The 123,557-nt window shown below is 37.5% G+C and overlaps 1 protein-coding gene across 1 annotated transcript; it reads right to left on the bottom strand.

The window, feature by feature from the left end:
- Window positions 1-21,960: 21,960 nt before the first annotated feature.
- LOC148874127 (tRNA synthetase class I (I, L, M and V) family protein) lies at window positions 21,961-84,231 on the bottom strand. Its single transcript, XM_088961588.1, has 27 exons — window positions 83,271-84,231; window positions 83,050-83,115; window positions 82,776-82,919; window positions 82,063-82,289; window positions 80,562-80,727; window positions 79,773-79,886; window positions 77,461-77,558; window positions 71,692-71,770; window positions 63,066-63,224; window positions 57,102-57,191; window positions 50,862-50,995; window positions 45,479-45,638; window positions 45,051-45,134; window positions 44,671-44,883; window positions 43,868-43,993; window positions 42,476-42,613; window positions 42,278-42,381; window positions 42,099-42,162; window positions 38,810-38,898; window positions 38,247-38,388; window positions 37,748-37,811; window positions 37,602-37,669; window positions 35,364-35,486; window positions 25,221-25,286; window positions 22,469-22,580; window positions 22,248-22,339; window positions 21,961-22,143 (listed from the first exon to the last, which is right to left on the bottom strand). The coding sequence occupies exons 1-27, from the start codon at window positions 83,802-83,804 to the stop codon at window positions 22,042-22,044; spliced, it is 3,558 nt and encodes a 1,185-aa protein (XP_088817714.1). The 5' UTR covers window positions 83,805-84,231; the 3' UTR covers window positions 21,961-22,041.
- Window positions 84,232-123,557: the final 39,326 nt, after the last annotated feature.

Raw genomic sequence — 123,557 nt, 5'->3', positions numbered from 1 at the left:
CTAAATTGTAGTTTTTTTTTCTATTTTTTTCAGATGGATTTTTTAACGACTCACCAAATGATTTTTTATGGACTTCTGGTTTGGAGAAGTCCTTACAAACGCGGACCGAAAGAACTTGGTCTGGAGGTAGAGTTTCAGTCTCAAGGAGCTTTTATTTAGAAGTTGTATTTTATTGCCCTTGCGCTACACATACTATATTGTAGTTAGACTTAGAGTTGGTCACAGCTAGGAGTTTTTAATCAAAAATTAGGTATCTGATCTCTAAGGGGAGCTATTGCTTGGAAGGTAGGAGTCATTTTAAGAGATTGGTTTTGAGATATTTAGAGGAATTAAGAAGTAATTGGCTTTGGAGTAGTCAATTACTACCTTTTGGTGACTACTACTTGTAACTCAATCTTGGCTGTCACGCATGGTTGACTATTGGCTACTCAACAATTGGTTGAAACTGGTGACAATAGGCTCAGCTATCACATGTAGTCAATTACTAGTCTTATTGCTTTATGGGGAGTTGATTATTGGATATGTCTTAACCTTAGAATATTTGGTAAGCATGTTTGGAAAGCAATTCCTGGGGTCTAGAAGTCAACTCTTTAGCCATTTAAACTTAGTATTTTCACAATTTAGTGTATTATTGAGTTTAGGAAGAGCCTAAGAACCTTTTCTAATCTAACCATTGGTCTTTAAGGTTGTGGTTAATTGAGATAGGTCTAATTATATCCCATTTAATGCATTCTTTACATCATATTACATCAAGTCCGAAAAGATAAGAAAACTGTATGACTCTACAGATTGATGTCTTTTTTCTTTTTCTTCTTGTCATGAAAGAACACACTATTTGGAGAGAGTTCAGCCCATAATACAACAATCCACTTTTATCTCTAATCATCGGTACTCTTTGAATGAGTTTGTTATCTACATTTTAATTCATTTAATGAAATAATTTGATATAGTTGCACATTTGTTTCTCAATCCATTACTATTCTCAATGAGTTTGTTATCATCAAAACACATAGGGCTAATACCAATTAAGATAGATTTACATGTCCAGTATTTGTCTTATTGGTTTTAAGTCATTCGGGGACTTGCTCAGCTCCTTTTTTCAACTTGTTGATCTTTTCAATCTTCTATCTAAAAATCAACATATCATCAACAAAGAGTAGAAGAATGATAAAATCACCACTAGCAAACCTTTTTGATGTAAACATAATCTTTAGATGTTTTCATTTATCCATTTTCCACCATAAAGGATTCAATCTTCCTATACCACTATTAGGTGCATGCTTTAGGCCATATAAACTCTTCTTCAACTTATAGACCAAGTGCTCATTTCCTTTTACTTGAAAACTTTTTGCCTACTCCATATAGATTTCTTCTTCCAAATCACCACAGAGAATCTTTACATCGAGTTGCTCAATTTCCATATTCATACTTGCAACAAGATGAACACAACTCAGATAGACATCTTCAACACTAAAAAAAAAGCCAACTTCAAGTCACCTTTTTAAAAAGTACTTATTACCTTCTTTTTTACCAAACACCAATAAGTACTTAAAAACCACTTAATGTGTGGTCGCATGTCTTAAAAGAAATACTTATTAAAAGAAGTACTTCTTTTAAGTGTTCTCAAACTGGGCCTAAGTAGAGGGGGAGGTTGGTCAAGGGATAGTAGACGTTCAAATGATTAACACATTAATCTATTTAAGTAAAATAAATTTAAGTTAAACTGAAGTAATTGACTTAGTTTGGGAATGACAATGCATTAAGTTTGGGCCGGGGGTCATACTCCCCATCCTCAACCATGATTTCTAAGGAACTTACTGTCCCTAACCCTAATTCCCATTGGAGAGAAAATTGAACACCATCCCCGATCCCAATGAGTACGGTTTTCAATCAGGGACCCAAATCCCCAAATTCTTGTCATCAGGAAGAAAACAATTCATTACTTCAAATTTGTTTATCACGTAACTAAAATCTATTTGAGCTAAAATGAGTATTGATGGATGGTGATTTGGCCTGACCTCATCATGAGGGGACACGTGGACATGACTCAACATAAGCGACAACTCAGCATGACCAGTTCGCCAAGATCCAGCATGGCAGCTCGCTACGAGATGACACTCCGATTACCCCAAGCTAAGGTTCTTCCTAGGTCGGGAATATCTCGAGCTGAAGGCACTTTGGCTTGAGATCGGGAGCCTCCTAAGTTAGAATAAATTTACTCCTACCCAAACCTAAGTAGGCCACCTCGGGTAGAAGCACATCGATACGGCACTTGTAGCTTGACACAGGGTAGCTCGGTACAAGGCAGCTCGCAGAAGAGTAGTCCGGCGTATCACGGGAAGATATCCTGTCTGACAATCGTACCTGCCAAACCTGGAGACCTACACCCACGTCTCTCACCAGGCGGCATCGTGCCTACCAGCCCTGAGAGGTGTCCCTTGTCTGGTAGGGCCGTACTCTGCAGCGGTTACCTGTGCCCACCATCTTATCCCTGGAAAGTAACAATTGCGACAGAGAATCAGAGGCAGTTATGCCAGATCTGTCAGGACATTGCTATATAAGAGTTCCGACCCCCAAATAACAAAGGTATTGTAACTTGCATGATCTGCACTCTATCTCTCTCATTTTTGCTCTCTCTCTTCCTGCTACTAACTTAAGCATCAGAGTGTTCCCGCCGAGCAAGTCCTCCCGGGACCCTTCACCTTCTTCTCCTTCTCAGGTATCTCGTCCATCGCCAGCTAGGAGCGTAGCCCCTTCCAGCTAGGAGTGACCAGGTCGCACATCATCAATTGGCGCCATTTGTGGGAAACGCTTCAAAAATCCTTCTTCCACCAAACTTTGCAACTTCAGTTTCCATGGCTTCCTCTAGCAATGCTGGACGTAGTGTAGAAATGAATACCACTGGGGAACAACTTCAGGTCCCAACAGTATGTATTGGACAGTTCACGGTCCGCCTCTTTGCGGACGGAGTTCCTACTTTGAACGTACCTTAGGTAATGGCACTTGTGAACGCTCCACTCCCTTCAACAGTAGGAGCAACTTTCGTCGAACCCTCCATTGTACCTCCGATGACCGGCCAAAACCAGCTTGAAGACCTAGTGCACTGCATGCGAGCTATGCAGGCCCAAATGCAAAAATTTCAACAGCTTTAGTTGCATCAGCAACAAGTGTTACATGAAGTCTATTAGCACCAGTACCAGCAGTAGTTTCCACCACTGCCCCAGAACCAGCAACAAGTTCCTCCTTGATACCCTACTACGCAGCAAGCCAAGCCCCGTCGTCGTAGCGAGCAACCTCCTTGCCGGGGAGAGACCTCCCTGACTCAGAACCCTCTTGGGAGTCAGGTCTCATCCCGCGGGAAGGAAAGACAAGTCACTCCCCCCACCTCGTAGCATGTAGTCAGGTCGGGGGACTCTTAGCCAACCAGGCTTGCATCACCTCGGCCTTCGCAGTTCAAGATCCCGCTCGTTGAGAACTAGTTTGAGGTCCTGGCTGCAGATTACAAACAGGGCCCTTTGGTCCATAGCCATCGGCAACACTCCGAGCCCCTCCCCGGCCTTACTGTGCCCGACAACACAGAGGCCAACAATACTAATGTAGAGTCAACAAAGAAGCAACGAAGACATCGCCAAGCGTACCGAGCTATAGCCCAGCGCCTGCCTGAACTCCCCAAAGAAGAGGCGAGCTTGGGAACAGTGAAGACCACACCGCTCCTCTCTGTGCCATCTCCTCTATCTCCCGAGCTCCTGGCCGTCCCAATGCCCAAAGACTTCAAGGTACCTCCCCTAGACGAATACGATGGATCATTCGACCCGAATGATCATGTAGATGCTTTTCAATCATAGATGCACTTAGCCGGGGCAAGTGAGACCTACATGTGTGTAGCCTTCTCCACCACATTCAAGGGAGTAGCTTGCACGTGGTACAGGAACCTCGCGCCCAGGTCAATCAAAAGTTGGGTGCAGTTCGTGTAGGTTTTCACCTCCCACTTTGTCTCTAGCAAAAGATGCCCGAGGACCCAAGAAAGCCTCATCGGCATAGTCCAGAGGGAAGGGAAGTCCATCCACAGCTACATCAAGAGATTCAACGATGCATGTTTGTAGATACCTGACTTGGACCCTGCGGTGAGGCTCACAGCAGCCAAGAGAGGCATAACGCACAAGGGGTTCAAGTGGCACGTGGTTGTCAACAGACCTAAGGATGTGACTGAATTCCTCAAGCTCGTAGACCAGTCCATCAGAACGGATGAGGAGATGAACCAGAAGGGCGAGAACCCGCCCAAGAAGAGGAAAAGAGAAGGTGAGTCCTCGACCCACGGGGACAGCAAGAAGAAAAAAAAAACTAGCTTGGGGAGGAAGGCCAGATCAGTCTTTCCGAGCTCCTCCAGCCGAAAGGTCGAACTACATGCCACTGAACGCGAAGCAAGCTGAGATCCTCATGGCGATCAAGGACGCACCGTACGTAAAGTGGCCACCCCGGTTGAGAGGAGACCTAAATGTTAGAAATAAAAATTTGTATTGTCACTTTCATAAAGATCATGGTCATAGTACCGAAAGTTGTAGAAACTTCTGCGATGAGATAGAAGAACTCATCTGTCACGGGTATTTAAGAAATTTTGTACAAAATGATAATAAAACAAGTCGGCAGGGCGAACAAGGCAGAGACGCTCCTGAGTCCAGCAGCAAACAAGGTGAGCAGCCGCAGAGGCCGCCCCCCGAAGAGAGGCCAGTTCGGGGACAATCCACATGATCACTGACGGGTCGATCGTCGCGGGCTGCACCTCAGCTGGTGCTAGGACCTCGGCCCGTGAGGTCGAAAGAGAAGGGAAGAATCCCCCAAAGCGACCGAGGACGGAGGAGCCAATTTTCTTCACTGAAAACGACACACACGGAGTCCACTACCCTCATGATGATGCGCTCGTCGTGAAGATAAGAATCATTGATTTCAAGGCAAAGCGTGTCCTCGTTGACTCCGGCAGCTCAGCAGACATCCTCTTCAAAGCAACAGTTGACAAGCTTCAACTTCAAGAAAGCGACCTCAAGCCCGCGAGCACTCCCTTGGTGGGCTTCAGCGGAGAGGAAGTCAGGCCCTTGGGGAGGATTTTCGTACCTGTGGAGGTCAGCACCTGGCCCAGCATAGTGAGGTCGGCCCATCACCCATGCTCTATGTGCGGTGGTCTCCACCTATTATTTGGCCATTAAGTTCCCCACGGACTTCAGAGTTGGGGTAGCACGAGGCGATCAACTCGAGTCTCACAAGTGCTATGTTGCCGCCCTCAAAGGAAAAGCCAAGGTAGCAGATGACCTCAAGCTGGAGCGGCCTGTGGAGCACTATGAAGAGCGAGTTGTACCCATAGAAGAGACGGTTTCCGTGCCTACTTCAACAGAGGACCCAACTCGGACCCTCCAGATCGGCGCTTCGGATGAGGAGCCTTTGCGATCTCAGCTGGTAAGTTTCTTATTTCAAAATTTAGATATTTTTTCATGGTCCACAGCTTAAATGCCCGACATAGACCCTAAAATCATCACTCACAAATTAAACATTGATCCTGTAGTTAGGCCCGTTAGACAGAAGAAATGCAACCTAGCCCCGGAGCATTGGAGAGCAATTGACGAGGAGGTTGGGAAGCTCCTCACAGCCAATTTTATCAGGGAAGTCCATTACCCGAGCTAGGTAGCCAACCCCGTTCTGGTAAAAAAGGCTAATAGTAAATGGCGCATGTGTGTCGATTATACCAACCTGAACTGAGCTTGCCCGAAGGACTGCTTCCCACTCCCCAAGATCAACCATTTGGTGGACGCGACCTCAGGGCATGAGTTGCTGAGCTTCTTGGATGCCTATTCGGGCTACAACCAGATCAGAATGGACCCTGCTGATGAAGAAAAAATGGCCTTCATAACTGAGCTCGGCCTGCACTGCTACAAGGTGATGCCCTTCGAACTGAAAAATGCTGGGGCAACATTTCAGAGACTTGTAAACCGACTGTTTGAGCTGTTGATCGGCAAAAGAGTAGAGTGTTATGTAGATGACATGGTCGTCAAAACCCAATTTTCAAATGATTTAATAAAAGATTTGCATTATGTTTTTGAAATTTTGCGCAAATTTAATATGAAATTAAACCCGAACAAGTGCATTTTCGGTATCACCTCAGGTAAATTCTTAGGTTACATCATTAATAGGCGTGGCATTGAGGCCAACCCTAACAAAATTAAGGCCATCTTAGATATGTGACCACCCCGAAAATTGAAGGAGGTTCAGAGGTTGAACGGCCGCATAGCCGCTCTGAGCCGCTTCATGTCCAAATCGGTAGATCGTTGCCTGCCTTTCTTTAAGGCAATTAAGAGAAGCAAAGACTTCGAATGGACCGAAGAGTGGTAGCTTGCTTTCGACGAGCTCAAAAGGTACCTTGCTAGCATCCCGGTGTTAACCCGACTCGAGGAGGGAGATATTTTGGAACTGTACCTCTTCGCGAGTGACGAGGTAATCAGCTCGGTACTAACAAAAGTAGTAGATCAGGTCCAACAACCCATCTACTATGTTAGAAAAGTGTTGCAGGGAGCAGAGACGAGGTATCCTGAGATCGAAAAGTTGGCATACACGCTAGTTGTTGCAGCTCAGAAACTGTGTTCGTACTTCCAAGCTCATACGATCATCATCCTCACCAATAAGCCTTTGAGGCAAGTCTTGCTCAAGCCCGAGATCTCTGGTAGGTTGACAAAGTGGGCCATCGAACTCAACGAGTATGACATCCAGTATAAGCCGCGAACTACTATCAAGGCCCAAGCCTTAGCCGACTTCGTCGTAGAATACACCTTCAGCACCGAGGTCCCTGAGTTTGTCGAGCCTGAGCATAGTGAGGCTCCAACTACCGCGGCCTCTCTCGTGATTAGACAGAACCCGACATGGGATGAGGAGCCTTGGATTCTCCATGTGGATGGTTCATCAAATCAGTAGGGCAACGGAGCCGGAATTCTTTTGTATGGGCCAAGCGGTGTGAAATTGGAGTATGCGCTACGCTTCGAGTTCGCTACATCCAACAATGAAGCGGAGTACGAAGTATTGATAGTTAGGTTGGCCCTAGCAAATGAAGTAAAAGCCAAACACATCGTTATTTGCAGCGACTCCCAGCTCGAGCCGAGCTGGATTGATTCGCTCGTGAGCTATCTGCTACACTGGACCCTCCTTGCAGATTGTAATGCTGCTAGAAGGGTAGAACGCTAGGCAGCCAAATATGTCATAATAGACAAACGGCTGTACCGAAGGTCATACACGCTCCCTTATCTGTGCTGCTTGCGACCTTCCAAAGCCGAGCTCGTACTCTGCGACACTCATGAGGGTTTGTGCGACAGACACTTGGGGGGCAGGGCCCTCGCTCAGAAAGCACTACGACATGGATATTATTGGCCAACGTTGAAGGCAGATACGATCAAGTTCGTTAGAAAGTGTGACAAATGTCAGAAGCACGCCAACATCCACCACTAGCCCGCTACCGACCTAAAGTACCTCACCAGCCCATGACCCTTTGCACAATGGGGGATCGATATACTCGGACCATTTCCACCAGCACAGGACAGAGGAGGTTCTTAGTGGTAGCAGTTGATTATTTCACCAAGTGGGTGGAGGTTGAATCTCTCGCAATGATCACAGCGCAGAATGTGCAAAACTTCTTCGGCAGATAAGGTAAAGTGCACGAACACTTAGCGAAAAGTGGACTTTCATTACAAAGATATTTCATTACAAGGAGTTTGCTACAAAGGAAAGGAAGAAAAAACTGAGCTCGCTGGCTCAGAGTACAAGGACCATTCAAACTACTTGGCGGACTTCTCGCTCGGAGCCTCCGCAGAAGTGTCAGCCTAATCGGTGGCAGTGGCCTCTTCAACGTCATCACCCTCCTCCTCAAAGTCTAGGTCTTCGGCGGCTTCGCGGGCAATCTCTCCTGTGGTTTGTGAGGTGGTGATGGCGCTTACGTCGAGCTGTGGGAACTCGCGCTTTATCAGCCACCGACTGAGATTGAAGCCTTTGCGGTAGGCCTCCACCATCACCCCGTCGAACTCCTCCGACTTGACGTAGTCTTGGACAACCTTGACCTTGGTTTCCTCCATAGCACCAAGAAGGATATCGGTTCGTTCCTTGACATCGGCTTCGAGGTTCTCTACTTGGCACTTCAGAGTCCCCTTATCCGACTCAAGGTTCTTCACCTTGTGCAGCAACTCCTTCTCGCGCTGCCACTCCTCCTTCTCTGACATCAATGACGTAACTAGCTCTTTCTGAGCTAGTACATCGCCCTTCAACCGATGGATTTGGCCGTGAGCTAGTTTCAGATCGGAGTGAGCTGCGCAGGCTGAATCTTCGGCAACCAGAGCTTGCTTCAAGTGCCTCTCAGATTAGAGAGTCAGGGCGTGCACGGAAGAGTTCACCTGCCAAGAGAATGCCAGTTAGCACCAGTAAGGAAACAATTGCAGAAGTTTGAAGTATAACAGGACTTACCACCATAGAGTGGGTAACTACCCGAGCTCCAAGCTAAGAAGGCGATAGCTCGGCCCATTCGGAGACCTCCTCGGCATACACAACCCCTTTGCTCTTCCAAAGGTTGTGCTACAGGTTCAAGCTGCTCCGAGTTGTTCCTTTGCTTCTTGAGGTAGTGACGGGCACGGGAGCGGGCTCTGCAGTGGTCTCGGGAGTGGGCTCCGTAGTTGTCTCGGGAACGGGCTCCACAATTGTCTTAGGCTCCCGAGGTGGGAGGTTCTTTGACCCATCCAATTCAATCACCGGAGGAGCTACAACAGGCAGCTCGGGCTTGGGAGTGGGAGCCCATGGAGATTCAATGCGAGCTCTCTTTGCAGCTCGCTTCTTTCTCCCCTTCATTTTTCCAAAGAGTTTCTCTACACTAAGTCGCTCCATAGGACCTGCAATAGAGTTCGACGTCAGTAATGCTACCAAGAAGTAGAAACTGGCTACCGAAGAAAAATACTAACTCTAAACAAGGCGACCTACTGGGACTCAGACTGGCCGCAATGAGCTTGTTCTCGGTGATGAAGTCCTTGTAGTCGAAGCCGAATTCCGCCCAAGACTGGAGCGTCTCCCTTGTATCCCAGTCTAGCGTAATGCCGAAGTCCTGAATGGCCACCCTCCAGTGAGTAGGGAAGGGCCATCCCATAGGGTTCTGAACTACAAAATAATCTCATTTTCTGGCCGGGATTTTATTGGGGAGGTTGTGTAGCAGCTTGTAGCCCGGGCGAGGGGATAGGTAGTAAGTCCGCATGTGCTTGGGGAGAACGCCAGAAGCATTATTCTTTATGGAAAGTATGGAGGCAAAAATGTCAAGGTCGAGAGGTAGGGCATAGTCGAAGCAAAGGGAGATGGTACTGACCACGTTCCGAATGGAGTTCGGGTGGAGCTGGTCTATAGTAACGTCAAAGTGATTTAACACTTCAATAATTAGAGGGTGCAGTGGAAGGCGGAGTCCGACCACGAGCTGTTCCCCAAAAATCATGATCTCGCCGTGATCGTGTTCCCAAGGGAAGTCACTCGCAGGAAGGTGGTAGGTATACTCCCTAAGAAGGTTATATCGAGCTATTAGGCTCCTAAGCCTGTCTACCGTCATGGTAGAAGGACCAAACTTGTCTGGTATCCAACCTCGATTAGAGGTGGATGCTGGGTTACCCGAGGTCTCCTGCACCTCATAGACTGACTGTGCCTAGGAGGCACCTACTTGAGCAGGGGCGCCCACCTCGGGCTCATCTAAGAGACTATCTGCTTGAGTCGGGGCACCCACCTTGGGCTCATTTAAGAGACTATCTGCTTGACCGAACTAGGAAGAATGGCAAACTGGAAAACCTGAGCTGAAGAGCTTAGCCGCGACCTCAAGACGAGCGCTAGTGAACTTATGGCGGAGAAAATGACTAGGGTCCCCCCTATTTATAGCCGCTATGTCCGAGATTCAATGGTTGAGATCAAGATGATCTAACGGCTCTCAAGAAAACCGGCTACGCAACCCCCGAGGTGAAATTGGTTTAGCGCATTTTTTTACGTCCACGGAGTCTATAGATCGTATGAAGTCCACGCGTGAACTGCATGTGACCCGAGTTATCTTTGATTGAGCCGAGCAACGAACTGGTCCGACCGACAAAATATCTGACTAGACGGCCTAGACTTCAAGCCAAATCCATTCGTCACGTCGTGAACTCCCCACACTAGATCAGGACCCTTGGCTCAGGGAGAGGGGGCAATTGATAGAGGGTGATTTGGCCTGACCTCATCATGAGGGGACACGTGGACGTGACTCAACATAAGCGACAACTTAGCACGACCAATCCGCCAAGATCTAGCGTGGCAGCTCGCTACGAGATGACACTCCAATTACCCCGAGCTAAGGTTCTTCCTAGGTCGGGAAGTGCCTTCAGCTCGGGAGCCTCCTAAGTTAGAATAAATTTACTCCTGCCCAAACCTAAGTAGGCCACCTCAGGTAGAAGCACCTCGATACGGCACTTGCAGCTCAGAACAGGGTAGCTCGATACAAGGCAGCTCGCGGAAGAGCAGTTCGGCATATCATGGGAAGATCTCTTGTCTGACAATCGTACCTGCCAAACCTGGAGACCTGCATCCACGTCTTTTGCCAAGCAGCGTTGTGCCTGCTAGCCCTGAGTGGTGTCCCTTGCCTGGCAGGGCCGTACTCTGCAACGATTACCTGCGCCCACCAGCTCAGCCTTGGCAAATAACGGCTGCGGTAGAGAATCAGAGGCAGTTATGCCAGATCTCAGGACACCACAATATAAGAGCTTCGACCCCCAAATAGCAAAGGTATTGCAACTTGTGTTATTTGCACTCTAGCTGTCTCATTTTTGCTCTCTCTTCCTGCTACTAATTTAAGCATCAAAGTGTTCCCGCCGGGCAAGTGTCCCCCCGGGATCCTTCACCTTCTTCTCCTTCTCAGGCAGCTCATTCGTCGCCAGCTAGGAGTGCAGCCTCTTCCAGCTAGGAGTGACTAGGTCGCACATCATCAAGTATAAATCTATTTAAAAACATATAAACAAATAATGTTTTAAAATATTAAATATATTATATATTTTTAAATTTTATAATATAAAAATGATATTTTAAAAAATATTTAAAATATTATAGTTAAAGTCGGGGGCTTCACTCCCCATCCCCATCCTCACCCCTGATTGAGTATTTGAATTTATCCTTCTCCTCGTCCATGTCAAAGTAACCAACCCATATGGGTTGGGGAGGGAGGATAGGTACCAAGTGGGGACGGGGGAATTGCCATCCTTCATCCTTGCCTATTAGCATAAATGTTAATATTTATTTTCTCTATTCTCTTCCATTGTTTTTTTTTTATTATTATGTTATTTTATAATTAACAAAATTATTTTTAGTGACATTTTCCCTTATTGGCTCTTTTTGCATGTTTTCAGAATTGCATAATTGCATAACTGGGTCGAATTCATCAAACTAGATCAGTATAATTCATATGAATTGGTAATTCAAGCTAGGCCTGTTATCGGATCAGACTCGGATCAGATTCATCTAAATCCGTGTTCGATTCAACATGTTGTTGGCTGCACCGATTCCGATATGAAATCTTATCGGATTATGTGTAGGGAATTCAAGTTTGAATCCGATTGATTATCTCGCATTTTGGATTTTAATCCAATTTCAATGTAAGTTATCTATTTCAGCAGTTTAATGGTCACAATTGCTGAATGTAATATTATTAAAACAAAATTTATAATTGATGATGTGCAATCCGGTCGATCCTATCTACCAGTTACCTCGTCTCTGACAGAATTGAAGGTGCCTGAAACAAGGAAGAAACTGAAGACTTTCGGGGAGGAATCCGGTTGGAACACTCCGAAGCTCAAGTTAGTGCTCTTGAGAAGGCAAGGGGAAATAAAGGACTTCAAGACCAGAAAGCACAAAAATCACACATATCCCCTTCTTTGGGGGAAGGGGGCCTTTTATAATCACTCTGGTACACTTACTCCCATACCTCTGCCAAATCGAGTATCATCACCTCCGCCAGATCGGGTGTCATAACCTCCACTGTCTTCCTTGTCAGGGCCGTCTCTGCCACGTCTGAGATGGTAGTGGCAGGTGGCCGTTGGAGGGCGACTGTTATGTGTCGGACCCCTAATCAGTCAGGTGCGCCGCCTCTATGTACGGGCTTCCTTGGCTTCAGGTACGGTTGTTTAGTCAAGCGACCCGGAGCCGAAGTACCGGAGTGGTGTGCGAGGTGAAGTCTTGAGTTTGGATAGAAGTGTGGCCCGTACTGCCCCGAGGTGGGTCAGCTAAGGTTTTTGCCCTTTGCGCTCCTTGTAAGGCTCAGGGCTTCTAAGTGGGAGATCGGGCTCCTCCTTGGGGAGCTCGGGTCGTGGGTTCCTTTTTTGGGGGAGCTCGGGGCTCCTTTTCTCGGAGCTCGGGTCGTGGGTACGCTGCCGTGCCGAACTGGCACTCCTGCCAGGTCACTCTCAGTTGCTTCCACGTGTCACGTGGCCAAGGGGTCGGGCCAAATCTCCCTTTATCAATAATCATTAATTTTTACTCAAGATTTTGAACAATTTCATAATCTATAAAATTTTTATTTTTATTTCAAAATTTTTGAAATAATATATAATTTATTCAAAACAAATGAAAACCTATGATCAAGAAGAAATCAGTAGATGGAAGCTCTATGATCAAGAAAAAAACCTAAGCGAGAAAGGAATGATGACAATAAATTGGTTGTTGAGAGAGTGAGAATTAAAAGAGGAGAAAACGGTTGCAACTTATATCGACCGTTGAAGTGTCCAGTGTGGGTTTAGAATTTAGGACCGGCTGACTGGGGGTTTGAGGAAAAGATCTCTCAATAAATTTTATCTATTCTATTAATGTATAAAAGTATATAATATAAAATCTATAAAACTTATTTATAAATATGATAAATCTCTTAAATTATCTATTCTATTAATGACACGCGGTACCTCTACTTAAGGAACCGCCGCTCTCTTTCACATCGCCACTTTTCTCTGGAACGGCAGAGGTCGGCACCTCTCTCGTTCTCTTTGAAACTGCTACAACCACTACTTTCCCTTATGCTCTTCTTAGGAATCGCCGCTCTCCTTTTCTTTTCAAGGCATGCATACTAAGATCATCACCGTGATGGTGGCGAGGTGAATTAATATAGTAAAGTTATACGTTCGATCTGTTGTCCGCCTGGGTTAATTTATATAGCATAGAATTAGGTTCTGGATTATGCATCTTGGGATCCATACTCGTGCAGTTTGCTTCGTTGATGAGGTGCCGAGGTCATCTTCAGCTCGGCATTTTGGCCTTTATAGTGCCAAGGTCTTATTAGTTCGGCATCCTGGCTCTTAGATTCTGGTAGTGGCTCATGGCCTGTTTAATTTGATAATTTATAGGTAATATCGTCTTAAGTTGATGATGTTTTATGCTCGGGGTATCTGTTTATCTTAGGGTCTCGAGCTCGTATGCTCTCCCGAGTGCTCTCTTTATTCGGTAGGGTCCTTCCCAGTTCAGTCCGAATTTGCCAATGTCAGACTTAAATACCATGACCTTGTGAATAAGCAGGTGAAAATTTCATCTCTTAACTCTCGCGTTGTAGTTCCAAACTATCCTTTGTTAGTACGCTACGGTCCTGATGTATGTGAGTAGGTCCCTCATCTCGTCAAATAGTCAATATTGATAAGTTGTATGCTTCGATCTCGGCTAAGGGAATTTCTCCCATGGCCCTTCTCGAAACCGCTGCAACCACCGCTCTTCTGTGGCGCTCTGTGGCGCTCTTGTCAGGATGGCCTCGTAACTGATGGCAGGGCAGATGTGGACTGGCGAAGCCTCCGCTGCTGCAACTTGTAGACAGAGCGAATCGATCCGGCAGCTCTCAACAGTGGCAATGGCGGAGGAAAAACGAAAAAGAGGAGGAACCGGGAAGAAGAGAAGGAGGTCGCTGAGTTCGAATCCACCGCTGCAACCAGGAAGGCTTCAGCCTCAAACGCCGCTGAGTTCGAATCACCGGAGAGTTGGAAAATTTGAATCGATTAAGCCTCAAGTTCTGTAACTCAAGTGGGATCTCACCCGATAAATAACGGAAAAGAAGAGAAAGAGAAGGAAGAGAGAGAGAGAGGAGGGAGGGAGGGAGGGAGGGAGCTTCAGATTCTGACCATATCTACATACTCCGATACATTCCAAATCAATTTCAACTACCCTCTTTCCCAGGATTCCGTCATCTTCAGTGATTGTAATCGTAACATTTTTTATTTTGTACTCTGCAATCCGCGTTGTCGCTGAGATTCTTATTACAACAAATCTGTTTAAACCATTAGGTGTTTCTCCGATCATGAAAGTAATCTCCCTTTTCCTTTTTTTTCTTGGTGGGAAATTACCAAAATCGATCTCTTTCTCAACCTTCTGAATCTAACATCTCGTTTTCCGACTTTCTGTCACTCTATTTGTGGATGTTGGCTTTGTATTAGGAGTCTGAAAGCTTTCCGTGGAAAGCGCTTCTGAGTCTATTATTCGGTTTGAATTTATAGGAATTTAGATATTGAAGAATGTTCAACACTCGAAAGCTCAGTCGTCGGTGGTGCTCCTGTGCTTTGGCAGCATGGGCGGCTTTGATAAAGCCCATGTAAAAGAGAAAGCCAATGACTTCGAGCGAACCGAGAGAAAACGCAGACAAAAAGGCTGAGAAAGGTTTCACAGCAACGGCAGATCTGAGTGAGAGTTGACGAAGGATAAAAACTTAAAATCAAAATTTTCGTCTCAATTTAAGCAGATGACAATTGTAGGAAAACTTAAAGACAATAGCTAAAGCGCGTGTCATTACATAAACAGTAGGAATTGTTTAAGAGATTTACCCTTATAAATATATCAGACTCGGATTTTTATGAGATGGGGGTGAATCCAAGTTTGATCCGATTTTTAATCAGATTCTATTTGACATTCAAATCCGATCCCATATGACAATTAACTCATTCAAATCCGAGATTATAGGATCAGATCGCCGGTTTACAGGTACCGTTGACAGGCCTAATTGAAGCTAGATGATAGTTTTTGAATATTAAAATAACTTCACCCTATCCTTTTTGTTTTTAAAATTGCATAATTGGGTTGGACCGATCAAACCAAATTGGTCCAATTTGGTAATTGAAGCTAACAAATTAAATTGGACGTTTTTGGGTGTTCAAATAACTCGACCCATTTTTAGGCCCCGGGTTCATTTCTTAAACTTTCTTCTTCTTTTCAGAAACTGACAAAACTGGGGAAACAACCAACCTAATCCATTTGATCTAGTCTGTAATGCTTCAAAAATTTGAGTTCGTAACAATCGAGTTATAAGACAAAGGAGACAATTCATGTTATAGAAAATATTTTTGTAAAATTAGTTGTAAAATTTTTATATCATTTAGAAAAAGAATGTATATAACAAAAACTTTTAATAGAAATTTTCTGAAAATACAACAGAAAAAAATATTTAATTAATAATAAAATTAATATTTAAACAAAAGATGTTAATTTATAGTGAAATTAATAGTGTTTCTAATATTTATTTTTAAGATATTTTTCTAAAGATTTATATATCAGAATTGGTAGTTTTACATGGAGAGAGATAGATTTTACAAATATAATATTAAAATATTATTTATAATTATACTGAATTTTTAATTAATTATTAATTTTTATTACTCTTATTTTAGATAATTTTAACTCATCTTATTTCAATATTTTAACTTAAATATTAATAATTTAATAGATAGATAAAGAGAGAAATAAGGGAAAGGGAAAGATATGTTACAATCAGTTGGTTTATTGGACACTTGAGGAGGTGTTTGAGGAGGAAGTTTTATGTGGGGCAGATATTTTAGGAGAAATTTTAGGGGGGAGATGATTTACAGGGTGTTTGGTTCCGTTTACGTTTATTGAGTAAATGTTTTGTACTTGTGTGACTGTAAAACCGAGAAAAGCAATTAATGAGAGCGTTTATGACACATAGGCGCCATTAGGCACCATATCAGCAAAATGCCAATAAACACCTACTCGTTTCAAGAACATCTTCCTGAAATGGGAGAGGCACATAGATTTTGCAAATTTCGATACACACAAATATAATTAATGAGGCATTTGCTGATGGGGCGCCTATGTGGCACCATCAATAAACGTAAACGGAACCAAACATATATTTAGGTGATTGAGAACATGAATTAGGATTTTTCTCCTCACACTATGTATTGGAAACATCTTCCATGAATAAAAACACCCCAATTTGGGAGATGTTTCAATTGTGCAACTGATGGAGCAGATCCAGACTCTAGGAATGTATGTATGTGTATGAGAGAGAGAGAGAGAGAGAGAGAGAGAATTTAGAAGGAGGAAAGAGGTTGCTGGCAAGGCAACATGAGGTAGGAGGGGTACAAGGAGAGGGACAATAAAGAAGTTTTGGTTGGGGAAGGGGAGAAATGAGAGACCTGCTATGTAGCCTGTTTTGTTTTATTATATATAGATATCATATATGTATGTATATACACACCATATACCATATACATATAAATTGTGTATACCCCTGTATAATACTAATGGTCTAATTTGTGTGCTTGGACCATAAACGATCATCCCTATATAATTCTAATTAATTCAGTGTAATAAGAGGAATAAATCAATTTTAATAAATCAAAATTGATTTATTAAATAATTAAAATAACAACCCATGAGTAAATGGTTACAAAATTAATGTAGTTAACTTACCTTACCTAATTAACTTAATTTTTCTTAAATAAACTTAAATTACCCTAAATTGACAGCTTGACTAGATTAAATTTAAAAACTTAGGTCATATTTGTTTTTTGACAAATGCCCCTTTTGGACTTCATTTTGCGCCTTCTATAAGTTAGTTTCATAAAAGATTGCCATGTGATTGTCACATCACATGTCTATTTAAATATTTGTAAAACCCTAAACTACCCCTATTTGCCCTTATAAGCAATTTAACTAGTCAGAACTCCAATTAAGCAAATAAATTGGTCACAACTAATAGTACTATATAATTATTGTCTCCTACGTGGTTGGAGGAATTGTGTCCTACCAAATGTATTTTGCAATTGAAATTTAAGGTTTAAGATTAGGGTTTAAAAATTTAGGGATATAGGGTTTTAGATTAAGGTTTACAAATTCAAGATTTAGGGTTTAAAATATAGGAATTTTATATAAAAATTAAGAGATAGTAGGAGTGAATATGTGCTCCTAACACTATATAGCCTTCCACTTGGTATTTAGGGGTGTTGATTATATGGTCTAGACCACTAAACTACATCGAAGGAAACCGAAATTGGCAATTTGATTTCGTCTAGTCTTAAAATGGTTTGGTTTGGTCTGAGATTTCCTCAGATTGAAATTTTCAGGTTTAGTCTAGTTTTCTAAATTTATAAATCAGACCAAACTGTAAACTAAATTATATACAGAGGAAAGAAGGGAGGTGAGGTCCTCCCACCACAAAGCTTACATGTACCTCCTCTTCTTTTTTCTCACACATGTGCATATTAATTTTTATATTAAAGCGTTAAAAATCTCATGGATCTTTATTGTATCTCATAAAATCCATATTTAATCTCTAACAAATCTCTCTCTCTCCATTAAATCCTTAATAGTCAATACTTGTAAAATCTCCCCTCCCCATTAAATCCTTATTTTCCTCTTAAATATCTCTTAATCCCTTTTTTGCTCTCTCTAATAAAGTATATTGTAAATTACATGGGTTAGGTTAGGTTAGGTTAAGGGTTAACCCAAATATGAACTTTAGCTTGGACCCAAATTAATGTCTAAAAACCCAAATTTTCCCACAAGTACATGGAGTGAATCAATCTAAACAAATCATTGCTCCTTTCATTGGGCTATCGGGTTTTTCCCTATATTTTGCTCCTTTCCTTGGGTTCAGGTTTTTCCCTTTGATTTTATCAATTTAATTTAATGTAGATTTGTTCAATAATAAAATGTAGTAAGAAAGAAGTTAATGTGCATTTTTGGTTATCTTCATTAGTTCAATTTTGAAATTATTTTTTTAATTTGGTTATTAATATCATGCTAAGCACATTTTTTTACTTTATATGGCTACGTAATGGGAGGTAGCCCATTGCCCCAACCCATAAGGTATCAACTGAGCCACCAACAATTGGCTTATGTGCTTCTCATAATATATAAAAAAGTAGAAATACAACATCCCATGCATCGCATAGGTCACCGCTAGGTTTTTCCCTAATTTTATTAATTTAATTTAATATAGATTTATTTAATGGATTGTTTTGGTTTAATAACAAAATGTAGTAAGAAAGTCGAGTTTTTTGTTATCTTCATCAGTTTAATTTTGAAATTAGTTTATTAAATTGGTTATTAATCTCATGCTAGCACATTTTTTGGCTTAGGGCTACACAATGGGAGGTAACCTATTGCCCTAACCCACGTCTATGCTACAACTAGATAAGGTATCAATTGAGCCACCATCAATCGGTTTATGTGATTCTCATAATATATAAGGTATATAAAAAAGGAAAGTTTGAAGCTCAATAACTAGAAAGATAAAAGAAAATTTTTCTTCTGTTCTACGCATAAAAAAGTAGAAATATAGCATCTTGTGCATACACGGGTCATCGCTAGTATATATATAGATAGTAAATGGATATACAACCTTCCAAAGCCCATAACTTTGTACTCAATTGTCCAATTACAATAAGATTTTTGAGTTGCTGTTGACCTAGATGGTTAGACCATCAGCTTGGAAACCGTCCAGGTTACTGGTTCTGCTTTACCCCAAACCTAGTCCCTAGACAAAAACCATTGAATTGGTCAATGACTTATTCACCCATGCAATTGAACCATTGACCCGATCAATGGTTTTTGCCCATTTTTATTTTAATTATATTTTAAAATTTTTCTAGTCAGAACAGGCCACTCGTTCAAATCGGATGGTTGAATCATATCAACCCGGAAACGGATGGCCAAAACAATTCATGTTGAGGGTCGTTTTTTAAAAAATTGAATTGCGGTGACTTTTATATTTGTTTTGGTTAACTTTTTGAGATCCATGCATTTGCCCCTTTATTTTTTTGTCAAAGCCCCTTTTCAGTCTAAAATCCTAATTTTTAACATTATTTTTATATATAATATAAAATAATTAAAAACTGAAATAAATTAAATACTCATGATTTGACCCATCATCAAACTGGTGACTTGAAACCCAAAGGTGTAAAACATTCAGCCTCCAAGTCGGTTTTCGAGACATTTTTTTGATAATGATTATGCCTCCAATTGTTTGGTCATTGCCTTGGATTCAAAATCCTTTAGTGCGATGATCTCAGACTGATCATAATGCATATTAGCTGAACTTGATAGCCGCATTTTAACCTGTAAGACCGATCACAGCAATGTTTTTAACCATCGTTGATCCGGACGGTCGGACTGTTCGGTTTGAAAATCGTACAAGCAACTGGTTCTGTTTCACCCTTAACCCATTATTGGGTCAAAACCATGATTTTGTCAGAAAATCACTGATCCGGGTGGTCGAACCATCAACTCATTTGACCCAAACAGCGGTTTGCAGTATAAAGTTGTAGAGAGGAGAACTAAAATTTGAGATCTAGTCTGAGACATGAACTCAAATCTAAGATCTAGCACAAAAAGAGGAAAAGAAGAAGACGATAGGTGTTGCAGAGACATCGATCTGAGATCCAAGATCCGAGAACTCAGATCTCAAATCTGCATCTATTGCCGCTGTTATCGTCACCATTATCATCACCGGTGAGCATCGAATCATCCTCCTCTTCCTTCTTCCCTCCTCTCCATCCTTTCATTTCTCTTCTTTTCTTCCTTTCTTTTCTTAATTTCTTCTTTCTTTTTTTCTTTCTCAGTCGACATCTCTTCTCCAGTTCTCCTTTTCTCAACTGACAACTTCTCTTTTTTTCTCTCCTTTCTCAAATCCCATATAAACATTTGCCTTAATATGCAAACCATCTGAACCATTCGACCCAAATGGTCGAATCACTGACCCAAAAACTAGTAGCTAGTGCCTGGCACCAACCATAAAATGCATCAAGGTTTAAAATATTGCAACGTATCAGCTCATATCGGCCGATATGTACCATTTCTATAAGAAACCAATACATGGAACATGTAAAAATCATGTGCACCATTTCTATAGTGCCCGACTCTCTCATTAATGTCATTTATAACTTCTCTATTTAAGTCTAACTTCTTTATTAATTAGTTATTTACTCCTATATTTAAGACAAATCTATATATATTAAAACAAAATGATCAAGAAGTTTTCTCCTTTTTTGAATTATTTATTTTTTATTCCAGTAATTATTGGAGATTAAACTACTATTATATATACTAAAATTATATATTATTTATACTAAAATTAATATTTATTGTATTTTAGTAGTTATTTATTGTTTTTTGGGATAAATGTATTTTCAATGATTAAGTATAAATTTATTTTGTTTTGTTATTTAATAAAAAACTTTCAATAATTAATATAGATTAAACTACTATTATTAGATTTTTTTAATTTATTTTTTGATTGTATTTATTGTATTTTTGTTGTAACTTATTGAGTAATTAATACTTATTAGAGATTATACTATTTATTGGCTAAGTTAATATATTTTTATTTTGTAACAATTGTAATTATTGTATTTTTTTATTATCAATATATTTTCAATAATTGTATATTTTCGCTATAAATTTTTAATAATCATTGAAAATTAAACTATTGTTATTTATCGGAGATAAGACTATTAATTTAGCTAAAATTAAGAGTGTTCATGAGCTAGTTTGGTCTGGTTGTAGGCTATTTGGCCAACTAAGATGACCTATTCAGGTTGGGAAGTTGGTCAACTTAAACCAACTAACCTTTTGTGAAAACCAACATACTCAAGTTGTATCAGTTTGGGATGGTTTTCACAAAAGGTCAACCGGTTTAAAAGATTTAAAATTAAAAATTTAATTTAATTTTAAAAATTACAATGCAATTATTAAAAAATAAATTTAAAAATTAGATTTATGAAATAAAACATTTTAGACTAAGAAATATAGGAAATTTCTCACTTTTTATATTAAAATTTATATTTAAATATAAAATATTAATATATATCTATGATTAGGTTTTTCAAATTTGGTCGGTTTACAAATAGCCAAAGTGAAACTAATCCAACTTAGTTGAAATGAGAAAACTTTGAACCAAAGCCAACATAAAATACTAAAAAATCGACAAACTTAGGTCAAATTGATCGGGGTTGGTCGGTTTCATCAATTTGATGAATAAACCTTACTTAACTTAATTATTGTTATTTTTGTATTATATAAATTTATTAAAAGTAATATATAAAATATGAATAATTATTAATTATTTAAAAAGTTGAAAACATAAAACAATTGTATACTCTTACGTGTTTTTATTAGGGTCATTTACTAGAAAACACATACTTTTAAACCTACTGTATAATTTTCATTTTACTAAAACAAGCCATATATTTTACAACTTATTTACTTGATCAACCTTTCATTAAGAAGAGTTTGTTTTGCCATTAGACATAATTTTTTATTCCAAAAGTACCCTTCACACTTTTTTATAAAGAAAACAAAATTAGCCAATAGAGTGGTTGCCCATGTCTTATTAAGGGTAAGAATGGTATATTTATTTCTATTTCTTTTGATTAAATTTATTTAAATGAACATTAGGGTCAACACTGTTATTTTCCACTATCATCTAACGGAAGTGTTGCAAATTATAAGTGGTGTTTTAATAAAATGCTAACTATAGAATAGTTTTTTTAAATCCATGAAACTATAAGGGGTATTTTAATAAATGACCCATTCTATCAATATCTGACTTCAACAAATTCATCGGGTCACTCAACTAGTACATACAAAACGACTACAAATGTTTCCTTGGAAAATAAACATACAAAAAAATTGTGCTAAGTGAAACTATTATTTGACACTCATTTATCATTTGCGTTTCTTTCTGAGTAATAATAAAAAAAATTACTTTCTTCATTCAGTTCTTCTGAGATAGTAATCGCCAATGCTTAAGAACACATGCTTACCTAACACCACATCCACTGCTGGCTGATTCTCAATACAGTTGACGTGTATCTGGAATAGATTCTTATTGTTAATAAGTATAAACCATCAAGTATCGTTTACAAACAATATTCAAGGGAGATCATTCAGATTTCATGCCCAGCCATAAAGTATACCTTTCCATTTCCAAGTTGAAATTCTGACTTCAGGTTATAATGATCCCTTGACAATAAGTAGGTCTTTAAACTTTCCGAATATTTTGCATCTCCTACAATAATTGAAAACAAAAATGACAAAAGAATATGTCATGGAAATCCATCAGCAAAGAGGCAGAAGAAACTTGAATTTAGGTTGCTTTTCATTGGGATCGCCTTGATGAACAGTTTTGAGATTTTACCCGAGTATAAAGAATAAATGGCATCTGAGTTGAACTTTAGAGCAAGCCTTGCCAGAACAATAACAAATGACAATCCAGATATACCCTCGAACCTCTCCTCACAAACTATAACCTGCATCAGTTAGATAACACACAAATTATGAGTAAGATCCCTAATGAAGCCTATATTTACCTGAAAATTTGTTGATGACCTTTATTAAAATACTAGCAGGGGTCTGTTGGATGCACGGGATGTGTCAAGGGAAAGTGAAACAACTGAAACTAATAACTAAGGAATGCGATGTTGTTTAAAATAATTAATCTTTATTTTAATAATTTGTTACAAAAATAATAAATTACTGCTATTTACTTAATAAAGATAATTATTTTTTCCATATTAACCGTTAGTGTTCTATTTTATTTAAATGTTACAACTTTTGTAAATATTATTTGAACATTTAAAATAAATAGATATTAGTAAATATATAAATTTAGGTTGTAGTCATCTATAAATAAACCTTTTTAATCATAATTAAATTAATATAAGCTCTAGCTTGACGTTTAAGACTTCAGGTTGGGCTTGGGTTGATCCTCATCCTAACCCAACCCACCCAAATTGCACCCCTAAGAGCAATTTAACATTCATAATGGGACTGATTCGACTGAACCAATCTGAGTACAACTCATGCATGCAAAACTTTTGGGCTTTTTACTATTTTTAGATAAAACTGTAGCCCAAAAGCCCAAAAAACAAATAAAAAATCTCAGGCCAGATTTTGATATAGTATTAACAGTTTTTAAGTTGCCTAGCCTAGCCTGACCCACAAGCGTAATTATTCTTCTAGCCCTCGGACATGGACAAACTTGCCCATGTTAATTATAAAACTATGATTGTTTACAAATTAAATTTTTTATTTAATTTGTCTATTATTTTATTTATATATCAATATAACTTTTTTTATCTATATATTATATAACAATATTTGCCATATATGCATATAACTTCCAAGTCGAGCTTAGGGGTTGGTTGCTTAGCTATAGGGGATGGGCTACCACCACTGTGTAGCCCAAAAAACAAAAAATAAAAGATCCCGGGACAGATTTTGATAAAGTATTAACAGTTTTTAAGTTGCCAAGCCTAGCCCGACCCATACCTCTGGCATAATAGCACATTTTTGGGCCTAAGACATGGACAGACTTGCCTGTGTTAACTATAAAACTATGATTTTTTACAAATTAAATTTTTATTTAATTTGTCTATTATAAAATATATTTAAATTTTTATCTATATATTAATATACAATTTTTTAATCTAAATATTATATAACAATATCTACCATAATAGCAAATTCCTTTCAGGTCAAGCTTAGGGGTTGCTTAACTTGAGCCATATCCCCGCTAGGACTGCCATTGGACTGTGAAAGTCCAATTTGGATGTTAGAACTTGCATCCGATTAATAATCGGATCGGATGCAGATTTAACCCCATCTAATCCAATTAAAATCTGAGTCTAATAAAAAAATATTATTTTCTGTATATATGTAGTATTACTATGTATACATATAGCTATTATGTATAATTATATCAAGTTATAATTATGTGCAGTTATTATACATATACATAAACATATACATACATACATACATACATACATACATACATACATACATACATATATATATATATATATATATATATATATATATATATATACACACACACACACACACACACATATATATATATATATTCATTTGTGTGCGCCGAAGCCTGGGTTGACTAAGATTAATGAGACAGGAGAGAAAATAAAATAATGAAAAAGAGCAATCTAATGGAGTAAATGAGATGAGAGAATTAGTGGATTGAGGTATTGGAGGAGAGAGAGTTAATTAAATGATTAATGAAGAGAGATAATCAAAGGAGTTAATGAGAAAGAGAAGAGAGATGAAAGTCTTAAAGACTTAAAGTTGATTGGCTGCTTGAGTTATTTTAATAAATTTTAAAAATAAAATTCAAAACAAACCACTAAATAGGTAAACAATAAGGGAGAAAGGAGAGCCATGCCGATGTTTTGAGGAATTCCTATCATTGACAAGTTGAGATTTTCTGCCAACAAAATACATTCCAACCCTCTACCAACTTGACCTAACACTGCATATCTCACCATGATACTGGACCCACCATAAAAGCGGGACCTGCCATGTATGGGATGTGCAGTGTGTAAGATCACGTTGGTAGAGGGTTGGAACGTGTTTTGTTGGCAAGTGTAATCATACATTCTGACCGATTATATTTCATAACAAATTGCCTCAACAAAGTATAAGTCAAGAGGACCTATGTTATTCAGAATTACAAATTAAGGTACACAACAATTTCTTTTATTTTAGCACAAGAATATTTTGGATACCTTCTATTCAAGATCAAAATAGATAAATTTATGCCACTGTTATCAATATAGGCATTCATTTGATGCACCATTTTGTTTTTCCAGCATCCAATTGAGTCAATTCTCACCAGGGTGGCCCCATAGAATGACAGGAAAGCCTCACGAATGTGTATGCTTGGCAAAGTCATGGTTCATGTTTGTTGAAGCAATATTTCTTTTCGTCCTCCCCCCCCCCGAAAGAAAAGGGACAATTGTACTTTTCTCATATTTCATTTTTGTTGAAATTCAGGTCATTAGTAGTAGCTTAGCATCCTAAACATTTGTGTATTAACAATAATGAAAGAGAAAGGTTCATATAAACAAATCGACGCCATTCATGCCACTTACAGAGTGTGGTGGTGCCATAGATGAACTAAGCAAGGGAGAACCAAGTGCATCCCTGATATAGAGCTCCTGCAAAAATAAAAGGAATATTAAATTATTAACATAAGGCACAAACGTGTATTGCTAATTATACCATTACAAGAAGAATTCCATCAAGAATTTCACTAAAAATATTATTAGATTTCATTCTAAGTTTTGTAGAGAATCATTTATTTTCTGGTAAGAAGACAATGAAATTGATGTTTGAATTTTTCATAGGTATGTTTTCAACATTAAACAGGCTAAAAATTCTGCAGTAGGCCTAATAGCCCTCCTTTATCGACAAAAGAAAGGACATTTTCTAACACAAGTGGGGTGGTCTGTAAATTGCACATGATATTTTCATAGTGGACGAAAAAAACGAGGTCCAACCTAAATATAATTTAATGTTCCTTAAATGATAAAGAGGGAAAAATCTGTAGTACTACGAATGAGGCATTGTGCTATAGTTGGGTAATTTACTAAAGACTAAAGAGGATGTGAAAATAAATGCAAAAATAAACTATGATTCCTTTGTACTGCACAAACAAGGAAATCATTGTCACTAAGCATGACTTAATAATTATTTTCAATAAAAGATGTCTTACACAAAGCATTTAGATGCATTGAAGCATCAAGCATTCATTGTCCAGTTAATCATCATGAGGTAATTGGTATTCACCAATTCTGCCCTTCTGAGTTAAAATAAAAAAAAAACATAGAAACAAATAAAAAAAAAAAACGTCTAGGTCTCACTATGTTAAACATATGGGGACAGAGAGTGGTGTGGGTCGAGGATGTGTGGAGTCAACCATCATCTGTCGGCGTTGATATTGTTGTGAGGTTGTCCGTAGTGGCTCAGGTAATGAAACTAGAGGTGCAGGTGCTGGCTGAACCGATGGTGGATGAACTGAAGGTGCAGGTGGTGGCTGAACTGATGGAGGTACCACAGAAACAGGAAGAGGAACAGATTGTGAGTTCTCCTCCCCAAAACTCTCCCCATGAGGAGAACCACTCGAGAAGAAGAATGTGGATTCAAAAAAGGTAACATCCATAGTGACAAATCTACTCCTCGACACTGGGTCATAACAGCAATACCCCTTTTCGTTCTAAGCATACACAAAGAAAACACATTTCTTGGCCTTAGGATCAAATTTCTCGCGATGAGGGCCAAGAATGTGAACAAAAGAAACACAGCCAAAAGCCCTCAGAGGTATATGAAATATCTCTCCATTTGGAAAAAGGAGGCAAAATGGCACCTTAAACCCCAAAGTCCGTAAAGGAACACGATTAATCTCATGTACGACTATAAGAACTGCATCTCCCCAGAACTGCATAGGGACTGAAGCACGCACCATAAGACTCCTTGCCACCTCCACAATGTGTCTGTTTTTCCTCTCAGCAACTCCATTTTGTTGTGGTGTATATGCACAACTGCTATGATGAACTACACCATGTTCTAAGAGATACGTGGTAAGATCCTTCTCAAAGTACTCTCTCGCATTATCTGGTCTAAAAACCTTGGTTCTCACTCCAAATTGTGTGAGAACCATCTGGTAGAATTGTCGTACCAAGTTAGGAACCTCATCACGTGATTTCATCAAATATAGCCAAGAATATCGTGTATAAACAAGAGAAAGTAACAAAATCCTCCCATGGAAGGGATTTGATATGGCCCCCATACATCAATGTGAACAATATTGAAAGCAAAAGTACATCTTTTACACTTTGATGAAAGAATATGCTGCCTAGCAATGTCAAATTCAGGGTTCAGCCCTGCCAAGAACTCAAAAACCCTATTCCTCTCTACCAGTTTGTGATAAGTTACTGCATCATTTACACTTTCCCATACCATAGGCTTTTCAGCATTGAGAAATACACAGCAAGAGGTTTTTCTCCTTGTTTCAAACTTATAACCCGATAACTTAACTGATAGGCTCTGGCTTCATTTTGCTTCTGAGAGTAGGTTTTAGTCACTCCGTCTCAAATCTCCTTGGCAGTATTAGCCCATAGGAAATTTTTTGCAATATGAGGTAACATAGAATTACACAGCCAAGACATTACCATGTAATTCTCTTGCACCCATTGGGAAGAGTCTGTATTAGGTTTCTTCTCCTCCCCAGTGAGATACCCTAATTTTCCACGAGCACCAACAACCATCTTAGTTGATTGTGCCCACTCCAAATAATTTGTGCCATCAAGTTTTATTGTAGTAATGATCCTAGACCCAAAAGTATCACTACTACCTCCAACACCCAGTCCCGCAGTACCGGTAGATTTCATCTCGGTATTCCAACTCTCCATTTTACTTCAAACAGTTCAACAGTAAGAGAAAAATAGATTTGAGACCTTCAAAAAATAATTTAATACCACACACACAGAAACCAACCCTTCCGGAAGAAGAAAAACCTAGCTGGAGGGAAATCTCTCTCCTCCCCACGCCTCTCAATAGAGAGAAAAGGGAATCGATCACTCTGAGAGGCCTAGAAAATTTCAGAAACCAAATCGCCCTCTTCAGAAAATCAAAATTAAACTAACAATACCTAGGCGCACAAGATCATATCAAAAACAAAGAGTCCAACTTTTATGGGACTCTTCCCCGTACTCTAGTTCTTCCTAATTTTGATGTCGAACAGTAGATCACCTTCCTGATGTCTAGATCCCACCAAAAACTCCAAGAACTGGGCAATCTATAGCAGATCGATCAGCCCTTTACTTCTTCATGCAATCGGCTAATCTAGGGCTTCATGAGAATGCTTCAAGAAACCCTAGTCGATGCTCTGATACCAAGTAGAAATCTGTTGAATTAAAAAATATGAAAGAAAGTGGTTTCTTGAAGAGAGAAGGAAGAGATAAGGAGAAGAGAAGAAGAGAAGAAGAGAAGTTGAAAGAAAAGAGAGCAATCAATCTGGTTGTCCCCTTCACTTATTATTTATACTAAAATAATATAACAGTACAAAGACAATTATGCCCTTATAGGGCTGTAAAACATAAAACAGCATATACAACATTCAAAAAACATAATAAAATTTGGACTCACATAACTATTGTGGTCCCCATCTCCTATCTAACAACTAACATAAACATCTACTCAAAAAAACATCATAAAACTAATTAATCTTCAACAATTAGTACAATAAAGCTAAGCCCGATGGGGATAAGGGTGGTGGTGAAAGTAGGAAGGAAGACAAGAAGGATTTGATTTGTGACTACTGTAAGAAGCCTAAAGATACTTGTCGAAAGTTCATCCACATCTTATACCACTTTGGTTTAAAAATAAGAAGAGAAATGCTAATATGGCAGTGACTAGTGACTTATTTACACCTCCTACAACTTCTTTAGAATCGGTTGCAACAACTGTAGTTAGGGCAGTGTTGGAGAGATATGGGCATTTTTTGAGTCAGAGAGATACAACTAGTTCCAATTCTTTACCAAATGAATAGCAAGGTGCAAGTAGCTCTAGAGCTAGTAATACTACTTCATCTGCTCATATAGGTAGAGATCATTTTCCACTGCAAATTATGCCTCCACCACAAATAAGAAGAGACCTCCTTGGATTATAGACTTAGGAGTCTCAAAAGATATAACCAACATTTCTATCATTTCTTCTTCATACCACCTTTGCTCTAGTAGAGATAGTCTCTACGGTTGATGGCTCCCATTAACTGATATCATAGTTGTCAAGGCGACCGCCTAGGCGACAAGACACCCTTTGAGGCTCACCTTGCCTAATCACTAGGTAGTTTTGTACTTTCTATTATAAAATACTTTTTTATTCTTTATTTTTTGACACTATAATTATAAAATAGACATTATTAACCTAAATTATTCATTTTGTGTGTTTATATACTAATTTCTTTTATTATTTTCTTATTTGTTAGGGATTAATCAACACAAACACTGTAAATTCTGTTTTGAAACCTCAGTCTTCAAAACCTAAACAAATAAGTAAGAAATTAAAATTTTGTCCAATAAACACTACTACTACTACTCAGCCCCTATATTTTTTAAAAATCCTTTTCCTTCTTTTTCTTCTCATGAATATGTTGATTTTTTATACTTTAACGAGAACTCCATACTTTTCTTATGAAAATAATGAATAATTATTAAGGAAATATGGTTATGGTACCTAGGGAACTACCTAGGATCTATGTTTTCTACATAAAAAAAAAAAAAAAAAACCATCACCTAGCCTCGCCTTGGTGCCTTGAAAATAATTACTGATACCATTACCCTGCTTTCTGTAATACATGTTCCTCAACTAAGTATTGATCTTTTATTTAAGCACTTTAACCAAAAATTTAAATTGTTTAATAATGTTTTCTCCAAGTCATTATGTTTTGCAGGATCTAGAGTCAAAGAGAATGATTGGGAGTCGTCATGAGGTGAATGAAGTCTACCTTCTCGATGTGCTTCCTAGTCATAAAGATTATCATGTCAATAATAGGAGTAATGAGTCAATGGGTCAGATTATGCTTTGGTATAATTAGCTAAGGCATCTTTCTTTTGATTCTTTGTGTTTTTTGTTTCCAAAGCTATTTGAGTCTATTAAGTTGCCTAGTTTAGTGTAAAGGTTGTCAACTTGGAAAACATTATAGGCATTATTTTAAGTCCGTAAAGTAATAAAAGAAATTCCTCAATTTTTGATATTGTTCATACCAATGTTTGGGGAGCATACCACGTGCCTTCTATGGGTGGAAATTGTTATTTTCTCCTATTTCTAGATGATTATTCTCGATATTCATGGGCATATTTGATGAGAGCTTGCGGTACGGTACCCACTTTGGTGCGTCGGTTTCATTAGATAGTTTTGATGGAATTTGAAGTAAGGGTCAAGGTGTTCAGATCAAATAATGTTAGGGAATATTTTGAAAAAAACTCGGCATCCTATTTATTAGAGTATGAAGTAATTCATATTGTGGAAGTGACAAGAAGTATTATGGTAAGCTCCATAGTTCTAGTTTGTTTTTGGGATGATGCAATTCTCACAGCAATCTACCTGATTAACCAAGTACCCTCTCGTGTTCTTGGATACATTGTCCCTTTTATCCTTCTTTTTCTTGTGGGGGAGATGTTTCATGTTCCTTTGAGGTTGTTTGGATGTGTATGTTTTTTTTCATGATTGGTTTTGGATACTTTCAAACCCAGTTAGATCATACCTTGTTTGGCAAGAGAAAGGGATCTTTGGTGTCAGTACTGATAGTATATGTGGATGACATTGTAGTCATATGGAATGACCTAGGTGAGATTAATGACTTAAAGAGGAATCTACACCAGGAGTTTGAGATTAAGGACCTTGGGGAGCTAAGGTATTTATTGTATGCTCCAACTTTGAGACTATGCTAAAGAGGACTAGGTTGGTTGCCCAAACACTCATCCCTCCACAATTGGTTGGTGCACTTATCTTGGAGATTCTCTATTTTTGTCTAATTACAAGAAACAACATATAGTTTCTAAGCCATTAGAACACCAAGAGAATACAACACTATGTTTTCAGCCTATGGTGAAAGTCTCTGGTTACATGAACATCTTGCTACATAGGATATAACTTTCTCAATTCCTAAACCACTTTATGCAGATTACATGATTGTAACCAACACCGCATTTATTCCTTCATTCCATCAAAGTACAAAACACATAAAATGGAATTGTATAGAAGAATCAAATAGTTTTATGCTGTATTAGCATACATCTGTTGAAGCTTATTAATCATATCTTATTTTATTTTTTCTGCAGTTGCCATTCAGTCCCTCAAAGGAATGCATTTGTAATATTATATTAAATACTCCACATCAATAATAAATTAGATAACTTTTACCCCTGTATGCTGTTCTGGTGTTTTCTCTCACCTCTCATGCTTTAAAACTTAAAAGCCAAACAGGTTACAGGTTAAATTGGTAAGAAATGATTTAGGGGCCTGCAATTCAATAAATCATATGGCACCAAACTGAATGGAATGACAGAACAAGAAAGTTGATCCCACATGGCTGGAACAAGGCTTAGATGACAATGATGACCATACTCCATTCTTCAGTAACTCTATTTTTGTCTAATTACAAGAAACAACATAGTTTCTAAGCCATTAGAACACCAAGAGAATACAACACTATGTTTTCAGACTATGGTGAAAGTCTCCGGTTCCATGAACATCTTGCTACATAGGGTATAACTTTCTCAATTCCTAAACCTCTTTATGCAGATTACATGAGTGTAACCAACACCGCATCTACTCCTTTATTCCACCAAAGTACTAAACACATAAAATGGAATTGTAGAGAAGAATCTAATAGTTTTATGCTGTATTAGCATACATCTGTTGAAGCTTATTAATGATATCTTATTTTAATTTTTCTGCAGTTGCCATTCAGTCCCTCAAAGGAATGCATTTGTAATATTATATTAAATAGTCCACATCAATAATAAATTAGAGATCTTTTACCCCTGTATGCTGCTCTGGTGTTTTCTCTCACCTCTCATGCTTTAAAACTTGAAAGCCAAACAGGTTACAGGTTAAATTGGTGAGAAATGATTTAGGGGCCTGCAATTCAATAAATCATATGGCACCGAACTGAATGGAATGACAGAACAAGAAAGCTGATCCTACATGGTTGGAACAAGGCTTAGATGACAATGATGACCATACTCCATTCTTCAGTAACTCAAGATTATAAACAAGGTATTATATTATTTTTGTGTATTTTTATGAAACATTAAGTTAATTGTATTAATCACAAAAAAGAGGGGGAGGGTGAGAAACCCACTCCCGAATACAAAAAACGTGTGCCTCTAAAAATATGCACAGAACATGTACAATAAGCTCCTATACAATTCTGCCAACAAAAAGCACCATCTAGCACCCCAACAAAAAGATTAGAGCAACCCGCCCACTGTTGCAAGACCCATTCAATTCTGCCAATAACTGATTCACAGCCTCTGATTTGGACTCAATGATCCACTCACTCCTTTCCTTCCTCACTGCCCAACAAACAGAAAAAGGCAACAACCTCCACAAGCAATTTCCCTGGGAAGAAAACACACAACACTTCCAGGAGGATAACAGATCAGCTACAGAGATGGGAGAACCTACTGAACATGAATGAGTCTAAAGAAGTGGCACCACACCTGAAAAGTGCACGGACAATGAACCAACAGGTGATCTACAGATTTGGGAGCCTGTCCATATAGACTGCATGTGCCTTCAAAAACCATGCCTCCGGGCTAAAACATCCACTGTTTGGGTTTTTTCTCTTGCTGCAAGCCATAAGAAAACAGTCTTTTGATTTTTCACCACCACCAGAAAAGGCTGCATCGCAAGATTTATTAGAGAACAGCCCACTCTTATCACAACTCCACACTCTGGTGTCACCAGAGTTGAGGTTGACTTGAACCTACTGCAACATTCCAAGCAGACTTTGAAAAGCATCCACTTCTAAATCATTAAGATTCCATCAAAAAATAGGGGACCAAACTAGCGGACCACTAACAACCTCCAAGAAATCTCCTACCACACCATCACTGTTAGAAGCAATAGAGAACAAGGTCAGAAAGGCCTCAACTAAGGGCTACCACACCAGATGTCCTTCCAGAGGGCACCCTACTACCCTCCTGTTTGAAACTGAGGAAGGCAGGCCAAAATACAAAAAGAAACTATATGTGAGTGAAGCAAATCTAGAAGACAAACGCTTCCTACAGTCTTCTAGAAATAAAAGGCTCCCTACAGATGTCCTTCAAGTGACTCAACTGATTGCAGTCTTCTAGAAATAAAAAAGATGAGAAAAGAAACCAAGAAGGTATAAGCCGTCTACTGCCTTGTCAAATGACTTGGCTGATTGCAATCTTCTTAAAAGTATGAAAAGTAAAAGAAAGAGAGAGAGAGAGAGAGAGAGAGAGAATCTAGAAGGAAGAAACTGCAAAAAAAAGAGAAGAAAATCTAGAAGGAAGAAACCGCCAAGGGCCCTGCCAAGTGATCAACTTGTCGGTTTACAACCCTCAAAAAGAGAAAATAAAATGCTATTTATTAGGATTGACAGCAGCCCCTTATTCCTATAGAGAAAGAGAGAGATGTCAGCCAGGTTATGTCAAACAGGGTTAGTTTCAGTGTTTTAAAAGGTGTGGGAGGTGTATGCTTGGAGGCACCCCAAAAAGCCCTGAGGCGTATGCCAGAGGAGTTGATACCCCTCTGGACGTACCCCTCAAACGCCTTTTCTTGAGGCGTGATAGAGGCGTACGCCTCATGCACCTCACACATACCTCACACAAAGAGACAGAAAAAAGAAGGAAGGAAAAAGAAAAGAAAGGAAAGCAAAGGAAAAAAGGGAAGGGAAAGAAAAATAAAGAAATAAAAGCGAAAAAGAGAAAAAAGAAAAGAAAAGAAAGGAAAAAAGGGAAGGGAAAGAAAAATAAAGAAATAAAAGCGAAAAAAGAAAAGAAAGGAAAAGGGAACAGAAGAGATGGGGAGAGAATGTTTGGACCGGGGGGTGGAGCCCCCAGACCCCGCGGCTGGGGTTCGACAAGGCCCCTCCATTCAGGTAGTATTATGCATATTCATCTTCTTAATAGAACCCCTTGGCTGGGGTTTGACAAAAGACACCCTTTCAGCTAGTATTATGCAATGTTTTAAAAGGTGTGGGAGGCATACGCCCGGAGGCGCTCCCAAAATGCCCTAAGGCATATGCCAGAGGCATTGACACCTCTGAGGCATACACCTCAGGTGCAAGAGGTGTAACCTCTTGCGCTTTTTTCATAAGGCGTGCTAGAGGCATACGCCTCATGCGCCTCATGCACATCTGATATAAAAAGATAGAAAGGAAAGGAACGGAAAAGAAAGGGAAGGGAAATAAAAAGAAAGAGAAGAAAAAAAGAAAAAAGGAAAGGGAAGGGAGGGAAGAAAAGATGAGGGGAAAGAAAGGGGTTTGCCCCCTACTCCTTTGGCTAGGGGGCTTCGCCCCCCAGACCCAACCTCTTGCGCTTTTTTCATGAGGCGTGCTAGAGGCATACGCCTCATGCACATCTGATATAAAAAGATAGAAAGGAAAGGAACGGAAAAGAAAGGGAAGGGAAATAAAAAGAAAGAGAAGAAAAAAAGAGAAAAGGAAAGGGAAGGGAGGGAAGAAAAGATGAGGGGAAAGAAAGGGGTTTGTCCCCTACTCCTTCGGCTAGGGGGCTTCGCCCCCCAAACCCCCCTACCCCCTTTTCGACAAGACCCCCCCTTTCAACTAATGTTATGCATCTTTATTCTTCTTAATATAAAAGATATTTATTAAAAATAAAGAAAAAATGAGATCCCCCCCTTCCTCTTCATCCTCCTCTTAACCCCCCTCCTCTTAAGGAGGCTTACGCCTCCTTGTGTCCGGGAGGCTTACGCCTCTTGCGTTCTAAACTACGCATCACGCCTTCAGGTAGTGGAACGCCTCGCATCACGCCTCCGCGTTTTAAAACATTGGTATAATGCACATTCACTCTTCTTAATATAAAAGATTTCAATGAAAAATAAAGAAAAAAGAGTCCTCGTTTCTCTTCTTCCTCTTTCTCTCTTCACCCCCCTCCTCTTGAGGAGGCTTACACCTCTTACATTCTGAACTATGCCTCACGCCTCCAAGTAGTGGAATGCCTCCCATCACACCTCTATGCTTTAAAACATTGCTTTCAAAGGCTTGGTCTTGTTTTTGCAATAGTAAAAAAAATGCTCATGAGAGTGTGAGCATTTGGGCTTAGAGAGAGAAATCAAAGGCACAATATATTGCTTTCATGAGAAGAATTTTGCTATTGCACTTGCCATTATCATTGTTAATAATACCTTTTAAGAGGGAGTGTTGAATGGTGATCTCCTCTCAAAAACTTTGGGTGGTCATAATTAGAACATGCAACAAAATGGGGTGAAGAAATGAAAGATAAAAGAATACAACCACATAGGTCAAAAGCTGAAGTAGGAAAAGTTATTATCTTATATTGTGCACTATGTTATGCATGTGAAACATGCATATAGGCAAACCCATACAGACCCCTAACTCGAGTCTGAATTTCTGATATCTGCGGTTTTAACTATAATGGCAATTAGATAATTATATCAGGCATAGACAATTTAATACTTACAAGATTATTATTGAGAGCTAATGGCCATCAATTTACCTGTGAATTCAGAACATGCTGCAATATGGATTTATCATCATCTAGTGATTCAATGTACACCTCCACCATGTCAGTAGGTGCCAATGCAGCCTTTTTTCGTAATTTCTGGATTCGGTTTACAACCTATGGAATATAGCCCATATATCAGAAGCCTTCCTCACCGTAATCAACAAGTACAAACTTACTAAAAAACAAAAAGATATAGAAAGAGAACCAAATAATATAATCAACTATCAACTGTACCCAAATACAATTGTGTATAATGTCTTGGAAGACTGAAGCAGACCCAATATATTGACATATAAAAAGAAAAGAAAATTTACCAATTACATATACATTCTTGCAATTATACACAGAAGTCAGATATTTAAATGTGGGCGTGGCATTTTGTATGTTAAATTTGACAGGGTAAAACAATTGAACAATGATATTTAAGTGTGGATATGGCATTTTGTATGAAACCACGATCTCAATATATATCAAGTAATTGCATTTTACAGTTGCCAACTGAGTGGTGGCTCAGTTGGTATGTAAATTGGGCAGTCCCAGAATAGATGTGGAAAAGTGCTGTACTATGCTCAAGAAAAATGAATCAGCCCCTATGGGGGCACAAGGCATGTGTCCCTTAAAAACTTCCATAATGGTGCAAATGCAGGTACACAGTGTGGTTCATCGTTTTCCCCTTTACGGTAAAATGAAAAACTATCCCTTTATTATAGCATTTGACGAAAGAAAATGGCAATTTTTGAACCAGAGACAATTCCCAGGTGAAATTAAAATGACCCAATAAGTGTCAAAGGCAATGGGAAATGATGGAATGGCTAGTTGCCTAGGTGACAGAATTTCACAAAAGATAGACTAAATTCTAGCCTAGTTTCCAAGTTTTACATATGAATCAGTATGCATATAAAATGAAAAAATATCAACACTCATTGGTAATGGCATTGGATTTCCTCTGAAATCATGGAAAACCATGGTGTCTAAAGACAATGGCATCTTCTATCTATTTCAAAAACACCACTTTAATAATAGTAAGTATTTAATAGAGCTATGGTTTTTCTAATTAGTTTGCAGAAGTGGGGGGAGGAGGGAAATGTAAAGGCAATAAGGAAGGAAGAAGAGGTAAGGAGGTGCATTTGGTGTCTAATTTAGGGGGAATGAGGAGATAAGTTTGGAGGAGGGTTTGACTGGCCATAGTAATGATTCCCAGAGAGGAAGAAGGGTTGGTTGTTGTAGAAGCTGAGGGAGAAGGAAAGAATAGATGGAGGAAGCAATGAAAAAAGAAGATAAGAGGATGATAAGAGGAAGATAAGGATGGGGATTTAGAAGTAAAAGTGTAAAGAAGTACAGAATTAAACTGCTATCTAAAGAAGATAAGGAAAGTGACTAAGAAGAGGATAAAAATCCTGTTGATGCAATTATTGATGAAACTCATTCAGTCCCAAGATCTTTGGAATTGGAGAAAGTGGTGAACATAGAAGTAGAGGTGAGGAAAACATTGGGTTTGTTTCTCCTGGGGGCAGGGGTGAAGAGTTTGCAAGGAAGGTTAGAGGACTTGAGGAAAAGAATCAGTATAAAAACAACATAAATCATGATTCAAGACTTTGCACGGAGGTGTAAAATTTGAAACAAAAATAAATTAGAATTTGCACCCAAATCATTTGTACTATCATTGTTTAACACCTGCAAATTTATTTGCGCTACAACCAAACACAGCATAAAAGAAAATTTTTACATGATTGAATGCTTATCTGGTTCAACTTTGAACAGATCCTTGTTACTGATGTTGGTCAGATGGGCAAGGTTGTGTCTCAGATCAACCAACACCATTTGGTGCCCTAATCCACCATGTCACATTATATTCAGATTCAGACCGATATCCAATAAGAGATTTCCCTATTTGGACCTAGAACAAAATAAAATTGGGTCCACTGCAGATCTGGCCCATTCATGTCCTACCTCCTATAATGTACCACGTGATTCAAAACCAACATCAAACAAACAAATTTATTTATAAATTAAAATTAATTCCATTTAATTCAATTCAATTTAAGATAAATCATAAATGCGAATTCCAAGCTCACCAGTCCAGGAATAACCCTATAGCCATAGAGTAAAAGAAACAAAGAGACACAAATTTCATATGAGAGGGGCAGGGACGTTCATGAAGATGTAGTGAAAAAGTTTAGGCGAAGATCAATGTGTAGCAAGAACAATCTATAGCAGAAAACTTTTTACCTCTCGAGCCACTCCAGCCTCAAACAATGACTCGTCAGCACGCAAATCCAAAATCACCAAAACATCACCTACATGTGACATAATTAGCAAATCATAAACAACATAAATCGCTCTGTATGCTTACAAGAAAATCAATAGTTTTTTACCATCTCCAGCTGCATCTATTTCTTTCTGTGTCAAATTATCTGGACGCTTGAAATCACGGATAACCTGGAGATTCAAGGATGATTTCCAGTCAATTATGAACTTGGTAGAATGCCCTTGCTAACAAATTTAAAAACTTGAAAATTTTGTTAGGTTTGCTATGTTATCCAAGGAATTTGCTATTTCAGATTGCACACTGTATTGACAAAAGAAGAATGATAATACCTAGGTTTGCTCTGTTTAGATGGAAGAGAGAATATTGCTATTTCTCCCACTTTCTACATCTCTTCTTCCAATTCTTTCCATAATCCATCAAGAATCATTAGTAAGTTTGCTACTAATCTATCAGTTTATCCATATTTTAACTTCACAAAACTACAACCTAGATTTCAGCAGAATACATAGGACTGAATTGATACTCAAGTAGTACAACAAAATCACTTCCATCAAATTCACAATGTATTGAAGTACAAAAGGAGAGATTCAGAAATGACGACGGACCTTAATGTCAGTCTGCTTCAAACAGTGCCCAGCAATAGTTACTTCTCCAGCTCTCTCAAATGCTAATATGTCTGCTTGAGTCATTGCTTTAATCTCTTTAGCAACAATTCCCACAGCTTTTCCAAGCCGCTTACCTAATACACTACAGGAAAAAACAATCTCAGAAACAAGACAGTATCATTTTCTACCATTTAATGATCAAAGAGAATTGTTAAAATAATAATGAATATGGATAAAACAAAATATATAATATACTCCCTTAAGGGAGCAAACCAAAGACTCTGATTGGGAGGGGTGGATCTTTGATTGAGCTTTTTTAGAAAAGCCACTAAGAGAAATTTCTTTGGGCTTTCCAGGTTTTTCACCAAACATTTCTTATAAGCTGTTGGGTGGCGCCCATCTTTCAAAGCCAAGGCAGGGCAGCACCTCGGTACAAATCTTCTTTTTTTTTCCCAGCTATAGTCATTGAACCAGCAAGTGATTCACAAAAAATATAAAAAAGAATCTATATAGGGGCAAATTCCAAGAAGATTTTATGATTTAAAATAATATATATTCTCTACCTGAAATCAGGTTCTGCACGTAAAGAAGCGTACTTCAAAGAATCATTACATGGAGTAATTGATCTGATATTGAGTTCTTCCAGCACATACTACAGCACAAATTAAATTTTGTAAGTATTATAAGTTTTAGAGCTTAAACAAACATATTACAAGAAGAACTAAGCAGGACAGTACAAATAAATTTATCTGAAAATCAAGATTTAACAGTATGCATGCAAGAGTAAATATCACACATAATGCACATCCATAATGAAACTCGAATCAAAACAAGAATATAAGGCATAATGAATTGGAAAGGATAAATCAAGCAAACAACATTTCTCCTGTATCATTTCAAACTGCACATAATGTCAATAAATCAATTCTGCCTGTTTGGATTAATACAATCCCTGTTACTTTATTTTCAGGTTTTATTTACAATGAGAACCATCTTCTTTATGTGCTCCATTAATACTATCCATGTAAAAATATGACAGATGTTCAAATTGATGAATTCTAGAAACCCAAATTATGGTATCCATCACCTGGTAAATATTATATGAGTCATCTCATATAATATTTAAGTGGTGAAAATTTTCCACTGGAATATATAGTACTCATACTGAGCAAGTGATGCAGGACTGATATGATCCAAGGCAGGACTACTAACAAATTTGAGGGAAACTAACAAATAAATGATGATCACACGAGGTTAGGTCAACGGGTTTGGGATTGAGAGGCCAGATGTAGGTTTAGAGGGTTGACAAGGGTTTGTCTAGGGTATATAGCTGCATTAAGTAAGACGTGGGGATTTTTGAAAACTGATTCAAAGGAAGAAAAATGAACCTTAGATATGGGGATAGGTGAAAAGCTGTGTGGGCGTTGAGACTTAAAGGAGATGGAGAGGAGACTTACCTGGGATCAACACAGTCCTTTAGTTGATAAGAAATTACAAGGGGAAGGCGCTAAGAAATCGCCTGACAGAACAACTCGCAGAAACATCAACACTCAAACTCAGTTTCAACATCTCTGACCGAAAAACAACCCCAACAGAATCTTCCTAAAGACAGAATTATTCATCCCCATCAAGATCCTCATCCAAGCCTCCCTCAACTCACGCCTCCCCTCCTTCCTTTACAAAGGTCTTCTTATATCTCTCCTGTTTTTCGAATGCATCAAAAGATTTTCTAGCAAACATTTCACCACCTAAGAAAAATAATCCCAAAGCCTTGCCAACCTCAACATCCCTATTTGCAAGTTGCATCACATCCAGGTCTCCTTCAAAACTGTAACTAGCTTCTATACTTTCCTTAAGGCATCACAATTCTCCTTATCTGTTTCTTTTTACTTATGTCAAAAATATGGTTTAAAATATGAAAGTTTGTATTAGATGTTCAACATAGGTGGAATTCCACCTATTCTACGTTAGAAAGTTATATTTCATACAAAGATAGTCTTGGTAATTTTTATAATGGGAAAATTCCATGTGATATTATAACTGATGATGACTAGGAAATGGCAATTTGCCCAACTTTTGGACACAAAGACTTGTGCCCCGCTTCCTCCTCTCGACTCGATCCCCCTCCTTACCCCAATCCACAATTCCCAAACAACCATCAAGGCACCCACCCACCACAAGATCATAAATGTCAGCCATTTCCAAAATACTCTCACCTTCAACCTCTGAACACCAATCCACCTGACCCTTCATTCAGCTCCCCCTGAATCAAGTCGAACCATTTCTTCTTCCTCCCCCAATCAAGCCCCACCACCTTATCGTCATCCAGCCAATACATGGGAAGACAACTAAATAGAGATTGAACCACTCCTACAAAAATCAGCACCAGGGACATCACAATCAAATGAATCTTTGCAACTTCCACCAAAATTCTAGCTGAAGCTAAGCTCTTCCACCCAATTGTTTTGAGGCTATGGGTGGCTGAGCTCAAAACTTAGACAAATAAGATAAAGAAGAGAAAAATAAAGAAGAAAAGCCTAGGAATCACTCTTAGGGGTCCCCTCGCTCTAGGATCCAAAATTAGATCTTTTTTAAAATTAAATTTAGATCTAAAAATCATTGCCCATGTTTTGCAACTTCATACATATATAGACTGTGTAGGGTTAGCCAAACTAATTTCTAAATTAGGAAAACTCAAATTCAGACTTCTTACCACTCATAGACCCACTTGAGAAAACTAATTCTTAAATACTTAACCAATGACTTTAAATTTAAACATGCTTAAACTATGACTACATAGCTGAATCTAATAGGATGGACCTAACATACAATAGTCAAAATAACAAAAAAGCCCCTACTGTAAATATATATATAAATATATAAAAAGTCACAAAAAAGACCTCCATCTGGACGTAAGGCTTTTGATCTGCCCATGGAGAAAATTGCATCTTCCACTTCTTGCTCCTCAAACTGCCAATCCACTTCCATCGTCAACTCTTTGCCCAATACTTTTTTGAGTCCTGCCTCCCCTCGAAAATTCTGCTATTTCTTTCACACCACACTGTCTAGAAAACTGCTGTAGGGATAATGCTCCAAGATACTGTACCAGCCTTTATTAAACCCCACCAAGCACCTATGAATCCCATCACATCAGCTGGGAAGCACATCTTAACCCCCCAAACATATCCAACATTCTTCTCCAAATCCAGTATACAATTACTAACAAAAAACTCTAATTATAGAGAAGAACAAGGCACAAGAGAAAACCCAGAGGGATCAGTGCTCCAAATTCTGCTGTGAGGGGAAGAAAAAGACTTGTTGATGGACGAAGCAACTGACAAGTCAAAAGCCCTTGAGGCCTCTTCTAATCCTCAAGTACTAGACCAGACAATGAATTGAGGAAAACACACATTGAGAGACAAGAGCCATACTTTACAAAAATGGGAATTCTTCCTCTAGAAGCATCTTCCCCTATTGTAAATCTTCCCAAGTTTTTGGTCTATTACTACCACAAGATCCATACTTTACATGAATCAGGAAGATAGAAAGGAAAGAAGAAATCAAATTCCAGGTAGAAGCTGCTAAGGAAGCTCTTGCATTAATGCCTGCATCCCAGTCATTGGCCATCAACCATTGGTGCTCATAACCCCCCGTCTGTTTTCTTTGTGAGGCAAGTGGGAGAAAATCTACAATCTACTTCCACATTTCTCTCTCTCTCTATTAAGCAAAAGTGTAACAATACCATATTGCAGTCCATGATGGAATATACACATCACAAGAATGCTAAATGAAATTGATTAACATTATAATTAACAAAGAAATTTAAATCATTCAAAAACATTGACAACAAACCTCTCTTAGTTTTCCAGCAATATCCTCAAGAAATCCCAAATCAGGATGAACTACAACCATCTCCCTGCAATTTTCAAAGGAAAAGGAAAGGTTGCAAAAGATGAAAATGAAGGAGGGGGGTTACACAATATGAACATGGAACAATAAGAAAAGAAAAAAAGACAAAACTAAAGGCATACTTAAGTGGTGTTTTCAGAGGCTTGTTGTGACGTTCACGGATATTGCGTGCAAGATCAATAACTGTCATCATTCTTGCAACACTTTGTTCAATGCGTTCCTCCCTCTAAACAGAGATAATTAAATATAAAATAAAAGGAAATATAATAAGGAAATAACTTGGATGAAAAGAACTATGGAAATGCAAAAAACAACTTTACCTTTCCTCCTGCTTGAGGAAAACTGCAATAGTGAATACATTCCTCCGATCCATCACAAACCTTGCGCATGTTTTGATAAAGAACCTCAGTGAAGAAAGGCGTAAATGGTGCCATCACCTTACATGTAGTAAGGAGCACCTAAGGTTCATGTATCAGGGGCAACAAAAACATCAGAAATACAATTACAGTGGAGGTAATGAGCCTATGAGATATATAATTTGTATACCCATGAGAACAACTATATGTTAACAGTTTTGTCAATAATTTGATTTTGAAAACATTAGAAAAGTACTATGATCAGAGGTAAACAATAAGCTCTCCACTAAATCTGGAAAGAAAAGTAGAAATCTCTCTGCTAATATTTATCTTTTATGTACAACTAGTTCAAAAAGATAATAGCTTCCAAGTGCCAAGTTGCATTCTCTTGTTTTAGAATGAACTCCCAGGCAAATAGCCATACATCTCTGAGAATAAAAGATCAGTCTTAGAGAAAAATGATAAGTAGTATTGACCTCAAAGGGGTAAAAGTGATATACGACAAGGATGGTCAAAGCCTTGGTGTTTGGGTTAGAATAGGTACTGTTATTGCTTTTAGTAGTTGTGGGTATGCCAGTGATTTTGGATTGTCACATTTCTTGTGATTTAATTTTGAAGCCTAAAACATATCTATTTGGCATGATTTCTATGTTGTAGAAGGTTTTTTTTTTCAATTAATTATCTGATCAGAGCAAGAACTTATAAATTGAACTTAATTTGAGAGAGTAACAGCTGCTTTCTGTCAAGAAAGTTTCTGGCAGAATGGATTTTAAAAATGTTATTTAGTTAGCTGATAAAAAAGAATGTTATTTAGTTAGGTGTTCTCTTGGTTCTTAAGTCAGGGTTCTAATTCTTATAAATACCTGTTACAGAAGCATTATAGCGAGCTTTTATTATTGAATAATGTTTAATTTATTCATATGATAGTTTTCTCGATCTCTTTTCAATTCAAGAGGCTTTCTTGTGCATTCACGATATTTGTTAATGGGAATGGGATATCGAACTTGCCCTTCACACCTTAATGCTTAACACAACATTAAAAAGTAACTGAACCACACTATGTCAGAAAATAATTGCTTTTTCAAAATATTTCATTGCACTTGGGTGCCAGTATTCCAAATTACAATTTTAAACATATAATTCAATGATGCAAGGCATGATTTACAGGAGAAAGATAACGATGAACCAGCATGGAGAAATGATGACTTGTATCATGTCACTAATCTGATTATCAAATACCAAATGAATGTACTAAGCACTAGAACAGGATAACTAATGAAATTAAATTGCATAAATGAAACATGTTAAAGAACATGCATCTTGTAGAATTCACGTCAACAGATAAAACCTTCATACATGATAAAGAGTTGATAGTGCCATTTTGCAGTCTTCTTCTCCTGTTCGGCCTTTTAGTCTCTTACGATTAAACCGCACGTATATATTTGTTAGGTTGTCTATAAATTTCAAGAGATATGGTACCACCTGTAGAATACACATCAAACATATACATATATACATTACCAACAGTATTCACATAATCACATCCTTATCAAATGAAGCTTCTATGTAGCATTGAGATGGAAACTTCATAAAGAATGTGCGACACTTCAAGTAAATTCCATATATGACACTTTGTCCTTGCCGGATCAGCCTCTGGCATGGCATGCATTTAAATAGAATTCCTATGGTCCAAAGGCTGGCACAGGAAAGCATATTGAGACTTCAGGTCCAGCTCCAGGCCATACCAATAAGGGTCTATGGACTCAAAATTCAATGCTAAACCCAACCTTGGATTAAACTTGCAATACAAAATGGAATAACCCTTCAAGCGTGTCAAGCCTGTTGGACCAGCCCATGCCATAGGGATGCTATTGGATAAAGCCTAACAGCTTATCATTCTACAGCATTTTCTTTTTCATCGTCTTCCAACTCGATACAAAGTGTTTTTCTCACATATTTATCATTGTTGTGTGCTTTTCTCATATTCCTAAATGCATTTTTTATATGCCCACAGCTCAGCAATATGACACTGATCCAGACTAGTACCTTAAAAATTATTGGAACCAAATCTTTTTCTGGACTCAAAACACATTCTAGTAACATAGAAGATATTTTATGTTTTCAATTGTTGAACTTTAATTTAAAGGTAAGCACAGAACCGTGTAAAGTCGATATGCATCCATTTCTTGACGGACAAAGTGCACAAGACTCTCAGTGGCAGAGTTGATCCATTGGTCAAGCACATTTGGTGACTTCTGAAGAGTGACCATGTCAATAGGTACAAATGACCCAGACCCCTCAACCTCAAGTCTCTTAGCATTCTGAACAAGGAACCTGTATGCATTATACCATGGAAGAAACACATCTTTCACCTGCATATACATTAAACAGTCAAGAACAAAAACTTAAAAGGTCTGTTAGATCACAATTAAGCTTTGTAAAACCAAAAAAATAATATAAAATGAGATCATGTAAAACTCAGTTGCATAAAAACCTAGGATAGTAATGGAGCACGTGTTACTAAACACAGAAGACTTACAACACCATATACTCCATCCTTTTTGAACCTTAATGGCTCTGCACGTACAACTGGAGAATTAATAATGTATAATCGCAAAGCATCCTGTATAAAAGAAAAGGTACTTTAGAGCACAACCTATATATATATATAGTTGCCTTGGTCCATGTCAACTTATTCTCTCTCCTCCCTTGTTTTCCAACCCCCACAAAGTATTGTGATTTCTTTGAATTTTGGAAGAAAAAAAATAAAAATATCAAGCATGAGGCTATTTAAGGTCACCCTCAATAAATTCAGTTTCCTTCTTAGGAAACAAAATCCAATCACCTCCCTTGCAGAGCATGGGCATGGACATTCTTTTAACACCACTCTGAGCATTATACAGGTCTCTTCTAGATATTCTAGATTCAGGAAATATCCAAAATAAAATACACCAACTGATAGCTTACAGCTCCATAATCGCCTATAACTTCCATAGGCGAAGGGTAGTTCCTCAATCTTTTACTCATCTTTTTCCCATCCTCAGCCAGGACAAGACCATTGCAAATAAGATTTCTGAATGCAGGTTTTCCAAATAATGCAGTGGACAACACCATAAGAGTATAGAACCTGCAGGCATGGAGAAAAGGTGACACTTAAGTACTAGTTGTTCCTTAAAACTAATACACCATGAGAAAGTAATTAGACATAAGAAATTTTATTTGCACAGCTCGTTTAGCAAGTTCTTAAATATACAAGCTGTTATGTTTGTACAAAAAGAAAATTGGTTGAACAAATAATAATGTACTCAAATATAGAATTCAAACAGCCCATTTGGATTTTTTTGATAATATATAGAAAAAAAAGAAAATTTATTCAAAGAAGAAGAAAGGAAATACAAGAGAGATGATAAGGAATTACTGACAAGCATATAAAAACCAAAAAAAAAAAACTCACTTCTCCTGACTAATCAAAGCCCCAAAAAGAAAGAAGCCCCTAATAGAAAAACACAAAACCTCACAACTATACAAGCTAAACCCACCCGGCTCAAAACAAAAAACAATCCTTCTACCTGAACAAAATCCTCTCTGATTCTCTTGAGGTTCTTTTTATTCTTCACATTCTCACTTGAACCAATCCCATATAAACCCATCTTCAACTTGGTAAAAGACTGGTTTGTTTTCTAACACAAAGACTGCATTTTCCTTAACAATTTATCATTTTGTTGAGAATGTGTATTTGGCTTTAGGGGTATTGTTGTCTTTTCCTTTTTTGTATTTGGGCACCCTTATAGGGACATGGTTGTAATTTCAGATTTATCATATAATAGATATTCTGGGTGTGATCAGTAACACCCAAGTGCTCTCCCGTAACTCTTCTTCTTCTTTCTTCCTTCTCTCTTCCTACACTCGACAATTTGGTACCAGAGCGGGAAGAAGCCTCGGACTAGATCCTCTGCCAACTCCAGAACTCATGAAGACCTACTGACATCAGACCGCCGCCGGATGACATCAGCAGTCCGTACAAAAACCGGCAGCAACCCTTGAATCTGATATACTCTGGTTCACCCCGATTTTAGGGTTATTGTGGTATGGTTCTCATCTTCATCTTATGTGTCTATGATTTTTCCTGGATTTTACAATAAAAAATTACAAAAAAATATTGGTTCAATGTTTGGACGTTTTCTTCCTTGTCTGAGTTCGATGCATGCTTGAAACTTGTTGGTTTTGGTTTACTTGGCATTGCTAAAGGTATGGGAAGTTGTTTCACATCCTTATAACCTCTGATCTTTCTATGGGAGGTCTTCTTTCTTCCCAATATTGCCTCCAGTTCAGTTTTGGGCCTCCCATTGGATTCCAGCCCAGTGTTTCCCATCTTTAATGGGTCTTGTGCGTGTTGGTTGGTGGTTGTGCTATAGAACTGTTAAAAGGCCTACCCAACTCAAATGGATGTGCCTAAGGAGTTACAAACCTCTTCCGGAGTGCTGCCAAGTAATGTCGATGTCTCTAGTGGTATGATAACCACTGTAAAACTTGATAGAACCAACTTCCTAGAGTGGTCTCAATCAGCCAAGCTTACTATCGGAGGTAGGGGTAAGCTGGGATTTATTACTGGTAGGGAGGAGAAGCCAAAAGCTGATGACCCCAAACTTGCTAGATGGGAACAAGATAATTCCTTGGTTATGTCATGGCTGGTGGGCTCAATGCAACATATTGCCCGCAATTATATGTTCCTCTCCACTGCCAAGGATATTTGGGATCGTGTTACATCCACGTACTCTCAAGCAAAAAGTACAGCCCGAGTCCATCAACTCCAAAGAGAAGCCTGTAATATACGTTAGGGGGAGAGGACTGTAGCCATGTACTTCTCATCTTTGCAGTCTTTATGGGAAGAAATGGATCATTTGGAGAACTTGCAATGGAAGAACCCTGAGGACGGTGAGTATGATTTTACCCGACAACACATCTTGAGTGCAGATATTGTTTCCCTTGCTACTGCATACTGCTTAGTGTAGGGAGAGGAGAGTAGAAGGGCTGCTATGATGCAGACCTCAATGATGAATCATTCTGCCTACATGTCTTCAAGGTCCAAGTCGAGTACAAACAAACAGGGTACTAATGAAAAGCATGAAGATGCGTGGTATGTGATTACCACAAGAGGCCGAGACATATGAAAGATAGGTGTTGGAAATTGAATCCACATTTGAAGCCTAACAAGTTTAAAACCGCAAAGAAGGGTAAAGCTCATCTTGCTACTGTTGGAGCTGACTGCCCTCCTAATGTACAAGCTCCCACACATGATTCCTCTGATGTGATGGAGAAGCTCAAGATTCTGTTGACTCAGCTTGAGAAGTCAGGGCTCTCTACCTCTACTAGTTCCTAGTAATCCTTCCAGTGCTTTTGCAAAATCAAGTACTGCACTTACTTGTCAATCTTCTCCTACTAGCTCCTTGATTGTGGACTCTAGAGCTAATGCACATATGATTGGTATGTCTTCCCAATTTACCTCTTATAAGTTGGCTCTAGGGGAAGGAAAAATCACTGTAGCTGATGGATCTCAAACCCCTATCTCTGGTCTGGGGGAGGTTAAGCTTACTCGTGATCTTTCCCTGAGCTCTGTCCTTCATGTCCCCCACTTGTACAAGAATCTTTTATCTGTTAGCACTCTTACCAAATCTCATATCTGTTCAATGACCTTTTTCCCTTCTCATTGTGTTTTTCAGGACATGAGAACGGGGAGGATGATTGGAACTGGACATGAAGTTGATTGAGTTTACCTTTTTCATTAAACCTCTGAGTAAGGATTATTGTGCCAAATTGATGTCATGATGAAAATTTGAGTTTTTTGAAGTTGTGGCATTGTCGCCTCGGTCATGTGTCTTTTAAGGCCATTAAATTTTTGTTTCCAAACTTATGTCAGTCTAAGTCTAGTTTGGGTATGCAATGTGAAGTTTGCCATCTCTCAAAACAATGTAGAACTATATATCATACAAGTAATAGAAGGAGTGGTGTTGCTTTCAACTTAATACACACTGATGTTTGAAGCCCATACTCTATTCCATGTATGGGCTGCTATAAATATTTCATATTGTTCATTGATGATTACTCTAGATATACTTGGCTTTACCTGATGAAGAGTAGAGATGAGGTCCCTTCCATTGTTCAAAACTTCTTCAAGATGGTGGAAACACAATTTGTAAGGCAAATCAAGATAATACGGCCTGACAATGCTAAGGAGTATTTTAAAAAGCATATGCAATTATTCCTTGTTGAAGGAAATGGAGCAATTCATCAAAGTTCATGTTCTCATACTCCGCAATAGAATGGTGTAGCAGAGAGAAAAAACAAACATGTTGTTGAGGTGGCAAGAGGCCTTCTCTTCCAGATGAATGTACCAACTCGATTTTGGGGAGATGCAATTGAAGCAGCAGTGTATCTCATTAATAGACTTACTTCGCGATCCCTTTCTCTTCAATCACCTCATCAACTTTTGTTTCATAAGGATCCTATTTTCAGTTTGCCTCTCAAAGTCTTTAGTTGTAGCTGCTTTGTTCATGACATGAGTCCTTCTCGCTTGAAACTTGACCCTAAATCTGTCAAATGCATATTTTTGGGCTACTCTCCAGTCCAAAAGGGGTACAAGTTCTTTATTCCCCATACTAGCCGAAGGTACGTATCTAAGGATGTTACATTCCGTGTGTCTACTCCATATTTTCAGTCCATTCGTCCTTCTCTTCAGAGGGAGAGTGTTTGTAAAGATTGGACTCCTTTTTGTTTTCCTGTTCCTACCTCTATGGACATTCCTGGTTTGTCTTCCCCTTGTAATAACAGTATTCATGTTCCTCCTCATCCTCTCCAGCGATCCTGGCAAAGTGGTTTATAAGGCGTAAAAGGAAGGATACTCCTAAGGCTGAATGTCCACAACAATCGAATCACCTGATTCCAGGTAACTCTGAAAGCAACCATAAACTTCCTTCTCCTATTATAATTGAGCCTGATGTCTCACAATCTGACCTTGACCTTCCCATTACAATTAGAAAGGGAAAAAGGAAATGCATTGCCTACCCCATCACTATGTTTCTTATGATGCTCTTTCACCCTCCTATCATGCATATGTTATTAATATCTCCTTTGTTTCTGTTCCTCGTAATGTTTCAGATGCAGTTCAGTCACCTCAGTGGAAGGATGCTATGAACCAAGAGATAGAGGCTCTCTTAAAAAACCATACCTGGGAGATTGTTCCTCTTCCTGAAGGCAAAGTTCCAGTGAGCTGCAAGTGGGTATATACCATTAAACATCGGGCTGATGGATCAATTGAAAGATAGAAAGCTAGTTTGGTGGCAAAAGGATATACCCAAACGTATGGGATTGATTATCAAGAGACCTTTGCTCCATTAGCCAAAATGAACTCTATCTGAGTTATTATGTCTCTTGTTGCTCATTATTCATGGCCTCTATATCAGATGGATGTGAAGAATGCCTTCCTAAATGGAGATCTTCAGGAGGAGGTACATATGGATTTACTAGCAGGGGTAATCTTACCCAACAGTGAGGGGAAGGTTTGTTGTTTAAGAAAATCTCTTTATGGGCTTAAACAGTCCCCTAGGTGTTGGTTTGATAAATTCAAGAAAGCTATTCTCAAAATTGGGTTTACACAATCACAATCGGACCATACTTCTTTAAAATATGGTTCATCAACTCTTCCTTTCTCAGGAATGAGAGCTATGTTGGGTGCTCTATACTTCTTTAAAATAATTAATCATGTGCAATTCCTTTAGGGCATCTAAGGCCCCTCCACTATGATCTCCCAACACCTATTATAGAAATTGAACCACCAAGCCCCAGTGACCTATCCCCATAATTCCCCATCTTTTAAATCATGTACTTTCATCAAAAGGATTTAAACAAATCACCTAATCAACATACGAGAGCTCTCACATCAACCCCTGCAAACAAAGGACTGTAGCAACATGCTTCAACCAGAAATCTTTTTGCAAGATTGAAGTTTCCCTTCCCCGATATGATTTCTAAATCATATCGGAATAAAGAGCTCTCAAGACAGGCAAGGGTCCAGCTTTGAAGAGTTCATACAACATAGGAATTTCTGTAAAAAGAAATATAGGAGAATAAAACATTCACTGGTGGATAATCAATGGGCTAACATAGAGATATTCTAAATATAATTTAGGGGAAAATATATTTAGCAAATAGAGAGCAGCATTTCACAATCTGGGAGATAGCTTATGTTCAGGCCTAAACAAACAAAACTAAAAAAATAACAAGTAAAAAAGCTCAGCTATGAAAACCATTTCCAAACAAGAGTTTTTTTCATTATTAAAGAAGAGAAACTAACCAGCCACGAGTTTGATCAAGCCCCTCAGCCACAAAATGCCCAGGAAAATTATTTTCAAATAGCTCAACATTCTCAAATGGATAATGGATATATGCATACGGCATGGATCCACTCTCAAACCAGCAATCAAAAACCTGTGAAGTAAAGCATCCATAAAGTGAAAACTATGCAAAAAGAGAAGCCAACTGTTCAAAAAGTGAGAAAGCAGGACACTGTGACAATAAATTGTATATTTACACGTTCATGTGATACAAATGCACCTAAAAACTCAGGATGTTCTCAGATAAAGCTAGGAGTGAAAATGGATTGGATTTAATCTGATACAAATACAAACTCAATTCTTTTAAGTTTGATTTGGATGTACATTTAGCCATAACCAGATAGAATTCTCATACTGCTTCATTTGATCTGCTGCTAGTGTGTATATTTTAGTACTAAAATTCTTTAAAATTAAATTGGATTTGGGATTTAGATAGACTTTTTATTTATGGTACATATTTTTATTGATGCTTAATTTTATAAATTTATGCCCATATCTTAATCGAACAGATATCATGAGAGAAAAAAGAATCAAATTTGAATATATGTTTCACATATCAGAATACAATCTAATCCATTTGTAGCCAACATAAAGCATGGTATATGTTTTAACCATGCAGCAGAGAGAGTAAATAGAACCATGCTAAATGTAAAAATTTGAATGCATAGAGACAACATGGAATTTTTAGAAAACTAAAAGTGATGGCACATTGAGGAAAGGATTAAAGGGATATGTTTATTTCAAAATCTGTGGTGCCTTTCGGATGGTCTTTCTATCCATTTTGGTAAAGACAAAATTCTAGATAAAAGGTCCATTATTCTCCTTAGATGAATAATTCTCTCCACTTGAACAGACAATCTACTAAAGGTAACTCATCCATAGGCTACTGAATGCTTCTTTACTTGAATGTACAAGTCATAAAGGCAAAAGAACAGCATCACGTAGTTGTAAACAAAGATGTTTGTACAGAAAAATGTAATAATATTCTTGGCAAAAATAACAAAGATGTTAGTTATAACTTATAAGAACACTTACTACCCCCCCCCCAACCCCAGCCAGGAGAAGAACATTTTTTGATAACTGAAAGATAACTTTATTATCAAAAGATGAGGACAGTTACAAGCAACCCAAAAAGAGGCATGAGGTGCGACCTCCCTTAAATTGTGAAGAGGAAATCAAAGTAGCCCAGTACAGACATTCCCCAATGGCCCCTTGTTTGGCAAGATAATCAGACAAACCATTTGCTGACCTGCCCACCCAATGTAAGCTAATGTTCATTTTCCTCATTAACAAGCTAGCTTGCTTTAGGGCGTCCCTGTAGCACCAAATGATGGAATCTGAATCTGTTAACCATCCCACATCAACTTTAGAATCTCTTCAATTAGTAGATTCCCCACACCAAGTTGACTTTTAACCTGAATACCTTGTCTCTCAGCACCCCTCCTATACCAGAAGGGCCAGGGTTGCCCTAACTACTTCTATCAAAATTCAGCTTTACGCATCCTCAAGAAGGAGTCCACACACACTATAGTAACCCTTTCCTTCTTGGAAGAGCTATGTACCATAGCTGACCAATTCCTCCAAAGATCATCAAAGGAAAACAATTGGAATGATTTCATAGTTCTTAACCGATGAATCGCCCTTGTCAATATGCATTCCTTGACATTTAGGAGGCTTTATTCCTTTTGTTGGAAAATTCTTGTACTCCTTTCTTCCCAAATTGTCCAAAGTGCAGCTGCTATAATACATTTAAACATAACTCTCCCTCTATTTGTGGGACACACAAAAGCTGATGGATCAAACAACAGATTTACATCTCCAGGAAGGTTCCACTTGCAACCAAAAATCAAATCCGAAATAGCTATAACAAATGCACAGGAAACTATTAAGAGGCAAGGATTAAAATTTCGTAACATATTGGGGTGTATCAGCTGATACATATTGTACCAGTGACCCTCCATTATGCACCAATAGTGAGTGTTTCAGGGTTCGACCTATTTCAAGGGGTAGACAGGCCTTAAACCGACCACCCAAACCAGTTTGGAAAAAAAAAAAAACTAAAAAAGAAAGAAGAGGCAGCCAAAGATGCAGACCGATGTGCCCCATTGGGCGTACCAGCCTATATCGATATTTAGAACCTTGGTAGGTGGAAGCAGTCCTCACCATTAGCTTTGCAAAAAATACACCAATCAGGGGACAAACACATGAAAGGCATTTTCTTCTGCAACTAGTCCAAAGTAATTATTTTTCCATAAAACACCTCCTAGAAAAACACAACAATTTTAGGGGGAAAAAGCCTCGTCCAAATCTCCTTAAAAGGAAAGGCCCACAATATAAAGAAAGAACAAAGGGACTTAAAAAAGGAGGCACAACTAAAGGAACCTTTTTGATGGGGGGACCAAATCCTCTTGTTCAGTTTGTAAGGACCCAAGCAGACATTACAAAGAACAAGAAGGAGATTTGAAACGCAGTCAAGTTCATTATCCCCCAAACCACTACAAAAACCAAAGCTCCACCTTGATGATAGAGAGGGAATAGGAGAGGGAGAAAATTAGAAACAATCTTATACTTGAACAAGGAGATGAAATAAAGAGAGTGAAAATGGTCCTTGACAGCTGAATTACCCACCCAAGCATCTTCCCAAAAAGAAACAGAATTCCTAGAACCAACATCATACCTAACGGAGTTAAGAAATTGAGGAAGAATATTGTGAACTTCTTTATAAGGAGTAGCCAAGGTATCCCAACATGATACAGCAGCATCCTAGCCATTCTCCAAGCAACCATGAATACTAGCTATCACCTTATGCCACAACCTCTCTCTTTCCAAAAGCCATCTCCATGACCACTCCCCCTTCCCCAACAAAGCTACATTCTTAAGAACCAAATTTCTTATCTTCAAACCACCTTCGTTACTCTTGCACACTATCTCCGACCCAGTGTTTTAAAAGGCATGGGAAGTGTATGCCTGGAGGCACGCCTCCAGGCAAGGCTCACCAAAAACACCCTGAGGCGTATGCTAGAGGCACTGACACCTCGAAGGCGTACGCCTCATGCACTTTATTCATCTTAATACAAAAGATTTTTATTAAAAATAAAGAAAAATGAGATTCCCCCTTCAGCCTTATTCCTCATAACCCCCCCTCAATCTCTTAAGGAGGCTTATGCCTATTGTGTTCTGAACTATTCTTCATGCCTCTAGATAGAGGAACGCCTCGCATCACGCCTCCGCATTTTAAAACATTGCTCTGACCTTATTAAGTAATCCCTTTTCTCTTCCTCCAGCTCCCAATTAAAGTTCTCATTAATTTCTCCAACTTCTTAGCCTCCCTAGAGGGGAACCTAAACACCAAGGTAATAAACCAACTAGTTAGCTAGAGTGGCTCTTATCAAGGTTACTCTACCCTCTAGAGAAATATAACTCTTTTTCCATAACGCCAGCCTTTTGTCAAACCTATCAAACATTGAAGTCCAAATGGGGCTCTCCTTTGGGTTAGCACCCAGAGGGAGACCTAGATAGGATAATGACCAAGAAGCAATGGGACATTTCAAACACTCTACCATAGACTCAGTAGCCCTTTCATCATATTTATACCCACCACATAGCTCTTATCCAAGTTTATTTTCAAATTGAAAATGCTTTGTATGTTTGATTTTATTTTTAAATTTTCATTTGAATATGCTTTCCATGTTATGTTTATGTATTTTAATTTTAGATAATAGATTTTTTAAACCATTAATTTTAAAATTTAAGTTTATACTTCTTATTAATATTATGTTTAATATCTTTTTGCTATTTTTTTTGAAATTTTTGGTTTTTGAATTTTCTAACCATTTTATTTTTTTAGTAAATTTTTGTATTTTTGCACCTTGCTTCAAAAAAGTGTGTGCCTCGCCTTGCGCCTCTCACCTCAAGCACAAATTGGCCCTTGCACCTTGTGCTTTTAAAACACAGGACGTGTTATTCAAGGGACTTCTTAGTATTGACTTGAAATGATCCACAAACCACCTAGCTATTTCATCATTATTTGTGACTTCTTCATAATCAAACTCTAACTTAGCAACAAAATTCTTTCTCCTCCTCCTACTAGCCAAGGCATAAAAGTACTTAATATTCCCACCCACATTCTTGATCCATTTAGGTCTTGACTTCAACCTCCAAGAGATCTCCATTAAAAGTACTTCTTCTGAATCCTTCTTGAGTTTTCTTCCATCTTTCTTTCTCAGATTCATTGTCCTTGGGGACTTTTTGTATCTGGCTACTCCTCTTGATCTCCACACACTTCTCATGCATCTTTTATCTAGCCTGCTAACTTGGTTTCCTACAACACTATTATATCAAGCTTCTCTCTTCTCAGAAGATCCTTAACTACCCTTCTTTCCCATATACTCCCCAAACCTCTCACATTCCAACTGATAATCTTCATTGAATTACAAGCTATCAGTAGACCCCTCTTTAAACCTGATAGTTCCTTATTTGGGAGCCTTTTTTTCTCTCCCAACCACTTAACTCAATATCTCCCACAATATCAGAAATTAATCTCTCCACCTCTAACCAATTTTCTTTCTCTCCTCATTCTCGTTAACAGACTCTCCAACTTCTGCTACCTCCTCACTGTTCTGAGTGCTTGTAGATTGTCCTTTCCTTTTTGGAGTTGCTCTTGTTCCTTATTGCTCATCCTATCTAAGACCTTGCTCTCCTCCAAGGGAAGATAACTATTGTCTATAAGACCTACTATTGTATTGTTAGATTTTCCTTGTAGAGTCACAACATTTTTCTTATTTAAAGAGCTCTCAAACTCAGATTCAATCAGATGGTCAAACTAGTCAAGGAGAATGCTTTCAGGATCCTTTTTTTTTTACTATTTCACAGACTGAACAACTAAAGTGCCAGCTATGTGAGCTTTCACGTTTAAATCTTATCTGGATATAACAACATTGCAACCTACTATCATAGTTGTCAAGACAACGCCTAGGCACCCTTTAAGGCTCGCCTCACCTAATCGCCAAGCAGTTTTGTACTTTCTATTATAAAATACTTCTTTATTCTTTATTTTTTGACATTATAATTATAGAATAGACATCATTAAAATAAAATATTCATTTTGTGTGTTTATATACTAATTTCTTTTTATTACTTTCTTATTTGTTAGGGTTTAATCAACACAAACACCTCTAAATGCTGTATTGAACCCTAAAAGACTTCAAAACCTGAACCAATGAGTAAGGAAGAACTTAAAATTTTGTCTAATCAACACATTTTCAACATGAACTCTATATCAAAAATAAGGGTTCAGCCCCTATATTTTTTAAATTTTCTTTTCCTCCTTTTTCTTCTCATGAATATGTTACTTTTCTATACTTCAACATGAACTCTATACTGAAACTTATAAATAATTATTAAGGAAATATGGTTATGGTACCTAGGGAATTACCTTAGGATCTATGTTTTATACAGAAAAAAATCCATCGCCTAGATGGGCGCCTAGGCGACTAGGCAACAAGGTGCCCCCCTGTCGCCTAGCCTCGCCTTGGTACCTTTAAGAACCATGCCTACTATATGAGAAAACTCAAGCTGCCCAACCAAATGATAAATGTGTATTTCAAAGACAAGCTGATCATGCATCAGGCTACATTGGGTTCTAGAATCAGAATCATACAACAAGCAACATTTCTGTAACATAAAAACATGACAATATTAAAGTATCCACCTTGAACCAAGTGTGACTATGTGAGATTGGTTTACACGCGTCTCAAACCGCAGTCCCATGCCCGGATAAAGGAAGGATGTGTCAGGTTGGCAGACAGCACTAAAACGTTTGCCAAACTCTCATTGTCATGTATCCCAATTTGTCTTTTTGTGCAATATGGCACTGAACAAAACAGAATGGAAAAAGAGGATCCATGTGGTCAAACCCCCATAGAGTTGGCACAAGGCTTAATGATGATGATCCACCTTGAACCAAGTTCTAGTGAGAAAACTACTAGTACAAATGGATTTGATACTTTAGACTGCAGATTTTCATATATACAAGAAAATTACTACAATTATATGGCCAAATAGCATATATTCTCTTCCGTTTCTACTAAAAGCATATTTTAGAAGCATTAAAATTACAATCAAAAAGATACATACAATAGGCTAATATGATCATAGCACCAGATTGTATGTACAAAGCGCAGAGATAGTATTACACTTACATCATCAACACGGCGAAGAACACCAAATTCAGGACCACGACTGGAAGGAATGGTGATATGGTCAATCTTATGCCGATGCAGGTCAGTCACCTATGCACCAGAAGAAAATAGAATGACAAAAAGAATATCAGTATAAATAGAGATAAAAAAATTAAGCAACATAATGTTTTATATAAATCAGAAGGAATCTCCAAAAACATTCTTCACTAATGCAGGAGAATTTTTAAATCACTTTTGTTCCATAAGTGGACAAAAAAACTAGCAGAAATTATGCTGAAAAATGTATTTCAGAATGTAAATAATCACTTCTGCCATATTACTTATAGCCACATCTAAGGCTTAAAGCTAAAGGCTTCTCAAAGACATTCTCAAGAGACTGTAAGAGATCCATCACTAGCAAAGTTTCACCGATGCTAATCCCCCCTTCTTAGCCCATGATTCCCAAGAGATCCCTGAAGGGTGACCCATCACCATTTGTTAAATGGTTCTATTCTTGTAATTGCTAGAGCATAAAGGGAAGGGTATTTATCCTTTGAGGGTAGATCCCCCAACCATAGGTCTTCCCAAAATTCTCCTTTCTTCCAGAGGAGACATCAACACTTAAGGTAAGAAGGTTGACATGCATGCAACAGACTTCCAAGGACATTCCAAAGTGGATGTAGCATTTAAAAAAGCATCCCAGCCTATAAGAAAGACCAAGAATGTTTTTAATAACAGCTACCATAATTTGTCTATATCTGAAGGGAACCTCCAAAGCCACTTGCCTGACAATAAAGAATTCCTCAAAACCAATCTCCCTGGTCCTAAACCCTCTTCTTCCTCGTTTCTGTCCCACAATATTCCAACTTATCAAACAGTTTCTTGGGTTCACCCAGCTCTAATTGAAATCTTGTCGTTATGTTTCAGACCCATTTACTATCCACATCCTATAATTTGATCGAATGGATAAGCACTAGATCTTGATATGTTCTTATGGAGTGCTTATTCATAAGCCTCTTTCTAGCACTTTCCAAACCTCCAACGTGCCAATTGACTATGCTCATATTCAATTTTTTATTTTACCCCCTTCTTAATCATTCTGTCCTATTTTTTCCCTGCCTACTAGCCCTCTCCCACTCTCTTGCTTCACATAAGAAATGTTGCACTTAAAGTTCTCTACTTCGTTTTGCTTCTTTCTTCTCATGTTTGCCTCACCCCCTTCTTTCCCTTCAAGTTCAAGAATAAAACTTTGTTTCATGCAAAGTGCAACCCCATTTGATTTGCAAAGACTTGAAGAGGGTCTAAAGATTGGAAGTCCTTTACATGGTTATAGGTTTGGTTTGGTGAGGGTTTCAACTGAATTATCAATACAACAGTCATCACTCCTAATCCCCTCATTAGTCAACCTCTAAATTTTCTACCTCCAACAATTCCTCAAGTAACTTCTGAACAACTCTCCACACCCTTTCTCCATCCTCTTATTCCCAAGCACTACACTCCTCCATCTCATCCCTTATGTTTCTTCTGTAAAGTTCATCTCTTATGTTTGTTTCAGAAACAAACAAACTGTCATTTCAATATCTTGGCAGCAAAGAGGTTGTATACCTAGAGTAACTGCAAGATCCAACAGCTGTGAGCATGGCAAACAAAGATAGACAGGGTTGAGATTACCTTGAAGAGAACGGGTATCAAAAGGATGAGGGATTGGGCTCACTGTCAATTCTGAAAGTAAGTGCCCTTAGACTGGACAAGGTTGAGCCTCCTTCAATATCTTTTCCAGGAACTCTTCTAAATCTCAATTCCTGTCATTTCATCTCCTTTCTTTTGTCTTCCACCTCTAACACTGAGTAGTGATGACTTTTCCATTCATGTACACCCTGTGGTAGGTCTCTTGCCTCTACAATTGTGATCTCCAGGGTTTATTCCCCTAACTAGACACCCTGGCACTCTCTTCTCCATATATTAATACTTGTTCTCCTGTCCCTACCCTCACCTTCCTCTTGTACCTCCCTTGTAAACAGTATCTCCATACCAAGTGAGTCTTATGCTTTGTCCACCTCACTTTGCTACACCATATATACACTTTCAATACTAGATGTTTCATCCAAGCAGAAGTCTTCATAATTGATCCATCAGGCATCTCCCCCATCGTCTTCTCCTCCCTTGCACAATTAGTGTGGGTTAGGTTTACCTACATGCTACAATGTGGTGGATGGTAGTGGCCTCCGTTAGAGGATCAACTTGCCACTATTTACTGTCATATGTCAAGTTCTTCTGGATGAAGAAGGTAGACAGTGACAACTGTCTAATAAGTTATTGATAACTTCTTTATCACCAGCATGTGATCACCTAGAATGTCACATACCTCTAGTCTAACCAACCCCATCTTGTTCACTTCGATCGTTTTGGCCAGCTCATCTTCAACCTGAAACCCATAGTTTTCAAGGTGCCAAGGCTAGGCTAGGCGAGCATGGGGCACCTAGGCACCTAGGCGATGGAATTTAAAAATAAGAAGCCAATGGATTTCTACCCCTTCAGAAGTAGTTTATTTTTATGCATTCTGCACTTACTTTTGTGCTGGTGTTTCTTGCAGTGTTTCTTGATGAGAACAATTACTAAAACAAAAGAAGAAAATGAAGAAGAAAAGTAAGGGGAGGAGCCCCTGTTCTAGACCCAGAAAAGCTGGTGAAAAAATATTAAAATAAAAGAAAAATATGAAACAGAAAAGAAAGGGATCCGCCCCTGTTTCAGACACCAATGATGAGAACAAAAAAAAAAGCTGAAAAATGCAATAAGTTAAGAACAAAGAAGGGGGCGGAGCCCCTGTTCAAGACCCAGAAAAAATGGTGAAAAAATTTAATAAAATAAAAGAAGAATATAGTGAAATGGTGAATAAAAGAAGGGGCAGAGCCCCTATTTTTTGTTCCAGAAGTAGAAGATGAAGAGAAGAGGAGGAGGAGGAAAGAAGGGGCGGAGCCCCTGTTTTTGTTCCAAAATAAAAAAGGAGGGGGAGCCCCTGTTTTTGCTCAACAAAAGAAAAAGAAGGGGCAGAGCCCCTGTTTTTTATTCCAGAAGTAGAAGACAAAGAGAAGAGGAGGACGAAAGAAGGGGCGGAGCCCCTGTTTTTTGTTCCAGAAGGAGGAGGAGGAGGAGAAGAAGAAGATGAAAGCATACCTTGTATGTGATTGATTTCCCTTTGTTCTTCAGAGGCATACAACTTGGAACCTTGACAAGGATATCTCTCGAACTCTCTTCGTATTCCATATCTCCCAATTAAGAAGATTAGAAATTAATAAAAACTTATTATAATATAAAAAAATAAAAATAATGATTCGGTGCATTAGGTCTATACTTATATTATAAACTAATAATATAAAAAGAATATTAAAACAGGTAACAGGAAAAAGGTTATATACAATCACTTGAGACCATATGGCGTTTGGGCGAGGCGAGCCCCAAAAAGCGCATACACGCCTAGGCGTCGCCTTGACAACCCTTCATCTCCTTCCTCCGACACCCAGTTGCAAATGAAAATCAAATGACTCTCCTTATCCTCATCCTTTTCATGTAACTTGCCCCTTATATACATACCCTAATGATGCCCTAAGATTGATCAGATGACTTGTTATAAATCTTGCATAGCTCAGCCCTTGCATTTCCTCAATGTGTTCCTTTTATTGGTTGAGGCTTTTTTAGCCCCAAAAATTATTCCCAGTGGAAGGGTGGTTGCTGTTACATTTTATTAATGAAGCACAGAGATAAACCTAGAAGGGAGGACTTAAATGCCTCTCCCCTCAAGAAAAGCTATACAAGAGGTCAATCAATTCGCAATAATACATAAAATCAAAAACCATCTGATTGAGCCTGCACACAAAAGAAGAAAGATCATGTGGTTGAGGCTGATTGTGTTTGGGGAACATGTTTCACTCCTAAAGTACAAGCCTTTATATGGCAGATTTACCTTGACAAGGTCCTCAGAATGAAAATAAATTCAGCCCTAATCCCAACTATTTGTGCTCTATCAAGAGAAAGGTTTTCTGTCAACTTATAACTTATCAGATCATTTCTTACCACTTAACAGACCATGTTGTCTTTGCTCCTTCCCTTGCTCTTTTAGAGCCATCTACTTGCACCATGCCACCCCTCAGTGATGGTCAATACACATGACTAAACCAAATTATCTCAGTCAACATGTACAACAAGAAGGAAAAACCAGTCAATCATATATTCCTTGACTGTCCAAATACTTCTTCCTTAATCCATGTGGAATTTCTCCTTTCTCTGTTGGTGCACTACAGCACCTTTCATGCTGTGTTTTCTTCTTCATTGGATTGTTCTATAAGAATTGAGGGAGCAAATTTATGGAACATAGTTTCTGCCAGACTTGGAGCAATGTGGAAAGAACAAAACTTGGAGGATCTTTTAAAGAATACAAAGGCCTTTCATTTGAATATAAGGAAAATGCTCCAGCCATCTCATGGACCAGGCTAAGGCTTAGGCTTTGTCTGCATTTAGAGACTTCAGAGAAGGAATTTTGTCTTCAAGTGGCCTGTGTTGTGGGTATTGAGAGTGGTAAATTGCAATGCATTTGGGTGCTATTTTTAGCTTCACCCCCATCTATTGTATATATTACAAATAAATTGATATACATATGAATGTAATATATAAATATAATAATAATAATAATAATAATAATAGTGCAAATCAGGGTAAACTTAGGATTGGAGATCAAGAGATAACTCAAAGTGACCTACCTTTTCTAATACCTTAGTTTGACAAGACAATTCAAAACCAAGAGGAGATTGAGGAGGATGTCACCCATAGAATTAGAGCAACATGGGCAAGATGGAGGGGTGCATTTAAAGCTTTATATGACAAGACGAATACCACTTAGAATAAAAGGAAATTTCTACAAAACAGTTGTAAAGTCAGCTATGCTGTATGGAGCAAAGTGTTGGGCAGTCGAGAAGCAACATACCCAAAAAATAAGTGTGGCAGAAATGCATATGCTGCAATTGGTGAGTGGAAAAAAAAAAGGATAGGATCAGAAATTCAGTCAAAGGTGATAAAATGAGAAAGTAGACTTAGATTGTTTGGTCATGTGCATAAAAGACCACCAACAGCACCTGTAAGGAGTGATTCCGATGCAGTAAGACTGGAACAAACTAACACAACACAGAAAGAGAGAGAAGAAGGGGTAGAGAGAGAAAAGAGAGAGAAATCCCAAGGAATCACTCCAAAGGGTCCTAGAATCACTCTAGGGTTTGTAGGAATCACTCCATACAGAAAGAGAGCTCTAAAGAAATCTTCATTCATTCATTAGCTTCAGAAAGAAGAGAATACATCTATTTATAAAGTGACTTTGTGGCCCGAAATACCGTTTACCATGATTACAAAAATGTCACTCCTTGTCTTGTGCACCAAGAAACACAATAACTTTCCATCCTAATGTAAATAAACTGAAAATTGAAAGACAAGCCCCAGTAAACTAGAGAAAGAAGATGTTATAGCCCAGACCCCACACAGGACTAGTTAAAATGACGAAAATACCCATACTTCCCAAATATACAAAAATACAAAAAAAATTAAGAAATTTCCAAATTTGATTCTTCAGCTCCTGCATTAGATTCGTTGCAAGTTGAAGGAGCTAGAGGACTAGGGGTAGACGAAAAAGGACTTGGGTAGTAGTAAAAATTGTTGAAGCACAAATTATTTAAAAAAGGATATGGATTTAAACAGAATGGAATGGCGAAACAGGAGTCATGTAGCTGACCCCTTATATTCAGGATAAAGCTTGGATGGATGTGGATGTGGATGTGGATGTGGATATCATTAGATAGATTAACAAGTGAAAATGTACGTGTGTTGCATTTGGTTAATAGCAGAAAAGATAAGTGCCCTGCTTTATATATTAATAAACAATTTTTGTTTACATATAAGAATAAAAATAGAAGAAAATAATAAAAAAGCATAGCTATGCCAAACCTTAGCACCAGAAAGCTTTTCAAGTTTCGCAATGGAATCCATGACTATTTTTTCCTCTCCATCATCACTAATCCATACAGGAAGAGGGGTACCCCAAAATCTACTTCGGCTGACAGCCCAGTCTCTTGCATTTTCCAGCCAGTTGTGAAAACGTTTTTCCTGTAACATAATAAGAGAAAAACCTAAGTTAAGAATGCAGGGAAAAAATATCCAAAAATCAAATGCATTTATCTTCTCATCACTACGTACAAATATACAAGTTTACATACCTCCTTTTTCTAGGTAAACAAGAGCGTGCATGATAAATGAAGAATTTATTAATGGAATAAACCACTGTTACAGAATACACTTGGATTCTGTAACAGATTTTCCCTATTTGCCCCTTGCTTGGCTAAACAACCAGCCATAGAATTGGCAGATCTCCCAACCCATTGTATTCTAACATCCAAATTCCTCGTCAAGCATTTGAATCTTTTAAGTTCATTTTTGAAGCACCAAACTGTAGTCTCTGATTTTTGTAGCCACCCCAAAACCACCTGAGAATCACCTTCTATTAGTAGCTGCTCCACTCCTAGCTGTACAGAAAACTGTAGCCCTTGTAGTGCAGCTAATAATTCTGCCCTCATGGAGTCCCCCTTGTAGTGTGCATGTTAAGCATGCATATAATGATGCTATTCATACATAAAAGGCCCAAAAGATAATTTATACAACTGAGCATTGCAGAAGGATAGCATCTAATGCCAATGGATATAAGATAAACTACACAACAAACAGCTATCAACACAAGAGAGAGAACCAAAAAGGTGTTGATGTTAAAGATGATGAATATGAAGAATAATATAGATGTAACCAAGGCACTTGTCTTTCCCATGTCAAAATGCCAATTGATGTTGGCAAAACAATAACAATAAGAGTTTCATATTCTGTATATTCGATTTATAATATGGCAGGAAAATACACCATGGATAAGGTTAGCAAAGGAAGTACACCCTAGATCTTATGAAGGGTACAAGGAAGCTAGGAGCTAAACCTGTTGACACACCTATGGATGTCAATCATAAACTTGGGGACTGTAGTGGTGAGCCCTTGAAAGATCCAAGGCAGTACCAAAGACTTGACACACCTATGGATGTCAATCATGAACTTGGAGACTGTAGTGGTGAGCCCTTGAAAGATCCAAGGCAGTACCAAAGACTTGAGGGCAGACTTCTCTATTTATCTATGACCAGGCCTGACATTGCATGTTGTGGGTTTCCTCAGTCAGTTCGTACATGCACCCAAGGAGGTACACCTATAGGCAGCAAACAGGGTTCTCAGATACTTAAAGAAATTCCCAGGGACAGGCCTTCTCTTTAAGAGGTATGGACATATGAGGGTAGAGGTGTACACAGATGCTGATTCGGTTGGTTCAGTGCATAGGCAGAATACAGGGCTATGTCACATTGAGTTGCGGAGTTATTGTGTATCAAGAACCTATTGGGTGAATTGGGATTTTCCTTTGATGATCCTATGTCACTTTATTGTGACAATAAAGCTGCTATCAACATTACAGCCAACCCAGTTCTCCATGATAAAGCCAAGCTCATTGAGGTTGATAAACATTTCATCAGAGAGAAAACTGAGAAAGGACAAGTGTGCACTCCATACATTAGCTCTAAGGAACAACTTGCAGATGTTTTTACTAAGGGATAAAATTCATTGTGGCGTAATAATCTTTGTGACAAGTTGGGGATGATTGACATATACGCCCCAACTTGAGGGGGAGTGATGTAATTTGTACTATATTCGACAGAGGGCATTTATGTCTTTTTCTCCCCTTTTATTTTGTACAGTCTCCATAGCCTATATAATCTAAATCTTCCACCACCAGCTAGAACTTTTGGCTTTCATATCTCTCTCTTCTCTTCTTCCTCTTCTCTTCTTTTTTTTTTTTTTTGATCAATAGCACTAAGCTTTATCAATAAAGAAATAAAAACTAGCTTAAAACAAAAGAAGAGGTAAAATATCTTAACTCCCCATCAACAAAAAACAAGGAAAGAAACTAAAAACTAGCCCAAGACAAAGAATCCCTAAACGCCCGTTGCTTGGCTAACCCATCGACCATTGAGTTAGCACTTCTCTTCACCCAGTTGTACTTCACCTCAATATCCCTACTCAGCCATTTGAATTTTTTTCCTTTCATTGTTGTAGCTCCACAAACCATTGTTGTCTCCCTTCAGCCAACTAATCACCACCTCCGAGTCACCTTCAAGGACCAAGCATTTGATGTTTAATTCTATTGCTCTTTGAATTCCTTCCAGAACTGCAAGAATCTCCGCCCTAAGAGAGTCACCCTCTCCAATTGGGCTTGAGAACATGGCAGTAATAACCCCATCCTCATTCCTAAACACTCCCCCAATCCCAAAAGGCCCTGGATTCCTTAAGCAACTACCATCAAAATTCAATTTTTTGAATCCAAAGGGAGGAGGGGACCAATAGGACCTAGGAATCCTCTTACCAAGGGCAGAGGTAGCTATCTCTTTCAAATTTCTCAATAAATCAGCCACGGAATAATCTGATAACAGCTCCATAGATTCCAGCCAGTGAGCTACCCTTAAGTGTATTAGTTCTAATAAGTTTTTCATGGTTCTTTCCTTGTCTGAAATGATTCGTGAGTTCATCTCTTCCCATAAGGACCAACACACTGCTGCCCTGATGCTTCTCCACATAATGTTCCCTCTTTTCTTAGGCCATCTAAAGAACGAAGGAGAGAACAAACTTCGCACACTCACGAAGGGATTCCAAATACACCCAAAAAGGGAGAAATCCCACTCCCAAACAGTTTTAGTAAACAGACAAGTAACCATAAGGTGGTAACCAGTTTCCCCATCAACTTTGCATAGAGTATACCTATTGGGAAGTAAACAAGAATTGGGTCTCTTTTTCTAAAGCAAGTCATTTGTGCAAATTCTTTCCAAGAAAGTTTCCCAACAAAAACTATCGGCCCAAGGAGGAATAGGCTTGCTCCAAATCTCTTTAATAGGGAAGGACAACCCAAGAGGAACTGGAAGCTGAATTGAGGTCTCAAAAAAAGAGGCACAAGAAAAAGAACTACAGGAGAAAGGGGTCCAAAATCTGGTGTCTTCCTTATTAGGGTCCAATAAAACATTTTCAAGGATGGCTAACAGAGAAAAAATACAGCCCAAGTCCGTATCCTTAATTGCCCTTCTTAGCCCAGGTTCCACCCAAAACCAGAAGTAGATTCTGAAGGAACTAAGAAAGAGAATATAGGCTCATTTTTCAAATTTGACAGATTATACAAAGAGGGAAACCGGTCCATCAGAGGTAAGTCCCCAACCCAAGGTTGCTCCCAAAACTTTATTTGATTACTTGAGTTCAAATCATATCTGATCCAAGGGGAGAAAACTAAAAGCAGATCATGAATGGCTTTCCACGGAGAAGTAGTTGTAGCCCTTGCCATAATTCCAAGATCCCAGCCATTGTCTTCCAACCCATGTATGCTAACCACTATCTTCGTCCAAAATTCGTCCCTTTCCAACGAAAACCTCTACAACCATTTCCCCAGCAATGCCATGTTTCTTTTCCTGATATTCCCAATCCTAAGACCTCCTAACTTCTTACATCTAGTTGCCACCTCCCAACTCACACTCACCCTATGATCTCTCTTCTCCTGTCCTGTCTCCCACAAAAAATCCCTCATTAACTTTTCCACAATGTTAGAAACCTTTGTAGGAATCTTAAAACACTTAAAGGAAATAAACACAAAGGTTAGCTAAGGTAGACCTAATCAAAGTGACTCTCTCCCCCCCCCCAATGATAGATACTTTTTCCTCTAAGAAGCAAGCTTTTTCTCGAATCTCTCTAATATCGGGTTCCAAAAGCTTTCATTCTTGGGATTATCTCCTAAGGGGAGGCCTAAGTAAATCAAAGGCCAATTCGAGATTGCACGGCCTAACACACCTGCATAATCACTTACTTCCCTCTCCTCCAAATTCACTCCCACCATACAACTCTTATCAAAGTTCACATTGATAATAGACATCCGCTCAAAGAGTTGTGTTGCCAATTTTAAATTCTTGATCCAATTTATGTCCCCACCTTCACAGAGCAGGATTGTGTCATCTGCAAACTACAAGTGTGTAAGTGGAACTTCCTCTCTTCCTACTATCCATCCTTTTATTAAGTTCCTCGAGTCAGCTCTATGGATGGGGTGCCCGTAACATATCAGGGTGAGATAGCACAAGCTTTTAAAGAACATTTTAGATCATCTATAGAAGACCTTTGCATGAAAGAGTTTGTCTTGAGGGCCTTGATTTGTTGAGGATCCTAAGGGAAATGAAGAACTCGTTAGAAAGGAAATTTGAGTAGGGGAAATCAAGGAGGTTGCCTTTTCCGTGGATAGATACAAAGCTCCGAGACCTAACGGCTTCACAATGGCATTCTACCAAGATTGTTGGGACATTCTAGAAGAAGATTTGCTAGGAGTGCTTGAGGAGTTCTATGAAAGAGGAGTAATTAATCGAGCCTTAATTCAACCTTCATTACTTTGGTGCCAAAGAAAAGTGATGCAACTCATCCTCGTGAGTTTAGACCCATTAGCATGGTGACTAGTTTCTATAAAATTATAGCAAAGGTCCTATGTCCCTCTTATTGTCTCTCCAAATCAAGGTGCTTTTGTAAGGGGTAGGAAATCACCAACCAAATCCTAATTGCCAATGAATGTGTGAAGGATTACAAAAGAGTTGGGAAAAAAAGGCTTTGATTGTAAGTTCGACTTGGAAAAACCTTTTGATATGGTGGGTTGGTCATTCTTGGTGGAAATCTTGAAGAATTTTGAATTTGGAGAGAGATGGTGTAAATGGATAAGAGGACGCTTAAGACCTATCATTACTCCCTATTGGTGAATGGAACTACGGTGGATTTCTTCCCAACCTTAAGAGGGATTAGACAAGGAGATCCCCTATCTCCCTTTCTTTTCACTCTAATTGTTGAGGTCCTCGGAAAGCTTATTGCAAGGGCAGACTCACTTGAATTGTTGAGGGGCTGGAAGGTTGGTCAGGGCAGTGCTCCAAGTACTCATTTGCAATTTGGAGATGATACTTTGTTGTTCTGTGAAGGTGGTAATAGGAATAGGGTTAGGAATCTCAAGTGGGCAGTACAATTCTTTGAGCTAATCTCCAATCTCAAGGTGAACTGCAACAAGAATTGTATTATGGGTGTTAATATGGAAGAAATGGAGATGCTGGAGTATGTGAATATCTTGGGATGTGAGGTGGCACAATGGTCGTTGAAGTATGCTTATATCTTTGGGGGAGATTCAAAAAAGAGCAGTTTTTGAAACCCAATAGTTGAAAGGTTTCTTAAGAAACTTGCTTCTTGGAAGAAAAGTTATTTGTCTTTAGGGTGAAGGATCACTTTGATAAGAGCTACTTTAGCCAATCTACCTATGTAATTTATGTCTGTCTTTAAGATGCTAGTGAATGTGAGCAGAAAATTTAAAAAGTAGATGAGGGACTTCTTATGGGAACCAAGAGAGGAGAAAAAGGACTATAGAGTAAACTAGGAAATGGTGAGTAGAAGCAAGAAGTTTGGCGGGTTGCGTCTAGGCAATTTACAAGAGAGGAATACGGCTCTACTGGGAAAATGACTTTGGAGGCTTTGGAGGCTTCCTATGGATAAGGACAAGCTTTGGGCTAAGATAGTGATTGGCATTCATGGGCTTCCAATCGACGATTGGGATGTTGAGTTACTGACCGAGGCTACCAAAGCCTCTCCTTGGAAGGCTATCCATGCTATATCCTCCCTATCTTTCCTACCTTTTATCAAGTATGACCTCTATTCTAGAAATCATATAAAATTTTGGGAACAGGTGTGGATGGGTAACTTCTCTCTGAAAGAAAATTGCCTTTCTACTTTTGCCCTATCAAGATATAAAGATAAACTTGTGTCCTCTTTTCTGGTTCCTTCAAACTCGAGGAATGGTGTTGATTGGGATTTGGGATTGAGGAGGGGTGTGAGGGATTCAGAAATTGACGAGGTTCTGGACTTGATTCATATCCTTAATGGGATTAATTTGCATTCCTCTAAACCTGACAATCGTATTTGGACCCTATCCTCCTCTAGTGTATTTTCATGTGCTTCTTTCTTTAAGGCCCCGATCCAACCTTTTGACTTTTCAGAGATATCTTTCCCGGTTAAGGAAGTCTGGGGTAATCCCATTCCTCCAAGAATTGGAGGTTTTTGTTGGGAAGTCTTCCTAGAAAGAACTAATACTTGCAATTTGCTCCAAAGGAAAAGGACTAATTTGTGTTTATCCCCACACTGGTGTGTTTTGTGTAAACTTGCTTTCATTTATTAATTTCCTGCCCTCTTGCAACCTTTGTTTGGGAATGGTTTTTCTTGTTGCTTGGGTGCAGGCGGTCTCCCCCGACTAATGTGCAAAGCTTATTTGCTTCTACTTTCTTGAGATGGCCAAAGAAAAGGGGGTGAGTGAGTATTATGGAGATGTGTAAGGGCAGCTGTGAGCTGCACTTTATGGGAATAAAGAAATGCAAGATCATTCCTAGACAAGGAAAGAAGTAGAGAAGATGTCATTGAAACCATTATGGTGAGAGTGGTTCAGTGGGTAAAATCTAGGAAGATATTTGTCGATTTCTCAACAGGTAATATAATGAACAAATGGAAGGAAGTAGCTAGTTCTGATTTCCATAATTCTAATATAAGCCCTGCTTGGTCTCCTCCAATGTTTGACTACATTAAGTTGAACTTTGATGGGAGTACTGTTGGGAATCCAGGCCCATCTGGTATTGGAGGGCTGTGTAGGGGCAGTGAAGGCAAGACCATTGGTCTCTATTCAAGCCTGATTGGAATAGGTAACTCCCTAACGGCTAAGGTTATGGCAGTTATGGAAGGACTGCAAAAGGAAAAAGATCTGAATGTCAGAAAGCTGATTGTAGAAGGTGATTCAAAGCTGGTTTTGGAGTGGTTGCAAAAGGAAAATAAAAAGTTTTTCCATTTTCAATAATGAAAAAAAAATAGAGATTCAAGTGGATGATTCAAAATATGTAAATGCAGTTCAGCTAGGTTAAAAGTGCAGCAAATGGTTTTGTTGATGTTTTAGCAAAACAAGGGTGGGGAGGAACCAGTTGTTTTGGCCTCAACTGTAACAGTTTTGTCTGTGGAGAGTTAATATAGTTTACTTCCATATCTTGTATTTTTTAATATTTCTAATGATATTCTGTTATTGATCAAAAAAACATAGAAAAGTCCTCTTGAAAAGTTTATTTGGATCCCACGGAGCATGATAAAAGGATTTGGATACCCATGCCCAAAGGTCATTTCTCTTGTGCTTCTTTCTTTAATGCCCTTTGTCATCCTGTGTCTTTACAGCCTTTCCCCTTTAGCTTTGGTGTAGGCCTGTTCCCCCTAAGGTCTTGGCATTCTGTTGGGAACTGTTTTATGGGAAAGTAAACACCTTGGATAATTAATCTACAAAAAAGAAAACCTTATCTTTGCACCTCACCTAGTTGGTGTACTCTTTCCAGGTCTCATGGTAAGGACTGTTACCATTTACTAATTTCCTATACTGTTACTACAGAGTTGTGAGATTAGCTCTTCTTGATTTTTGGTTACAGGTGGAATAGGCCAAAAGAAGTAAGCATGTTTTTTGACCCATCTACCTTTGCTTGGCACCAACGAAGAGGAAGTATAATGTGGAGGGTTGCAAGAGCAGCTTTGCTTAGGACAGTGTGGGAAGAAAGGAAAGCCAGTATATTCCAAGAGAAGGAGAGAAGCCAACAAGAACTGAAGGAGTTTATCTTGTATAGGGCTATCTCATGGCTGAAATCTTTGGACTTATTTCAGCAATTTTCTTTTAATGATCTTTGGAGGCATAGGGCAGCAGTGGCAAGCAGCTCCTCTCTGAAGACAAAGGTGTACATGAGTTGGGTAACCCCCTCCTGAAGGCATTATGAAATTAAATTTTGACGGCAGGAGTCAGTGTAACCTAGGTCTCTCTAGGATGGGAGGGGTTCTAAGGAATGAAAGTGGTATTGTGGCTTTTTTATACTCAGGCCCTTTAGGTGAGGAGTGAGGACTCCACTAGGGTGGAACTATTAGCTGCCCTTCAAGGGGTACAGTTTGCAGTACAGCTAGGAGTGGAACAGCTAGTAATAGAAGGTGTCTCCAGGATAGTTGTGGGGTGGCTACAGAACCCAGAGACTGTAGTTTGGGGCTTTAAGAATGAACTTAAAAAATTCAAGTGGCTGACAAGAAATTTGTATGTCAGAATACAATAGGTGGGGAGATTTGAGAATGCTATTGCTGATTGTTTATCCAACCAAGGGGCAAATAGGGAACAGTTGTAATCTGTTTTAGTTTTTGATTGTTTGGAGAGATCGCAGATCGTGTCTTTCCATGGAATCTCTTGTAAATGTTATTCTCCTTTTGCTAATAAAATTCCCCAATTATCAAAACAAAGGAATAAAGATCAAGAGCTGAGAAGCAAAATACAAGCAGAAAAAATGGACAAAGGTCCTCATCACCTAAGTATTCATATGAACTAACTATATCTGAAATTTTTAAGCAAAAGAAAATAACTGAAAATGGTATTGAATCAGATGTGGACCTTAACGTAATCCGGAACCCAATATGTCTGTCTATTACTTTCTAACAGTTTTTCTTTCAATTTTTCTACTGCAACAAACCTGCAAAACATTGTCAAGATTACAAACTAGTAAACACTGAAACTTAGATGTACGTGAGTGGGCGGATTGAAACTTAGATGTGCACAGTATAAAATCCTTCCACAAGCAACAGTGAGAATCACTAAAATGCCTTTCACATACAAAAACAAATAACCAATCAAAAAAGAAAGAGAAAAAATTAAAAAAAAAGTGAAAAGAAATTAAAGGTATGAAAACCAAACTTCAAATGAGTCAATTGCAGCCTCAATTTAGCATTTTAGCATATAAAACACACCTTATGATGTCTGTTTCTTGCAACAGATGAAGGTGGATATAAAACGGAGATTGAGGAAGATGCATTTCAACTAAAAGTTAACCGCATCCAATAGCACCACTTTATTAACAAGGATACCCATTATCAAATAAGCCACCTCCATTAGGATCATAATTTTCTGTATAAACGATAAAGAAAGGTAAAGAAGTATGCAGCAATGATCAATTCCTTTAGGGCTATATGGAAAAGGCATATCTACTCCATTCCCTAATTGCCAACACAACCTTTTTTTATTTTGATCATAACAACATCAATGAAATTTAATTACTGAAAAAGACAAAAAGGAGAGAACAAGCATCTCATCGTCAACCAACACAAGGCAGGCAAAAGTAAACCATATGGAACACAACAGCATTGGAGGGAGGGTGGCAGAGGGCAGGAGGCAGGAGGCGGGGAAGCTAAGAATGATAACCCTGCCCTAACAGGAGCAAGAGGATGCTCCTAGCCACAAGATGGGGGTTCCAACTTCCAACCCTCCATTTGACATGTTCATGTTATATGGGGAATGAGGTGAATGTTTCCACTGTGTTAGTACAAATGTTTTTTGGGGTTTAGGGCTACCTTTGTTATTAAGCCATTATTTCGTTATTTGTTAAGTTTCCTAATCACCAAGTCAGTAGGTTCAGGGTTGTGCAGGAGTGTTGAGTGCAAAACAAATCATTGTAGCATCAAATTTGAGATGCTCCACATTTTTGGAGCTTCATCAGAGAATGCACATGTGCATCTACAATTGTACATACTATAATATATTATATTAATACCATAAATATATGTAAATAAGTTTAGATGCAAAAAAATAGAACTATGAGGGCATCAAACATAATAAATTGAACTTGTTAGGTTATTAGTAATACCTGTAAGAGAGAAAAGAGACTGTCACAAACACAGAAGCAAAGAAAGAAACACACAATTAATTTCCTTGGAAATCTTTGACCCCACCAAGGGAAAGAGGAATGACTAAGCAAGTAGTTAGAAGAAGATACACAGCAAGACTCAAAGAAAGAACTTGAAGAAAAGAAGTCAGATAGCAAGAGTGCAAAACGCATTGTCAGGAAAGAAAGGAAGCAACTGTTTGACCAGTACTCAAATACTGTAGATTTTCAGCTCAATCTAGCATGTGTTAGTACCCCAACTAAAGGTTTTAAGATAACGGATTTTTGAGTTCTGCAAAACGTGGTCAAAGTAAAATCAACAGGTTTGCTAGTGGACTCCACTAGCTGTCACCCATAATAATCATCTTAGTGCCAAGTTTGGTCCATAATTTAATCATTAGACAATTAAGTTTCAATCTTATGGAAATCTACTACTTATAGTATCTTTTAGATTTATTAATCATAGCAACTCTTGTAATTACTAGTTAGTAATTTCCATAGTTATCATTTACAGTAAAATTATGAATTACTATTTTTGGAGATCTTGGCTATTTTATTTAGATAATGGCAAGGATGCAGCTGGATATGGTATCAGACACTAAATTTACAATTTCTACCCATTTACCGAACTGGAAAGGCAACTGGGCCATGGATCAAGCGTTTCAACCACCATATAACCACAGTGACCCATAATATTGTCTATGGTTAAACAGTTATTTTTCTTGTCTTCTAGTTCTAGGTTTGGATCTTGTTGAAACATGTTTTCGTAAAATATATAGTCAAATATTATTGCTCACAGAGCTATTTAATATAATAATGAAAGAAAAGAAAATACCTAATGAATGAGAAATAGTATGGTACCTATATTTAAGAACAAAGGTGATAGAAAAAGTTGTAATAACTATTAAAAGATTAATGTCATGGGCCATAACATGAAACTTTGAGAGCGAATAATTAAGCAATTATGACATTAAACAAGTGTATTTCAGAGAACCGATTTGAGATTATGTCAAGAAGATCAACCATGGAAGTTATCTTTCCTTTGCAACAATTGGTAGAAAAGTTCAGATTTTTTTTTTTTGTTGTTGATCAATAACAGAACCAATTTTATTAAAAGAAGAAATTTAGTACAAAGAAAGGGGAGGGATAAACAGTCATAGCCCTCCCCGAAAGGAAGATCACAAAAAAGCCCAAAATAACTCATTCCTTCCCACCCCTTGTTTAGCAAGTGTGTTAGAAACAGCATTTGTGCCTCTTTTAACCCAATTACAAGACACCTCTATCCCTTACAGCAAATTAACAGCTTTTCTCTTTTTGTGAATGTAGCACCACCGTCCCTCTTCTTCCTTTTTTTTCTTTTTTTGATGAATGAATGGTATTTTATTAAATAGAGATAGAAATAGTACAAGCATGAAGCACCCTAAGAGGAGGCATGAGGTGTTACCTCCCCTTAAAGATGGTTCCAAACCCAACTCTTTTCAGATTGCAGTTACAAATTAGCCAAAAACAGAGAATCCCTTGAAGCCCCTTGTTTAGCTAAAGAATCTGCCAAAGCATTTGCCGATCTACTAACCCATTGAAAGCTAATTGACATGGTGCCCGTAAGCCATTTGACTTTTTTGATGATGTCCCTATATCCCCAAACAACAGTTTCTGGGTCCGACATCCATTCCACTATCACCTTAGAGTCTCCTTCAACTATCAAATTAGTCACTCCAAGTTGGTTGGAAAGCTGTAGTCCTTGTACCACAGCTAATATCTCAGCCCTTGTAGAGTCTCCATAACCCACTGGACCTGAGAATAAGGATAGAATGTTGCCATCCTTATTCCTCAAGATCCCTCCTACACCCGAAGGTCATGGATTGCCTTGACTGCTCCCATCACAGTTCAACTTCACAACTCCTTCCGAAGGAGGTAACCAATTTGCTTGTGTTCGATTTTTCTTGGATGATGTGGAGGCCACTGTGCCCAACTCCTTCGAAGGTCATCATTAGAGTAATCCACAAAGAGATCAGTAGTTTTTAGCCAAAGGATTGCCCTTGCTAGTATACAATCCTTTATTTCAGCAATGCTTCTCTCCTCCTGGAAAACTCGGGCATTTCTTTCCTCCCAAATGGTCCATAAGAGGGCTGCCCTAATACATTTCCAAATTACTTTCCCTCTCTTTGTTGGCCATCCAAAAAAAAGACAGATCAAAAAGTAGATTTACTTCAGGAGGCAAGTTCCACCTATCCCTAAACAGCATAAAAACCCAATTCCAAATATAGAGCAAGAAATCAATAGGTGATAACAGTCCTCATTCTGCACTTTACATAAAATGCACCAATTGGAGGACAAGCATGAATAAGGTCTCTTTTTTTGTACATTGTCCGTAGTATTAATTTTACCATAATACACTTCCCAACAAAAACCAGCAATTTTAGGTGGAATTGGCCTTGACTAGACTTCTTTAATTGGGAACAACAAAGGGGAAGGAGTAGAGCAAAGGGACTTAAAGAAGGAAGAACAAGAGAAGGAGCCACTCAAGGTCAAAGACCAAATCCTTTTATTTGGTTTAGGAGGGTCCAAACAAACAAAATCAAGTAAAAGTAAGAGCTTAGAGGCAGAAACCGACTCCTCATCCCTCAACCCTCTACGGAACCCAAAATCCCAATTAAGAGACAATGGGAGAATGGGGGTAGAAAGAAACCTCAAAACAGGCTCCTTTTTTATAGAGGGAAATAGAAAAAAGAGGGGGATAGAGGTCTTTTAATGGTTGATTGCCCACCCAAAAAAGCACAAAATTACCATTGCAGACATCCCTCTTCTTCCTTTTTTGGAAGCCAGATAATTGCAAGCTTTGAATCACCTTCTATCACCAACTTCCTGATATTCGGCCCTTTAGCCTTTTGGATCCCTTCCATAACAGCCATAATTTCAGCTTTTAAGGAATCCCCTTCACCAATTGGGCCTGAGAATAGTGCAATGATATTTCCTTCTTCGTTCCTGAAAAATCCTCCAATGCCAGAAGGACCAGGATTACCTTCACTGTTGCCATTAAAATTAAGTTAATGAAACCACTAAAGGGTGGGGACCACAATGACCTGATCACCTCCTTAGCAGGAGCAGAATCAGCCATGTCCCTCCACTTCCCCATCACCTCAATGCCAGGAACTTCTCTGGAAATATCCAAAGGCTTCACCCAATGCACTACCTTGATGGAGATAGCTTCAATGACAGCTTCTATACTTCTTGATTTTTCATGGAAAAGCCTTTGATTCCTTTCCCCCCAAATTGTCCAACACTGCTGTCCTTGTGCATCTCCACAGTAATCTTCTCCTCTTTTTTGACCATCTTAGGAAGTTAGAAGCAAAATAGAAAAACAGAGATCTTCATATGGTGTTCATTGATCTAGAGAAAGCATATGAAAGAGTTTCTTGAGAGCAATGTTGTCAAATTCTTACGATTTACAATTCGAATCATGAATCCCAAGGGTTTCGATTCAAATCTAATGTCCGAATCCTTTTCTGCAAAAATCTTACAATTTTTGTTTGAATCCTACGATTTGATTCATTACAACTTATACAGTTTTTACGATTCAATAAACTCAATTAAGAATTAGTTCTCTACTTTTTTTTTTTTTGTTTATATTCAGTTTTGTCAAGGGAGACTTTTTTAAAGCCCTTACTAGAAAACTATTTATTTATGTTATTTAAGACAAGAAATTGAGTTTATTTTCCATATATGTAGGTTAAAGAGCCATTGTATGTAGATTTGTTTGATTTTCAAGTCCAACTAGATTATATCATTTTAGGCTTCTATTGTATAAGCATTAAATTCTATTGTTTCAAGTACATATATGGTAGATATAGATTAAAAACAGAGTAAAGTCACTTTCCTACATATATTTAGCCTTTTAGGATATCTATATTTTATTTTTTGACAAGTTTATAAAAAATAGAAATAATCTTACAATTTGCTATATGATTCACAATTCGATTCTATTCAACTTTATTGTGATTTTCAAAACATTGCTTGAGAGAGAATATGGCAGCTCTAGAACATGGTAACCTGACAACAGTGGATATGTTGCATTGTGCAGGGCAATGTTCAAACATAACTAACAGTACACTGGGTCCAACATGATGCACCAGGTTATATCCACAGTGCCAAAGGCACCATATGCTAAAACAGGTTTGATAAACTTATATGCACATCACTCTAATAGAAAAGCTTTCAAATTGATAGGCCACGAGGTAGCCACAGCAGAGCAAGAATCCAGTCATGCTGGAATGAATGAACATGATAGAAGGTCTAAATGCTCACTCATGACCATGTCTACAATACAAGGGTCAAAAAGGTCAATCTACAAATCTTCAATAAGTCAAAGAGAAACAGAAGAGGAGTCTAACTATGAAAATGGAGAAAAGAGAAAAAAATTACAACTTTAAAATATGACAATATCAATAAGTCAGAACCAAAAAATATACAGTGCAAGGGGAGGGGGCACCAAAAACTGCACCTACCAGCTTGGAACTGCTCTATAAAGAAGTGGTGTATCAGATCTCCAACAAAAAGGATAAGAATGGGTAAAGTTGCCAGACTTAACTAGCCTGCCTTTTGCCTGTCAAAAAAATTAGTTTTTGTTAAATATGTAAAAGATCCAAAGAATGAAAAATTACACTAAAAACTTTACAGGATGCTTACACTGAAATAATATAATTTTTTAAAACTAAATAACTTTCTAAATCAGAAAAGGAAAGTCTACAACCCAAATCAAAGGAGGGAAAAAATAAAATAGCCCAAAAACAGCTATACTACCAATGCAGCAATGCCCCAACTAATAGAATAAGATAGATCCCCACCAATTACAAAAATAAGAAAAGTGTTTCTTTTTGATAGATAATAAGACTTCACTCATAAATATAAACAGGTATGTACAAGGATATCAAAGAATATTCAGAAATTGGGGTAGGATTAACCCATTAGAAAGAGATTACAATTAATCCCAGAACAAAAGTTCCCTATCAACCCCTTGTTTGGCTAAAGAATCAGCCAACCCATTTCCCAACCTTGGCACCCACTGAATTATTAATGTCATCACCCTTGTTGGCCATTTTATCTTCGTAATAGTATCCCTGTAAATCCAGGCTACATTCTTCTCATCCTTAAGCCAACCAACCACCACTTGACAGTTCCCTTTTATAACCAACCTCTCTAAACTCAGATCTTCTGCCTTTTGAATACCAAAGAGTACAGCAAGTAACTGGAAAAGTGAATTCCCTCAATAGACCATGAGATGAGGCTATTGTTCTTTCAAGAACACCAATCAAAAACTGCAGCTCACTCATTTTTCCATCAAAGATCCTTTCATTCCTCTCTTTACAAAGCACCAAGAAATGGCAAAAGAAGAGAGATTCCCAAAAGAATTGATCTGAAGAATAAGAGGATCGGAAGAGCAGTTACCAAAATACAATATCCCTATTGTATTGCTTTTACCAAAAGAATTGAGCTACATCATTTACAAGTTGCAAGCTTGTGGTAATTAAATGTTAATTAAAGATATTACTATAGTTTTATAATCCTCATGAAGTAAGGAAGAGGCACAAGATGAGGGAGGTGCTTGCACGTTCAACCAGAAATTTTCATGATTAATTTAGGCTGTTGGAGAGGTGCCTGATTGGCCATTTTGAAACAGAAAATTCTCAACACACAACAAGTGGTTTCAGCCACAAGTATTAACAAGCAAATAAAGAAGAGAAAATAGAAGAGGAAGCAAGAATTAACTCTACTATAGCTGCTGGCTATGGAAGAAACAGAAATAAAAAGAATTGTTTATTGAATTCAATGAAATAGATTGTTCTCTACAAGATCTATTGACACCCTTTTAAGACTCAAAGTAGCACTTTGGGACTCTATTTGGACTCTAAGACTAACTCCTCGTATTCAAACTCCGAACAAAAAGTAGAAACTTCCTTTCCAAATTAGCAAATACTATAACTCCTCAATTCCACTAAACACAAGAAACCAAAAATTACTGAATAAGTCATCTTTTACGATAAATGGTAATGACAATTACCATAAAAGCTAGTCAACTTGTTGATTAGGCTTTTGACCATGACTTGCAGAATACAAAATTCAGCCAACTTAAAGTCTTTAATTGGAGCACTTTCACATGTATGATTGAGATGAAATTCTACAGCGTTGGAGTACTCTAAGTGTACTTTAATGCCACAATATTTCAGCCAGATCAAACAAGGTTTGACTGGTCAAACAGTCACTTCTTTTCTGGTCGGTGATGTATTCTGCAGGCCTATTATTTGTCCTTGTCTTCCATTTCGTCCTTTGCATCCATATGTGCATCATGTTTTGTCAACTCTGATCCAGATTAGAAGATGTGAGGGCTTGGGAAACTGCAGGATAGAAACATGGGACCCTCAAGTTTGGCAGTGAATAAGAAGCGCTTGATACTATTAATTGGAAGCAAAGTCAGATTTGATCTCTATAGCTCAGGTTGGGGAGAGGGAATCCATTAGTCGGGGCAATTAGAAACATGGGACCCTCAAGTTTGGTGTGGATTAATATCTTTGATATCCCTTTACATGCTTGGTATTTTCAAATGTTTCAAGCAGTGGGGGAAGTGTGAAATAGATTCAGATTTATTGACCCAAGAACAATTTGTATTCCACTCATCTATATGAAGTTTTGATCCTATATAGACAGATCAAAATACCAAAGTCAACATATTGATAGTTTTACTAGTATCAAGATCAACAGAATTTTATTAAATCACCATATCAAGATTCAAAACATAAAAGGTGGCAGTTGGTATCATTACCTTTAGTGCATTAATAATATCCTTATCTGCATCCTTGACATAACGCCCACTGAAGTCAGAAATTTTTTCAGTAAAGCAGCCATCATCATCAACTGCCACAATAAGGTTCTCTCCCTAGACAAGTCAAATCATAGAGGAGGCAAAAATCAATATGGAACACTGACAGGTCAAAGAACCCTACAGACGAAAACCTGAAAAAAGGTTCAAAATCACTTTTTTTTGGCAGTGGACATTAAAAATATAGAAAAGGCATACCATCAACATGGGCATTGAATTTCAGGAATGACAAAATATGGGGTCACAAAGTGCCAGAAACTGCAGCTAAGGTTCAAAATTTCGACATGTTACATCTCATATAGGGCTTATCTATCATATCGTATCAGCAGGTGGCCAATACAGCTTTTTCAAGGCATTTTAAGGAAATGCTAATTTTATTAGTTAAATAACATTAAAACAACTCCTTTCTCAAATTTTGAAAAAAAAATATATATGTGATGCATTAGGTATAAGTACTGATACACCCCTTCCACCATATCGGGGTGTGTCGATACTTTGAACCTTAACTGCAATCTGTAACAAATTAAAGATTTTAAAGCTCTTTGCACAATCCTCCTGTTTCCCAAAATATTATCCAATCTGGCAAAATAATGGTTGATGGAACAAATGGTTTTTTGCAGAACTATATTAGCTAATTAGCAATCAAAATATAGCATAATACTTTATTGAAAATCAACATGATCACAAAAACAACAATCGCTAAGTAACTAGTAACGTAATGATCATGGAAACCTTATTGATTATGTGTGCCTCAATGCAGACACGGTAATCCTCTTCACCAAATGCAGGTGCACAGTGAACAATGCCAGTCCCACTATCATCAGTAACATAATTGTCTGCAATAACTCTAAATGCAACCTCTGAAAATTCCTTAAAGTAGTCAAATAATGGGACATATCTGCAGCAATAACAACAAATGATGTTGACAAAAAATATAAAAAAGAAAGAAAAGAAAGAAAAAGCCATTTCTGCAGTAAAGTTCTGTGACGTCAATGTAACCCTAACTTTTAAGAAGTGAAAAGGGAGAGAAAGAAAGGATGCCAGTATAAATTAATAAACCAGTTCAAATGGCCCACAAACAAGAACATGGGAGGGGATCCACCGCTTGGTGACTTGAGCAGCTGAGCGTTAAAGAAAGGCTTGACCTATTCTAATGATTGCAACTATCCTTTCTAATATTTTCCTTCTGACAGTTTTTAAAGTAACCATTATAATTTCATTAAGAAACTCCATACTATCCAAAAAGCTATAACTAAACTACAGTACAAGTTGACTCCTGACCCTAGTGATTTCCATTCAAGATTTTCCTTTGCAGCTTTGCTTTTGTTAAGGTATCAGCCAAAATCAAGGTTTAAAATGTCAATGTCAATGGAAATGCCGGTCATCCAAATATAAGAAACATGTCAGAAATGTCAGAAATATCGTATGGAAATATTGTAAAAAGTATAGACATGGTGTAAACATTGTAAAATGTGCAAAATATAGAATGATATTTTATGAAATAACAAAAAGAAGCATAAGCACACCTTTTAAATTATCGTCTTGTTCTTAATCATTAAACATCCAATCATATGAAATAATGTGTATAGAATTTATTTTATACATTTTTTCATATATAATGTGTATATACATTGTAAAATGTGCAAAATATAGAATGATATTTTATGAAATAACAAAAAGAAGCATAAGCACACCTTTTTAAACTATCGTCTTGTTCTTAATCATTAAACATCCAATCATATGAAATAATGTGTATAGAATTTATTTTATACATTTTTTCATATATAATGTGTATAAAAATTATTTTGTACATTTTGGAATATAAAATATCATGTATAATATGTATTATAGGTGTCATTTTACAATATGTATATATAAAATATAACATAGAACATAAAATAACACATATATATGTATAAAATAAATATGTGTGGGTTGGGCCGGATGCACACCCGGGCCAGGACTGGGCCTGAACATAAAACCTAGGCCCAAGCCCAGAATTTACAGGCTGGGCTGAGAACGATCACCCCTACAGTCAGGTCAGTGTGGTTTACCACTTAACCCGACCTAGTGACACCCTATTTATCATATGTGAATTAAACGATTCTAAGTTAGAGTTTTCCTCAAGTGTCATGCCAGAAAAATCACACCAGTGTTAATATCTGTGTTTTATAGGGCACAACAAATGAAGTAACTTATGGAATCAATAGGCAAAGAATGTATGTGCTCTTACTTTGTTCCCACCAATGAAGCACCACTGACTTTCTCTAACAACTCGTAAGATCCAGTATCCATTCCACTCTTATCTTTGTTATTGGAAGAACTCTTGCTTTTGGAGTTTGAAGATTTTGAATCTTGAGTTGGACCATACTGTGCATCTGGTTTTGGCTTCTTGACATGTAGTTGAGATAACCGAGATTCAGCAACAACATAGGTTGATCCAGACAACTTGTCACGGACCTATTTGTCATTCAACTTCTTATGAGACACTCGTATATGAGAGCAAATAACAACATATGCACAAAATTAAAAAGCATATACATAAATAGAAAATTCATAAGTTTAACTAAAACGACATCTCATCATCCTGATCATGTATAGACTACATAAAAAAGGGTTCCTTTCTACCTACCAAGCGCTAACGATATTTGTATATTACACACATCTTGAATTTGGATTTGTTAATTTTCGGGAAAAAAAAAAAGGAAGAACAAATTGTCTAGTATCTCTAGGCTTCACCATGGTGCCTAATACACATGCCTTTAGCAGCTTTACAACACAAACCCAAGACTGCCAATCAACAAAAATTTAATTTCAGATTGAACAAATATTAAACAGCATCATGTAGTACAAAACTAATGAATTGCTATGGTACAATGGTACCAAGTACTAGATTGTGATATCATAAAAAAGTTATATTTAATAACCACAGTGAAGTTAACCGACCTTCACATAGACAAAATTTAAATTGACACAGAGAGCAAGATTAGAAGGTAGAGTCCATGGGGTTGTTGTCCATGCTACAAAAGATGCATTATGTGGATCACCAACAATTGGGAAGGCCACCATTATTTCAGGATCTGGAACTTCCTACATAATAATAATCCATAAAAAAGGTTATAGGCAAATGGAGTCGTAAAAAATACCAGACAATAAGAAATTAACCATTATTAGTAAATAACTAGAAACAGAAACAGAAGTTCCCACGGTTAGTTGATACCTTATAGTTCAAGTTGGCTTCAAAGTTGGAAAGCGGGGTCTTGCAACCAGTACTGTATGGCATTACCTACAAAATAGGGTCCAAATCACATGCATTCGCATTTTTTAGAACATGCCATCAATACACATTTGAAATTCACCCTTGCAACATATTATTAAATTAGCTCCACAAAATTTACATTACATTGATCAAAAAAGCAAAGAACAGAATTTTCAGTGTACCTTAAACCCTCTATAGACCAGACCTTTCTCATAAAGCTGAGAGAAGACCCACCAAACCCCTTCCATATACTGAGGATCCATGGTCTTATAATCGTTCTTGAAATCAATCCACCTCCCCGTCCTCCTCACAATCTTCTCCCACTCCTCGACGTACCTCGTCACGATACTCCGGCACTCTTCGTTGTACTTATCAATTCCCATATCCAGCACTTCTTGCCTGTTCTTGATACCTAACTTGGTATCAATCTCGTACTCAACCGGAAGCCCATGACAATCCCACCCGAATCTCCTCGTGACGTGATGCCCAATCATTGTCTGGTACCTCGTGACTATATCCTTGATCGTCCCGGCGAGGATGTGGCCATAATGGGGCAACCCAGTGGCGAAAGGAGGGCCGTCGTAGAAAACATACTCGGGCATATGCTCCGTACGCTTGAGCTGGTTCTCGAAGGCTTTAATCTCGTCCCAGAACTTCAAAGTTTTCTCTTCTTGCTTCGGGAAGGAGAAATCCTTCCCCTCGCAAACCTCCTCCATTTGCTGTATTTCCAATAAGAGATCCCTACGACGAACTAACTGAGAAAAAAAACAAGGAAACGATGATGAAAGGACAAGGAGAGCTGACTGAGGTAGAAAGTAGGGAAAACCGTCCGCCGCCGGTTCGGGAGGTGAGAGCAAGGGAACAGCGAAACAGGGGGGTGGCGGAGGTTTTACACTGAAAATTGTTAGCCCTCAGCCTCGTAGCATTGTTGGTATTTTAGGGTACCAACGGGGTCCGAGTGCGTAGGGGTGTTGTGACTTGTCAGTACAAAACGGCTCAGTTGGCATGGGCTGATATGGACTCGCCAATAGGAAGTGATCGGCCCTTTGGGTTGACTTCTTTAGAACTACTATGCTCTATATAGCGACTCAGTGTATCCAAGGCATGGACTAACCGGTAAGTGTAAGTTGGGACGGGGAGAAGGAAGGGTTAGGCACCCCTCTTCCGTTTATGTAAGTGGGATCTACATGGGATGATTAAGGGAAGAGTTTTGACCAATCAAAACCCATTCATGAATTTTGATAAATAACACTTAATTGACTATCAATTCCAGTTGAATGGTCAGAAGTTTTTTAGATATCATATCTTTTCCAAAGAAAAGTTATTCAATTTGGTGGATAACTACCTATTGACATAAATGAAAATAATTTATAAAGAATGTAAATGTGTGAATGTAGTGTAAAACTTTTTTTAGTTTAAAATTATCCTATATTTCTTTGTTTGGAAAATTGCATAAAAATCATTTTAGTATAATTTCAATGGCTACTAAAATGCACATATTTGTGTATTTAGTATGATGAGTGATAAAGTAATCCCTTAATTACACATCGTTGCGTGGATCCAGGAACGTCTCAAGACACCTCATATTCTAGATCGGCTCATGCCACCCAAGCACTACGGGCTCCACTTGAAGGTAGGTCGGGAGATTCGATCTAAACAGCCTACTACAGCCCCAAACTATTTGTTTAACCCGAAAAATGAGCTATAAAGTAAACAAGTTAGTCAAAGGAGATAAATTCAAATCATACCCTAAAGTTGGTCATACGTACCTAATATAAAATCAACTAAAAAAAGTTTAAAGCAAGGAGATGAGAATATGTTATAGATTTATAATCATTAACACACCAAAGCCGAATTATAATCATACCCTAAACCAAATTATGGCCCCTCCTATATGTTGTATGCACTAATCATCCATTAGCATGACAACATAAGATAAAAGGGATGCTTAAAGCAATCCTCCCTATATAAAAGATTTAAAAGAAAAAAAGCATGGAATGATAACCATTAAGAAGACTACATGTGCTAAAAGCCAAACTTATTAGAGTGATCATCAATCAAGACCAAAAACTAAGAAGAAATTGCAATTATTGAGGCACAGAACCATTATAGGATGGGGGTAAAATAGCTAAACACTACAAGAAAAGTAACCTTTAGCAACAGTTTTTCTAGCAACAGACAAAAAAAATGGTTGCTAAATACTATATATAGCAACCGTATGTTTTTTCCATGTTTATATGGTGCCTCCTCATATATATCTTAGCCACGGTATCATAGCCTGTGGCTATAACATAATTTACTGAGACAGTTTTAAAATTAACCAATGCAATATTTTATTCTCGACAATATGAAACCGTGGCTATTTTATTTGTGCTGGTATTTTTGTAAATTTTTTCATCCCTTGACTAAAGCAAAGAAAAATAGAAATTGCCCACACATTCCTTCCTGCTCGTGCACTATTGCTCTTCACTCTTTTCATCTTCCCTTCTCTCGATCTCTGCTCGTGCGGTGTTCATCTCGGTAGCCCACGCATTCCTTCCTACTCGTGTGTTTCTACTCTCTTTCACTCCTTTCATCTTCCCTTCTCCGTCGATCTCTACTCGCACGTTATTCATTTGGGTAGGTGGTCGGAGTTCAAGGATTCATAAGGTAAGGGATTACATTTTTTTTGTATGGGTTGCTGGGAGGAATTGATTCAGCTTTTAATGGCAAGAATAGAATGGCACAAAATTTAGACGTCCATTGATCTATCTCTATTCAAAGCAAAAGTAGCGGTCTATTCGTTCAGCACAAGCTCCGCCTGCAACTCCCATCTTGTATAGCCCCTTTCTCATTCCTTAATCTCCCAAAAAAAGGCTATCATGTGGTTGCTAGGTTTTTTACAGATCCTTAGTTTCTATCTATTTTTAGCTTTGCAATTTTTTTTTCAAACTATATACAGGACTAGTAGTTCTAGGTAGCACTTCTTATTTATGAAGCTTCATAATTTGGAATATTAGATTGACAATATTTTTTTTTCTGAAGCAAACCCTTGTTTAGGAAAATTTTACTAATACTTTTGCCACCTCTTCACCCTTCTATTTTTGGAAGTTGGTTAAATTCTACTTGAATGCCAATTTTTTATTTGGTTTCTAATCAAATCTTATTAACTTGCATTTGGCAATTGGCATTGCACTTGTTCTCTGTCTTTTCTCCATAGTTAGCTTACTGCAATGGTGGAAGTTGTTAATATGCATTATGTGAAGTAATGGAATTTAAGATTTTTGAACACTTTGCCCTTTTCTCTTATATATTTTAATAAACCATTTACTCATTTCATGTTTTCTGAAAATTTTATTGGTTTCATCTACTAGTTTGTAGAATTATGGTACCTTGATAATGTTTTTTCTTTCTTCATAACTAAATTTTCATTTTCTTAACATGCATTACAAACTCATTGTTATTATTATCATTTTTTGTTTAGGATTCCATTGTTATTGGTATAGAGGACAAGATTGCAGCCTGGACCTTTTTTCCCAAAGGTGTGTTATTATCTAAACTTGTGCTCAATATTCTAAATTATGCATTAGAGTTCTTTTAGTTATAGCTTATATAGACTACCAATTAAATATAGTTTTTATGCATTTACATGCCTTTTTTCTAATTGGAGTATAAATAGAAGGGCCCCCCAAACCCCTACAGACATCAAGAAAAATATGAATTTTTGTGGGCTAGGGTGGTGGTTTGGTCATCAAATCCTATATAGATGGTTTATGTTTAAGTCAAGAGGAGGAATCAATCACTCATTTATTTATTGCATGCTTGTACATATCACAAATGTGGGAGTGTTTTTCCATTCCTTATGCACCCAATACTTGAGGGTCCAAGTTTCCCAAAGGACAACCACTAAAATTAAGTTTGATGGACCCATGAAAGGGAAGGGGTCTCCAAATGCATTATGATAGGCAATTTGAGCTTGTTCTCTCATTGATTTTACTACTGAAGTCTCTACACATATTCACTTCAATGATGCAACAATATTTTCCTATTATTTAAAATATCATTAAATGTGAAGTTTATAAACAACTTAGTTGCCTTCACCCAATGTATTGTCACCTTTACTGTTATACTTTCAATCAGAGCTTGTTTACTTCTTTCATCTCTTCCCAATTTGACTAAAGAACTACCACTCTTGAACATTTTTAAATGATCATGACCTAGATTTCCAAGTGATGAACCAAGATATACCAAATAAGGCTGGAATTACCTGCAGAAGTTTCAATATTTCTCCTAAAACAATCATTACTTAAAAGTATGTTGCCATGCAATACTTATGTATTAAATATGAAATCATCTCATTAATGTAGAATATCATGTCTAATTCAATGTTTGGACAAACACACCTGCATTAGGTGGCCAAGTGGGCGATTCAAATCACTTTAACTGATCCCTTGAAGAACCACGTTCATAAAAGTGTAAGATGATTTGTGCAATTTTTTTTTCCTTTTAAATTTTTGGAGACCACAATAAATTTAATGTGTCAAATTCATGGCCATTTAATTTCCATCCACACACGAGTCATTTATCTAACCTATCCTCTAAATAAAATGTTTCATAGGGCTGCTACTCTATTAATATGATAATTGTAGTCTAGGGGAGTAGACCTATAGGCCCTATACATTACTTTTGGGCCATTTGTAAGTGTATGGTCTGCGATAGGACTTGATACTTATGTAAGTATCAACACTTTTAAGTCTAAAAAATATATAGAACCTCAAAATTGGGTTTTGTTTTTAGGGCTTTAAAGGCACTAGTCTTCAAACTTTTTCAAGCATAATTATATTCAACAAATTTAGGTCAGACCTAGAATGTCTAAAATTCATTGGTATTTAGAGATATTAAGATATCTACTCCTAGGTTCCTTTAAATGATTTCATTTCTAATACTAAATTTTTTTATCATATTCTTAATGTTATTTATTTATATTGATTATTGTGAATTTATAGGATTGATTATATTCATAAGGCATTTCGTGTGGGCTTTGTGACATCTAGATTGCTTTGGAAAATGATGTAACTAACAACTTCATTGTTTATTTTGTTTATTCTTTTGCCTATCTTTTCTAATATTGAAATGCCATGGAATGTGCTATGAACATGCTTTATATGATATTGGAGTGCTATGAATATGCTAACCTACGTGACGAGGAGTTTTAGGGGATTAAATAAATCCACCATATAGATGTGTACATTTTTTGTTTTTCTTTCTAATTCTAATGTTAATATGCTTTATATGGTCATGAAGAATATGCTAATCCATGTAGGTTAATTTTAATGTTTATAAAATTTATTGATATTGGAGTGTCATGGATTACTTATTTTTTTAAATTCTGATGTGTCTATGGTTTATATGGTATCAATTGCCATGAGATGTGCTAACCCATGTAGTGATGAGCTTTAGGGGACTTTATAAATCTACTATGTGATTATTTATCTTTTTTGTTTTTTTGCTTAATCAAATAAGATTTTCAATTGACAACAAGGCTTTTGCATGACAACTACTAAATTTCATGAAATCCATTTTTTTCTTTTATATATTAATATTATAGATTAATTGAAACACTCAATAATGGGGGATAGGAGTGGGATGTATGTGTAGAGGTAAAATTGTTATAAAGAAGAGATTTTTACATATCTAGGTTAGATTCGACATTTTAAGGGCTCATGTTTTATCTTTGGTCAATGTAGGAATACAAATGAATTCATAGATGGAGTTGTTCAATTTTGAATTGGGCTGAGGCTAATTCATCACAAGATGAAAAAATTGTGTGTCCATGTATAAACTGTTGCAATGATAGATGGACAACAAGGGGTGAGGTGGCAGGCCATATTTTTGCTAGGGCTTTTGTAAATAATTATAGGCGTTAAAAATTCCATGGGGAAGAGCCATTGCCTCATGTACCAAATCATGAGCCAATAGCTAACCCCAATGTGATACATGGTGGTATTCATGAAATGTTATATGATACATTTCCAATGGAGATTGCTAATGATGAAAGCTGATATGAATGCTTAAACATTTAAGAAATTATTGGATTACACAGAACAAGAATTATACCCTAGTTGCAAAAAATATTTTAAGTTATCATTCATCATCCAATTATTTCACATAAAATGTCTAAGCAATTGGAGCAACAAATCATTTGATATGGTAATTGCTTTGATTAAAGATGCTATTCCTGAAGATGAAAGGTGTTCAAAGAACTATTATGAGACAAAGAAGATACTCAAAGATTTAAGATTTGGGTATGAGAAAATAGATGCATGCCCTAAACACTGTATGTTGTTTTGGAATGAGAATGCAAATTTATAACCATGTTCTCATTGTGGTTAATCGAGATGAAAGAGAGAGACATCATGTTCAGGGAAAAATAGTAAGAAGGTTGCTACTAGTGTTCTTTGAAAATTTCCTTTGAAGTTGAGACTAAGGAAATTGTTTATGTCATCAAAGATAGCTTATGACATGAGGTGGCATTATGATAAACGTAATGATAGTGATGAGGTGTTACGACATCTTGTTGATTATTCTGCATGGCTAAGTTTTAACATAAAGCATTGAGATTTTTCCTTAGAGCCTCGCAATGCATGAAATTGGTTAGTTAGTGATGGGTTTAATCTATTTGGTATAATGAGTGTTTCTCATAACACATGGCCATTACTTTTATTTTCTTATAATTTGCCCCTGTGATTATGTTTAAAAAAGCTATTCATTATACTTGCAACCCTTAATAGAGGATTTGAAGAAATTATGGTATGTTGGTGTCGATACATATGATGCCTTTACAAAGGAATTTTTTCGACTGAGGGTTGCATTCTTATGGACTATAAGCGACTTTCCTATTTATGCTTACTTATTAGTTTGGAGCACAAATGGTGAATTACCTTGCCTATCATGTAACAATGAAACTTGCTCCAAGTGATTGAAGCATGGAAGAAAGTTTTGTTAAATGGGCATAGACAATTTCTACTTCTGGATCATTGTTTTCGAGATGAAAGGCATCGTTTCAATAGTAAAGAAGAATGGAGATCACCAAGAAGGTTATCCGAATCTGATGTATTGGGTAAATTTGATAATTTTAATTTGAAAATAATGGAAAATAAAGATGATGGGAATGATAAAACACAAGAAAAAATAGATTGGAGAAAGATAAGTATCTTTTTTGAGTTACCATATTGGAAGTCATTAGAATTGTGTCACAATTTAGATGTTATGCATATCAAGAAGAATATATGCGAAAGCATCATAGGGACACTATTGGATATTAAAAGAAAAACAAATAATTCTTTGCAAGCATATCTTAATTTGCAAAAGATGGGAATTAGACCAGCTCTTCACCCTAAGTCCATAGCATCCAATAAGTTATTGGTGCCTCTTACATGTTTTACAATGAAAAAATGAGGATAAAACAAACTTTTGCAAAGTTTTGAAAGATGTTAAGCTTCCAGATGGGTGTGCATCTAATATTTCGAGACACGTTAATCTTTAATACACAAAATACTTGGATTGAAAAGCCATGATTATATTTTTTGCTCAACAAAATAATTGAAAATTCATGACGCGACAAAGATTGATGAGCTTGCATCCTCTCAACAAAATAATGAAGGATCCTCAGAGAGAAGTGTTATCGCTCAAGATGATATTTTTGCCCAAATTATCAATAAACTAGAAATGCGTGATTGAATGCGTTTGATGGGATTAGGTCCAACTCCAGCAAATTTATGGGGATCTAAACCAATGAGACATATCTCAAATATTCAATTGGAGATTGAAAATTGATAATTAAAAATAAAATCAATGATTTAGAGGGCAAAATGAAGGATATGATTACAACTTTTTCTGATAAGTATTGTTTCGTACAATACCTAAATAATTATACATATACCAATTGGATTGACTATACATGATAATGATACTTGTTTATTGTAATTTAAGTGCAAAATGTTGAAAATGTTTCTATAAATTCTCTACACCAAATGCATTTTTCTGCCAATAGCTATAATGTAGTGGTAACCCTACATGAGGTAAATGTATAGTTATAAAATAATAATTTATTACAACTAAATAATATTTAATATCTATACTATTAATTGTTAGGAAATACAAGTTGGGAGCATTCCTTCACATGTACGCAACAATCAATCCATTCAATATGCAAATGAAAATTTGGATAAGGTATTCTTAGTATGGTATAATAAATGTTATTTCTCTTGAAAAATATGATTATAATCTTAAAATGATTTAATGTGCAAGCATTAAAACATGTGAAGCTTTTTTACACAGGATATGATAAGAAAGATGTGACAAGATGTATATTTGTTAGTGAAGATCCTAAAAATGAGGTGGGTGATGAAGTACTTGGAGATGCACTTGGATCTTACACTACATGAGTTAAATCAATGGTAATGTATAACACATATATAATTCTTACATTATTTAATTTATATGTCTAATTATTGAATTTCTACTTATTCATCAATAGCCATATTCTATAGCCACGGATAAAACCGTTGCTATAGCAATTTGTAGCAACGATACAAAATAAATCCATTGCAATAATTGCTTTTATTAGCAATGCTATACATGTATTTGTAGCAGTGGTGTACAATATCCATGGCTATAGGCTTTAGCCACGCCAATATCCGCCGTTGATAAAAAATCGTGGCTAAATCGGTTTTTGTTTATTTTTACAATGGTTTTGTCTATTACTAAAGCTGATTTTTCCTATAGTGAAAGATAAAATAATATAAACCTAACTGCTATTAAATGCATAAGTCGAGCCTAAAAGTTAATGCCAATTAGAATTATAGTATCTGATTAGCTACACCTATCAAACTATTTTAGAGATTCAAATCCCTCAATCCTAATAAAATTGGTTTTTATTGTTCAAATCAATACAAAATTTGAGCAACACTTAATTGAATCATTGAGAAAAAGGCCCAAAGCAAAGCAAGACAAAGAAATAAAAGTTGTTATGTACTGAATCCAAGAAATCATTTTAAGAATATGTAAAACTAGCTAAGGGTTTGTTTGATAGTGCTTATCGTTAAAGTTTGAAAAGCTATATACACTTTTTAGAGGTTTTTAGTGCATTCAGGTACCATTAAAATTTTTAAGGCTGAAATGTTAAACCACAAGTGAATGGAATATATTCAGTTAAAGTAATTCTTAAAGTACCCTCCTCCAATGTTTATTCACTTTTTTTTTAAAACAGCCATTGGCCCCAGTAACCCCACCTATTTCATGAACTAGCTTTATAAAACCTCACATTTAGGTCATATTCTCCTTCACCCTACAATAGTTGTCATTTTCATCATCACGAAGAAGAGATCATGTTGAATGTTTTGGGTTAGTCACTACAAATGAGTGTATTGCATTGCACTTTTGTCAATTAGAACTTTGAATCATCCTACGTTAGCAACAACTATTTTTCTTCATTATAGAGGGGACTATTCATGGGTATTTTGGTCATTGGTTGTTGATGATGTTTTCAATGTGGTCAGAGTAATTGAGTGATTACTGATTGCTGACAATGCTTTCCATTTGGTCAAATAATCACCACTACTCTAATTTCCTTATTTTTTTTTCTTGTTGGTATTCAAAGAACTTTCAGGGGTATTGGTCACTGGCAACACATCCATCATGGTGGGAAAAAACACCACCTGCCAGTGATATTTGTTCTATGATTAGCACGATTAACATTCTCTATTTTTGCATTGTAACAAGGTATGATGTCGAGAAGTTGAACTGTTGGATTATAGTTAGATTCCAATGTTTAAATTTTATTGTATTTTATCCATTAAATAAAATATTATATTATAATATAATACAATAGTAGAAAATATAAGAAGAAGATAAAAAACAATAAAGAGTGTATTAAAATATTTTATATAATATAATATATAATATGACAAAACATCAAAAGAAAATAAATAATAATAAATACTACTACTACTACTACTACTACTACTACTACTACTACTACTAATAATAATAATAATAATAATAACATAGGAAAGGTCCATCACTTGTAAAACTAGAATTACGCCCCAAAGACTAAAGCAACATCGTATCTAGATTTTAGACCAAAGGTAATCTTGAAAATTTAGAATAGGTGGTCGGAAAAAGCAAATATTCAAAAACCATATAATTCAAATGGTTCAGATTTTGCACATTGGTTATTCTTGATGCCTTTTCCATCATGTCAAGCAACAAAAAGATAATAAAGGCCTACAATAATTATTCTTGATGCATTTCCCACTATAGTTAGAAGCATAAATACCATAAAGATAGACATGGGCTTCTTCCTATGGAAAAATTAAGAACAATGGAGAATAGACTAGTTTCAGACTTCAGACTCTCGATTAATATTATCAACTGACTAACCTAAAACGTGTTAATTTATCTCCCAAGAGCTGAGAGAATTTGGAGATATCGCTATTACTATCATATTGTTATACAAAAGAAATCACATCATCTTGCTTTTAGTTCCCAAAAAATTCCATATGTAAGTTATAATTGAAAGGCAACCTATTTTAAATAGAAACCAGTCATTCAAAGTTAAGATCTTCTGTTCTACAATATATACAATATTTTTTTGGAGGAGAGCCAAAAAGGGGTAAATATTCAAATGCTCCATCAGAATGAAAAGTCTACATCATAGATATCTTACTTTCTCCCTCATATTATAACAAAACCTCCACAAGTTAAAGGCCAAAGTTGAAAGGGGTAAATGATTGTGTGCTACCAGTTAAGAAAATCATATATAGTCGTTGGGGTTATGATGATATCAACCTTCTTGTAGATCTCCATATGATAATACATCATCCTTCGTCGGAATCAAAACAAATGAATTAGAGAAAAAATAAAGATAAATCAAACATTATTAAATATTATAATTATTCATATTGTCATAAATCACTTAATTGATAAGATTCCTACAAGAACTAGGAACTGATATTTCAAACCGAAAAATATATGCAGGTTTTCCAAAGGTTATCTTCCTAAGGATTGTATTGTATTAGAAGCTCGAAAATTTCATAGACAAATGGAAATGTCACATTTAGAATCCGCATTACCTATATACCACATATTGTGTCACCTAAGAAACAAGAATGCTGAGGCAACCATGCCTAAAGAAATCTCTTTAAGTTGAACAAGCACAAAAATGTTGGGACAACCAACAACCCAAGGTTTTATACTTCATGTATTCATAGGGCGAGTTAAGAGAATAACAAAAGAGTGCCAAATTTGTTTGGAGTATCATAAGTCAATTTGTTGCCTTTTCTACAAAATAGAGAAGAAACTATCAAAATATGCGAACCTCAAAGTTGGGCTTAGCTTACTAAACATTTTCTAAGAGCACCATTAGTCTACATTTTGGAAAGCATAATCAAGTCATCAGAGCCGGAATATCATGGTAACATTGGTAAGCCTTTGCAGTAATATTTGTTAAGAAGGAAACATACCCATCCTCACAATCAGGTGGCAAAAAACAGAGTGATTCAGAACCAATGGAAACAACATGTGCAGTGAAGAAATAGATCAATCCCGATTGGATTAGGGGCTAGGAAGAAGAAGATCTCGATTCAGAGTAGATCCTAGACCAAATCATAGGCAATTAATTTAGAAGAAGTAGAAGGAGGAAGAGAATGGTTTGGAAGCATTCTTAACTCACCAGAGGTCAGTTCAACACTATCCGACAACAACTCTCTTCAACTAAGGTTGTAAATGGATTTATGCTCGTAGTTTTTGTTACTGCTCTTTGAAACAACCAAACTTAAATCAACCCTTCCAAGTCCCAACTATAGAGGAACCTTTAACCAAAATCAAGAAAAGATGAGTGTTGTTGTCTTCCTAATGCGAGCTGAACCCAGGTCAATCCTTCTGAGTCCCAACCAAACCCAAATCGGTCATTCGAAATCCATAGAGAAGAAAAGAAGAAGAAGAGGAGGATGATGGGGAGTTACCTTTTCAATCATTTGGGTATCCAAACTCCAAAGTGCGAGACAAGCGTGCACTAGAGATGAATAGCGTGGTTTTGGAAAAATGAATGGGGTTAGAGAGTGGGAGATGAGCATTTTCAAGGGTTCAATTAAATCTCGACCATTCATTGTTACTTAATTTGCTCTCTTGAAAGAGAATCTCAATATAATATATGAAAAATAAATTTCTAGCAACAAATAGAAAACCACCCCTGTAACTAATACAAGTTGTTGCAGTAGTTTAGAGCAATCCGTTGCAAAAATGGGGTGCTATAACAATGTTTTTTTTCTTGTGTCACTAAAAAAATCACTGCTACATTCCCATATTGTTGTAGTGGAACAAGGGTATCACTAGTTAAACCTTTGCAAAATTCTTCTTATAACAATGTAAAGAGCAAGTAATTACATATGGAAAGAATGAAATTCATTGAGAAGAGAGTTTTGCACAATTGTTGCTGCCTAGATAGAGCTAAGGCTTTATAACAAATTCGAATAGAGGATCCTAAAGCATTAATATAACCATTTTATGTATAAATATCGCTTATGGGTGATGTTAACTAAAGTAGCCCAAGATGCCTTCAACCCAGATAACCGGGAGAATTGAATGAATTTTGAACAATGGGATGCTTTCCTTGTGGTAATTATTCATTCTCTTTTATGTTTGTATGTATAAATGGTAGATTTTAAAGTATGATTCATTTGCAGTATTTGTTAATGGGAGTAGAACCAATTGATATAAGCCTTTTATCTGAATCATGTTTAATCTTATTGTGTTTATTTCTCAATTGCATGCCAATATTATGATTGTATGTTTTAACATTGGAACTTATGTTTTTGTTATTATGTATTAAACATGCTTATCTATTTCAACTATTTAACAATTTGATAATTAACTAGCATTTGAAGGAATAGTTTGTACTTAATCCTAAAGACGTAGCAACTATTTATTACTTCATGTAGAAAATTATTTTTTATGAAAAAAGTATTCATAGGAAAGAAAGTCAAGTACTTTCTAATTAGGTGTGCATGTGTAACTAGATATATGGAAATCCATAGGGTTGGGTATTGCGTTATAATTATATAATTTTTATTTTGTTAATTATTAATATTTTATTACTATTATCATTATTAAGTATTATGTTATTTATATAATTATTGTTATGTTATATATTATTAAAATTAATAGCATTAATAATATTATTTATTAGTATTATTTACTTTTTCTAGTTGATTATTATAGTTATCATATATTATGTGTATTTATTACAACCTATTGTACTATATTGTATTTTATTTATTTCGTTAATTATTAATGTTATTTTATTATTATCATTAATTACTAAAATATCATGTATATTTATGCTTAGTATTAATTATTAATCAATAACATTTATATTAATATTATTATTTGTTATTATTAATATTAATATTACTACTAATAATTAATAATAATTGATATTATTCAATATTATATTAATGATTATTATCATTAGTGTTAGTTTTGAAATTAATATTTACATTATTATAATAATAATTAATTATTAAAATATTATTTATGTATATTAATATATTATTATTGTTATTATATAATATTTATATTTATTACCATTATTAATTATTAATATTAATGTTACTAGTATTTGATGTAACGGTTTCTGGTCACATATCAAATTTTTTTGGTTAAGTACCTCGTCATTTGGTCTACTCCCAAGTGGCCTGTGCTCAGAGGCTGAAGTGGAGCTCCTTGGTGGCGAGCTACCTAGTGGCGAACTGCCTGGTGGTGAGCTACCTTGATGAGCTGCTTGGTGGTGAACTACCTTGGTGAGCCACCTGGTGGTGAGCTACCTGGTGGCGAACTGCCTTGATGCCGAGCTCCCTAGTGTAGTGCAACCCAACTGCTCCCTACAGGAGATGATCTGCTCCTCTTTGTAGACGGTGGGAGCTGAGGGACCTATGATAATTGAATCAGAGAACCCGGGGGTGTTTACTTGGCAAGGTCACTCCGATGGCTAAGTCAACACTTGGTTACGAGCTGAAAGATAACCTTAGAGAATGAGAGAGAGAGAGAGCTAGAGAGAGCTAGAGAGCAGAGATTACACCTCTTTTTTCATCCACCTTCTCTTCTGGGGGGTGAGGTCTTTATATACCGGAGTCCTCGTGGGTTAGATGGAGCAGTTCCTGGGTTCCTGCTGTGATGGGACCTGCTTTCATGTTAGGTGGGGATAAAGCCACCAACTAGTGAGGTTGCCCACTTTCGTCTGACTGGAGGAGTGGGTGAGCTAATATAGCCATTACATGTCATGATCCCGTAAAACGCGGGATACGGTGGTGAGCTCCTCGGGGTTGTCAGGTTGGCACCTATGTCAGGCCGCCAACTCGTGCCAGGGCCAAGTCGTGCCAGGGCTAGGCTGCCAGCTTGTGCCAGGGCCAGACCGCACTTAGTGGGACACTATCAACTTAGCAAAGGCAAGTTGTTGCCAAAGTGGTCCCGGGTGTCACCTAGTTGTTTTGAGGTGCCAGGCTACACGAGGGTGAGTTGCTTGTGGCGAGCTGCCTAGTGGTCAAGAGGTTGTACTTAGTTGTCATAAGGTGCCAGGTGTCACAATGTCACTGGAGGGCCAAATCCGCCCTCATCAATATTGCTGTTATTTTTATTATTATTGTTACTACAAATTATGTGTATGTATTGCTATTCTTATATATTAATATAAACTATTTATATTGTTATTTGTTATTATTTTATTATTATTATATATGATATTGTTATCATTATTATTAATTCATTAGTTATTAAAATATTATTTATAGTTATTAATATATTATTATTATTTTTACATATTATGAATATTTGTTGTTATTATTAAGTAATGATGATGATGATGATGATGATGATGATGATGATGATGATGATGATGATGATAATAATAATAATAATAATAATAATAATAATAATAATAATAATAACACTAATAAAAAGACTAATAATAATAATTTATATTGTTATTAATATGAATACTGCAATTATTTATTATTATTATTGTAATACGATAATTATTATCATTACCATCAACTTTGAATATTTATATTATTCATACTATTATTGTATTTATTATTATTATTATTATTATCTTTGTTATTGTTAATTATTAATATTAATATTACTAATATTGTTATTATTGTTAGTATTAATTTTTAATAACTAATAATTATTGAATTTGTTTGTTACCATTAAAATAATTTTCTTTTATAAAGGGCAAAAATAGTCATTTGTTATTTTTAAACTCAACCTTTAGATTTCAAAACAACATTTTCAGTATTCAAACTTTAGAACGAAGAAAAGTTCACCAACTCCAATACATCTTTTAAAGTAATTATTACATTTTTAGAGGCATTTAGAGTTCAGAATTCAGTGTAAATGAACAAGCCTAAGACAATAGTAAGCAAATATCATTTAATCAATAAAAGTGTGTACGAAAGAAAAATGAAATGAGGAAAAAGGATCTAAAATTGACTAGGAGTAGTATGATGGCCTTTATATTCAAAACCGCTGCTTACACAAAGCCTTGACAAGTCACGATTAAAGAGCTGAATCTCACTCCAAAGTGTAGCCTCTACTAACGTGCCAATATAGATGCTTCGTTTTAGAATCCCTAGTTAAATTTAAGAACTTAACCCAAAGTCGAAGTGACAAGGTTCCATATTAAGTGCAGCATTATACGATAATAACCATTAATGTTCAACATCTGTGGGTAAAGAAAATGATAAAGAGAAAAAACTAAAAATAAAAATAAGCAATTTATAGATAGGATAAAAAAAAAAGGAAGAAAGGGGCTGCACGCAACCATGTTATGTTGCCTTTCAATTAAATGATCCTCTCTCTCTCTTGGGATGAGGTTGAGTCAATGTTGTTCTACATGATTGTAGTATTAAATGATGACGACTTCAAACATTGATAGTGGGATGAGCAAGGGAAACCGTAACACTCTTGGTTTCAATGGTGGAATGGAAGGGGTGTAATAGAAAGTATATGAAAGAGAGATAATCCAAGGAAAAAGGATGATATGAGAAAGATTGGAGGAGGGAATATGCAATAGTTGGGAAATTGATTCTTTTGCTCAAGCATTCAAAGAAGTGTTGTGTGGCCTTGGGTTTAGTCATCCAGAATTGATAGAGTAGAGGAGGAGAAGAAGGACAGATGAATAGGAAGAGAGAGAGAGATTGTTGGCACTAGTTCTTGGATGAACAAGACGATGAATGGTGTCTTTCATGATCTACTCTTCAATTAAATGTTAGGTCAAAATTTTTAAAGATCCCTAGTTGTAGGAAATTAAATTACTTTACCCTTATTATTTACATATTGTCTTAAAGTACCCCTAATTCGTTTGACAATTAACTAATCATCCCCTATCGTTAACATCTGTCAACGGAAAGATGGAAAAAGACTAATTTACCCATCATTCTTCTTTAAATATTCAAAATGAAACTTTTGAATAACACCTTAGTGGTTCTCTCCAACTACAAATAACCCTTTTGTAACTGTAGAATGCAAGATCTCTTATTATTCAAATATTATAATGCAAGCTCCCAAAAATATTCTAAACACTAGGGTTGTTCACAAATAAATCCAAATTGACCAAACCGACCAACCTAGCCCGACCCAACCTGAATTGGTCGGTTTTTCTTCACTACCGGTTAGTTTCGGGTTGTAAAGATGAATAAACCAATAATTCGGTTCGATTTCAGTTTTCACATAACCAAACCGAACCGAACCAAGTTATGTGAAAAAATATATATTCTGAAAATATCTATTAAATATAGATATTTTAGTTTTAAAAAATAAATATATATCTAAAAAATATATATTCTAAAATATATCAGATATATATTTCCAAAATATATATTTCTATAAATTAGAAAGTATATATTTCGATATATTTGTATATATGTTTTGGTTTTAAGTATATATTTCTAGAAAATATATTCTGAAATATTATATATAATATTAGCACTTTGACTTCATGTGCATTGTGCAAACTTGGAGTTGGTTGAAACCCAAACCAACTCAAACCAACTAGGTCGGTTTTGGTTTGATCTATAGGTAACCCGACTAGATCGGGTCGGTTGAAAAAACACTAATAAACCGACCCAACCCTACCCCTGAATAGCCCTACTGAACACGTATGAGATCTTATCTGATTACTTGTTCCAAATTAAGATGAAATTTTCAATGTAAAAGGAATAATGGATTGGGGGAGAGTGTGCCGGTGTGTACACATTCTAGTTGTTACTTGTTAGGAGAGACTTGATCCAGTGAAATTTAACCAAGTCATGTTTCATATAAAAACCCTAAAATTACAAAGCAATCAAGCCGAAAAAGCAATTCAAATCTAACATCTATAATACAACAAGTAATCATCTAAAACCCTATACATCCCACAAATGATGAAGTGCCAATAACTACCCTAGAATTGCAAAGCAATCAAGCTGAATTAGCAATTCAAATCCAACATATATAATACAACAAGTAATCATTTAAAACCCTATACATCCCACAAATGATGAAATGCCAATAACTACCCTAAAATTACAAAACAACATAGCTGAAAAAGCAATTGAAATTAACATAACTAGTAATCATCTAAAACCCTATATATCCCACAAATGATGAAATAATTAAGCCAATAACCAAATATATGATTCGTAAAAACAAAAAATCATGAAAGTAAAAGGTAGAAACCATGAAACAAGGATTAGCAAAAATAGTAGTAGAACATTTTGAGATCCAATGTGAATAAATTTCAAAGAAATTGAAGGAGCAAATAAATGTGTTTGGAAAGTCACAAGTGAATAGCATAACGATATCTAATTTTGTGGTCCTCACCATTTTTTATTAACCTGTTCTTGGATGTGTAGCCAAGTTTTTCATGCAAAGTGGGAGAACGACAGTAGAGAGCGCAAATACATAAAACAAGCCTCATAGGATGGATATGGGATGTTGAGCCTCCCAAGGAAGACAAGCAGAAGTTAGATCTATTTTATTTTTGGGAAGAAAACAAATCCTTGACCCAACAACCAGCATCCACAAGGTGGATGTTGAGTTTTATTTTGAAAATTTAAAGAATAAAGGAGGGCAAAATTGACCATAAAAAGGGTAATATTCGGTTTTATAAAAATTCTATATGTTACATGGACGTTAATGGCAGGGGAGGATTTAGTCAATTATTAAGGGTACTTTGAACACTATGTAAATAGTAGGAATATAGTTAGTTAATTTCCTAAAACTTAGGGATACTTTAAGAGGATTAATGGTTGGGCTAAGGGAGTTTTATAAATTTTTGAGGTTTTGAGATATTTTGGTAATTTTGGATTTAAGAGGGTCAAACCGTTGGGTTAATGAAAGAAGGATGGATATGGGGCATTTTGGATTGATTGGTGGGGTCAGGTTGGTCCATCGGTGCTTGAATCAAAGGAATTTACTGTACAAAAATTATGGCTTGAGGGAAAGCCCGAAATAAAATCCTTATTGAATGATGGGGTAAATGGATGGATTTTCAGGTGAAATTTAACAGTATGGGGATTTTGGGAGGCTTGGACGAATTGGTGGGATTTGATTGGTTTAGATTTGTTCAGATTAGAGAAATTAGAGGTATGGTCATTCTGACTTACGAAAAAGCCCAAAATGGAATTTTTATCTAATGAATAGGTAGATGGAGGAAATGATAGGGCTTGATTTGTTCAAATCTATTTAGATTAGGAGAATTTGAGGTACGTACATTTCGATCACTGAAAACTAAAATGGAATATTTTCCTAATGGATGGGTAGATGGAAACCTTTTGAGGAGAAACTTTGTAGGATCGGATTTGTGGGGGTCCTAGATTTATTGATGGGGTTTGATTGGTTCAAATGTGTTTGGATTCAGGGAATTCAAGGAACGAGTGGTTCAACTAATGAAAATGCCCAAAATGTAATCTTTGTATGATGGAAGGTAGATTAGGTAGTTTTGAGGTACAATTTAACTAAGTTAGGTTTGTGAGGATTTTGGTTGAATTGGCGAGGTTTGATTGGTTCAAATGTGTATAAATTAGGGAAATTTGAGGTATGGGTAATCCAATCAATATGAGAATGCTTGGAATGAAATCTTGGAGAGGTAGATGAGATAAACTTGAGTTGGAATTTGGTGAAAGGGTTAGATGTGTTAGGGATGTGCAGATTATAGTTTTTTTTTTTCTTACAAAGCACCATAACGTTAGATTCAATGGAGTGAAATATTTGGTGTATAGAGAGTGAAATTAAGGAATTTAAGGGTGACATTTGGTGTTATTTTTTGTCTAAAGGTTTTGTTTTATATGATGGGGTTTAATGGTGGATTCCATATATGGCACAACTCTGACATTCAAAAGGAATCTTGGGATTTAACAGTGGATTTAAGGGTATTTGAGTTGAGATTTGGTTTCATAGGGCTTTGGGGTGTTTAAAAGAGAGTGAAAAGTGTAATTGGACATCCTAAATGTGAGAAGTGGGTTGGAGAGGGGACCGAGCAAAAATTAGGTGTTAACAGGTATCAATTGGATTGGATTTTATCTAATCCAATATGGGTCCATTTACAACTGGATGAGACCGAATCTAGTCTAAAACCCATACAAACCAAATCCAAATAATCCAATTAAAATGTAAATGGACTATAGTGGGTCCAATCCAATCCAAACTGAATGAAACATAAAAAAATAAAAAAACAAAAAAACTACAAAAATATATTAAAAGTTCACAAAAATATAAAAATCTACCAAAGTAAAAAAATTAAGATAAAGAAAACAAATCAATTCTCACATGCACTAAACCATGCTTTTCAATGAAATCCAAAGCTTATACAACAAATTCCTCAGCCATAAAATCATCTATAAAAATAGATGCATCTTAAAAGAGTTGGTAAGGATGCGAAAAAATCTTAAAATAAGAATAAGAAACAGACAAATGAAATGAAAAAAGGGTTTTAGTAGTAGCTCCGATTAGTTTATGGAAAATACAAAAAAAAAAAAAAAACTAGCAAAGTTCTTTTCTTTTTCTTTGATCATGAAGGGGTTTTAACTATTTCTTGTTAGCAAAAGAAACTATAAAGAGATATTTTGAAACCCTCTTTGATATTCTACTGGAGAGAGAGAGATGAAAAACCCCAAACTTTGCTAGATTTCTATAATTAAGTGGATGAATGAATAGACCTTTGATTTTTTGGAATATATCCATTTTGGTTTGTTAACCTATTTGGTTCCATTGACAACCGTACCCATGTGATGCACGAATTTGGTCCCACTGCCCCAAGCTAGAGATGTCAATGGATTAGGTTTAAGATAAACCCATCCAAATCAAAATCAATTTGAATGGGTTGGACAGTTCAATAGGACATACTTAATTGGAATGGTCCAAACTTAATGGTCCAAAGTATTTATTAGATGGATTGGACCTAATTCATCTATAATGAATTTTGATTGGACTAGGTCGGGTTGAACCGATATCTGGTCCATTGACAAAAGATAAGAGTAGAGAGATCAATGGACCCGGTTTGGGTTGGATCTTATTCAAATTTAAACCACTTTGAAAAAGTTTCTTTGTCTAATAAGACATATTGAATTGGATTGATGCACACACATTGGTCCAAAGTATTTCTTGGATGTTATTGGACTGGGTCTATTTGTAATGAATTCAAATTGGATCAAGTTAGGTTGGACTAATATCCAACCTATTGACAACCCTATTCCTAGCCCTCAACCCTAAACTTGAATAGAGAATAGATGGTTTGAATGACCCCTTTAGTTTTTAGGAGTAATGCTTATCAATTGTTGTGAGCATTGGAAAACAACTCACTTGGGCTTATTTGGAGCCATTACCCATTAGTCAAGTGAAATAGAGATGATAGGACCTCTGAAAATTACATAAAAAATCGGTTTTCAATTATAATGATTCTAAGGCCCAAGGCATTGGCTAATTAGTCTGCGTAAGACTTAGATGGGAGAGAGAAGGAGTTAGGTACCCATTTCTTAGGTCTAATAGGTGGTGCCCACATGGGATTCCAAACAGGTGCAATCACAAAAATAGATAATTATTCAATTGACTAAGAGCAAAATGAAACAAAACATCACAATAAAATCCCCTTAATTATATTTTTTATTCTTATTCTTTATTTTTATCTTTTCTTTTTTGAATTTAATTTTATAAATTATCTGTGTTATTTTCTTATTAATTAACTCTTTAGAAATTCAAGTGTATGTATCTTTTAGGCTTTTTGCACATGTATCTAATAAATGTAATTATTGGACATTTGCCTATTAGGTTTAGCCATGCCCTTAATTTGGAAGATCTATTAGCTCATATCAGCTTTCAACACATATATCTAATAAATGTAATCAATGGACGTAAATAAGAAACTCAAAGTGCCATAAGCTTTGTTGGTCCTTTGGTTCTTAAGAAGAGACAAGTTCCTTCCCTCATTCCACTATGTCCCCAGTCCTCCTATCTCCTAACACATATGGCCAATAATTTTGAAAGTTTCATATTAATGTAGATCAGTCATCTGTATATAACCAGTGGTCAAAGCTGTACGAAAAAAAAAATCTTTGGTATTTCCCCACACACTTACCTTGCATCTTTAATATCTGTTATTGGAAGATAACCCAGTAAGTGAAGAATTGACAAATCATTTTGTATTTAACCTGAATTGAATATTCTGCATTAACTTCTCTTCTCAATTCAAATTCTTAATTCTATACAACTCTTCAAATTAAATGTATGTACTGTTGCTTTAGATTTGGATTTCCTAGTTTCAATTAACCTATTAATAACTTTAAAAATAACAAGGGATTAAGTTTTTGATTGAAGAGTTTTTGAACCAAGAAAGTTTCCATTCTAAGTTAATGAGTAACAAAGCTAAGTACAAAGTTTATTTGAATCATTTAAGTAAATTGGCAATGATGGTTGAGACTAAGTTATGGTTTTTCACACACACACACACACAGAGAGAGAGAGAGAGAGAGAGAGAGAGATCCATACCTTGAGGCGGTTGTCAATCAGTCTTTGGTTAGGTAGTATTCTTCGATTTTGAAATGTAGAGTTTCCTTTGTATGACACCTTAGCATCGGTGGAACAACTCAAAAAACAACAAGGGCTCATTGTTTAAAGGTATCAAAAGAAAATGAAAGAAAGTTCGAAGGGGTTTCAAGAGCGGAAAGGAAATAGAAAAATTGGATGGGCATAAATGGAGGGATTCAGGAGGGAAGTAGGAAAATTCTGACAGCCTCTCTTTTTTTCTACAAACTTGGGGAAGGCTTAGCCGATTTGGGTTATCGAGTCAAGCACCCCTAGTAGGAATGATCACGATCCATCTTTTAACCATGAACGATATGTCTATAGTTAAAGTTTAAATTCATATGTATACAACTTACAACCATTGATAACCAGGATTTGTAGCTATATAAATAGCTTTTAGCGATGGAGAAGGTGATTTGTAGTCATAGACCAAATGATAGTAGCTAAAGGTCAACTTGACAATATCCTATGTTTTATCTATAGTTTTTTATGTCTATAGCTACACTGTAGTAGTTATAGACCCATTTTCTTGTAGTACGAGAGTTTTGTTATTCTTAAACTCTTCCCTTGAATTGCTATTCGATTCTGCTCAATCGACGATGAAGATGGAGAACAAATGATCATTAGAAGGTTGGGGAAAGACAAACTTATGAAAGAATGAAGAAAAACAATGACAAAGGGAAGACAGATAGAAAAATGATAAGAGATAAACTAGAAATTGGCAAGAATTCTGAGAGAGTGTTGTTGTTATGGGCTTTCTATTCTCATCAACGGGATGATGAATAGGGCCAACTGAAGGTTGAAGAAGGAGGAGGACGAGGAGGAGGAGGAGAGAGAGAGAGAGAGAGAGAGAGAGAGGCTGGAGGAGATGGTGTCGCCGTGCTGCTCTTCATCTCAAGGTTGAAGTTGAGGAATGATAACTTTGGCTGATTATATTAAATAAAAACCTTGGCTTCAATTTATGGTTAAGGGTAGTTTAGTAAATTTTGGATATTTTGATAATTCTAGGTTTAAGAGGGTCAAACCAAAATTTTGGATTACTAGTGGGGATTTTGGGTCAAGAAGTGGAGGGTGGAGATGGGTTTGAGTATACATAGTGGTTTTTATGTGTGTGGGCCAATGGAATTGGTCAAAATATAATTTTTATAATTGAGGGGGTAAAATAGGGTATTTTTGGTTGAAAATTGGTAAGGTAGGTTTTTTGATCCTTTTGGATCAATTGATGGGGCTAGATTGACCCGACTAGGCCCATATCAGGTATATATAGAGGTAGAGTGATTCGATCAATCTAAAACTTTAGAATTGAATATTGGTGCAATTAAGGGGAAAATGAGGGAATTTTAGGCTAAAATTTGATAGGGAAAGGTTTTAGGATGTCTGGCTTTGATGGTAAAATTTGATTGGTTCTAGAAGGTTATGATTGTGGAGATTTGGGTCAATAAGAGGGTAGAAATGGAATCTTATCTTAATGAAGGCTAAATGAGGGAGTTTTGGGTTGAAAGTTTATAGGCAGGTATTTTGACATGTGTAAAGTTCGATGGCATTGTTTGATTGGTTCAGAGGTGTTTGGATATTTTAATGAGAAAGCTTGAAATGAAATCTTGGTTTGGTGAAGGGGTTAATAAAGGAATCTTGAGTTGAAATTTCATGGGTCAATATTTTAGGAGGTCTTGGGTTTGAGGGTGTAAATGGGTTCAATCTAAGCCATTGGATTGGTATTGAGTAGGTTTAAGGGTGGATACGGGGGCTTTTAGGCTGAAATTTGGGTTATCTAGGTTTTTCAGAGTTTCAAAAGGATTGGAAAGGTTTGGTTGCATGTTAGGGGTGAAATGGTGGTTCAAGCGGCAGACGAGCAAAAGTTAGGTGTTGACAATTAATTTATCATATTGGAAAATATATGAGATATAAGAGTTACTTCACTTCTCATTGTTTTAATTTTAGATTTTAAGTAGGTATTGGGACTTGGATGTCATTATCTCATTGATTACCAAATAAATAATTAAATTAACCCCCTACTATTTTTGTTGAGTGGAGGCAATTGTGAAAAAAAAAACTTTTTCATTTAATATACATGGGTGATATTTGTCCATACCAAATAAAAATTTAGAGCCTTAAATATAGCTATGGCTTTTGTTTCTTCTAGGAAGGAGCATATCACTGTCATGGATATGCTAACTACAAAGCCACTACTTTGGTCCCTAGTGAAAAAGAAAGTATAAGACTTCCCTTGGGGATTAAGCCTTGCTTGATTTTCAAAGGATTAGGAGGGGGCTTAAACCATCTACTTGTGTTGCCTGATGATGATAGGGGTAGCAAATTTTCAACCCAAATCACTAAATTGATGTGTTGGGTTGTATCCATTTAATCCTGGGTCATAGAGTGTTGGGTAACCTAGTAAATGAAGATTTAAAGGTTTAGGTTGGTTGGGTCATGGTTACTCAATGGGTAACCCATGAGCATCTTTTCAGCTTCACCTGCTTTGGTTCATCTTTTCCAACGACCTTGTAGGTTTCTCTTTCAAAAACCGCTTTCTCCCATATAATCTCAATGTTTAAGGAAATGATTAAATTAATAGTGCCATGCAATGGAGGAGATCGGAGGATGATGTGACATCAGAGAACAAAGCTCATAAACCAGTCTTGCAATATTGTTGTTCATATGAGTCATATCTCTATGGAACATGTCTTAGCGCATCTTCGCTATAAATGACCTTAGAAGAAACCCCAAAACCCTTAACCTTGGAGACAATAGAGTTACAAGTCTCTGCTTCCATTTCATTACTAGTTGCTGCCACCCAAACTTGCTTCAAAGTATAGAGAAAGAGAAAGGGTTGTCCATACATTACAATCATCAGTGACAATTGCATTGAGGACATTTAGGCCGGTTGGGGCCTCATCTCGGAGTTTGGCTTCAGTTAGGGCAAAGTCCATTTGAGCAGCCTTTACTGCCTTGTAATGAGAATATCTTCTTACTCAAAAGTTTTATTTCATGGGAGATATTCCCAATGCAAGGTTGAGAAAGGCTATTAGAATAGTGTGGGCATAGGTTTGCCTTGATGGAGCCGATCTCCTCGTCTTGACCATTGCTTTTGTATTACCAACAAATATTTTGTTGCTCTAATAAACCCTATCCATCATCATAATCTTATCTCATGGGGTCCTACCATATATGCCTTTGCCTTTTAACATAGATTTTTTGTGTGGGTACATTTTTACCAAAATGTTATAAGTAGAAGTGAACCTAACAAGGATGATGGCAAAGATAAGGATGAAGATGATGAGGAGTTTGAACCATGAAGAATTGAGCTATGTAATTAGTAAAAAAAAAAGAAAAAAATCATTCTCTATTTTTCTCTATGTATTATTCTCTTGTTTTTTAATTCCCATGTTGGGTTTCATTTATCGACCTCATTGAACACTGTTTGAATCCTATAAAATGCTTGTTCTTTTTTATCTTTTATTTCCTTTTTCAATTGAATTTCAAATAATGTGTGAATGGTTGAATTGAATCCTTAAAACTTCCATCTTTTTTAAATAAATCTGGCAAATCTTGATAATCAACCAAAGCAATGATGTTTGGGCAATTTGAGTGCCTAGAATAAGTAGTAGTTGGCTGTTGTAAATGAGATTAAACAATTGGGTTTGAGCATTTTCTTCTTGAATATACTTTAGACTAGTTAATGGACCCTCTGACCTTTGTAGCATCTTCTGATTTTTATAATTTCTGTCATATGTTCCTACAACTTCTTTTAATTTTTCCTCATTTTCTATATTTTTCTACAAATTCTTTTGCATTTTTTGTGTTTTTATAATGTTCGTAATTTGTGTTATATTTTTTTATGTATGTATGATAAACGAGTTAGGATAGGTCATGGTGGGTTTGGGTTGAACCCAACCCATTTGATTTTCTTTAAATGGGTCATTAATGGGTGGATAGTAGATGGGTTGATCTAATTCTCATCCCAAACACAATCCACCCAATTGCCACCCCTACCTGATAGACAACTATCAAAAAGAGTTTACAAGACCAGTTCTATCATTCACCAAAAATTTAGTAAGGTCAGATAAGTAGGTTCAGTGGATAGCATAACAAATATTTGAAAAAAGGGGGCATTCTCCATATAAAGTTTATTCCTCATTTTCCAAATATACCAAAGAACAACTATACCTTAAATTAGGAAGGGCAAAGAGTTAGAGTCATTAAGCTCCTCATCCAAACATGTCCATTCTATCAAACAAAGAATTGAGGTCAGGGGAGGTGCTTAGGTCTAGTCTCAGGCCTATGAACAAGAACGATATGGGAATGACCGCTGGACATTGAAGGAATAAACAATTTGTTTCATTTGCACTTAGACACAACTTACAAGTAGGCTTAACAAGATGAGTCATTTCTGCTAGTGCTTGATATGTGTTCAAAGTTAGTAACTCCTAATCAAGTCGTAACCATGGGCAATTTAAGGGACTAAGGGTCAGGGTGAGTATAACTGGCCATTCCTTATTGGACAACAACTTAGATGGTGAGTTAAGTAGGTCAGTTGATTGAGCTGCAAAGAAAGAGAATTTAGAGTGTTTGAGATGCTCTCCCTGTGTGGGCACTCTGATTCTTAAGTCAACAAAGAGTTTGTGAGAGCTACAAAGCCCACAACGCTACGTCTCCGAGATAACAGGTCCATTTGGTTTGGAGGTGGTTTTGCACCTGGCGAAGAACTCCATGTATGGCAGTAGTGCTTATTCGGTTGCTTCTGAAGCATATGGGGTGGGTGTCAGCTCTGTTGATGTGGTGACGTGATCTCAGAGGATTTAGAGATGATGACCCACTTGTGTGAAGGAGGTTGTCCATCATGTTGTGTAGGTCACCAGCTAGGCCTTGGTGAGGTCGGTGAAGCCAGGTCGCCACTTACTCCGACCTGATACCTCTTGGGGCATCCGTAGGTCGACCTGTTGAGGTGGGGTCGAGGAAGTTGAGACAAGTGCGATGTGTCTGAGGTGCTCCCAATGTCAATGCATATATGGTGCTGAGGTGTCGTATGATGGTTTTGTAATGCTGCTTGTTGCAATGTCACTAGAAGGCCAAATCACCCTCATCAATTTCCCCCCACTCCTGAGTCGAGGTCGGTTCATGGAAGAGAGCAACTCATCATGGATCCTTGGCACCAATTGACTAGTTCAGTTGGTCTGTTGTTAGTTTGGTCTGTTCACTGTGAGCTCTGAAAAGGTAATGGCCGGCTTAAAAGAGTTGGAGTCGCCACCCATTTTTTAGAGGAAATTGGCCCTCATTTTTAGATTCAAAAAACGGTTTACTTGCCTTGATAGTGACTTTGTTCTTTACCAAGGAAAGGCACTGAACCAAAAGGCTTTGGGTTCCAAAAATTAGGAGAGGGAAGGTGTTTGGCACCCTTCTCTCCAAGTTGCCATAGCAGCCCACTACGGGAGTAATTCAGGCTCAAATTCTGGCAAAACACGAACTAACAAGATTGCTCAAAGCTCCTGAAATCTGTTGAAAATGTTTTCAACTTCACCCTGAATTGATTTGCGTTGATGTTATCGAGTCTTAGGTACTAGTTTCCCTAAGACCCTTGTCTCTCTACCAATTTTTCTTAATCCAGCGGAAGTTGGGAATGCAAATTTCCCAAGATTTTAGAGCTTTAAGCAACCTGAAACTAAACTAAAAGCAAAGATATGGTGGAATGAGAGGCTTACCTCTCGTGTACAACCTTGAAGCAAGCTTTTTAGCAGATGAAGGGACCTCAAGTGAAACTTGAACAAGGTAGGAGCTAGGCTAGATGTTTCTGGTGTTGAGTCTATGCAACAGGGGATGAGACTTGAGTTTGGCTTCAAGAATTTCGGGATTTCAAGCAAGCTGGGGTGTTATAGGAGTTAGAAAACCCTCCTCCCCTCAAGCTTGTGTTGGGCCTCTATTTATAGAGAAAATGGAGGGAGATGAGTATGAAACTTGCCCAACTACAGTACCTATGATTTAGTAGAGTTTTTTTTTTCACTGAAATAGGCAAAGATTTTGAGAGAGAAGGGCTTGCAACTGACCATTCTTTCTTTGTACAACAGATTTTCTCGATTTTGGGTGGTTTCTTATGGGTTTCGTGCGTCCAATGAGGGATTGGGGCGTGCCAGATGTTGCATCCCCGTATTTGGGGTTGACAATGGCAAAAAACTTATATTTGATGAGATTTTAAAAGTGGTTTTGTCTTTTCTTTGTTTTAAGTAGGGGCATGTTTGGTATTTTTGGGTTTTTAAGCCTATTAGGCTCAAAATCATTGGTCCAGGTGTTTTAATGGTGTTAAGTAAGGATCTGACGTCATTCCCTACCCACTTAAGATCTTGGATTGGACAACTGATGTAGCAGTTTAATGAATTGCGTAGAAAAGGTATATCTCTAGTTTAATGGTCAAACGGATGAATCTAGTAATGAAATTTGGTGTGATGGGGTTTTTTGAGTCTCTAAACAAAATGGCAAGGTCTGATCAGAAAAATGAGGCTGGAAAGATTGAGACATGTGGCCAATAAGCCTGGATAAAAAAGATTTGCTGAAATAGAATCTTTGTTTGATGAAGGGTCAAACGGAGGAATTTTGGAATGAAATTTGGTGGGTAGGTGTTTTCAAACATCCTGAATCTGATAGAGGTGATGGATCTTTGATCATAGGTGTGAATTGACTAATTTAGTTCAGATCATGGTCTTAGCTTATGGTTTTTCAATCAATGAGAGGGCCTAGAATGGAATCTTGCTTTTTCAATGGTCAAATAGGGGTACTTAGTCGTGAAATTTGATGTATTGGGATTCTTTGGGTCACTGATCATGGTAGTGGGGTCTGATTGGTCGAATAAGGTTTGGATGATGGAGGTTTGTGATAGGTGAGCTTTTAATCAATAAAATTCACCAAAATAGTATCTAGGCTTGGTGTTAGGTCAAGTGAGGGAATCTTGCGACAAAATCTAATGGGTAGGTAGGGATTGGGATTATGAAGCTGTTGGAAGGGTTTGATCGTGTTAGGTATGTATGGATAACGAATTTTAGGTTCGAGGATCATCGTAGTGTTATATGCGTCAAAATGGGATCTCTGATGGATGATTGGCTAAATCCAAGAATTTAGGGTTGAAAATTTGCGTAATTGGTTGCTTGAGGATTTTCTTTCATGTGATAGATTTTGATTGGGGATCAGGTATGGTGATGTGGCATAATCAAACCATCGAAAGGGAATTATGTAGATTTAACGGTGGGTTTGTGGGCATTTGGGCTAAACTTTGGTTTCGTAGGGTTTTGGCATGTTTTAAAGTGATTGGTGGGGTACGATCGGGCATCCGGAATTTAGGAGATGGGCCACAGAAGGAATCGAGCAAAAGTTGGGTGCTAACACTCACCTGCTCTGGTATAAAGAGTGGGCCAATGTGCATGGTAGGTTTGAATTTCAAATCAAGCACGCAAATTCAAATTTTTAATTTGCTTTCGAAAATTAAAATGGCGTGCTCCCCTATGAAGCGCCGGATTAAGTGTGTCTCATCTATTGATTTTTGCATCTCATGGATATAAATAGGGGGGCCCCTTGAGGGTCCTAGTTGCACTATTTTTTGAGTTCTCTACGAGAAATTGAGTAAGAGGCTGGAGGCAAGGTTCGCAGCGAGGTCACTTTCAGCTCAGCGAGGCTTGTCGGGTTGGGCGAGGTCGGTCATCTTCTTCAGTATGTCGATGAGTCAATCCCTATATCTTAGTCATGTCTTCAAGCGAGTCAAAGAGGGAGCCTTCCCAGTCTGCCCGAGCCAATGAGGGTACCTCAACTCAAGAGTAATAGGGTTCCCAAACATGGACATTGACCTCTCAACGAGAATTGCAGGCAATCTCTAAGTTTAGACCAACCGAGCTGCGTAGGGCGGAGATTGTAAGTATGATATCCACCTTTCAAACCTTGAACACCTTTGGTTGTATCTTGCCTGGTCTGGACCAATTTCCTTGGTCCATAACTGACTCCCACCATCGTGCATGGAATTCACAGCAGAGGAATTCACACCTAGCCTGTTCCACCCTCTGGAACAGGCACACCAATTCAGAATGACGCAGTGTGGGGCACTGCCTGGGCATAAGGCCTTGACACAATATCGTCAAGAGAAGCCAACCTCACGCCAATCTCATCCATCTTAAATTTCTTATGCCACTTTGCCTGGAGCCAGAGCTTCCCCTCGTACACTTCGAAAACCTTTTCCTCTGCTTCGTCACCATAAAGAGTAGCAACATGAACAAGAAGTGGATGCTGACATTGCAGCATCACATTGAGCTCAAACCACTCACAAAGTAACGTCCAAAGGAATGGAGCAAAAATCATAGCTCACACGCAAATCGTACTACCTATTCATTTGGTTAACCACCAATTGTGAGTCACTATAAATGATACGGTGCTTTGCGTTGACCTCCTTGGCTAGTGATAACCCTGCTATCAGTGCCTTGTACTCTACTTTGTTATTCAATGCTTGGAATGCAAATCGGAGGGCGTAATCCAACTTGACATCACTCGGTCCATAGAGGTTCAGTCTGGCTCCACTTCCTCTTTGGTTGGATAAGTCGTCCACATGGAGGATCCAGGGCTTTTCATCCCAAGTTGGGTTAGGTGCCACATTGGTCAAAGCCTCCGAGGTGGTGATAGGTTTTCCAACTTCAAGGGTCGGTGTACTCAACATGCTCTCAGCAATGAAGTCAGACAAGAGCTAGACCTTAATTATATGACATGACTCAAATCGGATATCATATTTGCTGAGCTCGATCACCCACTTAGTTAATCTCCTTAACACCTCAAGCTTCTTCAATACTTGCCTCAGAGGTTTGTCAGTAAGTACAATGATTGTGTGGGTCTGGAAGTAGGGGTGCAAATTGTGGGCTGCTAATACTAGCGAGAAGGCCAACTTCCTTTATGTTGGGGTATCTGGTATAGACGACATGCATGACTTTACTCACATAATAGACAGGTCGCTACACTTTGTCTACCTCTCGAATTAGCACTGAGCTGATCACGTCATCACTTAGGGAGAAGTAGAGTTTTAACTTGTCTTGGGTTTTGACCTAATTAGTAAGGGTGGAGAACTAAGGTATTTTTCAACTCATCGAACAAGAGCTGACACTCCTCAATCCATTCAAAGTCTTGGATCATTTTAATTGCTTTAAGGAAAGGAAGGCATTGCCCAATTGATTTAAATAGGAACCTGTTCAGGGTGGCAATTTGACCTGTTAGCCTCTAGACTTTCTTAATGGATTTAGAAGGTCACATATCTGAAGGAACAGTGTTGCACTCTCCACTTATATGGATCCCGAGAATTAAAACCCTTTTGCAAATATTTTAGAAACCATAATATATATACTTTTATATCTCATATAAAATATATTTTGCAAAACAAATTTCAACGGTTGAAATCGGCTGCTGGCAGTCTTGGTTTCCAACAGTGAGAGTGCATCCCCGATCATTACCTTTGTCCGACAAAGGGGCTGATCCTGTCACTATGATCACCCACTCAGATGAATTCTCAGATTGTCCCAACATACCCAGGTTTTGACCCCCGCTAAGGATCTCACTGGTTTGTACATCAAAGACAGCCCGATCCGACACCTAGTGCAGTATCATAATCGAGTATAGGGGTCGGGTGTAACTTTCCAGTTTTGCCCATCAATCTCCAAGGTCCAGGGCAATACTGGAAATCTGGTCCAGTTCAAAGATTCAATTAATCCCACACTGTATGTGCCTAGGGTCTCACCCCGGTAGCTGAGACAAGCCACCCCAACCAACTTGGTGGCACCACAGTGTCATCCTTGTGAGGATAGGTCTCCCTAGACCGACCCACTGGCTGTGAACATTCAAAACTAACACGAGTCTCAATAAGTGTCCAGTTTAAGGGTATTACACAGAAACATACCAAGGGAACATGAATCAAATATGTACTTTTATTCATTTACAATAAACTCATAAAGTACATCAATTTTGATTGAAGCTAAGGGCATACAAAACTGTCTAACAATATCTAAAACAACCTGGATTTTATCAGGCTTGCCCTTGATGTCTTGTTGGTTCACTATGTAGCCATGAAATTTGCCTAATGTAACACTAAAGACACACTTGTTTGGGTTGAGCTTCATGTTATATTACCTTAGCAAGTTAAAAACACTAGTTAGGTTAGCAATCAAATTTTTTGAAAACTTAGTTTTTACAACCATATCATCTATATAAACTTCTACTATATTTCCAGTAAGATAAAAAAATACTTTGTTTACAAGTCACTGGTAGGTCGCCTCAGTGTTTTTTATGCTAAAAAGCAAGACCTTATAACAATATAAGCCCATTCAATTACATATACAATCTTCTGTTGGTCAGCATAATTCATCAGAGTATGCATCCATCAAGCTTAATGGATCAAACATCAAGGTCGCATCTACCACATGGTCTATTCTAAGGAGTGGAAAGTTGTCCTTTGTGTAGGCTTTGTCGAGATCAGTGTATTTGACGCACATGCACCACTTGCCGTTGGCCTTCTTCATGAGAGCTGGGTTTTCATTCTAGCTTGGGTACTCGACCTCTTTAACGAAGTTTGCTATATGGAGCTTCCCGACCTCCTTGTCTATTATCCTCCATCACTCTTGGGTGAAGTTTCTTTTCCTCTGCTAGCTTGGTCTGACTAAGGGGTCAACATTAAGTTTGTGACTTATGACAAAGGGGTCTATGCTAGGCATATCTGCAGCCGACCAAGTGAAAACATCTAAATTACTAAGTAATTAGAAACTTACCAGCTCAGAGCATAGAGGTTTTTGGAGGCGTGCGCTGATCTGCACTATCTTCTGTGCATCCATATCTGAGATTGTCACTAGGACAGCGTCTTTTGTAGTGGTGAATCTTTCGTTATTTTTCTCCAGGGGCGGCTCCAGGCCAACGTCAGTGTCTTGCTTCCCCTTGCCTTTTATTGCCACTATGTGGCACTTGTGTGACTCTAAATGATCTCATTGCACCACTCCTACTCCACAGTCGATTGGGAATTTCATCACCAAGTAGTAGGTTGACGCTATGACTCTGAGGTCATGCAGGATGGGTAGGCCTAGGATTGTGTTGTATAGCGAGGCGGTTGCTACTACTAAGAAATCATTCTTGAAGCGTACCTTATTTAGTTTAGAGCCCGTTGTCACTAATAAATTGATTATCCCAAGACGCTGCACACCTCTTTATTGAAGCCTACCAAAGGGACGTCTTCCGGGAGCGAGCCCTTCCTCTCCAACTCCATCTGCTCGAAGGCTCCTAGGAACAAAATGTCCACCAACTTATCAGAGTCCACCAAAATCTGCTTTACCTCGAAGTCATGTATTACAAGTTTGACAATGAGGGTGTCATCCTGTGGATACTAAATTCTTCTTGTGTCATCCTTTGTGAAGTAGATGACCTCTTCAATATGCGGTTGCTTTAGTGGATTTTCTTCTTCGTAAAATAGTTCCTACATTGAATTCTTACCAACTAAGGTGTTATAACCTACAACTATCGACCCACCTATGATCATGTTGATAACACCTCAAAGCGGGTGGTCTTCCTATTCCAGGTCATGTTGGGGCTTATCTCTTCTATGTGGGGTTTCATTTCTCCTCGGTTGCTTAGTGTGGCGATCACGACCTTCCTATTTGATGAACTTATTTAGGTAACCTCTTCTGATCAACTCCTCGATCTCGTCTTTGAGGTTATGGTAGTTCTCATTGTCATGTACTGTCCCTGTGGAAGTGGCATTACCTATCCCTGTTATGGTTGGTTGGGTCTACCTTGAGGTGAGGTGGCCACTTCACGCATTCTACCGACTTTATTTCCATCAGGATCTCCCCTCTCCTTGCATTCAGGGGAGTAAATTTCTTAGTCTTGATGGATGGAGTCTGAGAGCATTGGCCTGACAATTTGCTATGTCTTCAAGAGACCTACTGGATCTAGGTGACTTGCTCTTCTTTCCTTGTTTCCTCATACCCTGGTTGTCTTTTGACCTCTTTCACTTCGTACTCAGCTTTGTCCAGGATTTGAGTGCTTCCTCAGCCTTTATGAACTTGGCTGCCTGGTTGAGGAACTCCATGGAATTAGGAGGGTTGTACTTGACCTCCCAGCGCAAGTCAGGGTGTCCGACACCGTTGGCTACCATGGTGAGATGAATGGTGGGGTCAAGGTTGGGGATTTGTAACCGCTCTAGGTTGAATCTCTTGATGTAGTACTTGAGCTTCTCAACATGACGCTAGAATACGTTTAGGAGGCTAGTTGCTGACTTTGGGCACTGCTTGCTCATCGTGAAATGAGTTATGAATAGGTTTGTGAACTTCCTCCAAGTCTTTATAGAGCCCACAACCAATCCTGAGTACCACATCTGAGTTGTACCTTGAAAAGTGGTCAAGATGGCCATGAAAAGGCTCCATTCGAGGCCCTGTAAAGCTATATTAGGGACTGACAACTGTCAAGGTGGTTGACCATGCCAGTTGTTCCATCATAAGACCCGAGGCTGGGGGCCTTGAAGTCCTTGGGTCAGGGGCTGCATTGATCTTGGCTACCAGCGAGGATGTACGGGACACGTGTGACATGGATGACATGGCAATATGGCTTTGTCTCTTCCTTTTTGGGTTCCTCCTTCACTTCTTCCTCATCTTTCAGGGGAAAGCAACTTTTACCTACGGTGTGGCTAGTGTGTATAGGTTTCTCCTCTGAGACCCCTCGATGGAACCAATGGTGGTAGTCCCAATTGAAGAAGTTGCTCTGCTAGTCTCTTCTGTCAGGTTGTAAGTGGGGTCCTGAGCTCTGAAGGTGTGGGTTCCCTCCTAATTCTGATTTTTGTGATGGGGGGATCCACCACTTGTTCCTGATTTCATTTTAGGTTGTCGGGCTATTAGTTCAGGTTCATTGCTATTGTAGGGATCTAGCTGGTGACCTGCTGTTGTTGGAATGCCTATGTCATCTGCATGCTAGGCACGAATTGTGTCTGCATCCCCACTATCACTGTGAAGCAGCCTTTCCAATTTTGCATCCACAGGTCAATGCCATGGTCCATGGATGTATTGTGTCAGCTCATAAAACTATCAACCATTGATCCCTATAGGAACCATTGATTACTCAACTAGGGGGAAAGGTGCAGTCAGATAGCATAGTGGGATGTTTAGTCTCGGGGTGGCTAGGATGCCAGTCAGATAGCCTTTCCAATTGTGGATGGATTCTCGGTGTTTGATGCAGACTGGTTTTGCCCCCAGGTGCAATGGTGTCAACTTGGATGTTGTTAGTGTCGTTGGTGTTGTTAACGGTGTTGTTTCTTGAGGATTTGATTTGTTTAGTAGAAAGTAGGTGAGAACTGAACTTTCTATAGCAGTTCCTACAGGTGGTGCCAATTAATGATGCACAATTTGGTCACTCCCTGCTGGACAAAAACTCGGATAGCAAGCTAAGTAGGTTGGTTGATCGAGCTACAAAGAAAGAGAAATAAAAGTGTTTGGGATGCTCTCCCGGTGCGGGCACTCCGATGTTTAAGTTAGCGAAGAGTTTGTGAGAGCTAGAAAGCAACAAAGCAAGAGAGTTACTAGTGTTGAATCACACCTAACTTTTTCGAGGAACGAAATGCCTTTATATAGGAGTAGCTTGCCATGGGCTTAACGCTACTCCTCTAAGATCATTGGTCCGCTTGGTTTGGAGGTGGTTCATGCTAAGAGACGGATTCCATGTAAGGCGATAATGCTTATCTAGTTGCCATTTAAGTAGACGAGGCAGGTGTCAGTTCCATCAACGTGGTGATGTGATCCTAAAGGCGTTGGAGACAATAACCCGCTCATCAAGGAGATCACCCATCACATTGTGTAGGTCACCTACTGGGCCTTGGTCGGGTCGATGGAGGCAAGTTGCCCCTTACGCAATCCTAACACCTCCTGGGGCATCTGCAGATCGGCATACCGAGGTGGGGTCGAGGAAGTTGAGACAGGTGCTATGTGTTTAAGGTGCTTTTGAAGTCAATTCTTATGGCACTGAGGTGTCGTATGATGGTTCTATAATGCCATGTATCACGATGTCACTAGAGGGCCAAATCACTCCTCACCAACAAGTACAAGAGGTGTTCCAAATGCAAACAGAGATGTACATGTGCGGCATGCCTATTTCTCAAAATTTCTATGGATCGATGTAGATTGAACAAAATGACAAATTGCATCCCATAAAAAAATGACAAACAAAATTGGAAGCATCTATGTCCTATAGTGAAGCTAGGTAGGATTTGGGTTGGCTAGGACATTTAGGTAGGGGTGTCCATGAAAAACCGAAAAACTAAAAAACCAAAAAACCAAAAAGCCAAACGTACCGCAAAATGCGATTAATCAAACCAATCTGTTTAGTTTCAGTTTGGATTTTTTTTGAAAAACCAAAGGACTAGTTCGGTTTTCAGTTAACCTATAAAAAATCGGTAATTAAACAAACCGACCGGTATATATATTTATATGTATATTATATATATTTAATATATGTCACATATTTTCTATATATTATATATAAATATATATTCATTATATATATAAATATATACTGTATTATATTTATAATAATCTATTTATAAATATACTATATATATTATATATTTTTAAAATATTTATAATATATTATGTATCATTTATTATGTATAATATAATATTATACATATATTTATATAATATATATTATAAATATAAAAACAAAAAAAGCGAAGAACCGGATTGGTCAAAACCCGAAACTGATGGACTAGTTAACTGGTGGTACTAGTTCGGTTAATGAAAAAACTGATACCAACGATTCGGTTTGCAAAATATGCCCATGGTTTGATTAACTGAACCATGGACACCCCTACATTTAGGCATGGTTTTGAAACCTAAAAATTAGATCCATACCTTAATTATAAATAATTTCGAACCAAGCACAGGAAACTAAGGTTTAAAATATTGACATGCATGAGACAAGTAAATCATACATTCTGAATAGTGGGTACTAAAATTCCTTTTTTTAACTTGATAATTGGTAGATGGGCTAATGAGGATGGTTTCTAACATCTGAAACATTTAAACCTTAAACTTCCCAAACCCAGTAATTTGAGTATGAGTGATCTTTGATATGGATACAATGCAATATATATTGATACTTCAAACCTTGCAAGAACTACACTAAGGAGTAAAATTGAATAGCTTCAGAATCTTAGATCACTTGATTCATTTCAGAAAATCCCAATTAATGTCTGACATGCATTTTGTGCATCTAATCTAACTTAATTTTCTTTTTGATTAGAATACCCCTATTTTTGAATTTGATCTCTCTCTAATTTTTTTTTTGTTTTAAAATAGCCCTTGGGATAATTCATTTTTCAGTACAGGAATGCAAGAAGAAATTTGGCGGAATATACCTTGAGAGCAGTCTAGTACGGGGAATGTAGGAGATTAGATAGGCTTGAAAAGTGAATTGAAGATCCCTAGAATCGGCTATAATTGTGTAGATGTAACAAGGAACCTTAGTTTGAAGTTCAATAGGTAAGAAACAATCTCCTGTTCATCTTCTTTTGCAAATTTCAAGTCATAAGCCATACATAGCGGTGGCAATTGGGCGGGTTGGGTGGGTTGAAGCTCGACCCAACCCATCTAACCCGCCAACCCATTAATGACCTAGTATTATAAAAATAAATGGGTTGGGTTCAACCCAAACCCGCTTTAACCCAATCCAACCCGCCCAAACCCATTAATTTTATATTTATGGACTTAAAAAATAAACTCACTCTCTCTTAACAAATAAGCTGGTCATAACTTGGTGGTAATAGTAGTTACTATTTACACAAGTGGTGAATGTTCAAATCACATTACATGTATGTTATTTTTACACAAGGGTGATTGAACCGTTGAGATCTAGATCAGTCTGGTTGGACTGGTTCAGTCAATATCAGGTTTGTGCACAGGTTTGGAACTGAACCAACTAACTTGAAGCGGGTCAACATAAGCAAATCGGGTCGGGTTGGATGGATATTGGCTAGAGCGAAGATCATGCAAAGCACACGAACACTGAACCATTCCGTTCGGAGCCGTTTCGGATTTGGGTCGACTTGGATCGGTTTTGTGCCAAGTCGATCGGGTTGTGTGAATAATGGTTAAACCAGATGCCCTAAACCAGGCAAAGCAAGTGGTACCAAACCATCCCACCCAGGGTCTATTTCGGATTCGGGTTGGATTGCGTTGAATTGGTCTGGACTCGGGTCAAATTGATTTGGATTTATATTCAGTGAAGTCTCTTGATTCAAGACAAAACTAAATTTAGTCAATAATTGATAAAAAATTAATGTATTAATTATAAATTATTTAATTCAAATGAAAAAAAGGCTAAGAAATTAATACTTATGTTTATAATGGTTAACTCAATCTACAACCCAACCCAACCCAACCCATCCCAGCCCATTTAAATGGGCGAATTGGGTGATGTGTTGACCACACAATCCGCTAAGTAAATGGGCGAATTAGATATTGGGTGAACTCAACAGGTTGAGTGAAAAATTGCCACCCCTAGCCATACACAAACCTTTTCTAAAGGCTTTTGCTTCAGCCAATTCTAGGTTCGAGAGGACAATGTTGATGGATCTACCAAAGAGAAAAGAGCCACAATGATCCCTAATGAGTAATGACAATACCTATATATGTCCGACTGCTTTGATCCTATATATAGAACCATCCACGTTAGTAGGGCTGTTCATAAGAAGGCCTAACCCGACCAAACCGACCAACCCGAGTTGGTCGGGTTTTCATAAGCACTGGTTGGTTTTGGATTGTACAAATTCATAAACCGATGGTTCGGGTCGGTTTCGGTTTTCTTGTGTGAAAACCAAAACCGACCCGAACCGAACCGACTTAGTTCCTATTTAACTAAGTTGCCTCTATCCTAATTCTTAATTACAACCTAACCTAGTCTTCTAGTTCCTATTTAACTAAGTTGTCTCTATCCTAGTTTCTATAGTTTTTTACACCAAATAGGCAACCAATTAGGCAATTACAATTAGAATTATGTGTCATTTTTTACTTAGATTAGAACTTAGAAAGTTTCTTGAAATATACAAATTTCAACCTTCTTTCTATAAAACAGTTTGACTTTCTTTTTACTTGATAACTTTTGTCTTCTATTCTAATTCTAACATTTTAAATATATTTCCAAAAAATATCTTAAAAACTTCAGTTTTCAAAATAGATATTTCCTTCTAGGCTTCTATGTCCATTTTGTACTGGAGCAAAACCGAAACCGACCCAACCCGACTCAAACTTATCAGGTCGGTTTTGCTTAACACTGGGTCAGTTTCGGTTTCCATCTTAGGTAACCCGACCAGGTCAGATCGGTTTGGAAAACCCCAATAAACCGACCCAACCCGACCTGTGAACAGCCCTACACGTTAGTCTTCACAAATGGGGTTAGCAGAGCCGTCCAAGAGAAGTTGGGGCGATTTGGGATCTGCTGGGTTGGAGAGGTAGAGGATGACTTCTGCTGTTTCCAAGATACCAAATGTCTGATTTGAGAGAGGGTAGAACTAATCATTGAATTAGGCTTGAAATCAACATTTTCTATGTCTGTTTTACATCTAGCTTTCCAGCAGTGGCATAAAAGTATTGCACTTTTGCTAAGGGTTCATTTGGCATTCCTTATTTTAAGGACTTATCTCCTTTTCTTAAAATAAGGAATGCCAAATGCAGCCTAAATAGGCTTAGATCTTGCTTCGGATTATTTTTGTCCTTCTTCCACTAGTAGTATAGCCATTAGTCCTAAGTCCAAGAATGGACTGGGAGATTGGACGAACCCAAACCATTCTGCTCCAGGGACGAACCCAAATCATATTGCATTTATTTTGAGCTAACTACCTTTGGGATTTGTTTTGTGGCCATACAGTACGATGGGATAACTGTGATGGTGGATTTGGTAAGAACCTCGTCCCTGCCTTCATGCGATAAGTAGTGAGCTTTCCAACTCTTGAGTTTGTCTTTGCATTTATCAACAAGGAATTGCCAATAGAATTCTTTCCCGTTCATCAGCTGAACATCGAATAAACTTGTTAATTCCCTTCTATCTCTTCTATAGACATTCTTGCTAAAGTGACTAGAGGACTTGGCAATATTCATTTCTTGCCCTGAATACTTGCTGAACGCCAAAATTTGATCCTTAATATGGGAAGTTCAGTTTGCGAGCTCCTGCCAATAATGAGAATGTCATCACAAAACATAAGGGTGATTAATTTTAGGGCAGTTCCGAGCCAATTTCAACTCCTAAAGAGAGCCACTCTCCAATTGACTGCGAATTAAAGAGCCAAGACAGAACAAGGTTCAACTATTAATATGTCCGATCGGGCGATATCGATACAT

The sequence above is a fragment of the Nelumbo lutea genome, chromosome 1, assembly GCF_056320005.1.
Source record: "Nelumbo lutea isolate HS-2025 chromosome 1, American lotus-T2T, whole genome shotgun sequence".
NCBI lineage: Eukaryota > Viridiplantae > Streptophyta > Magnoliopsida > Proteales > Nelumbonaceae > Nelumbo > Nelumbo lutea.
The sequence above is the reverse complement of the archived record's forward strand: the minus strand, read 5'-3'. Positions and strand labels throughout refer to the sequence as shown.

Excerpts from the sequence above, each read along its gene's own strand:
- LOC148874127 (XM_088961588.1), bottom strand. The coding sequence starts at position 83,804 with ATGGAGGAGGTTTGCGAGGGGAAGGATTTCTCCTTCCCGAAGCAAGAA. Across the intron at positions 71,771-77,460 it reads TATAGAGCAGTTCCAAGCTG|GTTTGTTGCAGTAGAAAAAT; the intron begins GTAGGTGCAGTT and ends AATGTTTTGCAG. Across the intron at positions 44,884-45,050 it reads AGGATGGAGTATATGGTGTT|GTGAAAGATGTGTTTCTTCC; the intron begins GTAAGTCTTCTG and ends ATGTATATGCAG.